This window comes from Pseudorca crassidens, chromosome 13 (assembly GCF_039906515.1).
Source record: "Pseudorca crassidens isolate mPseCra1 chromosome 13, mPseCra1.hap1, whole genome shotgun sequence".
In the NCBI taxonomy this organism is placed as follows: domain Eukaryota; kingdom Metazoa; phylum Chordata; class Mammalia; order Artiodactyla; family Delphinidae; genus Pseudorca; species Pseudorca crassidens.
In genome coordinates, this window is record NC_090308.1 from 17,636,775 (window position 1) to 17,780,953 (window position 144,179).

Genomic DNA, 144,179 nt, shown 5'->3' on the forward strand with positions numbered 1-144,179 from the left:
TGTGTTGCCCTGGCCCAGATATTAACTTTTTACTACTTCTGACTACCAATTATTTTAAAATTGACTGAAACCCCCAAACCTTTCTCATACTTGCTGCTAAATTATATCCTCTGTCTTGTATGCATATGACTGGTTTTAATAACCTAAATGCAGAGCTTTTCATCTATGCCATTGCATTTCATCCTATTGGATTTCCTATCACTCTACCCCTTGAGAGCTTTTTAGAGTCTGATTTTACTGTCCAATATATTAATATTTCCTCTAGCTTCATATTCAGGAATTTGATCATCACCAATGTCTTGATCTACCCAAGAAATTTAGAAAATGGGAAGCATGAGAAATAGAGGATGAATGAATCTCTGTGACATTCCATTGCAGGAATATTGCAGAATGTCATCAAGTCAATAATGAGTACTATTTGGGTATGGTCCTTCAACCAATTACGAAACCAGCCAAAGATGTTATTCTATATGCCAGTGGCTTCCCATCTGTTCTCCATAGAGTATTATGAGGTCCAGGGGCTGCAGGAAATAAAGGAGCAAAGGGTCGGTCCTCTCTCCTCTCCCTAAGCCGACTCTTTCTCTTTTCTTTTTTCTTTCCTTTTTATTTTTTTGCATACCATATTTCCTCATGATCTTTTGTTTGAAAAAAAAATCCTTTGTGTTCAAACGAATCTTTGAAAACCATTGATTTAGACCAAATTTCTGTATTTTCTATGAGTACATCAGGAGATCCTTTGACAGATGTCTTTTGAAATTCAGATAGACTGTCCTGACCTCTCCTCACCAGCACTCCCGCAATCCTACCATCAGAGCAAATCATCTTAGCAAATCCACATTGGGTCCTGGTGATCCACTCTTTTTTTTTTTAATTCTCAAAATATGTTTGCTTAGGAAAGCCTCTTATACTAGACTGCAGTGGGCATTAAGGCCACACTTGCCAAACCACAGAATTTCAGAAATTATCGTTTATCCCACAAAGCCTTCAAAATGGTTAGTAATGGTTTATAAATACAATTTTCAAGTTATTTCAGTATGTTAGATTGTAAATCATTCATAGCAAGAGGTTATAAAGTCATTTAAAGGAGCCAGAAGCTTTCTTATAATCTCCTTGTATTTGGGGCCTTATTTCCCCTACAAAAAGCTTGTAATGAGATTAAAGAAACTTCACCAACATTAGGGGAATCAAACAACAAGCACATCTATCAGCAATATCTATTGGTGCACAATAATAATTTCATTCACGAGGAACTATACCTTTTCACAGACTGAAAATATTTACTAGGCTTTCCTTCAATAGTAACTATTCTGAACAAATCCTAGGCACTGAGCTATGGAGGCCGATATTATTAACCTTTCTGCACATATCAGAGGCACAGAACAGGGCTTCCCTGGTGGTGCAGTGGCTGAGAGTCCGCCTGCCGATGCAGGGGACACGGGTTCGTGCCCCGGTCCGGGAAGATCCCACGTGCCGCAGAGCGGAGCGGCTGGGCCCGTGAGCCATGGCCGCTGAGCCTGCGCGTCCGGAGCCTGTGCTCCGCAACGGGAGAGGCCACAACAGGGAGGCGCCAGCGTACCGCAAAAAAAAAAAAAGGTGTAGAACAATAATCTAGTGGCAGGAATAGCTGTACAAAAAAGAAATAAAACATCAGTGGAATGTGAATAGTGTCTTTAAAACTCTGGTAAAATTTCGTTTTTGCCAGTAGCTTGGTTCCTTTTGAGCCAAATTTCATGGAGGTATAAGGCTGGCAATACTTTAGGCTATCATCCAAATACAAAGAAATTTTCACGGCAGATTTACTAGACAGCAAAATCTAGACTGGGCCTCGTGAAGAACACAGGAAAAGGGAAGCATAATTATGTAAAGCCAACATGTGACTGCATTGTGTGTGGCTGGCAGACTTCTCCTGACTCACATTAATATTCACATCGGGCGCTGTTTAATGATGCCATTCAGAATGGGGATTTGGAGCAGGAAGAGGTATATAGAGGCAAATCAAAAAATAATTTATTGCAATAGAAATATTCCTCCTTTTGAAGCATCACTTTAAAAAGAGGCACATTTTTTCCCCTGTTCCTAATTTTACTAAATAGATTCTCTTCCCTGTCAAAACCCCAAGGGTACTTTATGAGAAATATAAATTGGTATGATAAAAAAATCCTACACAAAATGTATATCACTCAGGTGACACACCACTTGGATCCTTTAAAAATCAAACTGTGCTAAACATAAGCAGAGGCCTTCAGCTGGTAATAAGGTGCTTTTGTAAATATCTTTTTCCAGTTTACCCAGGTAACATTTGAAACCTGAAAGAAAAAGAAATGCTTCCTCTGCTGTCTTTGTACTCCAAATCTGTCCAATATCAAAAATTCAAATTAAGGGCTTCCCTGGTGGCGCAGTGGTTGAGAGTCCACCCGCCGATGCAGGGGACGCAGGTTCGTGCCCCGGTCCGGGAGGATACCACATGCCGCGGAGTGGCTGGGCCCGTGAGCCATGGCCGCTGAGCCTGCACGTCCAGAGCCTGTGCTCTGCAATGGGAGAGGCCACAACAGTGAGAGGCCTGCATACCGCAAAAAAAAAAAAAATTAGAATTAAAATTCAATGAGAAACCATCAGGCTATTTCCAACCCTGAATTTAAAAGTTTAAGTTTCTCCTCCTTCGGTTAAGTATTTCCTGAGTAGTTCTAAGGCCATTGCCTTTGTACTATTAGTAAAGGGGTGCAGGTCCATATATAACTTAAAATGTTTATCCTTTTAAGTTTAAGACCCAGAGAAAGAAAGAAAGGGGAGGAAAAGGAACAGGGGAATCAACAATAAAACAACAGCAGCAACAATACACATTTCTGAGCCGTAATCATGTGCCAGACACTATGCTAAATGCTTTACATGCATTAATTTTTAAGCCCCCAAAGGACCTAATGATGTTAGGTACTATTATTATTCCCATTTTAGAAATCTGGAAACTGAAAGGGTAAGTAATTTTCCAAGGTTACAGAGTTTATTTAAAATGCATAAATTAACACAAATTACAAAGGCTAAATCTATATCAGGGTAAGTACTAAGGAGGTGGGGCAATTATGGATAAAAATAAAGAACAAAAAAAGTCCAGTAACTCTTGATTGACCAGAAACTATTTGCTAGGAAAACAAAACAAAACAAAACTGGAAACAATTGGAATTTTTGGAGTGGATCATGCCCCTATCAGTAGGAAGATATTTCACAGCGAGTAACAGACAAAACCATTGCAGTGGCTTACGTAAACATGGATTTAATTTTCTTACACACATCTTGAGATAGGTGTTTGCTGCTCTTGGTTTAATAATGTAAAGGCCAACGACCCTGCAGTCTTCTTGGCCATTTCCTCATGGTAACACCAGCCATCATATCACATTCAAAGAAGTAAAACAGGGGCCGTCAAATCAGAAAAGCAAAAGCTTTCCCCAAACCACTCCCAGTCCCCCAGTCAAAAGATTTCCACTTAGGTCTCACAAGTCAGAACTAAGTTACATGGCTACTTTTAACAACAAAACAGGCTGAGAAATATGAAGAGAATCATCATGACTGGTTGGATCATTTGTGCCCAACTATCTGGAGCTAAGCAGCCTGCTGCCTGGGATTGAAGTGGGGTTCTGTTAGCAAGGCTGGGACTGGATTTGGAGTTACCATGGTCAGGTATGCGCCTTAGGGAGTCTGAAAATTATTCCTGTAAAGAAGCTGAGAGTAAACATTTTAGACTTTGAGGGCCACATAGGATCTATGCCATATATTCCTGTTTGTTTTTGTTTTAACAACCCTGAAAAAATCCTAAGCTACCTAAAAATCGACTGTGAGTGGGTTGCAGTTTGCCTGAGGTTTGGGACAAGGCTCCAGGTATGAAATGTAGCACTGAAGAAATTCAAATCAGTTAAGACTGGTTAGAAGCCTTAACATATCCCTATATCTAAACTTTCATTTTCTCAAAAGAAATAAGACTGGAAGTTAGGAAAACCAAATTCCTACCCTAATAAATTAACTAATAAATAACTGAGTGATTTAATAACGGAATTATTTCAGTAACTCACCTAATAATTTTAGCTCTTTCAGCCAGACCACGTTCTGTAGAGTGAGAGTTAGACCAGACAAGCCACAAGTCCCTTCTAGCCCCAATACTGAGAGATTCTAACCTTAGGAAAGCATAAAAGATGAAAGCAGCAGCATCTATCATGATGACTAAAAGCCCAAACAGTGGGAACATCCATCCACATTAACCAGAAAATATTATGGGATTGATTCCATAACCCCCTGGGAGACCCTGAGCCCTTCCCAGACATGGGATATTCACATGGATATACGCTGATACTCACATGGACTCTCCATGTGCACCCCGCACCCCAGTAAAACCCACCCCGATGGAATAACTGGTCTAAAATAAAAGAACTATTTCTCTCCGTCTCCCTATTTGAGTTTCACTCCAACTCCCCCCTCCCCTACAACTCCCAGCCAAAATGCCACGCTGAAGGAGGACTACCCTAAACAGGCAGTTTTTAATTTTTTAAAAGTTTAATTAAAAAAAAAAATCAAGCTCTTTGTGCATTCTCTCTATAATCTACCTCTGTTTGCTTTAACATAAAAATAATGTTTTTCTTTACTTCAAGTTAAGTAAAACCAGTGCCCCAGGCAGATGAGCCATGGTTCCCGAGGCCCTAGTTACTGGAGGACCTCCACATTCCTGGGGAAGGGGCGGGGATATGCACGCCCCAGCCAGGACTCACTTTCAGGTTCCTTGTTAGCCTAACTGGGGGTTTTTAGATTCTTTTCTCTCCTTTGATTTCAGAAATACAAAAATTTGCAAAGTAAAAGAAATTTACCCAGGAAATAAACACAATAAAAAAACAAATGTATATGCCCTCTGTTAAATTTCAGTCTCATTGAAATTGGCATCTACCATTTACCCATTCTTCCTTTCTCTAATGTGTGCAATCTTACTTAAACTCAATGGCCCTTTGAGGTCACAGGTTTTCAGATACACTAGGCAAAATGAGGTCAGAGATATGATGAGCAAATGCTTATTTTTCCAAAATATACACTGTTTTTAGGAAGAACTGTTACAAGGATCTGCTGAGTTATATTGTCTTCTTCAATGAAAATGTTCTAACAGGAAAATAAATCATGGAAATAGCAAAGATAATATCAGATTACACCATCTTCCCTATTCCTTCCTGTATACGTTTCAGTGCAGGAGGAGGCCAAACACCTCTTACAATGCTAGTGTAGTGTTTGCTCAATGCAGCTCAAAAGCATAGCATACGACCTAAAATATAGACATATGATTTTTGTGTCAAAGTCCTTTGGTATTAGAAGAATGACTTTGACATTAAAATAGTTTGCCATAGGTGGCTAATTCTCCATTAAGAATCCTATTGTGGGAATTCCCTGGTGGCCCAGTGGTTAAGACTCCATGCTTGCACTGCCGAGGGTCCGGGTTTGATCCCTGGTCAGGGAACTAAGATCCCACAAGCCTCCCGGCATGGCCAAAAATAACCACAGGATCCTATTTGTGCGTGAGGGGTTATTGGAAGATAGTAGCCAATAAGCAATAAGAATATAAGAACAGTAGACATGTTTTGGGGAGCCTGGGCAGCTCACAGGGAACCGCCTGGCTTGCCCCCTGCCCTTCACACACACACACACAGCTACCCTGCTTGTGCACTGTAATCTCACTCCCGAGCAGCTAATCACACCAGGCCAGACTGTCTGCCCAAGAATGTGAGATTGGGGCCAAGTAACTATATTCCTTTGGGGATGGTCTCCGGAGAAGAGAGACAGGAAGAAGTTCCTGGTGCCTTTGACAATGAAGGATTCCATCCCTCCCTTATTTCTTACAAATGAAACTTCAAAAACTCCCCCTAGGACTTCTCCAGCCTCTCTCCCCTTTCTAGCCCAAGAAGTATATAAGTACCAAAGAAGCTTCGCTCCAATTATAACCCTCCACTAGGCATAAACTTCACCGACAACCCAAACTTCAAAGTAAAACGCCAGCTCAGCAGCCAGGCGTGGAAGAAGGCCCTGTGTGATGACGGCGCTGATCCATCTTTTCAGCCTTATCGGCTATTGCTACGCACGCAAGAACCCAGTCACATGCACAAACACAGAAAAACACAGAACTATCTCTACTTCCTCCGTCTAACCTTGTCTCCCTTGCAACTGCCCCTCATACCAACAATCCCGACGTCCAAATCTAGCCCCTCTGTAAGAAAGTGTTCTTACCGTCTTTACATCAGGATACACACGGGAAATGACCACTTCTGTACAGTCCACCGAGGTAAACTGATCTGGCTGGTAACCTCCAAGCCGGCCAAGCCTTCCATGGCTGTTGGGCTCACCTGTATCCTATTCTCAGCACCCGAGGGAAGAAGCGCTCGCTGCTTTAGGGAACACAGCCTCCTTCAGGAAGCCTCTCCGGTCCTTCCGGAAGTGTTTTCTCCCCCCCGGTAATTTACACGCTCCTGCAGCATGTGATTTACGTGCTCTTGTGGCCTTGAGGCAGAATTAGTTATGCCTGTGTCTTACCTCCCCCCGCCCCGCCCCCCCCCACGCCCCCACCGTGAACTCCTACCCAGGCTTTGTCCCTGATTCGTATTCAGGTTACAGGAATCAAAGCGCACGTCAAATACTGTGCACTGTGGCCTTGGTTCTGAGAGCAGAGCTGTGTAGGAAGTGGGCGAAGTCGGTGGCCAAGGGGTCCTACAGCGGTAAGGCTGAGGCTAGAACCTGTGAGGAAGAGAGCAGCAGTAAGAGGCACTGAGAAAGAAAAGGGGCAGGCTAGCCATGCGGGTTGCGCTCCGAGTTTGCTGAAGTGGAGCAGACAGCAGGTAGGACGGACGCAGGACAGCTAGTGAAAAGGGATGAGACCCACAGGGTGGCCCGGGACCGAGGAAGAGCACAGTGCCCTGGCTTTTTCCAGCAAGGGTAACACGTGGTTCCAAGGAGGAAGCATCAACAGTCAATCGGTTTTGATGAAATACATTGTACTTCATACAGAATCCAAAACAGCTGAAAGGGTGATCATGTAGCCCGAGGCCACTGACCAGAAAAGATCGGCAGCAGAAGCTTCCACAGTCTACTAGAACCCCACCAGACCTTCCCTAGGGAATCTACCAGGCACTAGCCTGCAGGGGCTCCTGGTACCCTAATGCCTGGGTGTCAGTCTTTGGGGTAATCACCACGAGAGGGCGCCCTCCCTTGCTAGGCTGCCTAGCTGAGATGCGAATGGCCTCTCTAGATATAGCACAACAATGACTATGGTCCAAACACTCCTGCAACCAGGAGTGAAAAGGGATGAGAATCTGTGAGGAAGAGAACAGTGTGGGGCACTGAGAAGAGAAAGGGCAGGCTTACTTAGGTAAAGTAAATAGTTATCTCTGGCCCCTGATACCGAGAACAGTTTTCTCCTTTCTGCTCTGTTCTTCAAAAATTTCTGAAGGGGGCAATTCTCCCTCACTCTTAGAAATCACACTGAAGCAGAAACGGTACAATTTCCTCTCCGATTCACTTATTTAGAGACAAAAAAACAAGCATCCCTTCTTGTATTGGGTAGGCCAAAAATTCCCTCTACGGAAAACTCCGAATGAACTTTTCAGCCAACTGCAATATAATTTGTGACTTTAGAAGTCACAAATTTACTTAAAAATCTCCTTAGGAATAGCATATCTGCCACACTTATCGAGAAATGCTTATATAGAACTCAGGAAAGTTTCTCTCCAGATCAAGGTATTGTGCTTCTTTTCTGTCAGGTTATAGGAACTAGATAATCCAGTGCATTTCCCTTTTTACCTTGGCTACTAGGAAGTTCAGATATAAAGGCAATGTTCACTTACGTATTTAATTCATTTCAAGTACACAGTGACTTTCTATTTTTTTTTATTTTTATTTTCCAATTTCATGTATTTCTTTTTTTTTTTTTTTTTTTTTTTTTTTTTTTTTTTTTTGCGGTACGCGGGCCTCTCACTGTTGTGGCCTCTCCTGTTGCAGAGCACAGGCTCCGGACGCGCAGGCTCAGCGGCCATGGCTCACGGGCGCAGCCGCTCCGTGTCATGTGTGATCTTCCCAGACCGGGGCACGAACCCGTGTCCCCTGCATCGGCAGGCAGACTCTCAACCACTGCGCCACCAGGGAAGCCCTCATATATTTCTTTTAAATAAGAATGGGGAAGATGTTATTTTTGAACAGTGTGAAAGCATAGCTCCCATTTTACTATGTTTTTGCAAAGAGTTCTAACTTCCTAGTTAGAGACACATTCTCCTTTTTAAAGAGGAAGTAACTTAAAAAGCATTGATGTGCCGTGGGAATGTACCACATGAATACAATACTTGGAAGAGACAGACGTGTGTCGCTCAAATGACTTACTAAGAAATGGGATGCTCAGGAGAACAAGCTTGGATGGTTTCTTTAAATGTCTTTTCTGCACTCATGAAGTGGCCACGTACCCCAAGGGATGCATCCCACATTGGCCAAAAGCTTCAGCAGAAACAAAGCTCTCCAGGCTCGCTAGATAATGGGTTACCCACTGAAGTCTGCGTATTAGAGGTGCTCTCTGTCTCCTCACATATGGCTTCAGGGGCGGACAGTCTCCCTGAGTTTCTGGCCTCACCTTGCTCTGTCTGTTCAGTTCCTGATAGCTCACTTTACTTTGACCTCTGATATTTTAACCACTGGCTTCAAAGTCCAGCTGCTCAGTGTATGCTCCAAGCTCCCTTTTGACCCACCTTTCTCTTAGAACCACACCCACCTTCCCCATCATTTGGTCTAAAGTGCTTCCAGGTGGCCCTCCACGGGGCTGCATCTTTAGCGGGTCCTCCATCTTCAGGCCGGTCAGTTTTTCTATTCTTGTTCTCCCTCCAACTAGGCTTTAATGTCCTTGTGCTTCAGGCTGTATCTGATTGATCTGTGTGTTCCTAACACCCAGCACAGTGCAAGCACATTTAAGGCACTCAGCAAATGGTGATCAAATATTTAACCTCTTTGCCTCAGTTGTATCACAGCTTCCTCACTCATAAAACAGAGATTATAGGGCTATTGTGAGGATTAAGTGAGCTAAAACGTAAAAAGTAGAGTGTTCTGGCATATTCTAAGCATTCAGTAAAATTTAACCATTATTATTAAGTACTCAATAAATAACCAAATTATTTGGCATTCGATAAATGTGAATAAAAGACTAAATATGGATATAATGACAAAATCAGTATTAAAAATTAAATGACTCACTTGCCCAGTAAATTTTGCCTTTGAAACAATCTATGTCAGCAAACCTGTGCGGTAGTCATGGGATGTAGATATTATTATTGTACAAGGCACGTGCCTGTCACAGACAGGGCTGGAATGCCACCAGAAGTATATACTGTATGGGAGACAGTGGCCAACTTCCCTTTCTCCTAGGTCTGTGCACTTTCCTAGAATCCAGGCCAGTATGACAAGTTTTACATGTGCCGCTGGAGAAAGTGACCCCCATCAGCTAATGTAACCCAGCATTTGTTTCCAGCGTCTGCCAGAGTAATTTCAATTAGCTTCCAGAATAGACACTACTGTGCAGCTGATGCAGCAATTTCCATTGAAAGCACTATGAAGCAATTTCATTTCATAAAGCAACCCCTGCAGCTTAGATTGGAGAGTATGCCGCATTTGCAAAGATGGAAATGACATAATTATGTTCTAAGTCAAGTTTATAAGTCACAAACCAATTCCAAAGGACAATGAATCTGAAAAGTTGCTTTTCCCAGGTATCTTTTTCAGTCTTTTGGGGCCCAGTGGCATGGCGGCCAGAGCTAGGCACACAGCCTACACAAGAGATCTTGCTTTTACTGGGCTTCCTGCATGTTTCTCCCTTGCTTTTCAAGAAATACTATTAATTTTTCTTAATATCTTTTTGGGTTACCATAGCCCTATGCAAATCTCCCATTCAGAGAACAGCATCTTCTCACACACCAGGTAAGAGTCACCCAGAAAAAGACTGTTCACAATATCCCTCCTATGATGAAGAGAGAGAGAGAGATCCACGTGATCCCAATTATTGGAATTCACAGATGAGAAACGTTTATCCCATAACTTCAACCTGCTGTGTCCAACATGAATGTATTTATTAACACTGAAAACAAGGAAGAAAATCTATCTGAACCAAATATCACTCACTCTCTTCTTAACTAATTTATCTTCTGAAATTACCATATGGTAAGTGAACAGAACTATTAAAGCTAAACGCTACTGTATGAGTAGCTAATAGAGGGATGGCAGTGGCCACGGTATCCCCAGGAAAGGAGGGAGAGAGGGTTGGAGGGAAGAATTTATCGAGCATCTATTATATGCCAGACCCTGTGCTTTCATGCATTCACTTTTCACGAGGCTACACGTGGCGGCAGGTATTAGTAGCTGGGATTCCATTTCTCAGCAAGTCATTTAAGCAACACGCGTCTACCAATAGGATTCATCTCTTCCAAACATGAATCCTTGTTTCTTTGGTACACCCCCAGGGCTCACCAATGTTTTTTAAGTTACTTCATCCTTAAGGAGAATGTCTCTAACTAGGAAATTGGAACTCTTTGCAAAGACATAGTAAAATGGGAGATATGTTTTCAAACCATTCAAAAATAACATCTTCCCCATTCTCATTTAAAAGAAGTATATAAAATTGGAAATGAAAAAAAAAATTAAAAGTCACCATGTACTTGAAAGGACGTAAGCACTTAAGTGAACACTGCATTTATAACTGAACTTCCTAATAGCCAAGGTAAAAGGGGAAATGCTTTGGGTTGTTTAGTCTCCGGGGTCTTCTGCAGCGTTTTCTCTTACCAACATAAAAGCCAAGATTAAAGTCATGACCTCTGGTCCAGAGTAGCAGAGTTACAGTGAAGAACCTGTTTATGTCTTTGGTATATTTCAAACTGTGCCTAATATAATTTATTTATTAAAAAAATACTCATGCATACACTTTTAGTTCACAAAAAATATGAATCTTTGCAGCCAATATTTTCATATCACTCTGTTAAGGGAAGTATGTTTATACTGACACACACCCCAGGCACATTTCAAAGAACTAAACATTTATTAATATTTGAATTTCACTAGTATAGGAGGCACGGGAACTTCCTCAGCTTTTCTGGAGGGCTTTTATAAACAAGTTCACAGTCATGAATGAAATAATGGAGACTTTGCATCTCAAATAAATAAAAATCTCAACTTTCTTCAATTTTATTAATTGTTGATATAAATAAAAATGAGTACTTTTCCCGAAGTCATAGAAAATAGGTGTCCCAAAGGCATGAGACAAACATTATCAGTGATCTATTTTTAAGTTGATAAATATTTAAAGGTACCCATTTATTAAATCTAATCTTCAGATCAGAACTATGATGTATTTGCACGGTGTTAATGCAGCCTAATTTTAAATTTCAACAAGCTTGGAAAACTTGGAAATATAAATTGTAAACTCCGGGCTAGTTGTTTAACAGACTTTCTTTGTATTGGTATTTTAAATGTACTATTCTACCTGTAAACTTTCTTCTACTTAGCCTTTTTTTTAATTGCAGTATATTTCATATATAGGGAAATGAAAAAACCTTGTGTACACCTTGATGAATTTTTATATACGTATGCTCCCGTTTCCTCGCTACCTAAATCAACACATAGCAACTTTACAACATCACAGAAAGTTCTTTTGTACCCCTTTTCCCAGGTATTACCCTCCAATTCCAGGTAATTACTTTACAGCTTCTAAAATCATAGATTAGTTTTGCGTGTTCTTCATCTTTGTAGAATGGGGTCATAAGAATGTCTCTTTGTGTCTGGCTTCTTTGACTCAACATAGTGTTTCTGAGATTCTGAGACCGTGGTATTGTCTGTGTCAGCCCTTGTTTTTATCAGCTCATCTTTTTGCAGGCTGGTCTCCCAACCTCAGATGCCACCTTCTTTGCCTAACAAATTCTGCTGATCTTGTTGGGCTCACCCAACGCCATCTCCTCCATCAAGCACTTCTCGATCTCCCCAAGACAACATTAGCAGCTCCTTTTCTGATCATGCCTTTTTTAAAAAGCATATTTCAATCTGCTTCCTGGGGTGTGACGCCCCCATTCTGCAGAGCAATCGCCAAGAGAAGATAGGAAGGGTAGCCAAACGAATAGTCACTTAGTGGATGAATGTGAACGGGAGGTGCAGCTGTGGAGCACTGGTTGAGAAAAATGTACAATTCAGACAAAGACCAGTTCTCGCAATTTTCCCTCTCTCCTTCCTCTTCTACCACCTTCTGTGCCTCTGCTCTCTCCATCTCTCCCCCTTCTTTACTTCTCCCTCCTCGTCTTCCTTATCCCTTCCATCTCCCCCTCTTTCACTTAATCTAATTTTCTTTGCTTTCTTTGCATTCATTTTTTTCTTCTCTTGTGTTAGTTGATTCATTTGAAAAACACTTAATGAAATATCAGGCTACTGAGTTCCCAGAAGTTTCATTAACCCTGAGCCCAGGCATCACGTGATGTGCCTGGCAGTCGCTGCACTGTGTCTGGTGATATCAGGGTATCAGGAGGAGAAAATGAATGACTCAGGTGTGCCAGTGCAAGAGAAGAGCTGTTAGGTGTACAGAAAAATCCCTGTATGAGTGAACAGGTAAGTGCCCAAATGTCTAACTGGCCAGAAAGGTATTAGACCGTGACCATGGGTTCGACTGGTCTCTTAGCACATGGGGCTCTAAGAAGGCATTTAAGAGGCTCCGGGTGCTCAACAGGGAAGCAAAGCTACAGATTCACAGGGCAGAGACCCACTGTCTGTACACTCTCCCTCTGCACTGCACAGTCACTCTAGGGGGTGCAGGAAGAGGGGGCGCAGACTACAGAACAAGTGACTCTGTAAAATATAATCATAATCAACTTTCAAACAAAACCTGAGACTTTAAATGCAATGATTTTAGAAAAGAGAAAGAGAGAGAAGACTGAGTCCACTCCCTGGCTCAGCCCTCCAGGGGGTATAAGAGGAAGAAAGGAACTTACATAACATGAGGTACCTTAGTATATTCTGTAACTGGCACAACGGCCCAGAGAGGACAGTAACCCATCCAATATCACACAGCAGTTTCCTCTGTTCTCTAGCAGTTTTTTGAGTCCAAGTCTAGCATTGTGCCTGTCACATTTCTCAAAAAAAGAGGTTCAGGAGCAAAACTTGATAGGGAAAGAAATTCAGAGAGCAATTCAAGATAGTGGGGAAGGTTAGAACAGAATACTGTTGGAAAAGAAAGTTAGGAAGGCAGTTTAAGGTCAAATTACTAAGGATTTGCATGCCAAGTAAGAAAGTGTAAATTTGTAATGAAATTAAGGACTTTTTTTTTTTTTTTTTTTTTGGGGTACGTGGGCCTCTCACTGTTGTGGCCTCTCCCGTTGCGGAGCACAGGCTCCGGACGCGCAGGCTCAGCGGCCATGGCTCACGGGCCCAGCCGCTCCACGGCATGTGGGATCTTCCCGGACCGGGGCATGAACCCGTGTCCCCTGCATTGGCAGGCGGACTCTCAACCACTGCGCCACCAGGGAAGCCCCTGTAATGAAATTAAGGACTTTTTAATCGGAGGATATGGAAGTAAAATCAATGTTTACGGGCACTGAATTAGTCCAGCAATGATGCACACTGTGGCTTATTGGGCTGCTTGTGTTTGGGTGGCCAGGCTGCAGGGTGGTACAAACCCACAGCCTCTGCCACAAGTCACCACGCTCATGCCATGTGACGGCCAGAGGCGGGCCCTTGACCCAAGATCAGTTCCCCTGCCTGCTGGAAAGCAACTAGGCCATAGTCCAGCCAACTAAACCAACAGCACCCTTGCTTTGTGCAAGCGTGAACTTGAGACTGAATAGATCAGCAATGGGTGGTGGCGGTAGAAGCTGAGGCAGATAAAGGAAAACAGAATCAGAGAGAGAAGCGAACTACAACGATGGCCCCCGCAATTCATTTTTAATTTTAGAATTTATTAAATAAGGAAGCTTATTTGTTAAATAAGAATTTGAACAAGACGGGGAATAGACGTTTATCGAGAGCCTGGTGTGCTGGGGCGGCCGGAAGATAATCATAGGTCCCAGCTGTCTTAGAGCCCTGATGATAACTATCCTTTTCCCAAATGACATGTGTACGACTGTTCCCAGGGGTCTAGGCGACCTGAGTGAGATTCCTGCCATAGATCCGTATAGCCAGACTACATCGCTCCAGGTGACTTCAGGGAGTCTCTCTTCCTCCTAAATAAAGAATTTAGGCGGCAGAAAAGTTGAGGACTGTCTGACTCAATTCCAGTCTTCAGAGGAGTCCAACGCACCCTTCCCTCTCCCATCGTGGAAAACCCCGCTGAGGTCAGGGCAGTTGCCGCTCATTCTCTCTGGGTACCTTGGAACAGCTTCCACTTTAATCAATTCTCAGTCTCTTCTCTCAGCTTCCTCTCTTGCACTTTCCATCTGAGAGTGTGCATCTGGTCGCTCCAGAGCCAGGTTTAACTTCCTACAAAGACCTCTGGCTTTTATGGACCCCACTGGTTCTTTCTGCCTCTGTCTCTCCCCCGTAGAACACCCATCCCAGACCATGCCTCTGGCCCCAATCCCAAATCCTGATCAAACCGGTTGCAACAATGAGGGAAATGGAGGCCAGACCCTCCCGAGAAAAACTGGCTCGGGGACGTCGGTCCATCTCATAAGACTGCGGCTCCAGGACAGTGTGTGAAGGTCAGATTTAAAGGAATAATAGGTGATCTGAATTTCAAAGATATTCTGCTGTTACTTTGACATGTCCAGCAAGGGTCTCACTCATAGGAAACTACTAGTAATAAGACAAATTTCAATTCCATGCTTGAATACGTTTTTTTAAAAATTAAGGGGGGGGGGCTTTGGTTTTGTTTTTTTATAAATTTATTCATTCATTTTATTTTTGGCTGCATTGGGTGTTTGTTGCCACGCGCCGGCTTTTTCTAGTTGCAGCGAGCGGGGGCTACTCTTTGTTGCCCTGCGCAGGCTTCTCATTGCGGTGGCTTCTCTTGCTGCGGAGCATGGGCTCTAGACGGGCGGGCTTCCGTAGCTGTGGCACGCGGACTCAGTAGTTGTGGCTTGCAGGCTCTAGAGCGCAGGCTCAGTAGTTGTGGCGCACGGGCTCAGTAGTTGTGGCTCACGGGCTCTAGAGCGCAGGCTCAGTAGTTGTGGCGTACGGGCTTAGTTGCTCCACGGCATGTGGGATCTTCCCAGACCAGGGATCAAACCTGTGTCCCCTGCATTGGCAGGTGGATTCTTAACCACTGTGCTACCAGGGAAGCCCTGAATATGATTTTATAGGAGATATATTGCACAACAGATGGTGGTGGGGAGAGACTGCGGGAGAATCATGTCCCCGGGGCTCTGCTTACACGCAACATCGCCTGGCTTCACAACTGCTCCCAGGAGCGTAGTCACTGCACCAGACTCAGTCATGTCTTGAATAAAGTTTCTGTTGAAACGGGACTTTTTTCTCCTATTTTTTACTCCAGTGGGGTGGATCAGCGAGGAATAATAAAAGTTGCAATGGACTAAATGCTTCAGGTAAATTACTTCCTTCCCTCCATTGTGTGTTTATCAGCCAGCCCAAATACGTTTCACATATAAATGTAAATGGAAACCTGAACACGTATAATGTAAGATGTGTAGCAAGACCTGTGTGCCCAGCATGGAAAGTATCTCATAAGTGAGAAAATTATGTGCATCGTCTACAGAGCACAGCATCGAGTATAATGTGGGATCTTCACGCTTTGTTGGTGGCTATTTTCCCAACTGTTTAATGAAAGCAACAGAAGTCACAACGAGTTGCGTTAACGTAAACTGGGCTGTTAGAAAAATTAAATCCAGGCGTACTTGAGGAAAATAAATATTTTATATGAGGCAACTGTTTTCTCTGATCTACCAAACATATTCTCCTGTTGGCAATCCGGTAGAGTTGTGAAATAATGTCTTTAAGGGAGTGCATTAGTTTTGCCGGGGCTGCCATAACAAAGTAGCACAAACTGAATGGCTTCAACAACAGATTTACTGTCTCACAGTTCTGGAGGCTAGAAGTCCAAGATCAAGGTGTTCACAGGATTGCTTCCTTTTGCAGCCAGTGAGGAAAGGATCCATTCTAGCCTTTTCTCCTTGGCTTGTAGATGTCTGTCTTCATGTTCACATGGTGTTCTGTGTGTCTACCTCCAGATTTCCCCCTTTTTTTTTTTTTTTTACTTTTTTTTTTTTTTGTGGTACGTGGGCCTCTCACTGCTGTGGCCTCTCCCGCCGCGGAGCACAGGCTCCGGACGCGCAGGCTCAGCGGCCATGGCTCACGGGCCCAGCCGCTCCGCGGCATGTGGGATCCTCCCGGGCCGGGGCACGAACCCGTGTCCCCTGCATCGGCAGGCGGACTCTCAACCACTGCGCCACCAGGGAAGCCCAGATTTCCCCTTTTTATAAAGATACCAGTCATATTGGATTAGGACCCACCCTAATGAGCTCATTTTAACTTGATTACCTCTATAAAGACCCCATCTTCAAATAAGGTCACATTTAGAGGTACTAGGAGTTAGGACTTCAGCAAATGAATTTTAGGGAGGACACAGTCAAACCCTTATCAGGGAGTTTAAAAATAATAACTTTTAAAGGTAGCTCTTGTTTACCTGATACACGAAAACAAGCATCCTTTAAAACATAATCGCTTTCTGCTTTCAAAAAGAATTTCAAAATTCCACCTGAGTTTATAAAAACAATTCTAAAAACTAAAATGAAGTGGAAACATCAGCTCTTCCTGCCACACATACAGGGTATAGAGGACCCAGTGTGGGCCACCCAGGCCTGCCTTATCTCACCCATGGCTTTTTTTTTTTTTTTTTTTTTGCGGTACGCGGGCCTCTCACTGTTCTGGCCTCTCCCGTTGCCGAGCACAGGCTCCAGACGCACAGGCTCAGCGGCCATGGCTCACGGGCCCAGCCGCTCCGCGGCATGTGGGATCTTCCCGGACCGGGGCACGAACCCGTGTCCCCTGCATCGGCAGGCGGACTCTCAACCACTGCGCCACCAGGGAAGCCCACTCATGGCTTTTTTATTTTGTTTTGTTCTGTTTCAATAAATCCGAGGGCACTAGTAAAACCTCAATGTTTGCCAAAACAGAATGAAGAAACTGAGTAGGAATCCAAGAAAAACAAACAAACAAAAAAGATCACTTTACAGCATGTCAGAGTCAAAAAAAAGCCAGCAAAGTCCCCTGACCCCATCTTCCATGCACTTCGTGAAATCTCTCCACGGCAACCACACTAAAGGGACATCCAGTCTGCACTGAGCGGCAAACTCACCCAGAGGATGACGGTGCCCCTTTACACAGCTGGGAGGTAGAAAGTTCTCCCTTTTACTGAGTAGAATGGATCCTAATTGTATCTATGCGACCAAACAGAACCTATCTAATTCCTTTCACATGACAAGCCCCAAGCATTTGAAACCTGGTACTCATGCATTCAGCAAATATTTGCTGTGTGCGTACTATGTGGCGACAGAGTCCGACACCGACTAGAATCTTCTCCGTGGTAAACACTCTTGTGCCTCAAACGTCCCTCATTGGAAACAGTTCTATTCCCTTTACCATTCTGGGTTTTCTGCTCAAAAGAGGAATTTTTCTCCTTTTAAAGTATATTGCCCAGAACCAGATACAGTCCTAATGGTTAATTTGTTTATCTTTTGGGTTCAACTGGTCACTCCATCTTGAATTACTTCATGATAAATTTGCAAAATGTTGAAAACTAATGAGTGTAAATTCCGTTGAATTGAAGAAAACATAAAGAGGTAAATGGTTGCTTTTTATGGAATTTCAATAGATTTTTTTAATGGGTTAATATTTTTTAAAACATCCCTCCTATCCTCCACATTTTCTGTAAGTTGTTTTGTTTATTTAAAAAAAACTTGGGACTTCCCTGGTGGCACAGTGGTTAAGAATCTGCCTGCCAATGCAGGGGACACGGGTTCAAGCCCTGGTCCAGGAAGATCCCACATGCCACAGAGCAACTAAGCCTGTGTGCCACAACTACTGAGCCTGCGCCCTAGAGCCTGCAAGCTACAACTACTGAGCCAGCATGCCACAACTATTGAAGCCTCTGCGCCTACAGCCCATGCTCCGAGAGAAGCCCGTGCACCACAACGAAGAGTAGCCCCCGCTCGCCGCAACTAGAGAAAGCCTGCACGCAGCAACGAAGACCCAACGCAGCCAAAAATAATAAATGAATAAATAAATTAATTTAAAAAATTTAAAAAAACTTGAAAAATATTTAAATTTATTTCAAGCATCTTACATGATTCTTTGGTTTCCGGAATAAAACTAAAGCCACAAAGATTACTTACAGATTCTTCACCATCCATTCCTACCAATACATTTTATAAAATTAAAAATGCTGCTAAAAACAGCAACATGAGCACGACGTTAACCTAGAGCTAAAAGTGACACACCAGATAGTGTCAGAGAAATCTTAGATGTGGAAACACAACCAGACCATATTTTAGTGCTCAAGTCTCTGATTGTCCCACACAAGATATAAATCAGCGGCCATAGCTTAGAGCTTCAGAAGTTCTTATGACAAATATTTTTGTTCACCATTGTCTTTTTTTTAAGTAACTTTCCTACTCTCCATCCTCCAGTTATCCAACAAGGTACAGCCTGGAGTTCTCCTAACAGCACTCATGGAAAGAAGGTTTCTAGGTGATGTACGTGGGGTGCTGTCAGTAAGGCAATTACGAACCAGGTGAATTCATTTGGTAAATTTGCCAGGCTTGGTTCACAAATTCCATGATGCTGAAGCTTAATTAAGCCAGTGGGGCAGAGGATCAAAAGAATTCTTCCAACCAAGCTGAGCAAAGGATCTGTGGTACTTCAAGGAAAGATAAGCCAACACTAGTTCCCTTCTCAAAAACCAGAATTGAAATTGGATTCCCATCTAACACTGCTGGCACAGTCTTGTGTGTTTCAAAAGTCCCCAAATCTGCCAACTGTTTCCCCCCTCCTGAAAATGACTTTGTAATTACATAGCACTTAACCTAATAGGGAAACTATCTCCTGGCTCAGATTTACATGGTGGGAGGGAAAAGGGCATAATTTCCTCACAGTCTCATACCAAATGCAGAACACTTTTGCTGTCTTTTTAAACTATATTCATCAAGAACTGCCCCGTCTTTATAGCAGGAAAAATTAAGCGTAGTATTAAAAACGAGATGTTTTTCACTGATCTAAGCACTAACTCAAGCCTTAAGTTTGAGATGCTAATATTTATGCATCATATAGTTTTTAAAAAACAACAGTTAGTACATATTACATAAAAAGCGATCTTGTCAGTCTGGCATAACTCACTTTTGGTGCTTTCATTAAATCTAAAATTTCTCCAATTGTCAGTCTTCATGTTAGAAACAAAACATTATTTTCTAATAATATTAAGCCTATATCCCAGATTAAAAGCCAGAGTTATTAAATTTAAAACTATGTATTTTTAACCCAGCCACTACGGAAAAGTAAGGCCTAAAAATATACATGTGGCCCCATAAACTAACACAGAAGGCCTTTTAGAAAAAGTATTAGAGAATAGTATCTACGAAAGCTAGACGCACACAGTCCATCCTGCCCAGCTTTCAATTCCTGCACAAATACAGGAAAATCTAAAAAAACCTGTGTCTCCCAGCAAAGGTGGTTTTTTGTATCAAATGAGTTTGCTCCATTCAAAGATATGCTAAAATGTCAATTTACCTGAAATCTTTGTGCACCAACTTTGTGGATATGGGTCAGGAAATTGGGAAACCTGGCTTTTCAGAGAACTAGTTCTGTGACACAGCAAGTCACCTGCCCTCATTGGACACTGAAAAAGCTAGAGCAGACAGCAGGGAAGACACAGGCCCTGGGGTTCTGAGACAGGGCGCCACTTGCTCATAACTTCCCCCAACTCAATCGACTTACTATTGTCAGTTTCTAACAGGAGCACACTTGAAACACTGTTTCCAGTAGTTTTTTCTTTTTTTCCTCGCAGTCGGAACATTTAACATGAGACCTACCTTTTTAACAGTTTTTTTTTTTTTTTTTTTTTTTTTTTTTGCGGTACGCAGGCCTCTCACTGCTGTGGTCTCTCCCGTTGCGGAGCACAGGCTCCTGACGCACAGGGTCAGCGGCCATGGCTCACGGGCCCAGCCGCTCCGCGGCATGTGGGATCTTCCCGGACCGGGGCACGAACCCGTGTCCCCAGCATCGGCAGGCGGACTCTCAACCACTGCGCCACCAGGGAAGCCCCAACAATTTTTTAAAGAGCACAAGGCAGTATTGTTAACTATAGTTACAGTGTTGTACAGCAGCTCTCTAAAACGTATTCATCTTGCATAACTGAAACTTTCTATCCTTTGAATAGCAACTCCCATTTCCCCTTCCTCCAGCTCCAGAACCACCATTCTACTCTCTGCTTCTATGAGTTTGACTATTTAAGTCACGTCATGTAAGTGCAATCATGCAGTGTTTGTCCTGCTGTGGCTGGCTTCTCTCACTTAGCATAATGTCCTCCAGGTTCATCCAAGTCATCACATATTGTAGGCGTTCCTTCTTCTTTAAGGTTGAATAATATTCCATCAAAAACACATACCATGTTTTGTTTATCCATTCAACTGTCGATGGACATTTAAGTTGTTTCCACATCCTGGCTATTATGAATAACGCTGCAATGAACATGGGAGCGCAAATACTGCCTGGAGTTCTTGATTTTGATTCTTGTAGTTTGAAAGTAAGGGCTGCCTCAGGGAATACCTGACTCTAATAAAAAAGACAGAATAAAACTGGAAATCTGATAAACTATATCTCTCATTTTGTCAATATAAACCCATATTAACATCTATATAGACCTCCACACACACAAAAATTATTGTATAAAGCACTAAAAATATTATACTTGCTTGGGTAATATTATATCAGTGGGTCTAAAATATGCTAACAATAGACTGTTTTATTAATAACCTGAGATCTCTTCCTCCCTAATACTCAATTTAATTTCTGTTGTAATCACCGAGAAATAACTTCAGTTAACATATCTGATGCAATTCCTTAGGAAGAAACGTAAGATCAGTTTGCTTTTTAAAGAATTCGAATCTTGAACTTAAAGTCTTATCTTTTCAATTTCATCTTTACCTTTACATGGCTTTAAAATTACAGCATGGGTACTTGCTTCATACTTAGAAAATGTACTTCCATTACATCCATTCTAGTTGATGCTTATCAACTTGAAATAATGTAGCTGTTTTTACACTAGTTCCAGTGAATTGTACGCTTTCGGAGTCCCCCATCTTTCCCATCCCACACCCTTTGTTTCAGTATTCCTGACCAAATATTTCCCTATTCTATTTTTAAATACCTAACAATTTTCCTTATTCTGGAACTATACTTACACCATAGTGGTGAGAAATTTTTGTGACTATGTTTCCACAATGATCCCTTCAAACAGAGTAAAGGCACACTTCTGAAATATGACCTAATATACTATTTCCATATGTAATTTTAAAAATAGGTTAGTATAGGGGCTTCCCTGGTGGCGCAGGGGTTGAGAGTCCGCCTGCCGATGCAGGGGACACGGGTTCGTGCCCCGGTCCGGGAGGATCCCACATGCCGCGGAGCGGCTGGTCCCGTGAGCCATGGCCGCTGAACCTGCGCGTCCGGAGCCTGTGCTCCACGACGGGAGAGGCCACAACAGGGAGAGGCCCGCGTACCATGAAAAAAAAAAAAAAAAAAGGTTAGTATAATAAAAAACTGCAGAATTAATGACACTGACTCAGCACTGCCATCCTTTCCAATCCAGAAGTTCTGTTCTGAATTCAAAATGTCATGTTGAAAATGATGCACTTTCATAGCCAAAAAAAAAAGAGCATGAAGTCTTCAGCCTATCCAACCTCAAATGGGAATGAAAGATATTTCATAAGTGAGAGATTTTACCAGTTTTCAGGCTGTTATGGCGCTCTGAATCTGTGCTAAAAATTTCAAAAATGTAAAATACATTTCTGTCTTTTACAGAGTAAGACAGCACACATGAAATGAAACAAGTTGCTGCAATTTGGTGTGAGCACATTCAGGCAGCTGCTGCTGTGCTAACGGGGCTAGGGGTTATCTCTCCAGCTCTGCTGAGTCTTCAGCCCCTTCCTTAAGGATAACTGAGCGCTAATTCAAGGGAAGGGGGCAATGGACCAAGATCGTTTTCATAAAATATGAACACTCCCAGCACACACGTCCCTTCTGACATCTGCTTCTTCACGAAAATTCTGAAATGCACCATCACATACACAGTGAAGTTAGCTGTGTCAAGTCTGTGGGTTGGCCAACAGACCACGATTAATTCTTTTGTGCCATATGGGATGAGAATAACAGTAATGTAACGTGAAAAATCATGCTTTGATGTAATTATTTAATTTTTTTCTTACTTTATATCTTCTTAACAAGTTTTCCGATCCATGACTAGGACTGAGGATTGTAATCCAAGGTACACTTGTGTTCGTGCAATGCGGATATGTGTTCATTTGTGAAGGTTTGAAAAGAGGGTGCTCTCAAGATGTTTTAAAGTTTCAAGTCTCTGAAACAATTTTAAGCAAACACACATACACGATGGTATTTCTAAAAAATACCAAATCACAAGTTACAGTTAAATACAAATCTTAAACTAAAATAAACTCTTACATGAGTTAGAGAAGTTGTTCTGGATAGAAAAGTAACCTGATTCTCCAAATATCTGAGGGAAATAGTTGCATGCAGATCAGCAGAAAATTCTAATTGTTGGTGTTCAGTGTGTATGCAATTTATTAACTTGTAATCTATAAATTCAGGTGGCAGAGACCTGATGGATTTCATGATTTGTTTATTTTTGGATACCCCTTTCCTAATAAATCACTGCCAACTTGCTAGCTATGCTGCACTGATCCAGAGTAAAAGACGGATCTCACACAAGAAATCCCATTGCAGAAGCACATAAACTCGGTCTGGTCTGTCTTGGGGTCATCTTGTGAGTTCCATGTAAAGCCTATGACAAGCTACTCTACCTGCTGGCCTTTCACCTTATGTTTGTCGCACAGTCATCAGAGTCCAAAATCCCAATCACGGCAAGAAAAACCCACATCTATTTTTGAAAAGTCTACTCTTGTGGATAGCTCGTTCTAAGTTTTAGCATTCAATCCCCATTGCTCAATGAACTAGTCACACAGTCAAGAACGGAACTGCTCTCGTGCTGTTTCATTCCCTTAAGGAATTCGGATTTGGTGTTGCCTCGCCTCACCTCTGCCCTCAACCGCAAGAATCCATAATTTTTTCTCACACTTCCCACTTTCTCCAAGTCTCTTGAAGGTGTCCTATTACCATCTGACAGAACATAGAGACCCTGTGATCAAGTCTTGACAAGCTTCATCTCATTAGTGCCTTTTTTAATCATCAAGGGTGACAACCCATGATAAATTCTGTCAAAACATAGGATTCTAAATGAGGAGAGAGAAAGTGAGGGAAAGGAATGTACTCCAAGAATAGATGCGTTTATTCACCTAATCTTGAAATTAAAGAGAGAGAAAGATAAACCCGAGAGGGTAGGGGGCACTTTGAGCTAGATTGGGATGGGGGGGGGGGTGGCAGGAGAAGTGAGGAGGAAAAATTCCAAATGAAACTCCCCAAAAGGGAACAGATGGAGGGGAGCTAGTCATTTCTCAGTCCTGTTTAGTTACCTCTTTTACCTATCAAGGGATAGAGAATTTGTCTGAATCCAAGGAAGGAAGGAAGGGAGGGAGGGAGGGAAAAGAAAAGAAAACGAAGGAAAAGAAAAGAAGAAAGGTAAGGAAAGAAGAGTTCGGCATCTCAATCTGCAGACACTCGGTTAGTTCTTCTGCAGAAACAGGATGACTCCTCCATAAACTCCCTGAAGCAGAGTTGTCTGGAAGAGCAGGGACCAGGGAGAACCACTGCAAAAATCACTACCATTCCCTGCTACACGGAGCATCCAGGAGGGGCCCTTCCCCCAAGCTCTTCCCACTCTAAGGGAGTTTCTCAAGGACCCAGAGGCTGAATATGTAGCAGCTCTGACCACACTGCCAAGAGCGTCCATAGCTGCTTGTCACTTTCCTTCCCCTCTCTGCTACTAGGAGTGACTCTCCCTCCTAAACATAAAAGACTCCAGGGGAAGACAGGCAGGGGAGAAGGAAGGGGAGAACCCTGAGCTCCTGCTCTAAGGCTCTCCCTGAGCCCCAGCAAAAATTTTTTTTTTTTTTTTTGCGGTACGCGGGCCCTCTCACTGTTGTGGCCTCTCCCGTTGCGGAGCACAGGCTCCGGACGCGCAGGCTCAGCGGCCATGGCTCATGGGCCCAGCTGCTCCGTGGCATGTGGGATCTTCCCGGACCGGGGCACGAACCCGTGTCCCCTGCATCGGCAGGCGGACTCTCAACGCCACCAGGGAAGCCCCCCAGCAAAACTTTGAGTTTAGCAGCTGTTGCTGCCTCACAGGTCAGGCTCATCCAAAAACATGTAATGACTGAAAGAAAGAGCCCAGGATCAGTTTGATGTGGAGGGATCTTTAGTTTTACCAAGTAGTCAGGCAAAGATGTGCTCTTTTCACAAATCTCTTATGACAAGGAACTGACTGAAATATGACCTGACAATGGGTCTGGTTCTCATTGCTTCTAATTCTAACTCAGGAAGGAAACATCTGAGTTGAATGCTGAGGCATCCAAGATGTTCACGAAAAACTGTTTGGATTGGTTCTTTTTCCCCCAAAGTATTTCACTAGTCAAAATATCGGGTTTAATCTCCAAAAAGAGAATAAAAGATTTAAAATAATGCATTTCCCCTCCAACTCTGACAAATGCTATAGCTATATTAGATTAGAATTTATATCTTACTTTAATCATTAAAATGGAGGTGATATATCAAGTTCCATTTTTATCATTGTAGAAACCTTATTTCATTGCAAATTTTGCATTTTTTGGGCAAGCAAAACTGTCTGGAACATATCACAACATGCTCAGTCTCCTTCATCTCGAAAAACAAACCCGTCTTAACTCTTCTTGCCTCTTTTATTGCCTTCTTTCCTACAAAGCCATGCTTTTTTTTTTTTTTTCTTTTGCGGTACGCGGGCCTCTCACTGTTGTGACCTCTCCCGTTTTGGAGCACAGGCTCCGGACGCGCAGGCTCAGCGGCCATGGCTCACGGGCGCAGCCGCTCCGCGGCATGTGGGATCTTCGCGGACCGGGGCACGAACCCGTGTCCCCTGCATCGGCAGGCGGACTCTCAACCACGGCGCCACCAGGGAAGCCCAGCCATGCTTCTTTGGAGAAATCTATATTTCTACCTTCCTATTCACTTCTAAAACTATGACAGTTTGGCATTCTTTGTCAGGACTGCATAAGGTCACCAATATCTTGGACTTGCCCAATCCAAGAGACACTTAGAATTTGTCCAGATGCCCACTTGCGCCTTGGAACTCTTCCTTTGTCTTCTGTGACACCACCCACTGTGGCTCTCACCCCCCGTTTTTCTCCTCCCACTCCAGCCATCACACCTCCTTACTGTTCATTACTGACCCTCTTCTTCTGCTCTCCCTGTAAATGTCTTGTTCTCCACAGGTCCATCCTCAGCCTTTGTTTTTTTTTAATTTGCATACATTCATGCTGGTGACTTCAGATGGGTCCACAGCCTCAACTACCGCCCAGGGCTTTTTCTTTCCTCTGCTCCTCTTCTCTACCCTTATGCACCTAGGACACACCTTCAAGACATAAATCAACACAATGTTGGACACATAATGGATGCATACTTAGTACCATAGGTACTGACTGAGGAATGAATGAATGAATGCATCCGATGTACAGAACGTTCTTCCAAGGGCTGGGTTTCCAAAGAGGAGCCTGGATTACATTCAGCCTTTCAATAGCTCAGAGCTACCCTGTAAAGTCAGTATCATCATCATTACCCTCTGTTTAATATATGTTCAAATCCAGGTCTTTCTGATTCTAAAACTGATGTTGTTTTTTGCTATATTATACTGTCCCACAGAAACAGAGGGGAGAACCATTCTTTCCCACTTTTAAAAAGAATACCCTGCAGCTTTGTCACCTCATGGACTCCACTGCATCAGTGGGTCAGTGAGGCTGCGCTGGACAGCCTGGCATAATTGAGCCAAAGTAACGTAACTCCAGGAAGGAGACAGCTACACAGCAGGACTGGCCAAGCAGAGCTGAGGTGCTGGGTGGCCTTCAGCGGACAAGGGTGGTTCTATCTCTGCAGTAGATGCATGACAAAGGCACAGAGCAGTTCAGCCACGCCTGGGGGAGAAAGGCAGGAAGGAGGAAGCCATTCCTTTACCTACTAGACAATGACTCCCTGGGGATTCCCAGGTATTGTCCCAGAAGGGCTATTCCTGGGACCTGGAGTCCCTCATGAGCTTAAAGCAAGACTCAGGAAAGTACAGTTTGCCACAAAAATTTTAACCTTAGAAAACAGTAGCTCTCGCAGAAGTCATGAAATTTAGATGACTAGAAATATCAGTATAATTTCCTTGCTTTACTGAAATAAATAAATCATGTTTTAGAATGTGATGACTCTTCTCTTTTCAATAGGAATGTTTAATTTTGTAAATACACTTTCCAGTAAAGTAAGGGGAAATACATCTGAAAAGCTATTAAGATTTTATCAAATGTTATCAATTCATGACACAGAAGTATGTCACATATGAGAGTGAGAAGGATATCCTGAGATAATTACAAATAGATTTTTGCTCATAGCAAACCCACAACAAGCTCTGTTATAAATAGTCTCCTTTTACTGTAAAGTTGAGTAAGTGAAAGGGATTAATCCATGGTCTGAAAGCACATCCCAGCAGTGCTCAAGGGACAGTATCTCAACAGACATCTGGAGAAACCACTGATTAATTAACAGATTAATTAATCAGACAGCTGTACTCTTAGGAGAGAATTTAATTGTTTAGATTAATAACCCTACTAATTAATCCTAAAAATCAACAACCTTACAGTTGAGAAATTGCTGATTGTCTGAAGACCTATCTGTATGATAAACATCCTTCTCAAACGCTCACGGCTAACGGGACAACAGCATCCCAGGATGCTCAGTACCATCAAGAATCTGGGTGATTTTTCAGCTGGGTCAACACTCTTCCCCCCTTTCTCCCACGCTCATAACTCCATAAGCCCTTATGGCAGGAAGGGAACTGTCCTTAGATGGTGTCTGTTTGAAACTTGAAGCATGTGGCACCAAAAAAGTATGCCATTTCCTAGAAATAAGGCTCTGAATAAATTTAAAGAAAGATCACCACCAGCTGGCATAATTCGTTCACATGACATTTTTCAACATGAAATAAAAGCAGGCAGACCCTTCTTCCATAGCACCTATCTAACAGATAAAGCAGGAATGTACAAATATTAATAAATGGTCATGTTTGTCAAGTAAGGAGGAAAAAACAGATTTTGGGGTAGCAGCTTATTAATAATTGGGGACAGAGATACACTAGAGTGTTTGATAACTCACTATTCAAATAGAATTTTTTCAAGTGACATTCTTAGAGCAAAAGATGATGCCACTTCTCTGGAAAATGTGTGTTTAGAGAACGGATATTAGTCTCCAAGTATCACCTGCATATACACACAAACCAAAATTTTGCCAGAGTAGCAATTATGGCCATAATTAAACATTAGTAAGTTTAATAAATAGGCAACCAGAGATACACTTTGTAATCAATTTCTTTCAAATCATATTAAGTTTAACAACTTGAGAATATTTTATAAGAAAGTTTATAGTAATGAATGTACTGAGATAAAGACACAGTCATGAACCAAAAAGTCCATCTACATTATGACATTGTTTGACAAAAGTAGAGGAGGAGGGCTTCCCTGCTGGCGCAGTGGTTGGGAATCTGCCTGCCAATGCGAGGGACACGGGTTCAAGCCCTGGCCCGGGAAGATCCCACATGCCACGGAGCAACTAAGTCCGTGTGCCACAACTTCTGAACCTGTGCTCAAGAGTCCGCGAGCCACAACTAGTGAGCCCACGTGCCACAACTGCTGAGGCCTGTGCACCTAGAGCCCGTGCTCCGCAAACAAGAGAAGCCACGACAATGAGAAGCCCGTGTACCGCGACGAAGAGTGGCCCCCTCTCGCCGCAACTAGAGAAAGCCCGTGCACAGCAACGAAGACCCAACGCAGCCAAAAATAAAAACAAACAAATAAATAATTAAAAAAAAAAAAGTAGAGGAGGAGTCATTAAGAAAAAAAAAACCTACAGGGAAAAAAAAAAAACAAATACATAATCCTGGCTAGGAGGAAAAACGTAATGAAGATAAAAGAAATACTAAAATAATCTGGTTTTCTAGAAAAATTTTAGTTACTTTCACATGGCCTTGAGTATCTCACTTAACTGGGAACCTGGCAAACACAGAAGGCGTTACAGCTAAACACATCATGTAAACAGGATGTATCCCAAATATATTTTCCTTCGATACCCCTGGCCAGAGAAATCTAGCTGCATAAGTCTATATCACATTCATTTGTGTCATAATAATAAAATAGTAACACTGAGCTGTATAAAGGACAGTTGTTATCATTATTTTCCAGATAAGAAAACAGAGGCATGAAGAGTATGGATGATTTGCCTTCAAATTAAAATTTAGGTAAATGCTGAAGAGGGTGTGGAGAAAGAGGAACCCTCCTACACTGTTGGTGGGAACGTAAATTGGTGCAGCCACTCTGGAGAACAGTATGGAGGTGCCTTAAAAAACTAAAAATAGAACTCCCATATGACCCAGCGATTTACAATAGCCAAGACATGGAAGCAATTAAACGTCCATCAAAAGATGAATGGATAAAGAAGATGTGGTACATATATATGATGGAATACTACTCAGCCATAAAAAAGAATGAAATAATGCCATCTGCAGAAACATGGATGGACTTAGAGATTATTATGCTAAGTGAAGTAAGAGAGAGAAAGACAAATATCATATGATATCATTTATATGTGGAATCTTAAAAAAGGATACAAATGAACTTATTACAAAACAGAAATAGACTCACAGACATAGAAAACAAACCTATAGTTACCAAAGGGAAAAGGTGGGAGAGGGATTAATTAGGAGTTTGGGATTAAAATATACACACTACTATATATAACATAGATAACCAACAAGGACCTACTGTACAGTACAGTGAACTATATTCAATATCTTATAATAACCTATAATGTAAAAGAATCTAAAAAAGTATATATATATATATATATATATATATATATATGAATCACTTTGCCGTACACCTGAAACTAACACAACCTTGTAAATCAACTATATGGCAATAAAATTTTTTTTTAAATACAGTAGTGCAACCACTATGAGATGGGGTAGGAAGTGAGGGGCACGTAGCCCACAGCACACTGACTCTCAGGGAGGCCTAAGAGCAAGGGGATAAGGGCTCTGCTGAAGACGTGAGTTAGGAGCTGGACTCCACTGACTAACTCCTGGGAATGTTATTCTAAGTTGCAAACTATTAAATGGGAAAAATAATAGCTCTACCTCATAAGGCTGATGTGAGCATTAAGTTATTTATTTCATATAAAGCTTTTTGCACTGTGTTAAAATGGTAATGCTTATTGTCATTACTATGAAAAAAAAAAGAGTTCACAGTCTGTGTAAGCATTTCAAACATAGTGGGGACTTTTTAAGGGGCTGCTCAAGAAGCAGTGAGTCTCAGAGCTAGATCAGTTCTCAGAATGACATATTATGCAGTGGTGTTAACAGGTAGAGCAAGTTCTAAGGCAGTTTATGAAAATGATTCTACCATATAAAATTAAATTAATAGCTTTACCAAGGTTTTCTTCTGTAGCTTCAGGCAAGTAGACTAAATTCTGTTCTCCAGTTGGGACTGGTGGAGGGATGTTCAATTGAATAAATATTCCGGTAATAGAACAGTCACATTTCAAGGTGCACACATCACCAACTTCTAAGGAAAGCATACACAAATATTTTAAAATAACACCAAAGGTACTTCAGTTTTTTATAATTCTTCAGAAGATGCTTTGAGCTCTTGAAGTACCAGAAGACCACCAGGTTGAACCTCAATTTTCCTCACATGGCCAGAATTTGGAGACATGCCAGTTGGTGACAATTTCTGATTAACTGATTGTTAGTGAGGAGTGTTTAGAGTTTTCTTTCTGATGATATGGCTCTAGTTTGGATGAGCTCAGAACTCCCCCCAGCTCCATACTCCTGCCTCGTATCTTTCTCCTTTCACTATTGGAAAGAATCAGCCATAATAACTCTCTGAAATCTGTTTAATTACATACCTTAAAGTGTAAACAGCTATTTACCAATACCTGCCCTTGTAACATAATGGATTAGATGAAAACTTGTAAAATACACTCAGTCTCAATTATCTCTGATGCTCAGAACTTGGAATAATTAAAGTTGATGGCATTATCTGTAAACATCATTATAATCTTATAATCTTATTTTACCTTCAATCTTCTCAGCCACCAAAACCTTTTACAAGAGCTGTTAATCAAAAGAAAAGAGACTACTGCATTCTCCTATTTCTGCTCTTACATAACCTCTGATCGAGTCTTAACAAGCAAAGAAATGAGAGAAAGATGAGCAAGAGAGGGGAACAAAAAAGATCAAAGTGCTCAGATAATACCAAATGGATTAATTAAGGCTGGGAAATGGAAGTGCTCTTGTTTGCACTTTCCTCTTTGGCTCCTGGTGATTTTTATTTTACTTTCATGGGGACGAGTTTACACAAAGACTAAGTAGACCTCCTACAATGGATATGTTCTCTAAGCCTCAGGACATGCAGCAGGAAACTACGTACAACAAATGATTTGGGGGAAAAGGCACAATGGAGTCCGATGTTGATGATTTTTTTTTTTTAATAAATGTATTTATTTATTTTTGGCTGAGTTGGGTCTTTGTTGCTGCGTGCAGGCTTTCTCTAGTTGCGGCGAGCCAGGACTACTCTTTGTTGTGGTGCACGGGCTTCTCATTGCAGTGGCTTCTCTCGTTGCGGAGCACGGGCTCTAGGTGCACGGGCTTCAGTAGCTGAGGCTCATGGGCTCTAGAGCGCAGGCTCAGTAGTTGTGGCTCAAGGGCTCTAGAGAGCAGGCTCAGTAGTCGTGGTGCACGGGCTTAGTTGCTCTCACTCCCTCTTGCAAGAACACCAGAATCACAACTAACTGCTGAACAGTCATCGACAGGAAGACACTGGAACTCACCAAAAAAGATACCCCACATCCAAAGACAAAGGAGAAGCCATAATGAGACGGTAGGAGGGGTTCAATCACAATAAAACCAAACCCCATAACTGCTGGGTGGGTGAGTCACACACTGGAGAACACTTATACCACAGAAGTCCACTCACTGGAGCAAAGGTTCTGAGTCCCACGTCAGGCTTCTGAACCTGGGGGTCCGGCAATGGGAGGAGGAATACCTAGAGAATCAGACTTTGAAGGCTAGCGGGATTTGATTGCAGGACTTTGACAGGACTGGGGGAAACAGAGACTCCACTCTTGGAGAGCACACAAAAAGTAGTGTGTGCATCAGGACCCACAGGAAGGAGCAGTGACCCCAGGGAAGACTGAACCAGAACTACCTGCTAGTGTTGGAGGGTCTCCTGCAGAGGTGGGCGGTGGTCCTGGCTCATGGTGAGGACAAGGACACTGGCAGCAGAAGTTCTGGGAAGTGCTGCTTGGCGTGAGCCCTCCCGGATTCTGTGATTAGCCCCACCAAAGAGCCCAGGTAGGCTCCAGTGTTGGGTTGCCTCAGGCCAAACAACCAACAGGAAGGGAACCCAGCCCCACCCATTAGCAGTCAAGCAGATTGAAGTTTTACTGAGCTCTGCCCACCAGAGCAACAGCCAACTCTACCCATCACTAGTCCCTCCCATCAGGAAACTTGCACAGGTTTCTTAGATAGCCTCATCCACCAGAGGGCACACAGCAGAAGCAAGAAGAACTACAGTCCTGCAGCCTGTGGAACTAAAACCACATTCACAGAAAGATAGACAAGATGAAAAGGCAGAGGGCTATGTACCAGATGAAGCAACAAGATAAAACCTCAGAAAAACAACTAAATGAAGTGGAGACAGGCAAACTTCCAGAAAAAGAATTCAGAATAATGATGGTGAAGATGACCCAGGACCTCAGAAAAAGAATGGAGGCAAAGATCAAGAAGATGCAAGAAATGTTTAACAAAGACCTAGAAGAATTAAAGAACAAAAAACAGAGATGAACAATACAATAACTGAAAGGAAAAATACACTAGAAGGAATCAATAGCAGAATAACTGAGGCTGAAGAACGGATAAGTGACCTGGAAGACAGAATGGTGGAATTCACTGCTGTAGAACAGAATAGAGAAAAAAGAATGAAAAGAAATGAAGACAGCCTAACAGACCTCTGGGACAACATTAAATGCAACAACATCCGCATTATAGGGGTCACAGAAGGAGAAGAGAGAGAAAGGACCAGAGAAAATATTTGAAAAGATTATACATGAAAACTTCCCTAACATGGGAAAGGAAATAGCCACCCAAGTCTAGGAAGCGCAGACAGTCCCAGGCAGGATAAACCCAAGGAGAAACATGCCGAGACACATAGTAATCAAATTGACAAAAATTAAGGACAAAGAAAAATTATTAAAAGCAAACAGGGGAAAACAAAAAATAATATACAAGGGAACTCCCACGAGGTTAACAGCTGATTTCTCAGCATAAGCTCTACAAGCCAGAAGGGAGTGGCATGATATACTTTAAGTGATGAAAGCAAAGAAGCTACAACCAAGATTACTCTACCCGGCAAGGATCTCATTCAGATTTGACAGAGAAATCAAAAGCTTTACAGACAAGCAAAAGCTAAGCGAATTCAGCACCACCAAACCAGCTCTACAACAAATGCTAAAGGAACTTCTCTAAGTGGGAAACACAAGAGAAGAAAAAGACCTACAGAAACAAACCCAAAACAATTAAGAAAATGGTCATAAGAACATACATATCAATAATTACCTTAAACTTGAATGGATTAAATGCTCCAACCAAAAGGCACAGGCTTGCTGAATGGATACAAAAACAAGACCCATATATATGCTGTCTACAAGAAACCCACATCAGACCTAGGGACACACAGAGTCTGAAAGTGAGGAGATGGAAAAAGTTATTCCGTGCAAATGGAAATCAAAAGAAAGCTAGAGTAGCAATACTCATATCAGATAAAATAGACTTTAAAGAATGTTACAAGAGACAAGGAACGACACTACATAATGATCAAGGGATCAATCCAAGAAGAAGATATAATAATTGTAAATACATATGCACCCAACATAGGAGCACCTCAATACATAAGGCAAATACTAACAGCCATAAAAGGGGAAATCGACAGTAACACATTCATAGTAGGGGACTTTAACACCCCACTTTCACCAATGGACAGATCATCCAATATGAAAATAAATAAGGAAACAGAAGATTTAAATGACACAATAGACCAGATAGATTTAATTGATATTTATAGGACATTCCATCCAAAAAGAGCAGATTACACTTTCCTCTCAAGTGTGCATGGAATATTCTCCAGGATAGATCACATCTTGGGTCACAAATCAATCCTCAGTAAATCCGAGAAAATTGAAATCATATCAAGCATCTTTTCTGACCACAACACTATGAGATTAGAAATGAATTACAGGGAAAAAAAATGTAAAAAACACAAACACATGGAGGCCAAACAATACGTTACTAAATAACCAAGAGATCACTGAAGAAATCGAAGAGGAAATCAGAAAATACCTAGAGACAAATGACGATGAACACGACGATCCAAAACCTATGGGATGCAGCAAAAGCAGTTCTAAGAGGGAAGTGTATAGCTACACAAGCCTACCTCAAGAAACAAGAAACACCTCAAATAAACAATCTAATCTTACACCTAAAGGAACTAGAGAAAGAAGAACAAACAAAACCCAAAGTTAGCAGAAGGAAAGAAATCATAAAGATCAGAGCAGAAAAAAATGAAATAGAAACAAAGAAAACAATAGCAAAGATGAATAAAACTAAAAGCTGGTTCTTTGAGAAGATAAACAAAATTGATAAACCATTAGTCAGACTCATCAAGAAAAAGAGGGAGAGGACTCAATTCAATAAAATTAGAAATCGAAAAGGAGAAGTTACAACAGACACCGCAGAAATACAAAGCATCCTAAGAGACTACTACAAGCAACTCTATGCCAATAAAATGGACAACCTGGAAGAAATGGACAAATTCTTAGAAAGATATAACCTTCCAAGACTGAACCAGGAAGAAACAGAAAATATGAACAGACCAATCACAAGTAATGAAATTGAAACTGTGATTAAAAATCTTCCACCACACAAAAGTCCAGGACCAGATGGCTTCACAGGTGAGTTCTATCAAATATTTAGAGAAGAGCTGACACCCATCCTTCTCAAACTCTTCCAAGAAATTGCAGAGGAAGGAACACTCACAAACTCATTCTATGAGGCCACTATCACCCTGATACCAAAACCAGACAAAGATACTACAAAAAAAGAAAATTACAGACCAATATCACTGATGAATATAGATGCAAAAATCCTCAACAAAATACTAGCAAACAGAATCCAACAACACATTAAAAGGTCATACACCATGATCAAGTGGGATTTATCCCAGGGATGTAAGGATTCTTCCAATATATGCAAATCAATCCATGTGATACACCATATTAACAAATTGAAGAATAAAAACCATATGATCATCTCAATAGAGGCAGAAAAAGCTTTTGACAAAATTCAACACCCATTTATGATAAAAACTCTCCAGAAAGTGGACATAGAGGGAATCTACCTCAACATAATAAAAGCCATATATGTCAAACCCACAGCAAACATCATTCTCAATGGTGGAAACCTGAAAGCACTTCTTCTAAGATCAGGAACAAGACAAGGATGTCCACTCTCACCACTATTATTCAGCATAGTTTTGGAAGTCCTAGCCACAGCAATGAGAGAAGAAAAAGAAATAAAAGGAATACAAATTAGAAAAGAAGAAGTAAAACTGTCACTGTTTGCAGATGACATGATACTATACATAGAGAATCCTAAAGATGCCACCAGAAAACTGCTAGAGCTAATCAATGAATTTGGTAAAGTTGCAGAATACCAAATCAACACACAGAAATCTCTTGTATTCCTATATACTAATGATGAAAAATCTGAAAGAGAAATTAAGGAAACATTCTCATTTACCATTACAACACGAAGAATAAAATACCTAGGAATAAACCTACCTAGGGAGACAAAAGACCTGTAGGCAGAAAACTGTAAGACACTGATGAAAGAAATTAAAGATAATACAAACAGATGGAGAGATATACCATAGTATTGGATTGGAAGAATTAATATTGTGAAAATGGCTATACTACCCAAAGCAATCTACAGATTCAATGCAATCCCTATCAAACTACCAATGGCATTTTTCACAGAACTAGAACCAAAAATTTCACAATTGTATGGAAACACAAAAGACTGCGAATAGGCAAAGCAGTCTTGAGGGAAAAAATCGGAGATGGAGGAATCAGACTCCCTCACTTCAGACTATACTACAAAGCTACAGTAATCAAGACAATATGGTACTGGCACAAAAACAGAAATATAGATCAATGGAACAGGATAGAAAGCCCAGAGATAAACCCACACACCTATGGTCAACTAATCTATGACAAAGGAGGCAAGGATATACAATGGAGAAAAGACAGCCACTTCAATAAGTGGTGCTGGGAAAACTGGACAGCTACATGTAAAAGAATGAAATTAGAGCACTCCCTAACACCGTACACAAAAACAAACTCAAAATGGATTAGAGACCTAAATGTAAGACTGGACACTATAAAACTCTTAGAGGAAACATAGGAAGAACATTCTTTGACATAAATCACAGCAAGATCTCTTTTGATCCACCTCCTAGAGTAATGGAAATAAAAACACAAATAAACAAATGGGACCTAATGAAACTTAAAAGCTTTTGCACAGCAAAGGAAACCATAAACAAGACGAAAAGACAACCCTCAGAATGGGAGAAAATATTTGCAAACGAAGCAACTGACAAAGGATTAATTTCCAAAATATATAAACAGCTCATGCAGTTCAGTATTAAGGAGACAAACAACCCAATCCAAAAATGGGCAGAAGATCTAAATAGACATTTCTCCAAAGAAGACATACAGATGGCTAAGAAGCACATGAGAAGCTCTATAATTATCACTAATTATTAGAGAAATGCAAATCAAAATTACAATAAGGTATCACCTCACACCAGTTAGAATGGGCATCATCAGAAAATCTACAAACAACAAATGCGAGAGAGGGTGTGGAGAAAAGGGAACCCTCTTTGTTGGTGGGAATGTAAATTGATACAGTCACTATGGAGAACAGTATGGAGGTTCCTTAAAAAACTAAAAATAGAATTACCGTATGATCCAGCAATCCCACTACTGGGCATGTACCCAGAGAAAACCATAAATCAAAAAGACACATGCACCCCAATGTTCATTGCAGCACTGTTTACAATAGCCAGGTCATGGAAGCAACCTAAATGCCCATCGACAGACTAATGGATAAAGAAGATGTGGTACATATATACAATGAACTATTACTCAGCCATAAAAAGGAACGAAATTGCGTCATTTGTTGAGACGTGGATGGATCTAGAGAGTGTCATACAGAGTGAAGTAAGTCAGAAAGAGAAAAACGAATATCATATATTAACACATATATGTGGAACCTAGAGAAATGGTACAGATGAACCGGTTTGCAGGGCAGAAATAGAGACACAGATGTAGAGAACAAACGTATTGACACCAAGGGGGGAAAGTGGCAGGGGGTGGGGGGTGGGGGTGGTGGGGTGAATTGGGAGATTGAGATTGACATGTATACACTGATGTGGATAAAATGGATGACTAACAAGAACCTGCTGTATAAAAAAACAAATAAAAATTTAAAAATAATAATAAAAAAATAAAATAAGATTAGGACTAAAAAATAAAGTAAAATAGATAAACAACAAGGACCTACTGTATAGCACGTGGAACTATATTCAATATCTTGTAATAAACTGTAATGGGAAATAATCTGAAAAATAAAAAATATATATGTAAAAACGTAATAATAATAAAAAAATAAAGTAGGTCCCCCACTCCTCCTCCTTAGTCTCCTGTCCTTTTGCTTCAACGCACTGATCATGTATTTATTTGAATATTTATTTGTACATAGTCTGCCTCTCAACTAGACTGTAAGCACTGTTAAGACAGGGAACCAAGTCTGTTTTGTTTGCCATTACAAATTCAGATATTTTCCAGCATGATACAGAATAGGCTCTCAATATTCAATAAAATGAGTGAAAGAATGGGCAAATGCATGTGTGCTGGAATTCAGTCCTGGCCACTAAGTTCTGATGTGATCTAGTGAAGTCACTCCCCGCTACCACAAGTTCTTTTCCCTCTACACAGCCTTAATTACCTCTGTAATATCCCAGAATGGGACTTCATAATTTTTAAAGAATCAGCTCTCCAGACCACATGATATTAAAGGTCTCATCTGACTGCAAGAGCCTAATTCTACCTCTGCTTGAAGGAGGTTCAAGATCTCAATGTTGTATAGATGTTTCAGATCCTGAATACAGCATGAGAAAACAAGTAGTGGGAACAGCTGTTAAAGCCAGCTATGAAGGCCTGCTCGATGCCAGGTACCAGGCTGGGCATTTTACATGTGTTCTCTCACTCACTCCTCAAGCAACCCTGCAATATGGACATTCTTACCTCTGTTTTGCAGATGAGCAGGTTGAGGTGCAGAAATGTTAAACCTCTTGCCCACTGCTTTAGTTCATGACTATGAACTGAAGTTCTTAGTCATCAAAATCACTGAGTACCCACCATGCTGGGTATTATCAGCACACGGACCCAGTCTCCTAGGAGCTTGGACTCTATTGGAGAAAAGAACAAAAGAGAAAACTTGTGTTTTCTCTACTCATTGTAAGAAGAATGTAGATGAGTGATCTTGGACCTGAGTGAGGCAAGGACTTTATGAGTCAGAGAAGAGCAGAAGGCAGATATCAATGGGACCCAAAAGAGTGTTGATGGGCGTGTAAGGTTGAGAAGCGGCAGAGTAAGAAAGAAGTCAAGAAATGTGGATGAAAAATGGATTGAGTAGAACTTTAAATATCTGGACTTCATTCTTTAAATCATCAGGAACCAACGTCCTGGTTTTGGATGTGCTGGTAGTTTAACTTGCACACCTCTTCATCTAGGAGCCTTACCTGAACACCTGATAGGTGCCTCGCCTGTGTTTGCATGGCAAACTGTGCTCACCCCTTTCCTAGCACTGACTATACCCTATTATAGCTGCCTCTTCATTTGTGTGGTGAGAGGAAAACATTCTCCTTTTTAACAAGAGCTAAGCGAAGCCACTGGGGGAGTGGAACAATCATACCAGCCAAGGGAGGGCTTTGTTTAAGAAATAGCTGGGCGTCTCCTTGAATACAGAAGGTGAGGCACTCCAGGGCCTGAAGAGAGAGCAACACTCTCCTGTTTTCCAGTACTGATCTGACCTGCTTTCCCCTATGGTTGCCCTCCCCCGAGGCTGGGAGAAACTGGGGAGACCTTTGGAGACAGAAGAGCTGCTTGCTCAGGGGCTATATCCCCAGAGCCCTTCTTAGCAGTGGCTCAGGGATTCTGAGCTTCACGCTCCGGAACCTGTAAATGTGGGTGCTCTATCTTGTCACAGCTTGTCATTTTCCAAAAATGTCACAGTGATCCTTATATTCTTATTCTAAGCACAGTAAGTCAAATTAGTGAAAATCTCCTATTTCTACCAAATAAATATCCCCATTTCAATGGAGCAACCCATTACCCAGATATATGACTGAATTAAATTTTGCTAGAACGCTGATCCTCATTGCAAGCTATAAAATGTAAGCTGGTCACAAAGAAACGTTCAAAACTTTGCATTCAAATGTCACTCAGTGAGGTCAAGTAGACTTCTTATTACTGAACTTTGTTCCTGGTAAACAAGAAGTGGAACGAAAAAAAGACCATGAAATCAAGCAGTGGCTGACACCCTCCTGTGGGGTGCAACCCCCTTCACTTCAGCAAACGCTCACTAGTTTCTGACGGGTACAGGGTCTCATGCCAAGTATGTGAGGGGTACGAGATACTTCATTCACTGAAGAAGTTTGTATTCCCCTGGAGTTACACCTTCTTTGAAGAATGCTAAAGAAATAAAATTTCTCCCAGTTCTTATGTGGAAATAGCTATGGGCCATTTAAAAGATAAATGCAATCTCTCTCTCCTGGAAAAACCCAAAGAACTATTTAGGACCATTATTAAAGCATCACAATTCTGGCTCTGACTTCAAATAAACAGGACAAATAAACCCTCCTTTCTCTGCATTTCTAATTTAGCAAAGCCTTTATACACCCTCTAAGAGCAAAGCGGATTTCACATTTGCATCTTACCCCAAATGTGCTGGCATTTCACTCGATTTTTTAACTGTAGTTTAGCAGCACTGAACTGCCTGCTTGGGGATACAAAGCCGTATCTGCTCAGAGTTCCTAATTCTGGGTCCACATATACACACACATGAATGCACATATTTAGGATATCTATGATGAAAATATTTTTGCTGGGACGAGGAGGGAGAAAACCCAGAGACATGCCAGGTCAGTATCCAGTAATACCACTAGATCTCATTTAATGAGTCCTGACTATGTGTTAGTCACTTGCATTTATACCATGTTTAATTCTCAGAGCACTAATAACGATTGCCAACATTTACCCAGCACTTTCCATTTGCCAGGCTTTATTTTAAGAACTTGTATATATGTCAGCTTGTTCAACGCTCTCATAGCCTTAAGTTGTGGCAGAGCTGGGATTCACACTCAGGCAGCTGGGCACCGGAGTCTAGGCCTGTAACTGCCTCCCCATGAAGTGCTACTGCAACCCCATGTGCAAATGAGGACACTGGGGCTTGGGGGGCTGGCTAGCTGGCCCAAGGTCACACAGCCTGCAAATGGTCAAGCTGGGCTCTCAAACTAGGTCATCTGTCTCCAGCTCTCAATCCTTTATGTCCTCATGGTATAATGGCCGTGCTAGATTTATCTCTGTAGCATATGTGAGAAAGGAAAGCTTGTTGTTTGAGAAGCAGAGGTGGAGAAAAGTGGGAAATGTTTAAAGTATGAAGAGGTTGTTCTGAAAGTCCTTATAGATTGACTAACCACATAAGTTACTGTCTAAAGTTTTGAAAGTGAAATGGGCAGTGTTAATATTGATGCCAGGACAACAGGCATAAAACAAGAGGTATGGTCACCACCAGAACTCTGATAACATCATGCCCATATCTCCATGAATCACCTTATTAGTTGAAGTGCGTAAAAAGATGCATGGGGGGCTTCCCTGGTGGTGCAGTGATTGAGAGTCCGCCTGCCAATGCAGGGGACACGGGTTCGTGCCCCGGTCCGGGAAGATCCCACATGCCGCGGAGCGGCTGGGCCCGTGAGCCATGGCCGCTGAGCCTGCGCATCCGGAGCCTGTGCTCCGCAATGGGAGAGGCTACAACAGTGAGAGGCCCGCGTACCGCAAAAAAAATAAAAATAAAAATAAAGATGCATGGGGGAAAATAACCCACATACCACTTTTTCTAGGTTACGGGATCCTTACAAGTAACAAAAGTATAAATCATCTTGATAAGTAAACGATGTTTTTTTAGTAGTCCTCTAAAATCTATTTCAAAAATCACATCACAGAGTAAGAAAACAAATTGTATTCAGGGAACTGAAATGATTGTCTGAAACCAGTTAATATTATTCACATCATATATTTATCTAAAATACTTGAAAACAAATTAGATGTTTCAGACTCCTACAAAGATTTGTTAATTAGCATATAATAATTTCTCTCAAGAATAAATGAGGGAAATTTAAAGCAACTTCACCCTGGTCTTTGCTGCTCATCCTTCTATTGCCTTATATGATGGCTTGTTTCACCTTAATTTCTTTGCTTCCGTTTTATAAATCCTGTAATGGCAAGTACCTACCATTGTAAGAGTCTCTAGAGAGAAGTTTAAACTTTAAAAGTGGAAATAGATCCTCATTCGTTTTGCAAAATGCAAAGCTTCAAACATGCAAAGTTTCCAGGTTGTAGAATATCCTTCAGGGAAATGAGTCCTCACAGTTCAGCTCTGTTTCTGGAAACTCAAAGGTGAAACAGAGAAGAGGGGCTACCTTCTAGGAGCTTAAGGAACAAAATAAGCCCTTACTCTGGCAGGCTGGGAGGGGCAAACTATGTCAGACTGTAGAAGGGAAAACTCAGAAGAGGAGAAGTCCCACCAAGTCTTGAAAAAGCTGCAATAGAAAAAGTAATCACATGGTAAATTCTGTGGCCTGCAGGTGCATCCCTGTTGCTGTGCTAGTATATTCATTACGACATGAATGTAGACTATCTCTTAACCGTCTATATTTATTTATTTTACAAGATTTTAGATGTATTATACTGGATGATACTTTTCCAGAGCAGCATGTCTTCAAGAGTCATTGAAAAAAATATTTTTAGCAAGAATTATAATAGTTGTTGCAGGTAGTGGGAATACAGTGATGAAAAAGACATAAGCCTTACCCTTTAGAAGCTTACAATCTAGAGGGGAAGACAAGAAGTAAACAAGTGGACACACAAATAAATACTCAAACTCCATAACTAAATCTAATGGGAAAATAACATTCGTTTTGCTGGCATTCACATTACAATCAACATTGTAGAACAGCAGCTATTTTCTTCAAAGCCTAAAATAACGTAAAACCATAGACAAGGAGCAACGGAATACATAATTTATGTACTAATAATTGTTTGTTAGTTCCCATAACCATTTTTCTTGCAGCCTATTGGAAAGAGAAAGATGAGAAGCAAGAAAAATGGAAGAATGCTAATGTATTTCTTCATTTCGGCTTTTCTTTTACTAATTGGCCTTTATTTTATTTTTGCTGCTGTATGTGCTTTTCCATACTCTGTATCTTTATGTTTATCTTTATATCATTTATATCTTTATATTATTGCAATATAAATTATAATAGCTAATACTTTAACCCCCATTATTCTCACAGAGTATGGAGGAAATGATTTTTTTTTTTTTTTTTTTTGCGGTACGCAGGCCTCTCACTGCTGTGGCCTCTCTCTCGTTGCGGAGCACAGGCTCTGGACGCTCAGGCTCAGCGGCCATGGCTCACGGGCCCAGCCGTGCCGCGGCATGTGGGATCTTCCCGGACCGGGGCACGAACCAGTGTCCCCTGCATCGGCAGGCGGACTCCCAACCACTGTGCCACCAGGGAAGCCCCGGAAATGATGATTAAAAAAAAAAAGTCTAGGCAATGTGGACTTATTTAAGAAAGACCATGGTATTGTTGATTAGTTTAAATGTGGAGGTCAGGCAGAAATATTCTAGTCTCTCCACTCAGCAATCTCTCAGTAAACACCCAAAGAGCTATTATCATCAACATTAACACAGATATTTCTTCTCTAGTTTGTTCCCCTTGTGAAAGGCATAAACATTTTTATTAAATATATGAGTGAAATTTCATAAGATTGGGTGTTTCTGAATATACGTACACAAGGATTCCCCCCCCCTTTTAAAATAAGTTAAATATTTCTGTTTCCAAAGCTTTCCAAATACACACATCCTAACAAATTGGTTTGTGATGATATGAGACTAGGCAGCTTGCCCATAATTGAAGACATTTTGCCAACAAGTCACAGGCTGCCAGGAGAAGCGGTGACAGCACTCTGAATATGAGTGTATGATCCCTATGTAAATACCCAGGCTTTCTGCCCTTTTCGAAGCAATGATTCAAGCCCATATGACTGGCAGATACCTTAATTAATCATGGCACCTTGTGATGGCCATCCTTAAGGATGACTGCTATCTCAGCTCCGAGCTAATATTCATTTCCCACCCCATTCTTTGATGTGACCCATTTCCTTTTGTCATGACCACATTGTTCAGAACTGAGGCACCAAGAAAATTTCACTTAAATTAAAACTCATCTTTTTTGTGGTCCTTTCTGCAGAATTTATGTCAACACTGAATTTTCACTTTTCGCTAGCTCTTTTCTGCATTCGCGGTGTGAAGATATGCATATATTTTCTCTCTCAAACTGAGATGGCATTATGACTTAAGAAAATCAAAGTTCTTTCAAAATTCATAATTAAAGATCCAAAATAAGAATCCTTGAAATGACAAAGAAATGGCAGGTTCTTCATACTGTATATGGGGTTTGTTCCTCCTGAAAAGAAGGAAGTAAATCGCTACTCCTTTGGAACACTTTTTCAGGCTATTAAGGAGAGATCTCTTATGCTGGAGTAGTAATTTATTAAATGAATTCCTAGTGGCCTGAGAGACTTAATGCACCTACTAACAGGAGCACTTTGCTGCCTTCTCATTGATAGTTCTTGCCTAGTACATAAAGTTCATAAGAGGCAGCAGTTAGCCCATCACAGTTTTTAAGAGCAAAATCTTATTCTCTTTGGTGAGATTGATTATTGACTTTGGGGGCATGTTTTCTGACTTAACAATCACTGGAAGAAGGGTTCATGCTATAACTCCGTCAGCCTCATCCTTTCCTTCCTCCATTCCATCTCATAATATTTACAGCTGCATTTGGAGTTATCTCTGTAACTTTTCATCTTAAACTGTCAATGTTTAAAAATCCTCCACTGGCCTCCATCCCTCTCCATTAACAGATCCTCATCTAGTTGCCATGATATTCTCCAGATTCTTATATCACTATCAATGGTTCTCAACCTTTTGTGTGTACCAACACAACTCCCATAAATAAGAAAGGCTCACTCAAGTGGCTGGGGCATCAGAGGTTGGCGGCAAAGCATATAGAGTCAATGTGGATGGGTGCAATTTTTAGAACCCCCCTCCACATATACTTTTTTTTTTTGGCGGCGTTGGGTCTTCGTTGCTGTGCGCAGGCTTTCTCTAGTTGTGGCGAGCGGGGCCTACTCTTCGTAGCAGTGTGCAGGCTTCTCATTGCGGTGACTTCTCTTGTTGTGGAGCACGGGCTCCAGGGTGTGCTGGCTCAACAACTGCTGAGCTCTAGAGCACAGGCTCAGCAGCTGCGGAACAAGGGCTTAGTTGCTCTGCGGCATGTGGGATCTTCCCGGACCAGGGATTGAACCCATGTCCCCTGCGTTGGCAGGCGGATTCTTAACCACTGTGCCACCAGGGAAGTCCCCCCACAAATACTTTTAATATAACCATACATTTACACATCCTTGATGATATAAAGAACCATTGATTTGCTACATCTGTTTCTACCAGCAAGCTACTCTTGTGAAGTCAACGATTTTCTCTCATGCTCTTTTTCTCCTTTCTGTCACATTTTCTAATAAGGGTTTTATAACTGATGCTGCCAAAGATAACACACGAGTTACATTTTGCCAGGCACTCACAGAGCTAATCTAATTAGTTGCTTGAAACACTTAACAATAAATATGTGTCCTCATTTACTTACTCTAAGAAGGTATGTTACACTAACAAAATATGTATATAATTGTAATTTATATAATAATTCATCAGTGATAAGACACTGTGTAGAATCAGGGGAACAAATGTCATCCAAAGCTATGTTCCCACACCGCCTGGCATGGTCCCTGGGCTTCTTATCCAGTAATAAGGAGAGGGGTGTGGGCCAGGAACTGGCCAGAGCAGGAGCTGTGAGGCCAGATCAGCTCTGGCTGGGCTGGAAAAGCAGGTGGAAGACTTGGGCTCTGGGCAGCTTCAGGTTAAGTGAGCCCTGCTTGAAACCAGTGCTGTGGTCTTTGGTATCTTAGGATAAGGAACACGAGTGGCAAAGAGTTAAAGGAGCAGTGTATCAAGTTACAGAGATTAAAGAATTCCGTTATAAATCCAATATAATGTAAAGACAAATGACAGTTCTTTGAGAAACAAAAGGAAGTCGTTAGTCAAGAACATCTGAATGGTGTTCATGAACTCTCTATAAAAGTGTGTGAAACACTTAGGGGTTATTTTTGGTGGGTTGTGTTTTAGTAATCATGGAAGTAATACATGCTCAGAGCTAATATTCATTAATAAAGGAAAAATCATAACAATGCCTATCATCATACCAATCAGAGATAAAAAATATTACATACTGCCATTTGACCTTCCTGTATTTTTCCTACATGGATAGACTATATAAATTTTTACTGAAATCCTATATGCTTCAGAGTATGTTAGAGTATTTTAAGGACTTTTTTTTTAACTTGGCACTACAATTGAACATTTTATCTTTATACATTTTAGAAACAGAAGAATAGTCCAGAGACATAGTTTTCATTTGTAAAAAAAAAAAAAATCAACTAGTTTTTTTCTAATAAACTTCTTCCAGGTAACTTGTCAATTTTTGCAGGGTTTTTTAAAATCCACTGTTTTACATAATTGTCAGGTAACTCATTCTAGAGCAATGGAATCCTTCCATAAATTTCTCTTGCTCTTCATTTTAACACTCCTCGCAGAATGGCAATAGGTTACAGACTACTTCATGAGTAGTTTTTCACTTCAGTATAGGGCCGATGGTTCCTGCATAAAAATTACCTATAACCTTCTGGATCTACCTTTCAAGTAGCTGTGCATATGATTTAATATGCTGGCCCAGGAATGTTAGAGTCAGCTAAATATATAGATTGTATGTGTCAGCTCTTTCTCATAAATAATAATGTTATACTTTCTCTCTCAAAACAATTGGCTGCCACAACGACAACTGATTGTAGGAAAAACAAAGAGGGTTCCTTGTGATGGATCCTTAATAGGTTTTAAATAATAAAAATTACAACGTGATAAGCACAGAAGCATAGCAATTACATTTCCCTTGTTCAGAATGTAACCCAAATTCTCGCATTAATTCCATGCTGTGTGTTTAAATTTTGGTTCACTGAGGCTTACTGATTAGACCAGACATATCTTGTAGTATTTCTTTCAATATCTAACTAACTGTGGTGTTGGACTGAGTAACTATTCCCTCCAGAGCCCTGGTGTGGCATCTGGAGAAACAGCTGCTCTGTTTCATACTGGAGAAATATTCACGTGATGAAATGTTTATGTTGAAAACTAGATATGGATATTTTACATACAGTTTTTATGTAATGAAAAGGGTACGTTATTTTAAGAAATCATTAAGTATTTTAATGTTTAGTCATATTTTCATTTTGCATAATAAGACTCTCAGAAGCTGATGCCACCCAGATCCCAGCCCACCCCATCCGCCTGAAGCAACTGTGTTTTCTAGCACCTGTGAAGGCAATGACGGCTTCAGCTGTGCACCAAAGCAGCCAGGCAGGCAGGCACCACGGACCCCTGCCTCACACAAACAGGTGCTTCTAACGCTGGGCCTCTGGCTGCAGCGCTCATCCAATCCGAAGCATAGCTCACAGCGTTTAGGGCTCTGTACCTTAGAAACTCAAGGATGCATTTTGGTAGAGTTTTAAAAATTAAAACCACACATCCGCAGTACAAACTGCAGAGAGGAAAACCCAAAACGATTACTGTGCTCGCTTCCAGCTTTTAACTTACTCAAGGGGGATACCCAGAGCTCCTCTTGATTTTATTATTTTTTAAATTTATTTATTATTTGATATTTATTTTTGGTTCCGTTGGGTCTTGGTTGCTGCGTGTGGGCTTTCTCTAGTTGCGGTGAGCGGGGGCTACTCTTTGTTGCGGTGCGCGGGCTTCTCTCTTTGTTGTGGAGCACAGGCTCTAGGCACGCGGGCTTCAGTAGTTGTGGCTCGCAGGCTCAATAGTTGTGGCTCGTGGGCTCCAGAGCACAGGCTCAGTAGTTATGGCACAAGGGCTTACTTGCTCTGCAGCATGTGGGACCTTTCCGGACCAGGGCTTGAACCCATGTCTCCTGCACTGGCAGGCAGATTCTTAACCACTTCGCCACCAGGGAAGTCCGAGCTCCTCTTGATTTTAGAGCCTCAGGACTGCTTGTTGCTGAGTCCTGCAGATGACAGTGAACCCGTCTCTTTCATAAACCCTAGACCAACTTCAGAAGCACAGCTGATTTGGATGGGGACTCTTTATGAGTATATTTCTATTAGGGTAAATATAAACGTCACTTTAGGGATACAGAGAATCTTAGACATAAAACTAGTTTTGGCAAAGCCAGTGCTCAGACAGGACTTTCTCACCACCTACTGAGCCTCTTAACTCACCCGTGGCCACACTGGTCCTTTCCATCTTAGACTGAAAGTCACCCCTCTCTCTGCCTAAGGTTGATGTCTCCCCCTCCACCTGTTCCTGGACCCCAACCATCTGCCCTTCTCATGAGCCCCCTCCCTGGATGACCTGCTCACTCCCTTTCTCGTATCACACCTCCAACCCCTCTCTATGGACCCCTCAGCTTGAGCCAACTCTAACCTACCTTTAGAACTAAACAAAACCAAATCCAAACACCTCTCCACCCATCTCACTTTCCCTCAGCTACAGCCATTCCAGCTCTCTCCCCATTACAACCAAACTTTTTTCTGAGTAGTGGAACATACTTGCTGTCCTTGTTTTCTCACCTCCTACCCATCCCTCAAAGCTGTGTCACCTGTTCTCACTGGTGTCTCTACTTTCCATGTCATGTGGCTTCATCTAATGGCTACTTTTCAGTCCCTCCTTAACTGGACCTTTCCACAGCACATGACACTGTCAAATGTTCTTTTTCTTGAAACTGTCTCTCCTTTTGTCTTTGGTGCCTGTCTTCTCTTGGTTGTTTCCTCTTACCTCGTTCAAAGCTCCTATTCTTCATCCATCACGTAAATACTGATGCTGTGGCTACGTGCTGTCTCTCATCCTTTCCTTTTCTCACTCTACACACTGTGTCTGGGCCATCTTATCTTTCCCGTGGCTTTAATTAGCATAGGCCAGTGACCCCCAGACATTTATCTCCAGAACAGATCACTCTCCAGAGGTGCAGATATACATCCCCCATCCAACTGCACATCTCACCACAAAGACCTCGAACTCAACGTGTCCAAACTGGAGCGCATCACCTCCCCGGCCCTGCTAATGGATTTCTTCTCTTGTGCACCCATGAATGAATGGTACCACACATGGAGTTGCCTGTCAGGTCATACGTGAGCCCTCCCTCTCTTTCACCCCACATCCCTTAAAAACCAGGAGCCAGTGAAGAGGAACCATATCACTTTGCAGGGTACCTTTTTGTCGAAACAGACCTACCTCTTCTCTCTTGCAATTCTTACCCTGAGGTAGCTTGTTTAGAAAAAAGAAGAAGAAAAAAACCCGTTCTTTTCCTTGGCTAGAGACTGGCAAGAGGTAGATTAAAATAAAAAGCCACAGTAGAGCTGTACCCCCGAGCTGGCATCTCTTTCCTGCCTGCTAGAGGACCACATGTAGACAAAGAGCAAACAGCAATGTCACTCTCCTGCTCCTCAATCTCGTTGAGAATTTTAAATTAAAAAAAAAAAAATCATAGATTGGCTGCAAAAAAGAATTCCAGGTACTTGAAAACTAGAAAAATTTGCCAGATATATGATTGTCAAGGAAGTAGAACATGGCATTGGACATTTTTTATGAACGTCTAGATCTACACCATTTAATATGTTACTGCTAGCCACCTAAGGCTATTTAAATGTAAGTTGATTAAATTTAATTTAATTTAAAGTTGCATTCCTGGGGCTTCCCTGGCGGCGCAGTGGTTAAGAATCCGCCTGCCAATGCAGGGACATGGGTTCTAGCCCTGGTCCTGGAAGATCCCACATGCCGCGGAGCAACTTAAGCCCCTGCGCCACAACTACCGAGCCTGCGCTCTAGAGCCCGTGTGCCACAACTACTGAGCCCACATGCCTAGAGCCTGTGCTCCGCAGCAAGAGAAACCATGGCAATGAGAGGTCCGCGCACTACAACGAAGAGCAGCCCCTGCTCACCGCAACTAGAGAAAGCCTGTGAGCAGCAACGAAGACCCAACACAGCCAAAAATAAATACATAAATAAATAATAAAATAAAATAAAATAAAGTTGCATTCCTCAGTAGCACGAGCCATAGTCCAAACACTCAGCAGTCACGTATGGCTAGTGGCTACCGTATTGAACGGTGCTGAATAAAACACTGCCATCATTGCAGAGAGTGCTACCTGACACTGCTGATCCAGAAAAGTAATGACAGAAATGAGCACGGTAAATAAAACGAAGAGAGGTAAGACTGAATGAGAGGAAAAGGCCGGTGGTGGATCTGCACTGTCAGCCGCTGCGCCTTTAGCCTGTGGTATAAAGGTGGTGCCGACAAACAAGTAAGAGCAAGTCTCAGGGGAAGCCCAGGGAAGGGCTGCCCGTGAATTCATGGAATGACGGTGCTCACAAGACTAGCCTTTTGTTTGTTTGTTTTTTCACACCAGGCAGCATGCAGGATCTTAGTTCCCTGACCAGGAATTGAACCCGTGCCCCCTGCAGTGGAAGCGCGGAGTCTTAACCACTGGACTGCAAGGGAAGTCAAGACTAGCCTTAATATTAGCATCCTCTGGTTTCTTCTCAGATCACATCCCTTCCCTCCTGAGCGGCAGTTGTCAGACGCTCAGAAGAGCTGGCATGGATTTTGAGTGTACCAATAATCTGCTGACAAGTATATATAAAGCAGCAGTTCGTGCATAATTAGCAATTTTATGCACTAGGCTCTTCCTATCATAACCACATTACCATGGATTTGCATTCTAATATGCCTTCTTGAGTTAAAGACGAAAGGAATAGGCACTAAAGGACCCACACCTATATTTCTCTAGAAACATGCTCTCCATGATGGCAGGATTGTGTCTAGTTTTCCCTAGCACTTAGAACAGTGCCTGGCATGAGTAAGGAATCAATACATATTTGTCGCATGAAAATACATCGTGCATGTGAATGCCATCCAGCGGTACACCTCGAGAAAGAAAAGCTTGAATAGACCCAGCCTACAAAATAAAACATGTCCTCTTAGTATAATATTTAAGGATCTGAGACCTGCTTCCAAGCTATGACAGACGTATCTTCCTCTTATTCACCTATCTGCCCTAGGTTCCTAGGCTCCAGAGCCACTGGCCAACATCCTTTCCTCCACAGACACCACACACTTTCACCCCTTTAGTCCTCTGTTCATGCAGCTCCCCAATCTGGGAATCCCTCCCCACTTCACTCCTCTTCCAAGCCCCCAATAATCAAAATCCTACCCACCTGTTAAGACTGTTCATCTAAATCATACACATCTCTTTACTTCTCATCATGTCCTAGGAATTTACTTGGCACTAGTGCCATTTTGTTTTGATAGAGTTTGAATCCTCTGCACATGCACCTCCTCCTATACACAGTAAATCCTTTGTTCATTCCTCCTTGTGGTCCCTTCAGAGCCCAATGTGGTACCTGTGGGCATACTGCTCAATAATTCCTCCTCAAACAGCATCATTTAGGAAATGGGCTTTGGTTCATCACACAGTCTTAACAGTATAGTTGTCAAATATGAAAATGAATTCTGATGACAACTGCTAACTAACATTTATTGGGCACTTATTATATGAATTGAACTACACAAACAGTTCATATAATCCTGACATAGGTAAGGTAACTTGCCCAAGGCCACATCGATTTAGGTGGCAGAAAGGAATTCAAACCCACATGTCTTCTCTTTCCACTGATTTTTGTGTTTTCTTTTCTTTGCACTGTGTTTTATCATCTGTAATAAGTGTGGATAGGTTTGATTTTTTCACTTTGAAGATATTACTCTTGATGCTATCTACAAAATATGAACGATTATTACCCACAAATGACTTTCAACCTCTGCCGTACGTTTTTCCTATGGACGTTAACTCCAAAATGTTTGAAAGCATTTTTAACTACAGGATGTGGGCTACAACCTATTAATATTTATCACTCTCTATGTCTACTGTAACCTTTACTATCAAGGGGAAAATCATGCTTAATTTTTTTCTGTGACTAGATAATGCCTCAGAATTATTTTTGAATCACGCAAAAAATAAACTCATCCTTTATTGTGAAGAAATATTTACTCATTCAGTTTTTGTTTATTTGTTTGATTTTTGCTGCATCATGCAGTATACAGGATCTTAGTTCCCCGACCAGGGATCAAACCCATGCCCCCTGCAGTGGATATGTGGAGTCTTAACCACTGGACCACCAGAGAAGTCCCTCTCATGCAGTTTTTTAATAACTGATGTGAGTTAAAAGCTCCCTCAGTATCTCCAAGGTGAGCAGAGAGGTGCATTACCCAGTGCATATTACCCTCCTAACTTAAGGTCACTCTTCCTTTGGGAGGTGGGAATGACAATGGGCATAGCATTTTAGCTGCTCAACATTATTTGCTGTTTATGAAGCCAGGTAAATTATACATAAGTAGACCCTAAATATTCTACTAACACCACAACTAAGCAGCAGAGTATCAAAATGATTAAACCTTACGCAACTATTAATTAGAGTCAAAAAATCCAAAGGCAAGATTCAAAAACCTTATAAAGCAGAAGGGCAGTAAACTTCTTCCGATGGGCAGTAAACTTAATTCACAGCACTTTTTTGTCCTTCCTTATTCTGTCAGTTGTATGTAACTCCATGAAGTATGCTTTGTAAATGTCTTCCAACTTCTCCTCACTGTATGACACAAATGCTTTGCCTTATTCCTAACATTGCATTTAACAGACCTATTATGTTGATAGATTGGACTTCTAATTTTATTTTTATTTATTTATTTTCCAGTACGCGGGCCTCTCACTGTTGTGGTCTCTCCCGTTGAGGAGCACAGCCTCCAGACACACAGGCTCAGCGGCCATGGCTCACGGGCCTAGCCGCTCCACGGCATGTGGGATCTTCCCGGACCAGGGCACGAACCCGTGTCCCCCACATCGCCAGGCGGACTCTCAACCACTGTGCCACCAGGGAAGCCCTGGACTTTTTAAATAGTATACTCAATGTTAGAATACAGGCCTCATTGGTTTATTCTTTTCCAATTATTGGTTGAGATGACACTATGGTTTGTGTTATAAAAACACTAAACACTAGATATATATATATATATATATATTTAGTTGCTACATGCTTTCTTTAAAACTCATTCATCAAAATCACATACAACCTAGCTATTTTCCTTACTACAAATAGCTATTTTGGTTTACATCAATGATGTCTCTGGAGATTTTAAATCTAAAAAGAGATTTAATTTTTCATTCAAAAATCACTTTTTTTACCAACACTTTCCTCCCTCCAAAACCTAGGAAATGTGCCAAGATTTTCAGAAAATATATTTACTTATTCTTTGAATATACTTGGAAGGAGATTAAAGCATAGAAAAATAAAAGCAGATGAATAGGACTTGTGGGCTGAAAGAGATATATTTGGTTCATTTCGTTGTCACTTCCAAGAAAGAAAGAGAGAAAAAGAAGGAAGGAAAGAAGACAGGCTCAAAAACTTAAGGCAATGATTTTAATGTTTCCTAAAACTATGCCTTAATCACTTACATCTATCAAATTCTTGAAGGGCTTCTTTGTCTTAATACGTATATAAACACTACCCTGTTTTGTATTTTGTTGGGGCATTGAAGTAATTTTCTAAAGGGAATGTTTCTAATGCTAACACTGGGATTTTATCAAGATAGGAACTATTGGAAGTTATAGTTTGTTATGTACCTAACTGGATGATCATTGGTTCATTAAAAGTACAGAAGATATTAGGTTTTGTCACCCAAAGGTCCAATTAAAAAATATTTGGTCACCAAATTCCTTCAGTTTAGGAATCATGGAGAATATTCACAAACATTTAGAAATGCTTGGACCTTGGTATGAAGCTGCCTACTGGGTTTTCTGAGTAAAAAAAAGGATTGACATGTACACACTGCTATATTTAAAATGTATAACCAGCAAGGACCTACTGTATAGCACAGGGAACTCTGCTCAATACTCTGGAATAACCTAAATGGGAAAAGAATTTGAAAAAGAATAGATACATATATATGTATAACTGAATCACTTTGTTGTATACCTGAAACAAACACAACATTACTAATCAACTATACTCCAACATAAAATAAAAAGTTTAAAAAAATTAAAGGTTATCAATCACTTAAAACAAAACATGAAAAATCAATATGTGTAACAGAAAACAATTTGGGGGGATCAAAAATTCCAAAATGGGGCTTCCCTGGTGGCGCAGTGGTTGAGAGTCTGCCTGCCGATGCAGGGGACGCAGGTTCGTGCCCCGGTCCGGGAGGATCCCACATGCCGCGGAGCGGCTGGGCCCGTGAACCATGGCCGCTGAGCCTGCGCGTCCGGAGCCTGTGCTCCGCAACGGGAGAGGCCACAACAGTGAGAGGCCCGCGTACAGAAAAAAAAAAAAAAAAACCAAAATGTTTATTTTTCCTCTCAGAATGTATAAGGTGATTTCAAATGGCAAATTATTACACCTTAGGGCATGCATGGAGGAGGAAAATAGCAATTAAAAACCAGTGTAATAAAATTAGTTTCCATTTCAAGCACCTGATATATGCAGTGTGTTTTCAGGATATGGCTAAGTACTCACAAATAATCACTTTTATAAATCTAAGGACACCGAGAATGAAAGAGGTGAAATAAATTTCCTAAGGGACTTAAAAACTCTGAGTCTTAGTTTCCTCATCTGTAAAATGGAGCAGTAGCAGCAATTACTTTATTGGGTTATTATAAGAATTAAATGGAATTTGTATATACCTTGCTCTGACCAGTGAAAGCACTTGCTGTTTTTTCACCAAGGCCACTCAGTAGGGAGTTTGGTATTCCTTTCTTCCTGGTCCCAAGGCCCCACCCTCTTTCTGCCACACCACCCATAATACTCTGAGCACAAGGAATGGAAGCCTAAGAGCTCCTGAAGACATTTAGAAACTTCAAATATTTTAACAGGTCCTAATTTTTAAAGGTCAAATAGTAAATTATGGGGCTCCCCTGGTGGTGCAGTGGCTGAGAGTCCGCCTGCCGATGCAGGGGACACGGGTTCGTGCCCCGGTCCGGGAAGATCCCACGTGCCGCGGAGCGGCTGGTCCCGTGAGCCATGGCCGCTTGGAATTCTAACTACACTATAGAGTATTTCTTACCCTGAAGCATTAGTGAGAACAAACTCCTGCTTCCAACGGTGGGCAGGTACATTGGTGCTATGATGGTTAACTCTATAATGGGGCATCATTATTAAAGGACTAAACTAAAAATTATCATTCCATGGGGGAAGGTGCTAAATGCTATAAAATAATATTTAAATCATTGTTAACAGACTCTCCATGAGCCAGAGATCCCCATGAAATACAGAATACAGTAAGCCAAATTTACCAATATGCATTATGTGACTATGGGGTAAATCATGTCAGAGAGCCCCTGGAGAATAATACTAGCACAGGCTCAACTACAAAAAAGTCAAAAGAAATTCTTATTGAGTCTAAGATAGCTACAGACAAAATTACTAATATATAATTATCAACAAAGTAGAGGAACGTAAAGTAAAATGAGATAGGTGGTCTAATTTTCCTCATAACTTAACACACAAGTGTATTTTGTGGATTTGAATGCACACTTTGTCACATTTCAACACCAGGGCTGAGAACAACGGAGGGGGAGCTACAGCTGATGTTGACCAGCGGCTAGCGATGCAGTTGCCCCTAGGTGCATGTATGCAAACGCAGATGCCATTCCTGGTGGCACAACTGCAGAGCCGAAAGCCCACATTTCAGCTTACAAACCACTTAATGACCATTTGAAAAAAAGAATGAGACGCTGTCTGGAAACCTTCTGCAGTCAAGTAAGATCAAGATAGTACGAGCATCTAAACTCGTAGAAGGGTTTGGATGAAATCCAGAGATGACAGAGGCGCTCTCAGACAGGCTGCGCTAGCCATCTTCCTGCCGACCATGACACTGTGAGGATGGACCCGAGTGCAAAAGTGACTCAGAAGAGTCTGCCTAGAAAAATGCTGAAGGATTACCTCATACTTGCTTAACTTTACTTTTATAGTTACGTATGTCTGAGTGATGTCATAAACATCTATGTATAAGTTAAGTCCAAGACAGCTCTGTCAATAAGTTGAAAATAAAAACCTTAATGGAAAAGCAGGATCGTGTACCAGCTGAACATTTCTTCTTTCTCAGTGGCACTTACTAGTGGTCTTACCCTTTGTGGCACCTAAGACTTGCAATATATTTCACACCTTCTTCACCTTGTCTCCTGACCCCTCAAGCACTCCCTCTTTTAAGATAAACCCTACTCTCATCCTCCTGCCCTCTCCTACTTCTTAATTTATGGCCCTTATGTTTGGTCTCATAATAATTTGGCCCCATAAACTGTAAATAAAGGTTAAGCGGAGAGACTTAAAGTTACATGGCTGAGACTCAAATTCCGGTTTTCCTGCTTGCTGGCTGTGTGGCCTCAGGGGAATGATCAAACACCCGTCTTTACTTCAGTTTCCTGAGCTGTAGAGGGCAAATAATGATAACATCTACCTCATGGGGTTGTCGGGAAGATTAAAAGAGAACATACATGCAAAGTGCTTTGAACTGTCCTGGGTACCATATTAAATATCCTTTAAAGTGTTGACAGCTATATGTTTTAATGTTGTTGTCTGTAATCAAGTCGAGGCGGTAAGCTTTTTTCTAACAGACCTGGAATACAATTTTAGTTCATGAGTCACAAATTGTTCTTCAGTGTCCTGTGTCTCTACTTCCTACCTGCCAATATTGCCCATCGGATCTGTGCTAAGGACTCGTGTTCCTTCAACACAAGACCTTCTATCGGCTACAGGTTAGTTTGTTCAATTTCCACAAGACCTCTTTGAGAGGGTTTTATTAACCTCACGTTTCAGATGGCAAAACAGACCTGAAAGAGTTCAGTAACCTGCCTACAGTCACTGAGCCCAGTGTGGGGAACTGGGATTTGCATCCAGGTCTTTGTGATTCCAAAGCCTTTAACGTTCTTCCCTTCCTTCCACGTGATCCACACATATCAGCACAACAGAAGAAAGACAAGACCTGTGACCACTGTAGAGTCACAAGTTTCCTTCTAGATCAAGTGACTGTAATTCTCAGTGCTCTCTGGGATTCAAATCCAGTCGGAACAACCCTGGAAGGACTGGGTTTTTTTAATTTTTATTTTAAATTGGAGCACAGTTGATTAACAATGTTGCATTAGTTTCAGGTGTACAACAAAGTGATTTAGTTATGCATATACATATATCTATTCTTTTTCAAATTCTCTTCCCATTTAGGTTATTACAGAATACTGAGTAGAGTGTCCTGTGTTATACAGTAGGTCCTTATTGGTGATCTATTTTAAAAATAGCAGTGTGTATATGTCAATCCCAGACTCCCAATCTATCCCTCCCCCCACCTGTTTATATCACTCGTGGAATGACTATTCTTAAATACTCCACTCTTTTTTTGCCTTTCTAATGGTAGAAGGTAAACATAATCTTTAGGGAAGAAATAATTATTTCCAAGGACAAAACCATAGGTCATATATTTATATTAAATATATCTAAAAGGCGGTGTGTCCAAAATGCAACAAAGAGGGAAGTTACTATTTGTAGGACAGGTTATCAAAATATCTTTGTATGTTGTCTAGTAGCACACCATACACTAGCATGCATATGATAAGTATATTTATCATAGTTTGATTAGCTTTAATCACAAGAATAGATTGATATTTTGTAAGCTTTAATTGCAGGAATAGGTGATATCCCTCTCACAATTCAGATTAGGAAAATACAGCCAAAAGAAAATCATAATTCAAATAGTGTACCATTTTAATACTTCCAGATGCCTTCACAAATTATAATATTTAATACATTTCAGCCAAAAAAACACTAAATGAGCATGTAAATTTTTATTTTATAAAATATTTGCATTTATAGTTTTATATAAAAGGAAACAGGAAAGGCAGAGGACTTGAATAACAACAAAACTACACCCCAAGGTGAACTTCTGATAAAAAGAAATTTGGTTTCCCGCTTCTTGGAGTGAAAGGCATGCCCTCCTTCAAACACAAAGGGCATGGAGTTCCTGCAAATTCCCTGAGACCAGGAAATGCCCTGGTAGAACCAACTGATACAACTTCAGTGTTCAGTTTCCTTAGGCACGTGAGAAAGTTCACTTGGTTCTTCATCCATTCAACAATTTTATTGAACACGCACAATATGTCAGAAAATATACCAGAACTACAGAAGTACTAAGCCGGGAACAACTCTATTGGGGGCGAAAGAGACATGCTCACAGCCTTGGGGAGGTCATAGTAAAAAACCAGACCATGGCTCTCTGTGACTTTCTTCTAAAGGGCATGATGGTATTCACAGATACCATCTGTTTCCCAGACCTTTCACAGGGTGTGTTTAGGTAACACTGTTCACTGGACACTTTTACAGACATGAGAGCTGCAAAGGGGTAAAAAGAAGTGGTTAGACAGCTACTCACCAAGAAAACCAAGACTGGATTGGATTCAGGGCTTCTGATTCATCAGTCAGGACTTAGAAAGAAATTAAATGTATATTCTTCACTCAAAATGGCTATTTTTGCAAATGCTATTTTGTAGATTGATTAATTTCCAAAATGAAGTTGAAGTTAAATTGATGGAGCTCAGCGGATATAAAAGAATGCACACGGAATGTATACAGTTCATGACTGGTGCTCATTTTTCAACCAAGAGACAGATGAGATTCCACAGACATCCTGTTAACGGTACATGGATATAATAAAGTAGAGAAGGTGGGCCAAAAAAGTGTCCATAATTACATGAAGGCACTCTGTCCTCAGAGTAATTCTAGGGTAGGGGAGGGAGGGAAGTAAGTTTTTCACTTAAAATTGTTCAAGGTTCCTCTTTTAAATTAAAAAGTCCTCAGTGGGACAGCGTATGACCTGGAATGAGACTAAAAGGTATTGATTTTCCAGATTCAGTTGACAGACTTTAAAGGCTGCCCTAGGTCAAGTGATTTTATTTATGATATAAACCATCCTACTCTTTATCAACCGCTCCTTACTCGGGATTTCTACTGCATGCTCGCATTTTCCCTTTTTTATTTTATTTTATTTTATTTCTTTCTTTATTTCTTTTTTCCTGTTTTGCGGGCCTCTCACTGTTGTGGCCTCTCCCATTGCGGAGCACAGGCTCCGGACGCGCAGGCTCAGCGGCCATGGTTCACGGGCCCAGCCGCTCCGCAGCACGTGGGATCCTCCCAGACCGGGGCACGAACCGGCGTCCCCCGCATCGGCAGGCGGACTCTCAACCACTGCGCCACCAGGGAAGCCCTTCCCTTTTTTAAAAATACATTTTAGTGCTGTTCACCAATATTACTGACTCTTCTATTATTGACTTTTTCGCTGACAAATCAACGAAGTCTTGAAGCATACGATTTTAGAGCTGACAGATTAGGTTTTCATACCATAATGCTGGCCCCTGCAGAACCCTGGGGCTGGTTGGAGCTTTAGTTAATGAACAAAAGTATTCTAAGGCTATGTCTTGAAGACCATGAATCTAAGTTGAAATTTAGGACAGTACAGAAAGATGGGTCTTTTTTTTGAAGATGCCACATATCTTAGGTATACTTTCTAGGATCTGACATCAAACAAAAAGCTGGGATTAGAGAACCTGGGAATAACCTCGACTGTCTATCACCAGCCCAATGTCACGGTGGGTGTGCCACACACTCTAGGCTCCTTAGTGTCTTAACTACACAATTTCTCAATCCATCTAGGACATCCTCAGGTCCCTTTTCGTTTCTAAAAACCAAAAATGTAGCTATTTCTTCCTAATATTTACTCCACATCTTCCTTGCTTTAAATTTACTTTCCTTTCATTTTGTATTCAGCGTGAATAAAAACAGCTATTCATCATCATCAAAACATATCACATGATGCCATTTATACAGAACCCAAAACACTATTACAAAACTTCTTTGAATTAACGTTCGGGGCTGCTTATCATGTGCTAATTATCGTGTTAAGCATTTAGAAGAATTATTCCATTTGCTCAAGGTCCTGAAGGAAGAAAGTAGTAAGGCTGGGATTCAAATCTTTAGGTCTCATGACCCCTGAGATGCTGCTTACCTATAATTGAATCACAACAACCTTTGGGTGGAGATTCAGGGACTCTGGCAGCCACAGCAGGATCCCATACGGAGAAACTCCACATATGACCCCGCCTACCACCTAATATACACCACGACGTCACCTCCCACTGCGGGGGGCCACAATTACTGGCACGGAATCGCATGCTATCACCCTCAGAAGTATTTTTTTAGTCAGAAGCGGGGTGGGTGGAGAAGGGCGAAAGCCACAACATACATGTATAACAACCATCACACAAAAGCATCCAAGCAAACATCATTAAGGATTTATCTGAATTTTGCAGGCAGTGTGGGGAGCCCGGCTTTCTCCTTTCTTCTGGGTTCGCACTCTGATTCCCCATGCTAACCATAATGCTCCAGTACCATAAACATTTATATATTGTCCATTTAAATAACGCACATACTCTGTCCCATTCATCGAAATGTAAACGATCACAAAAGAGTCAAGGCGGAAACCGCAGTGAAAGCTGTAACGTTTATTGAACAGAGGACATATGTTTGCAAATTACAGCGCTGCACGAGCACACAGTCCAGGGTTCATAATGCTGTTCCAATTCGGCTCTCCAAAGGGCCTTCTCACACAGTCCCTTTTTAAAACAGTAACTGAAAGGAAAAAGGTGTCAATTGCAGTTACATGCACAAAACCACATGGCAACTTTCATTTAGAATGAATCTCTGCTCTACTACTTAGATGGACACAAGGTGATTCTTCAAGTCCATGCACACGTTTTTGTACGGTCAGAACTTTTCAAAGAATAATGCTTTTGTAACCCATAGAGTATCTCAGGATCGTGTCGAGTTTAGCAAGCAGGGCAACAGCTTCAGTGAACAACAGAATTTCTAACATTTGCCCCAATCAATATCCTACTTTGCCCTCAAGAAATTCAACACAGTACTTCATTTTTGGAATAACAAGGGAAAATTCATCTGACAAAGGACATGATACGGAATACACCTATAAAAGGGATTTCTCATCTCAAACAATGTTTAATAGTCGACTTCTTTCCTTTTGTTCCAGTGGAAGAAAGGTTGGTCAAATTGTCAAAAAAATACCACCAGGTTCTTGAGGTAGACTTTAACCTCCAATTTTCCTCTAAAAGTTATATTTTAACAACAAATTTTTTTTAAAAAACTTAATTTCCAGGAATTTAAACAATTTAAAACAAAATAACTATTTTTATAAGTAAAAAAAGTTATGTTTTTCCATTTTCTGAACTACATTCTATCTCTTTTTTTTTGCCTTTTATGGAAATATCTAAAATAGTGATCATGGAGTAGAAAGTTATTAGATTTTTATCTCCTTAGAGATTAATAATAGAAAACTGAAGAGGATTTTCTAATCAAAGAATCTGATAGTATAAAACATCTGATGTAGGAATACTTAATTGATGACCACTGAGACTGCTAATTAGAATAAAATTCAAAAATTCTAGAAGAGAAAGCCTAGCTGATTCACTTTGCTCTGCACAACTTATCTGGTTTAATTTAAGACAGCATCTCTGATGATTTTATTCTAAGCATAAGATGCCAGCTGGTCTCTTCTAAGAATTCTGTCACCCTGCCCTTGGTCTGAATGGTGAACTGGCCACTTTAGAGGTGTAGCTGTTGCTCATTTCTTGCATATGTCTCTGGATATACTTTTCTACTCTTTATTCCTTATTCACTTTGAAATACAGAAATCCTCCACCTGTCTGAACATGATATTTTGACACCTAATTAAATATTACATGTAAAAATGAACCATTTTGTCAAAGAATTTAATTTTCTTCAACCTTCCTTTTTATTACTGTTCAATGCCCATGCAAAGGACCTGTTTACAACACCCAGATTCTTCATAGAGGACATTCCAGGCAGGCTTATCTCAGTTTGCTGGCAGGTGCATCCCAGTCACTTGCACATCTGGTTTCTCTTTGCATAGAAAAGAGTTTGCCATCCACCATCATCTGCTTCATGTCTTGGCTGGATTTATCCCAGAAAAGGCTATGGGGGAATGCCCATTTGCACTCTTAATTTGTAAATCACAGTCATAAAATCAGAGGGAATGCATATCTGCCCGTCCCTAATTTGCACACTAAATTTATAAATCTAAAGCTGTTTTAAAAAGGGGCAGCTTAAAGAATACCTTTATATGTGTCTATGTGACAATTTCCCCAGACTTGAAAAATGTTGGCCTTAGCTATTCGCTCATTGTTTTTAAAAATCACATTCTTTTCATTCGATCAATAAACATTTACTCGACTCCTACTATGGGCAGGCACTGTAGCTCTCCTTTATCCTTCCTAAAAGAAAGCAAAGGGCCTTATTCAGTGGGTTTAAGGCATCAATAAGGACAATTTGTGCTTGAGTCAATTTATTCTTGAGTGTTCTAGTCAGTTTTAAGGTAATCTCTTTCATATAAGAGAAAAAAAGAAGGGAAGGGAGCGAGGCACTGCGCACCTACTACGTGTCAACACCGAGCCAAGAACTGTGTGGGTGTATGTTGCAGAATTTTTAAGCCTCTTAAGAACTAAGGGAGGGTATGTATTCTTCCCATTTTATGGACAAGGATAAAAAGCTTTGATGAGTCTAATAATTGTTCAAGATCATTTCTCATGCTACATTCTTAGCTTATGTTCTTAACAGATTAATGACAGGAAAAAGCTATCAATGTGATTCTAGAATTTGAACTCAGATCTGAGGAACTCCAAAATAAAAACTCAATGCTTATTGTTTCTGTTATTAATTTCACAACACCAAGATGCTGTAAATTTCTCTGGATTGAAAAACTGCTTGAGTACAGCTATTCTATGTTGCTGTAAATTCCTTTGTGAGGAAAGAGCCCTTAGAATCATGCATTCCCTATGCCAAGAATATGTGCGTAAAATCTTTCTTTCCTCACCTTAAAAATTTTGTTTTAAGATGAAATGAAGAAAGTGTTGCTATAATCCTCCCATTTCCTCAATATTATGAAGTAAAAGTCTGTAATTAACCTCTCTTGATGTTCTAAGAAATACAAATCAAGATAATCCTCTAGTTTTCATAATATATTTATTTGTCCCTCCGCTATTTCCTTTACCTTAAAAAATTAACGATATCATGAATATTAGATAAAAGAAAAAAACACTATGAAAAAATTACTCTTCTTAAGCTTAATTATCTCCAGATATAATTCATGGTAAGATTACTTCCTTTCTCTTATGTCTTATATTCTAACTCTTAACTCATCTTCATTTAATGCAAAAGAATTAATGGGCTTCCTTTAATATTTCTCTGCTGATTTTAAAGCTTTCTTCCTCTAGCTTTAGGTAAGAAGTCTTTAAAATCCATGGGCTATTTCACCGTTCTAGATTGTGATAGAGGATGGTTATTTTCAAATTCCAATAGCAAACACAAAGAGAAGATTTAAATTTGGCAAAATAATTGAAGCTAGACATTATATAAATAGAAAATAAAACTTGCAATGACCAAAGAGCCCCCTTTTTGGTTGCAGTAGATTGCATCATAATGCCCACAGTGAAAATACTAGATTTTTCAGAAATCGGGTCCTCTCTAGCAACAATTCAACAAATGCATGTAAATGTACATCTGTGAAATAAATCTGCCACAGATCCTGCACCTGGAAATGAGGTCTCGAACAGGAAGCCATTTATTATCACAATAAATTATATCTATAATCTACAGAGACCCCCCACTCCTTAAAAAAAACAAAAACCAAAAAAAAAACCTAACTTGGAAATTATAAAGACTCACTTGGGAAAAAAAAAAATGATGAAAGGTTGATCGGCGTATAATTCTTACAAAACTGCAAGCAGTATTTTTTTAAACATGTAGTTTAAAAGACAACGTATACATGCTTTTAGAGCTTAATTTCCTTGCATTTGTACTTAAGAATGAGACTGACGTTACCCGGTATCTAAATTAATCTCTAGAAGTAGCTAAACTATGTCAACCTTAGATTTTTAAAGCAGTATTGTGATTAAAATAGCCCTTGGAGACCTTAACTGCCTACCCATTCCCATACGCACCAGGAAGAAATGAATGTACATCTACCTCTTTTTCTCCGAGGGTTCCTACTCTTGAGCATTACAATGTGATGTAAGCTTCAATCTCTTTTGTACTTCTAAGTAGTGCAGGGAAGATTCTGGAATACAGCACTGCCCAGCTGCTCTCAGAATCTGTCTGACCGCGGAGCTTGCTGCATGTCTAGATCTCTTCTGATGATCTCCTTTTAACTAAGTGGGGTCTGGTCAACATGATTGCATTTTCTAAGCAGAAAAGAAAACTGCCAACATCCAAAGGCAAAAACAATAGGAATTAGAAGAACTCCAGATTCATCTTAATTTCTTCCTCCCACCTCCTTCTACTCTCCTTTTTGGCTGTGGTTATACAGGGCTCTTAATGTCCACTGCCACGGCCCACCTCTCTGCCCCCCCCCCCACCAAAGGCCTGAAATCAGAATCTGGGGAGGGAATCTGGGCCATGGCAGTGTCCAGGGCTGAGGAAAACTGGCCATCCAGTCACACAGCTGGCCCTTGCTCCATGTACATCAGAGTAAGACACTCTTACATGTCCTAACACTCAAATTCAGCCAGATGAAACTTAAAAAGAGAAGTTAGAAAAAAGTTTCTTCCTTTGCAGATGTTCCTGAATTTGTCACCTTTATCATTGTACCTACATATGAAATAACTATATAAAGCACCTTAAAATAAGAATTCCTTCACCAAACTATTCTATAGAGAATTATATAAAATACTTCACCTATGAAAACAGTCCTATATAAAGCGAAAAAATATGTTAAAATACAAAATTAAAATGACTATTCTTGGGCTTCCCTGGTGGCGCAGTGGTTGGGGGTCCACCTGCCGATGCAGGGGATGCGGGTTCGTGCCCCGGTCCGGGAGGATCCCACGTGCTGCGCAGCGGCTGGGCCCGTGAGCCATGGCCACTGGGCCTGCGCGTCCGGAGCCTGTGCTCCGCAACGGGAGAGGCCACAGCAGTGAGAGGCCCGCGTACCGCAAAAAAAAAAAAAAAAAAAAAAAAAGACTATTCTCAACTTAAAGGCTAATTTGGAAATGATGTAATTTCTAGCTATTGCCAGAAATCTTTTTGTCTTGTATTACCACTTAAAATTAGTCAGTACCCAAATGCCTTAGCCAACCTCACTTATTTGCAGCAAGAATTCATAGTACCGAGGGCAGAATCCCAAAATATGTAGAAGACTGTATCTCACAATGGTGTGTCTTTAAAAAATGAACTCAGTACTTCTTTATGTGTGATATTTCACTGCCTTTTGTCTAGCTATTATAAGTTCGTTACCCAGTGTACTAAGTTGATTATTCCAGAATTTTTCCAAGCAAAAAGTTAGGCTGATGAGTATTTCCAGGGTCATCATCCATTTCCCTTTTTGAAAGAAGGCTCTAAATATGCCCTTTTCCAGTCTTCAGGCACCTCATCAGTCCTCCACGAGTTCTCAAAAATGATATCTAGCGGTTCTGTGATGACTTCGGCCAATTCATTAAGAACTCTAGGATGCCAGCCATTGGGACCTGTGGATTTGAACATACCGGGGTTATTTAAGTTCTCCTTTACCCATTCTTCCCCTAGTCCATCATGGATTCCTGCTCCAATTTTTAAGTCATACTTGTCCCTTTCTGGTTACTACATGGACTTCTGAAAACCAGCTTTCAGTCTCTGCTTTTTATCTATCAATTTTCTCTTTGAAGCTAATAAGAGAAAAATGTATTTTATTCTTCTCAAGCCTATGTTTTGTTTAAAAAAAAAAAAGGTCTACTTCTCTTTCCTTTCATGTTTCTTATAAGAAAAGGAAAGTTAAAACACAATAAATAAATAAAAGTATATCTTGTAATAGTTTGCCTTCCTGAAATCACATCACTGAATTCTACACTCTGGCAGCCTTAGTCATAGGTAACAGTCAACGTACTGCTAAACATTTCAAAGGCTACCTAGCTCATGCTCAGAGGGTACATATCCATCCAGCTTGTCTGTACAAGTGCTAATTCAAAATGTACCTTCCAAAATAAAAAAAGATTCACAATCATCTTTAATCATGATTTGTATGCACATAACTTTAACACATAGGCATTTAAAAAGCATAGTTGTGCATGAACTGGAAAGAGATGAAGAAGCATTTCTTACAAACAGTAACCTAGTTGAATTCATCTGCTATTGTGTGGTCATCGGCACCAGTGTTCTGGGATTGATATTACACTAATTATCTCCAAGCTCTGATCCGTGTTGACAGTTTTAACCCCTTCGTGGTCACCATGATTCCTCCAAAATTGAAAGACAGCAACAGATTACAGTTTCCTGCCCATCTGTCATAGTTATGCCCTGGGCCTAGAATCCCTTGACAGATCGAGAATGGACAAAGGAGAAGAAGGAAAAAAAAAGAGTGCAAAGGAAGAATGAGGATGCCTGGGTCTCTCCTATGATTTTTGATAGGACAGGCAGGCTGTGCTGCTTGGATTCAACGATTTTCTTGTTGTTGTTTTTTAACTGGAAAAGCTTCTGGAAATGGTTGAATCAATTTTGCTCTCTTTTGTTTTTGTTTTGTTTTGTTTTTCTAGTCTATATCTCTCCAGTGGTACCTCCAGTTTTATCTCTTGCAAAAAAAATCATATTGCAGGCATTATTAAGACTTTTAAGAAACAATTCTGCATATTTCTCTAGGGCATAATAATTTGTTTTAGCATATGCCATCTTCACCCTTGCTCAAACCTGCCGATGGCAATATGTTAACTAATATGTCACCATTCATTACTTTGCGTAATATCATCCGGCAGTTGCATCTAAATGGATAGGAAGTATTACTAGCCATGCTCAGGAAGTTTCTTTCTCCAGAAAATCAAGCTGCTTTCAGGCCTTTTTCGCCCCTGTAAGACCAAGTAATAATATCTTACTACTCACTAATATATTCACATAGTCACTCAGATAAACCCATACCCAAGCCAATCAATGCCTCCATGAAAACGAAACTCCTGTTATAAACTATGTAAAAGTAATGTTCAATCTGTCTTGACAAACTAAGTTTTTTTTTTTGAGGGGGGAGTGATCAAAGTTACCTTAACATCACGAAGGCAAAACTGTTTCATTTTTAATGCTCTAATGAATGAATGAATGAAAAAGCATTGCAACAAAAATTGTATTTGCTATAGAGTGCAAGCTAACTTGCTATTTCTATCTGAAAAACCAGAAAGAGCCTCAGGTTACAGCATTAGGGTTACTAAGACCTCAGGAAGACTACAGCTGAATTCTGAAGGGGTCACAAAGGAAGGAGGCAGCATCTTGAGGACATTCTTATTAAAATGATTCTTAGATTCTTAGATGTCTGCACCACACCTGATAGGCTCTGCCTGAAGTCAGCAGGATGACCTTGTCTACTGTTAAAGGTCATTTTATTCCAGGAACCTGTGGAAATAAAGAAAACGCCTTTGTACAGACTATCATCTAGTAAACGGGCAGACACCCTCCACCTTAAACTTATCTAAAGATGTGGACCACGAAGTCATTCACAAATCTAGCATCAACCTAACAGCCTCGGAAACCTCTTGTGTCTTTGGTTCAACAAAAATAAATCGCATTCATTAAACAAGCCCAGCCGTGCAATTTGCTACTTTTCATTCTTTGGGGGAGGGGGTGGGAGGCAAACAGGATTTCCACAGTTGGGTCATGGAGAGTTTCAAGATGTGACAGCAGTCGCAGAGAACAGTAATTAGCTGAGCACAAGGTGCTTCGTGATCATAGGAAATGTGAGTAATTTCCATGCTAGGAAGCCTCCTTGGAGCTCTGGCGCCTGGCATGCATCGTGACATCCCAGATCCTTTTCCTTACAGACCGCAGTCCTCAAGCTGAATAGAAATGAACAGATGTTCACAACTCTGACCAGCTTTAAGGAGATAACTGCTAGAAATACGTCTTATGGGCAAACAAGCGATGCCAGTCCAGCCTCATTTCACAGAGCTGCTCCTACCACCTCACATTTTTTCCTTTCATTTTCCCCCCTAAATAATCCGGCATACTCCTACAAAGAAAAAAGACCTTTCTTCACTCCACCAAGAAAAATAACAATCTGTTTATATGTGTTTACAGCCTTCTTTGGATATGACTAGGCTGACTTAACAAATCATGAAAGGAATTGCCTCAAACCTGGTCCTTTCTCAAAATTCATAAAAGTCAACCTCTGGACCAATAAATAGCAAGTTATATTTTTGGTTCTACTAATGCTCCTGAAGTTTTCCTGTTTTTAAAGTTTGTAAAAATTGAATGCCAGAGGTTTGTAATATGCCAAATTATTATCTATGTCTACGGAAACATTACTAAAAGGTTTATACTCTGGTTTGGCCTAATTCTTCCCCAATCTGCCTTTGAGCCCACTCTCAGATAGTCCTACATCAGGGCCATACAAACCTAATTCTTGGGCTGAACTGTGACTTTCTCAGTTTTATTTGCTCTAAGCTCTTATGGGGGATGGGAGGGGTACAGGGACAGTCTTTCATTTCACAGATACTTGGCAATTCTAATCTATGTTAGAGTTCCAATCTGAGAAACAGAGGGGGTGGGCAGGGGTGCAGAAAAAGTTATTTAAGGAATAAAGAAACTATTATCCTGTGGTTAAACATTAAATGTTACGAGATTACGTTTTCTTGTTTCTCAGTTGATTATTCTGATTTTTAACTGGCTTCCAGTCTGTTGCTCTTTTCAGCTTGTGATTTTCCCCCTAATTAAAAGGCAATCAGAGTTATATGCAGGCTAAACCATTTAGAGGTTATTTCTCTATTGTGATATTAGGTTAAAGGATGTAGCTTCATTGCAGATGTAGAACCAATAAATTCTCCACACGTGGTGGCTGAGATAAAAAAAATAAAACTGGTGACTGTAACATAACAGGCCATGCAATTCCCTTGTGGGGGGGGGGGCGGGAGGGGGATGACTCTCTCATAGGAAAGAATTAATAAAGAACAGTGGCGCAAATGCTGCCTTCTCTCCTCCTGGATGGCACAAGGCACACAAATCTGAATCTTTGGGTGGTTGGTGATAAGACAAGATTTTTTAACACGTAACTTTCTCAACATTCAACCATGTCACACTACTTATTGTTACGGAACCAAGGAAGGTTGGTAATTTGATAAGAGACCGGGGAGGTCGGCGGGTGTAAATACAGCCTCATTTTAGCTGTAAATTTCTCCAAAGGCAGAAACCACATTTTACACTTCTTTCTGTCTGCCTCGGGAATATTATACATAGCATGTCACACACTTCTACTGCTGATTGATTCAACTGTCCACAGTATAATTTTTACATACAATTTCTCAGTAAACAAAGTTGCTATTGAGAAATGTTAGTCTAGCAAGTCAGATAGGAGTATAGTTTCCTTTGCCTACACAACAGAGAATAAAATTGCAATATGTTCACTAAACCCATCTGCATCTTCACAGTCATCTTTCAGTTCCTCGAAAGGCCTCTGGTGGGGGGGGGGGCACCTCTCAGCTGCTGGGAAGGCTGAGGCTGCCTCCCAGCCCCCAGTAGGCTGGAGGATGCAATGTTACGTTACACAATGAGCTGGCATATATGTCCTTTTTTCTACAGGGGTTTTACAGGGTAGGTTTCCAGGGATTCTATAGAAAAATGTTTGGCCTGCTCCAGTATGATCCACGTATATTTTCTTTTTCTGACTTTAAACACAAATACCCAGACGCATTATAAACCATTCTGTACAACTATCCTGCCTCCATCTATGGTGTGTACTTGGTAAGTACTGATTTACTATCTAATTCCTGGAACAAATTAAACAGGTTATAATAAGCTGAACAGCTTCTCGCCACCTTCTCTGGACCCACAAGAGTTCTAAGCTTCACTCAGGACTGAATCTGCAGGTGTTAAGCAAATGGAAAGTATACTGGAGAGGATGGAAATTCTCCTACCCCTTATTATTCAGAAAACTCTCAGGAACAAATTCAGAGGTTAAAAGACAAAAGCGTCTTTATTTATGCTCTCCTCAGGGCATTCACCGATTTTATAATTTTTCCAACTGAATAGCTATGTAAATTTCCGATTTCTTAAAACCACTTTGTTATAGTCATCGTTGACATATTCTGAATATGCTAAATTCCCCCCACACGGAGGGCAGCCCACAGGGCTGTGGTCGGCAAGTGGCAGCAAACTCCAGGAGACCAGGCTTCAGAGGCCCGGGACCTCCTCGGCTGCCCAGAGTTGGGTCATGTCTTATCTCTACCAGGAAGAAATGATCAGGGGTTTAACTGTTGGGAATTCTGAATTCTTCTTTCAACAATTTTATAATAATTAACAGCTGGTCACAACATGAAACTGGGGCTAGGTCACCACACTTTCAAGAAGTTTAATAGTACTGTTACGGAGGCAAAATAGTAGCTGGAGGGGACAGTGCTTTTAAGAACAAAGAGGGATTCTGAGCATGTTTACAGATGGAGTGGAAGGATTCCATGGAGAGAGACCAAATGCAAGAAAATAAAGGCATAATTATGGACCATAATTATGACTAGGGCCAAGGGTAGATACCCAGAGGAGGGATTAGTCTTAGAGGGGAGAGAGGCAATTCCTCAACAGAAACAGAGGGAAAGAAGAACAGATGGGCAAGGACGTCAACACACTTTGAGATGAAGGAGAGAGCGAGGGAGGTAGCTCGTGTGCAACGGACTTGCAGTTCTCAGGAACGACCTAGCCAAGGTCATCTGCAGAAGGGGAGGTGAGAGAGGAGCAAGGGTACAGTTTTAAGGCGCCCGGAGGCGGTAAGGGAGGCCTGAACTGGGACATGAAATCAGTTTGACAGCTGTAGGAGGGCAGACTTAGCTGGGCTGGACTGCATAGAATTACAGTGAAATGAGCTTTTAGAGTTTTTCTGTATTATGCTTCAAAGTCTCCAAATACTACACAAAATAGGGATCAAGACACGGGCCTGGAAATGCTCAATACAAGTCCAGAATAGAAATAATGATAAGTGCTACAGTATGTTGTATATGAGTGTTCTGTCTTCCAGTAAAGCTCTTTAAGGCATATTTGATATGCCTTTGAATGAAACAGTGCCGTTGATGACTAGCTTGGTCTGTTTGGGCTGCTATAACAGAATACCACAGACGGGCTGGATTATAAACAACAGAATTATTTCTCACACTTCTGCAGGCTGGGAAGTCCAAGGTCAAGGTGCCCACAGGGTCAGTGTCTGGTGAGCCTGTCTTCCTGGTTCACAGACACCACCTTCTCACTGGGTTCTCACAAGGAAGAAGGGGCAAGAGAGCTCTTAGGTCTCTTTTATTAGGGCATCAATCCCTTCCTGAGGGCTTTACTCTCATAATCTAATCACCTCCCAAAGGCCCCACCCCCAAATACCATCACATTGGGGATGAGGTTTCAACATATGAATTTTGAGACATAGACATTCAGTCTATAGCATCATCTGTCTCTAACCAGGCTCCCTGGCTACCCATTTAAGGGTTTCTCACCTCTCTGTCCCTCCGTCTCCTTCTCTCTCATCTACATACTCACAGTAAAATCATCCTTTATTATGTACTAATGGTGCTTGAAACCACCATTAACACTAACCTGCTAACTCTGATTACAATTATCATTAATGTAATTACCATCAACTGTAGGTTTATAGTACCTATTACAATTATTACTACCTGCCTACCCCGCCAACAGTAAACGGCTACGAACAGTAACTGAGCGACCTTCTTCTGTGCCAGGCACTGTGCTAAGGACACAGTATATTTAAACATAATCTCCTTTACTTCTTACCACAAGCCAGCGTGATGGCTATCATGGACTCAGTTTTACGCATGGGGAATCTGAGGCTTTAAAGTGTAGATACCCTGAGAGGGTCAAAGAGCTAATCAGTGGCAGAGCAGTCCTGTCCCACAGCAAAGCCCAACCTTGTAAAACTATGTCTGCACTCCCCATCATTTTTGTTTTTATTTATTTTTTATTTTGGTCCGTGCAGCATGCGGGACTTCCTTGACCAGGGACGGAACTTTGTGCGTCCTTCAGTGGAAACGCAGAGTCCTAACCACTGGACTGCCAGGGAATTCCCCCCATCATTTTTGACTGTGAATGTATAGTAGTTAAATAGCATCCTCCAAAATTCACATCCACCTGAAACCTCAGAATGTGAATTTGCAAATACAGCCTTTGCAGATGGTTTAAACTCTGGAGATGAAATCATCCTGGATTTAGGGTGGGCCCTAGATGCAGCCACTGGTGTTCTTTTAAGAAGAGGAGAAGACACAGACACACACCGAGAAGAAGGCCATGTGAAGACAGAGGCCAAGAGCGGAGTAATGCAGCTACAAGCCCAGTAATGCCAGGAACCACCAGAAACTGGGAGAGGCAAGGGAGAATTCTCCCTTCGGGCCCTTAGAGGGAGCATGGCCCCCTCCCCAAACTGTGATTTCATATTTCCAGACTCCAGAACTGTGAGAGAGTAAACGTCTGTTGTTTGAAGCCACTCAGTTTGTGGTACTTTGTACAGCAGCTCTCATAAACTAATATGGAATCCTTTCACAGAAATACTTAATTTCTCAAATGCTCTTGGGAGTATTTTTAATCACTCCATCATTTTTAGCAATACACGCAAATGTGATTTTAGGCAAAAGGTATTTTATTTTTATTCAGGATACAAAATGTTGCACATAATGCTTACTTAGATATTATATTTAATGTCATTCATAATATATAAGAACATTTTAATTTTGTCCTATTAAATAAATGATGCAAACTGTTATATGATTTGTAAAAAATACATTAAAAACTATATGCTGTGTTTATGCATCCTCCATGTATATTAAGATGCAGACTGAGATTTAACTATTTCCTACAGCATCAAAAATAGAAAATAATCAGGGCTTCCCTGGCGGCACAGTGGTTGGGAATCTGCCTGCCAATGCAGGGGACATGGGTTCGAGCCCTGGTACGGGAGGATCCCACATGCCGCGGAGCTACTAAGCCTGTGCGCCACAACTACTGAGCCTCCCTGCGCTCTAGAGCCTGTGAGCCACAACTACTGAAGCCCGCGTGCCTAGAACCCGTGCTCCGCAACGAAGAGTAGCCCCCCTCGCCGCAACTAGAGAAAGCCCGCACGCAGCAACAAAGACCAAACTCAGCCAAAAAATAAATAAATAAAAAGATTGGCTTATGATGTTTAAAAAAAGAAAGAAAATAATCAGCAGTTGGGATGATTGTTTTCATTTTGCTTGATGTCCACGAGTTTATTTACTTGAATATTTATGATTTGCTTTAAGTTGCAAGACCAGAGGGAAGGTTACAGTGACTATTTGTAAGCATTTCTCTACAAATAACACGCTATATACATGACATTTTTATTTCCAATAAGTTAAAATTGAATGTAAACACCAGTATTTTTCTGTTTTGATATGAGTTATTGAAGAATGTGAGATTAATGTGCAATATCTGAACTCTAATGAAGCTCTCATTTTACAGAGGAAAATATTTAAATAATTTTCATTGATATACTTAAAGATATATGATGAAACAGTTACTATTCCCAACCTGGAAACCTTTCTTGACTCTTTTGACAGCTCAGAAACCTCCAGCTACATAACATGGCCGTTTCTATATTAGCAGTTCTCAAACATTTGTTTCCAGGAGCAAACTGCATTTTTAAAAAACACTGAAGATTCCAAAGAGCTTTTGTTTATATGGGTTATAATTATCGACATTTACCTATTTGAAACTGCAACTGAGAAATGTTTAAAATATTTATTTAATTCATTTAAAAATTAAAATAGTACATGTATCATGTTAACATAACATTTTTATTAAAAATAAATCTATTTCCCCCAAAATTAATAATAAACATGACATTGTTTTGCATTTTTGCATATCTCTTTAATGGCTAGTTTTATAGGCTACTGAGTTCTCATATCTTCCACACTTGAACTGTGACAATATGTTGTCTTAGTTGAAATACATGAAGAAAATCTGTGCTATTAGAAAAAGGAAAATATTTTAATAGCTTTTTAAGATAGATAATTGTAGATATTCTTTTGCTACCATGCCAAAATTTGACAACATATAGATTCTTAAGTCAGTTACCGTGTGAAATCTGAAACCATATCAATGAACTTTTTGTACTCCATCAACTACATGAAAATCTTTGGTCTGTCTTCTACTATTAACAGATCTCTTGTTATACGTGATTTGGCAACATCATGCATTAATCATTTGGAAAATATTAGGTTCCTGAGCTATGCAGATCTTCTAAATGTTAACACATATCGTCATTCAATATCAAAAAAGTAACATTTGTTACTATCACCACCCAGCTCATCAAAAAAGCCTTCAAGTCTTGGGAAACTGTCAAGCTCGCTGTGGCAGACACAGGTTTTTTTTTTAATGTAATTTTTACTTGAATATTCAAATTTTACCATTAACAAATATTATCCATTACTTTTCTTGAAATATTAGGTTCACTTTACTCGCTTTCAAGAAATTTAGCTGCTGGGACTTCCCTGGCAGTCCAGTGGTTAAGACTCTGGGCTTCCAATGCAGTGGGTGCAGGTTCAATCTCTGGTTGGGGAACTAAGATCCCACATCCCACGCAGCGTGGGCAAAAATAAAATAAAATACATATTAAAAAAGAAAGAAATTTAGCTGCCAAATACCCAATAAGTAACCACAATTTGTTCCTCAGTTGTTCTTCTAAGGCAAAATGCTGTTCCATGACTAAAGCAGCTAGTTGAGCTAGTAACTTAACAGCAGAAGTGGTTAGTGAGGAGACAAGGTTCACATGCACTTCCATTTGCAACAGAAGTCTTTGTGAGTAGTTCTCATTTTGTCACACAGAATATCAAAATAAAAATGTACTCAAAGGTTGAGAATTTAATCAACTTACTAATTTCTACGGCTTCGTCAAGGATATTTTAAGGAAAACAGCTATTTTTTGGCATGTGCACAGGTGATGAATGCCATAAGCACTAATGCAGTTTGATGCCACTGCCTTGATTGGCACTAATGTGCCAGCATTTTTACCCACTGTGGCTTTTGTGCTACCAATGCAAACGTCCACAACGCGAAAAAGGCAAATAATGCTACAGTATTGTTATGAAATAATTATTACCTCAAAGACCCCTGGGACCCCCAAGGATCTGTGGACCACACTTTGAGAACCACTGTCTAAACCACTTCTAGATGGTACAGGCCACAAAATCAGCACCAGGAGATCTCAGACCAACTCATCAGTCTGGAATATAATTCTTCCCTTTGAAATAACTCCTTCTTAACAATCGCTCTGTATTTACCCTCCTGGCTCCCCACCTGCCTCAGCCCCATGAAACCAGAAAGGCTGTAGCCTTCCTGCCATGAAGGTGAGTTGACTTTCCTCCTGTCGGGAGAGGGTTTGCAAAGGTAGCTGGGCTGGCTGGGGGGGAAACGCTTCTCGGAGGGACAGTGCTTGCCAGATTTGACAAAAGCAAGAGCTTTTCATGTGATTTAGGCAATTCTGATCAAAAATAACCTGTGGTCTCTTGGCATCCAGTCCCAGACCCCTGAACACTGAAGCGTGGCCTCCACTGGGCCTTAACCTCACCTGCCAAATTGGAATGGGCAGGGAAGCAAGAAAACTGTCATAAGCCTTTTTAGCAATTCCTTGGAAAGCCCATTTGCATGTATAGTGGCAGCCAGAGTGAAGCACTACCCAGGGGATCTGTGCTGTTTTCCATTACTCTACCTCTTCTCTGGTTTTGGCAGGGGAAAAGAGGGACATTTTTAAATGTCTCGAGAAAGCCACAAGCTCTGATGCCATCATTCTGGGTCTTAAGGACCATCAGCTAATTGCTTTAAAGAAACAGTACTGGGCTTCCCTGGTGGTGCAGTGGTTAAGAATCCACCTGCCAATGCAGGGGACACGGGTTCGATCCCTGGCCCAGGAAGATCCCACATGCCACCGAGAAACTAAGCCAGTGTGCCACAACTACTGAGCCTGCGCTCTAGAGCCCACGAGCCACAACTACTGAGCCCATGTGCCACAACTACTGAAGCCCACGCGCCTAGAGCCCGTGCTCTGCAACAAGAGAAGCCACCTCAATGAGAAGCCCGCATACAGCAAGGAAAAGTAGCCCCCGCTCGCCACAACTAGAGAAAGCCTGCACACAGCAATGAAGACCCAATGCAGCTAAAAACAAAATAAAATAAAAGAAAATAAAAGAAAGAAAGAAACAGTACTTATGAAGTCATCTGAATAATCCTCAAGATGCTGGCCTTGTCCAAATAAACTCTGAGGACGTGTAAATGGGTTACCTGAAGCAGCAAAATATGTAAATAGGACTGAGTTTCATCATACACTGAAGGTCTTCACCACACACACACTTGCTGTTATGAAGTGACACTTCTAGAAGGTTTGGGAGCAAAACCCAAATCGCAGCCCTTCACGTGGTTACAGTTCAAGGTAGCCTAATGTCACTGTGTCCAGAGTGAGCCCAGAGTGACTCTTTGTGTGTGTGTGTGTGTGTGTGTGTGTGTGTGTGTGTGTGAGAGAGAGAGAGAGAGAGAGAGAGACAGAGACAGAGAGACAGAGACAGAGAGACAGAGAGACATTGAGGGTTGGGGGTGGGGAATGGAGGACACCTGGGTCTACCTCCTCAAACCAAACCAGCCTATCCTCCAGGTATCCTCAGCAGTCAGTGCATCCCTTCCTGCCAGGACAGAAGTGAAAGCCCCTGGCGGGAAGCAGTGCAGGGCTAGAGACCCATGCTCAGACTCTGGAAGGAAACCCCAGGTTTACTACTTTCTGGATGGATGGCCTTGGGCACATTACTTAACCTAACTGCTCTGTACTTCAGTTTCCCATCTGAAATGAGAACAACAGTGGTACCATTTCAGAGAGCTGTTATGAGGACTAAACGAGTTAACATTTGCAAGACCGTTTAGAACAGTATCTGGCACAGTGTCAGCCTATATAAGTGGATGTTTCTTCTAACACGTACCCCATAAAAGGCATGGAATTCTATTTCTTCATTCAATCACCGAGTGATATAAACCCACCCCTAAGGAGGCATAGATACTTAGGCACATTGTCAGAACAAAAACATAATGGATGTGCGGCAACATTATTAAGTTAGTCATCCACAAATGTTATTAGAATAAATCATGAATAGTGTGTATGCTTTAAGCACTGTCTAGCCATTAAGTTTGAAAAATTTCATTTAGCTTTGTGAAGCATGCCCTATAGAACATAACTGCCATAGCAGTCGTTCTCAGCTTGTTCAAGCATAAAGACCCCTTTAATCGTTTTAAAACGTAAGTCACACCCCCCCGCCACAGGGCGTGTGTGTGAGTGCACACATCCACACACACACACACACACACACACACACACGCGCACAAAAGAGAGTAACTTCACTATTAAATTCTTCTTACTTTCCTACCACTCTTTGAGAAAAATCGTTGCTTTAAAAGTGATCAAGAATGTAAGAATACCTTCAAATAAATGAATATGAAACATATTATTTATGTACAGATCCACTGAGGATACTTAGTACCCAAGTAGGTTCCAACTGTTTTTATTTTGGCTACACCGTGCAGCTTGTGGGATCTCAGTTCCCCAACCAGGGATCGAACCAGGGATTCCACGGCTGTGAAAGCCCAGAATCCTAACCAGTAGGCCACCGGGGAACTTGGTCCCAAGACTCCTGTATTAATTCCTCAAGGGTCTGGGTTTCTCAGATTAGAAGTCACTTTCACAGAGGAATGGAATCATCAGAAGCTAAGATCGTGTTCTTGAAGAAATTCAAATATATTAAAATAAAAGTTGATTAACCAAGTGAAAGTCAAACCCCAGGATCCCGACTTTAATCTAACGCGGAGTGGGCACCCCAGGCTTGCATCGGTTAGCATGTGGCAGGCAAGAAGTATTTCAGCACATCTGAATACAGCAGTATTCCAAGAAGCTAAAGGCCAACATTTTTTATGACTTAAATCAGAATAGCTTGCTTTCCTCTCCACACAATCTTCCACAGTTGAGCCTCACAATTTTTCACTGTTTACCCCTTCAGGAATCTGACCCTCTGCGGCAAAGATGTTAAACAGAGAAACAGATAATACCATGTCGTTTCTACAGGAAACATGCCTGGTTCCAGAGATAATAGAAAGGACCCAAATTTCCTGGAACTAATACAGATCCATGGAAACATCTCCAGGCAAAAACAGAGAAGCTCAGTGGACTGGGCATTTTTCAGACAATTCAAAACTAGGATAACAAGAGATTTTAGAAGCTCCCTACTGTTGATAGGACTTTGCTCTGTATGACATGGAACGCAATCCCAAGAGCTGACTTTTTGTCCCTCAGACAAAATAGTATTTGAAATAGGTATAAACGTCTGCTGAAATTACGTTTAGGAACAAGTTCTTCAGTTATTTTCTTCTGTGCTTCTCATTCCCTTTGAGAGCAAATGGAAAACCACCTCTCACGTAATTGCATTTTGCTATCACTTTAAAGGCAGAGTTGTTTTTATTTTAGGACATAACGTGCAAAATCATGTTATTTGACTCTACCTTATATTCACAGGTCATGCAAGCTAAATAAAGACACCTTGCTGATTTCTTAATATAGATTCAGCTAAGATTAGTTATGCATCTGCCACCTTAACATTCAGATTGGGGGGAAGAAAAGCCTTAGTTAAAAATCACACTTGCATTGGAAGCACTTATAATTTCATGGTTCATTTAAGAGCATCACAATCAAGAATTTAATGATGTCAAAAAAAGAATGGTATCTTTTTAACAACCAGAAGTGCATCCCCCTCAATTTCTCTCCTCCCCCGCCCCCAAAGTGGGTCATTCTTCTTAACCTTTATGGGCTTGTTTTCTGACCTAGGAAATAACGAGTGTGATTAGATGATCTTAAGATACCCTCCGGTTCTATCATGCTGTGATTTTAAGATTTCTAGGGAATAGTCTGATGCGGAGGCAAAGGCGAAACAGAGCCAAGATGCTATGGGAACTCGGCCAATTCAGCTCCTAAACAAGGCAGTAATTCCCATGATGCAGACACACATCCGACTGCGCACTGTCAGTGGACTGGCAACTCGAAGCTACCACAGAACAACAGTTCCACCAAAACCTCAACTCCACATTAACATTTAAACATCTGCCTACACACTTTATTTAATCCGTTCTATGGTTAAGGCAAGGATCTCTATGACACCAGTTAGAAAACAAAATATTCAACTGAGTATTGGCTTTTAAAATAAGTAAATAAAAATGAAACAAATAAACATCTGCCTAACAATATGCCATTCAATAAATCACTGAACCTCAAAAAAAAAACCATGGATTCCTCCCAACTAAGGTCTGTGTCAAGGCATCAGAATGGACTGAGAACTAATAACAGGAAATTAACCTCTGTAGGGGGGAAGGCGAAAGTCTTATTTTTGGATCAGCAAATCTAACAATAATTTTCAGGTTGAGTAACAAAGTGTTTATGCTTTGCAAGTTTCTATAAATGCATAGTATAATCCTTTACACCGCTGAATTACTTAAATAATTCACTCTGGTGGTGGATAATGTTCTGATTGGTCCAATTAAATGAAGGTCTGACTGGTTCCCCCGCCAAACAGAGCCTGAGACAAAAGCTTAGGTGCAGGTCGTTTATTTGGGAATGTGATCCCAGAGAGCAGAAGTAGGGGCCAGGGAGAGTGAAATAAAGAAGGGAAAGCCAACACAAGGATGCATCTGGAGTTGGCCACTCAGTGACGTGCTGTTCAATTCTGTAAGACCTTCAGGGGAGCCTTAGGAAATGCATCTCAGAACCAGGTATGTGAAAGGAGAAAGGAGGAACATTTAGACCTCATCTTCTATTACCCACTTGCCAAGGTTTTCCCGGTGGGTGGCAATTTTTCTGCACTTTGTATTTACACACGGTGAGAGCCTAGCCAGCTCCCATAGGAGTGAAGGAAAAAATCAAAGCAGCTCCTGGCTATAAAGCAAGAAGCGCGGGCTTGAGCCAATGAGCCGTTAGGCTACACTTATGTGCTACCTGTTTAAGCCTGTGCAGAAGTGTTCACTCAGCAGTGGGTGGAATAAGAAACAAGGCTAAGATGATTTGAACTGGTGCACACAAGCATCAGGCATGTGTATGAGTCAGGATGGGCCAGTTATGCCGCAGTAACAAATGACCCCACGATTTCAATGGCTTACAACAACAAAGGTTTATTTTTTACTCTTGCTACAAATCCAAGGTGGGTCTGCTATGGCTCTGGGCCATTTTCTTCACTCCGGGACCAAAGCTGACAAATCAGTCTCCATCAAAAAAAATAGCCAGGGCTTCCCTGGTGGCGCAGTGGTTGAGAGTCCGCCTGCCGATGCAGGGGACACGGGTTCGTGCCCTGGTCCGGGAAGATCCCACATGCCGCAGAGCAGCTGGGCCCGTGAGCCATGGCCACTGAGCCTGCACGTCTGGAGCCTGTGCTCCACAACGAGAGAGGCCACAACAGTACTCAGAGACTACCACTTAACAGATTGACATCCCACCTCTCACCATCAAACCACTGTTTTACTGTCTTTAAAGACCTACCCTAATTTGAAGTTATCTTGGTTATTTACATGTCTAATTGTTTATTCTCTGCACCCCCTCCCCCCTCCCCAAAGTGTACACTCCATGTACCGCAAAACAAACAAACAAACAAAAAACATAGCCAGTCATTGTGACTTGAGGGAAAATATTAAATTTGTGAACTATGCACAGTTTTATAAAGCTTCTGCCTGGAAGAGGTCCACATCACTTCTACTCACCTTTCATTGACCAAAACATGCCATCTGCCTATTCTTAGTTCAAAGGGCTGGAATATATAATCCTCCTGCAGGGAGGGGTAATGTAGGAAGAGTGATTTGGAATACAGTAATACAGCCTATTACTCTATACTTTCATTTTCATGGGAGAAAAGCCAAGGGTAGGAGGAACAATTAACTTTAAGGAATCCTGTGAAAATTATTTCATAGCACCAATTTTCTTTGGGCACATGGCAACCAATATTTAGGAATATTGGGCTTCCTTGGTGGCGCAGTGGTTGAGAGTCCGCCTGCCGATGCAGGGGACACGGGTTCGTGCCCCAGTCCGGGAAGATCCCACATGCCGCGGAGCGGCTGGGCCCGTGAGCCATGGCCGCTGAGCCTGCGCGTCCAGAGCCTGTGCTCCGCAACGGGAGAGGCCACAACAGTGAGAGGCCCGCGTACCGCAAAAAAAAAAAAAAAAAAAAAAATTTAGGAATATTCAGTCTCAATCAAAGAAAGCAAATCTTTTTCCAATGAGAAAAAAAAAGCGTGGGGGATACCTCATGGGGAAGGATAAGAAACCATCTACTTCCTGTTTTGTGAATTCCTTCATTTTATAGATGTTCAAATCCCAAATGAAGTGACTCCTGAGGAAGTTAATGAGAGACCTGGGACTAGGCTTCAATTCTCTGTATTCCCCATGCCAGGACAGAGTTGATAGAAAACATTAGTCATCATTTTCTGTTCAAATTACCTGAAAAGTACATACATTTTACAGAAAATATCTGTTTCTTTTATAAAGTTAACAACCTAATGTAACAATGAAACAATTTAAAATAGCGAGGTAGGCACTACACTGACAAGACAAAATTCAATTTAATTTGTTAATAAATTAAAGGAAGCATGTTACAGTTAGAGCATTTGATTTACCAGCCTGCCGACCAGAGATATCACGTTCTTTGTACAAACTTAAGAACCATCAGAATTTTGTCAGATGAAACAACCAAGAGGGAAGAGGGAAGAGGTTAGACGAGCCTCATTTAAATAAAGGGAGTCCCTATTTGGGAGAGAAAACTGTAACCTCCAAGCCTTTACCTAATTTGATCTGCCTTAGAGGCCAATGATGAAAGCGTGGCAAACTATTCCATCCGTTTATTCATTCAATCCGTTTTTACTGAGCGCCCATGCTGTGCACAGCACAGTTCTAGGCACTGGGCTGACAGCGAAGGGCAAGGCAGCAATGTCCCCCCTTCATGGAGTGTACGCTTTGGGGAGGGGGTGGGGGGTGCAGAGAATAAACAATTAGACATGTAAATAACCAAGATAACTTCAAATTAGGGTAGGTCTTTAAGGACAGTAAAACAGTGGTTTGATGGTGAGAGGTGGGATGTCAATCTGTTAAGTGGTGGTCTCTGAGCAGGCATCATGTGAGAAAATTATGACGCTATTTATGTAAAATCACAACCCAGTTGTTAGTAACAATCAGCAACATTATCCTTTAAGGCTATTGTTACTCTAGTGAGATCTTTGAATGGATTTTACCTCCGCTTCCCATTCCCCACTAAATCTCTCTTTTAATTGCCCATTACTATATTTTTCCTGTTTTATTTATTAAATGCACTTTTATGATTACAGACAGTTTAAAAATGAAGTAAGCTATTTTATATCCCCATTACCCAAATTAAGTTGCTTTTTAAGTATTTTCTATACATCATGAAGCCTTTGAAAGAAAATTCATCCTCCCTCCTCACCACCCTCAGTTACCCCCTCTTCTCCTACCTGAATTTAATTCTGGTGGTAGAAAGATTTTGTACCTTTCAAGTCTGGATTTGGGCAAAAATACAGGTTCTGCTAAACAAAAAATTCCTTTCTGACCTGTCCCGGGCAGAAACACATACCAGAGGCAGAATTCTAAGAATGGCCCCAGTGACTCTTGCCTTTGTCCAAGTCCCTGCCCTTTGAGTAAGGGTGAAACCCATGAATACACGATGTCACTCCCATGATTAGGTTACACTGTATGACAAAAGGCAGATTCTTCAGGTTGGCTTAATCTAATCCTAGTCATTTAAAAGCATAGTGCTTCTCTGGCTAGAAGACAGGAAGACAGAGAAATCGGGAGCATGAGAAGGACTTGGCTCACCACTGCTGGTTTAAAACAGGAGAAGGAGGGCTTCCCTGGTGGCGCAGTGGTTGAGAGTCCGCCTGCTGATGCAGGGGACACAGGTTCTGGCCCGGTCCGGGAAGATCCCACATGCCGCGGAGCAGCTGGGCCCGTGAGCCATGGCCGCTGAGCCTGCGCGTCCGGAGCCTGTGCTCCGCAACGGGAGAGGCCACAACAGTGAGAGGCCCGCATACCGCAAAAAAGAAAAAAAAAAAAAAAATAGGAGAAAGGAATGCAGTCAGTATCCAGATGCCCACCGCTAACAGCCAGCAAAGATTTGGGAACCTCGAATCTACAGCTGTGAGTGGAGTCCTGACCACTGGACGGCCAGGGAATTTCCTGCAAGGAATTGTATTCTCCCAACAACCTACCACCTTAGGAGCAGATTCTCCCCCAAATCCTCCAGATAAGAGCCCAAGCTGGCTGATACCTTGACTTTGGCCTTATAAGACCCTGAGCAGAGAACCCAGCCAACTTGCCCAGACTGTTGACTTACAGAACTGTGAGGTAACAAATGGGTATTATTTTTAGCCATTAGGTTGGTAGGAATTTGTCATGCAGCAAGAGAAAACTAACACAACATGTAACCAGATTTATCAACTGAGTGTTCTATTGTTAAACAGCTAAATAACGACTCTTCCCCACCTTCAGAATATGCACCATTAATTCTAATGAAACGAGGGTAATTGTCTGGGAGAAAAGGGGGAGGAGGGTCAGTGATGGAAAAGTAGGACCCAATGTGGGACAGACTAATGGCAAACACTGTATCATTTACCATGCCCGGTTGCAGTGTAACATGTGCTGGGCCACCAACTACAGTGCTCTAAAGGAAGGAAAGAGGCAGAACAGCTGGGATAAACTAAAATGTGCCATGGCACAAAGTGACAGGAAACTGGGTACAACCAACTGTCTTTCTTGTCAATTCTTAGTACATGGGGTGGGGGAGAGAGGGGAGATGATGAAATTGCTTAAATGATGCCATGCCTTTCTGGCATTTTTCCAATTATAAATTCACATGATTATATGCAGAGTTCAGATGTATTTACATATTGCAGCAGAGGAAACACTGTGTGTTCACCTGATGCCCTTTCCTTTTCCTTGGCACAAAGGAAGGCTACCATTTCAGGCTCCTCTACAAATATGTTGGGAATACGATGGAGTTTTGGCAAATGGGATGTAAGTAGAAATAACAGAAGTCATTTCCAGGTCACCTCTTCAAAAATATCGTGAACCAATCTGAAGTTCTCTTGTCCCTGAAGAGGCCACGTGTTGAGGGAGCCTGGATCTCTGAGTCACTGCACGGAAGAGAGCCTCCACCAAGGTACACTGGACTTTGTTGGAGCCAGAAATAAGTATCTGTTAAGGTTTTCAGATTTGGGGGGGGGAGGGTAATATTCTTATTACAGCACAGCTTAATAATATTCACTTATCCTAAATAATACAAATATATTTTCTCCTTGGATTTAATTTATTGACAGGTTTAGACAGAATCTCTTTATCTTAGGCTTTTTCTTGATTTAGTGTAACACCCAAGCATTACACAAGGACATTAACACAGGAATTTGAATATCAAATTTAATTACTGTTAAAAGACACTCACATTCCGACACATCTGATATTTACACTGGATAATTTCTGTCTTAACGTAAAACTACAATGAGGAGCACACATATACATGCAAATGTACACATATACATGGAATTATTAATAATAGGAATAATGACAAACTCCTTCCTGTAATGCCAGTTTAAAGTATACTTAACCTCGTGGAGACTTATTTATGCAATAACAAGACTTTTAAAATAAAACTAGTGTAACAACAACAAAAAAAAGTACACTTAACCTTAACCACATCTCCATCCCCCACTACCCCCACACCCCCCTCAGAAGATGGGCCCAGCGCTCTGATCTTTTCAGCCTAATGTAAGCAATCAATGTCAACCTGGAACAAAGACAAGTTTCAAGTGAAAACTAGCATTTGTTTAGCAGGCAGAAGGACTCACAAGGAGAAGTCAAATTATTTTTCCGGAACATTCAGAAAAGGTGTTAACCACTTATAAACCAGAAGGCAGAAGTGAATATACCAGGCCTTCTAACCCAATCACCCATTTTGCCATTTACTTGAAATGAATTTCAAAAGACCTAAGAAGAGACAAAGGGCTAACACGTATTCCTTTAATGTACACGATTATAATTAACCCAAAGTCTGTTTCAAATTTACTGTTATCTATTAAGGAGTAAATAATTTTACAGCCCTCTAATACAGCTCTTAAGCTTTAAATCACTGACCATAACTAATAAGCAGCTTAATAGCAAGAATACCCTAAATAGAGCCACAGACCGCAATTTCACCGAGCATAAATCATCATCATTTTTAATGCAAAGGCAACAGCAAATCTCTGTAATTACTGGGTGCATTTTGAATCACTTTTATTATTACTGCACTGGCCCCATTAAAAATCCAGAACACTGAACTGCATGGAATATAAAACTGGAATTATGATACGCTACAAACGCGAATTGAAATCCATAAATTTTCTGCTAGTATTCAGAATTATTTTGTTGCCAAAGAATTTCAGCTATTCAGAAATAACTTTGAAAGCGTTTGCTTTGTCTAGAGCAATAAGTAAGAGCATTTTACACTGCCAAACTGGGGGAGTTGATTTCGGAGCAAAACTATGTGGATGGTTTCTTAAGCACTCAGGATTTTACATTTCTAAAGCAAATCATAATATGCAAAAAGAAAAACAGAATAGAAAAATCAAATAGAATCTACCATCCACGAAAGGATATCAAATGGTGCGTCCCTTCCCAAATCACTTCCATAGCCCCCCTCGCCCAATGGGATGTGATGGGGGCTACAAGAGACCCGGCAACATCAGCATCAATCCCCTTACTACAAATGACCAGGGGGTGTCAGGACATTTACAAAAAGGTAATAACAACAACACTGCTATTTGTGTGCATATGAGTAAGGAACACAGGATCGGCCACCAAGCCACTGAGAGGGATGGTGATAATATGAATATAACTTTAAGTGTAAGTTTAATAGCTAATGATCTAATAACTCCCTCTTAAATATATTCCGTAAATGCTGGAGTTCACATGAATGTATGTATCTATGTAGATACAGTATTTACTATTTACGTCACATGGATGAGTATGCAGTGCAATCATTCTATTAAAAGTAAATTTCCTATATACTAACTCCTACTAATTTGCCTAATGTCCACAATAGACGTTACAGCCCTGAAAGACCAACAATTTTCTTTCAATGAGGTTGTGCCACCACAGAAAGCCTTTTTATAAATTATATGCGCTATAATTTTCTATTCACAGTGTACTGGCATCTGAAGGGCCTTAATCTCCTTTGAGTATCTTATTTTTGAATATACTTTTCTACTACCTTTCAAAAGAGAGGATCTTGCTCTCCCTTGAACAGTCCTTGCCCACTGCTTATATGTGTTTACTTATATATATTTTTTCATACTTATTACCCTTTATTAATCCAGTTTTTTTTTTTAGTTTCTGCTTTATAACAAAGCGACTCAGTCATACATATACATACGTTCCCATATCTCTTCCCTCTTGCGTCTCCCTCCCTCCCACCCTCCCTATCCCACCCCTCTAGGTGGTCACAAAGCACCGAGCTGATCTCCCTGTGCTATGTGGCTGCTTCCCACTAGCTATCTATTTTACGTTTGGTAGTGTATATATGTCCATGCGCCTCTCTCGCTTTGTCACAGTTTACCCTTCCCCCTCCCCGTGTCCTCAAGTCCATTCTCTAGTAGGTCTGTGTCTTTATTCCCATCTTACCCCTAGGTTCTTCATAACATTTTTTTCTTAGATTCCATATATATGTGTTAGCATACGGTATTTGTCTCTCTCTTTCTGGCTTACTTCACTCTGTATGACAGACTCTAGGTCCATCCACCTCACTACAAATAACTCAATTTCGTTTCTTTTTATGGCTGAATAATATTCCATTGTATATATGTGCCACATCTTCTTTATCCATTCATCCGATGATGGACACTTAGGTTGCTTCCATGTCCTGGCTATTGTAAATAGAGCTGCAGTGAACATTGTGGTACATGACTCTTTTTGAATTATGGTTTTCTCAGGGTATATGCCCAGTAGTGGGATTGCTAGGTCGTATGGTAGCTCTATTTTTAGTTTATATTTTATTACGTTCTCCTGGAATGCCTCCTCTCCTCCTCCCGACTCATATCTAAACTTGACTCAAACTCCATCCTTTATGTTATAAATCCCCAGATCACCCCATCCTGAAGAATTCATTCTCCTTATTCTAAACTCTTAGTTCATTTAGCAGCCATCCTGCTTTCCCATCTTTGCTGCCTTAAGCTATGCATTTAACATTTTACAAATTTCTGTCTTTTCTTATCAACTATAAGTTCATCAACAGAAATTATGCCTTAATGCTGAAGTATTTTTAAAAATTGTCCATAATTCTCAACACTCAAGAGTTCCATAATTTTAGGACTCGATGTTCTTTCTCAGGTTATTTAGACCTAAATATTGTATATTCTGGTCATTATATACGATTTGGCTCCAAGCAAATCAAACACACAAATGGCAAAACACATGGCCAAAAAATTTTTTTAATTAACATTTTCTCACTTCTAGATAAGTTCTCATTTCAACTAAGTTCTATAATTCTGACCTTGCTCTCACTAGAACTTTCTCCAGAGGAGTGAACAGAGGATGTTCTCATTTGAAACCATAAAAATGTTTCTAGATGTCAGAATGTATACACGTGTTGAAGCAAATCAATGCAAGTCAGGCCAAATGACACAGCTTTCAAACAGAGAAAATAATTTTGCAGCCAGAAGGAATGTGACTTCAAATCTTGATTTTGTCATTCCACAAGCTTGGGATGTGGATTCAGTGGTTTAGAAAACAGGGATGGGAAAGTAGGGTTAGAATGACATGGATCAGTGATTCTCAAACCACTGAATTACCCAGCCTGCTGTGTGTTTGTTATCTGACTCTTAGTCCTTGCCCTAACCGTTCATTCAGACAAGCTCCTTTTAACTCTGTTTGGGAATTCCTTATGAGATTTTTGCTTCAAAAAAGGCATCATAGGGCTTCCCCGGTGGCGCAGTGGTTAAGAATCCACCTGCCAATGCAGAGGACACGGGTTCAAGCCCTGGTCCGGCAAGATCCCACATGCCATGGAGCAACTAAGGTCATGCTTCACGACTACTGAAGCCCACGAGCTACAACAACAGAGCCTGCATGCCTAGAGCCCATGCTCTGCAGCAAGAGAAACCACTGCAGTGAGAAGCCCGCACACTGCAACGAAGAGCAGCCCCTGCTCGCCGCAACTAGAGAAAGCCCACGCGCAGCAACAAAGACCCAACGCAGCCAAAAATAAATAAATTAAAAATTTTTTTAAAGTACTATAAGAAAAAAACCCTGAAAACCCCAGTCCTTTCACCTCTGACGTGGCATGCCTCTACAAATGCTTTCATTTAATATGGAAGAAAATGCAGGCTGGAAAGGCTAAAGGGCTCACCTCCCTCAGGACCCCAAACTAAAGTAGCCAATGGCAGAGCAGGGATTGGACCCCCATATTCCACTTGTAGTCATTCTGCTGCATTCTAGGTGTAGCAGGCCATCTCCACACTGTGGCAGGAGGTGACCTGCCCTCCCCCACCCCTTGTTGTGGTCCAGGTTGAGAACTTGCACTGGGGCTTGTGATGGTTAATTTTCTGTCAGTGTGGCTTGGCAATGGTGCCCCGAAACAGTCTAGATGTTGCTGTGAAGGTATTTCTTAGATGTGTTTAACAGTAGATAATAGAGTAAAGCAGCTTTTCTTGTACAATGTCGGGGGGTCTCATCCAATCAGGTGAAAGCCTTAAGAGAAAAGCCTGAAGTCCCCCAAGAATGAAGAAATTCTGCCTTCAGACTGACTTTGGACTCAAGACCGTAACATCAATTCTTCCCTGAGTCTCCAGCCTGCCCTGCAGATTTAGACACACCAGCGCCCACAATCACATGAGCCAATTTCTTAAAATAAGGCATCCTCACGCCCTCCTTCTCTCTCTCTACACCTACACACACACACACACACACACACACACACACACACACACACACACACACACACCCCACATGCACACACCCTATTGATTCTGATCCTCTAACACAGGATACTCACCCTGCTGGATCTGCAGTAAGTCTCTCACTGTCTTCTGCCACCACTGAGCTTCCTCCTGTCTTGCAATCCTGTTGTCTATCTTCCTGATCTCAGCCTGAAAGCTTCGCCTGTTCTCTAAAATGTTCCCTTTGCTTGATCAAAGGCAGGTATACCATGAAGGAGAAGCCTCGAGGCTCCTTACCTGGGCTTTTCCCAGGCCTTTTACCTAATTGTGTATTCTGTTTCTTAAAAAGGGTCCTCTCAATTTGATAAACCTCATCTCCAAAAGACCTGGCTCCACCCCTGGGTTCCATGGACGTGTGGGCCTGGGTCCCTACGTCGGAGTCTGAGCTCTGAACTTGCCTGCCCCGCCTCCGGCAGAGCTGCGGGACTCTTACCCTGCCCAAGGCCTGACCGTTCCTGGGACTAGGCTGCATGGCAGGTGTGTAAAATCTCAGCTCAGAAGCACTTAAGTGCACCTTGACTATCCAAAATCTTAGAAGTAACTCCAGTAATAAGGCCTCCTCAGTGCTGTGCTGTTACTATTTAATAACCGGCTCCCCAGGGGGAAGAAATGTGTACATACACACACATTCATAAATATATTATACATGTTACTGATGTAAATGAGGTGTAGCCCGTAATTTACAAAAAGATAAACTCTGTGAAACCCCTTATTGTGACTCCATAACACCCAACTGATTCTCATAGAATGCTTCTGTTGATTTGGGCTGAACTCTTGTACTGGAAGCCAACCCGTATCAGAAGAGTAGAGTTCTGACATGAACGTTGGCTGCTATGTTTGTTTAAATTAAGGAGCAAGACGAAAATGGCGGCAAGCGTCCTCTTGGTGCACATTCCATGGAGTGGGTGCCTGCCAAGCACTAGGCATGGGGTCCGGCCTTGGGGCTGAAGAAGGAAATAAGTCACGGGCCTGCCTTCACATCTTACGGAACAAAAAAGACTGAAAACAGCAATTATCCTGCTAATCATCTAAGATTACAATTAAATACTGTAATTTCAGGCAGAGCAGTTTAAATGCTGAGCCAAATTCACTTCTACAATTTACATAATCATAACTGACTATTATGACTTGAGTGTAGATTTCATGTGGACTGGACTTTATTCACGTAAACAAGATTAAAGTGTTTTTTCTAAAACATTAGAACAAAAATTAATTGAGAGTTTTAGAGCCTAAGGAACCTCTTTGATCTCCAAAATTGAAAAGGAAAAAAAAAAACCTATTATTTTTAAATCCTTGAAAGTCTAAATGTCCTGGGGTAATTGAAATACATATTCTGGTTTTGTTATAGAGATTTCTCGAGCCAGAAGGGATCTACAGTAGGAAAAAAGGCATGTGTTTTATAAACAGAACACTGTTTAATGTGCCATAGTCATGACAGTAGTTTACAATTTCAAATAAGGCTAATTCTAAGTGAAAGTAGGTCAAGTTCAGAGGGTAACTTGGATTAACCTGGATCTCTGTAACACAATTTGGTAGTTCTAAGAATAACAGATGAAGACACCCGATGACAGAAATTGCAAAGAAGGCTGATGATGCAAAATGCCCAGGGCTCAGAACCCAGGACTTTTCTCCAGTGTTTGGGAAACAGTGGCCTGGCCATGCATCTCACTAGTTCCTTAACTCCACCCCAAGCCACTCTGCACCCCAGCTCTCTGCCTTTTAGTTGCTGATTCTTAGCGTTTACAGCCAATCCTCTGTAAAGTCTGTTCTGCTTATTAAATTAATTTCACAATCTTCAACAATCACCACAAAGATTTAAAGAACAAAACAAAGCAAAAACAAAAACTACAAGCCAGCTGTGGTTGAGAAGGCGGCGGCAGGGGCTGGATGGCATGTCTCCAGGATGCCAGCTAAAGGAAGCAGTGGGCTGGCCCCAGAGGGCACCATGGGCTGCTTCACTTTACACTTCTCTGCAGAAGGAAATGAGAACTGACATGCCCTATCACTCATAAAAAGCCGTCTGCACCTGCCTCCTGCACACTGCCCACAGGCCCTACTCCAAGGTAAATGCCAACAAGAAAAATGTGCACGTGTGTGCACACACGTGGCTACAACATGGTAGTAACTAACCGTATCGCCAGAAAACATTCCTCCACTAATACTGAAGTATTTCCTGTCCAGGTCGCATCTGTTTATAGTATAAAAGCGAAGGCTAATTATTACTAAAGAGAAATCCCAAACACAAATATTTCCGTTCCCGTGGCAGAACCTCTTAATATGTTTGCTGGATAGTTCTGCTTGTAGTTTTTTTTTTTTTTTTTAAAGCAGAACCTAAATATTAGAAAAGTACCGTCACCATATGTAGTAAAGACTAAAACCCACTTTAAAGAAAAAAGAAAGGTCACCAAAAGAAAAGTTGCTGAAGCATCCCAACTGTTGACAATATTTTTAAATGTCCTTTCAACCCATCTCTAAAACTAACAAACCTTTCCCACTAACTTTATTCTTTTAAACACGCAATACAAATCTTAAGTATCTCAGTTATCATTTGTATTGTATAAACTGGGCAACCTCTGAAAGAATTATTTTATGATAATATTCAAAACAGCCATATATTACAAAGTATTTATAAGCGCCTGACTCATTTTTATTGGATATTTCAAAATTTTCTAAAACAAGTATAGGACTAGCAAAATAAGTGGTATGAAAAGCATTAATAATAAACTGCTTTACTCAAGGTGGGAAGAAGTAGGCAGAAAGTACAAAAGGTCCAAGAAAATCATTACTGATGAGTTTATTCAGCATTTTCTACGAGCGCCACCCTTCCTTTATGCAAACCACCTGGAAGGCTTCCTATGACATTATCTGTAATGAAATGATAATGGTGTCCAATTGTTTTGTGTATCTTAACAACACAAAGAAATAACTTATTTGTATCTATACCCCAAAGACAATTAAAGTTTATACTATTAACAGAATCCAATGTTCAATTGTAGAAGATAAATCGACCTAAGTTACATCTAAATTGGTATTCCTCAAATTGTTGGATTAAGGCCAAGGAAAGTTATTTTTCAATAATACTATAGTGTACACAAGAATAAGAAGTATGTTTATTTAATAAGGGTATCAGAATATTTATATTTTTAAAATATATAAAACATTAAAAATTATTTCTGCTATTTATATAAATATGGCTACAAAGACTAATATTTTGCTATAGTTCTATTGCTAACATGCCTATGAATAGATCCACCATTTTCATCTTTAATAGCAGCTAACATTGAATACATATTAGATTAGTTAACTTTCTGAGTGCTATGTACCAAGCACTGTGCTAAATTCTTGACCTACATTTTCTCCTTTAACCTTTCAGAACAATCCTATGAGGTAGGAAGCATTATCTTTGATTTATAGATAAGGAAAGAGTGGCAGAGAAAGATTCAGCCATCTGCCTGAGGTCACACAGATCAAAAATGATAGAGTCCAGTACACCTGACTTGACTCATCTCATCAACTATACTGTTTAGCACTTGCTTAGCTGGTGATGCTCTAGTAAATGTCGTACAACTGTGCTCTGGATTTATGTTCATCCTGTCCAAACTTACTTAAAACTATTATAATATGGACTGCCAAAGGATTTGGTAGAGACTGAGCACTTCGGAAGGGATCGCTTTCACTAGGCAACAACCGAGTTCCATCAGCTTCTGAGCAACTAGCCACTTACTTAGATTCAAGCTTAGATCCCAACCACATGTGACACAAATTGCCTTGAACCCCAACAGTATGATATCCTGTCAGGTGGTAGAGCACGGATGTAACTTCTCAGGTCAGTGTTACGGGTTGAACTGTGTCCCGTCCAAAACTCACGTGTTGTAGTCCTAACCCCCGGTATTCCAGAATGTGACTGTATTGGAGATAGGGCCTTTAAGAGGTAATTACGGTATAATAAGGTCATATGGGTGGGCCCTCATCCAATATGACTGACTGGTGTCCTTATAAGAAGAGGAGATTAGAAGATTAGGACACAGACAACAAACAGAGAGGAGACCATGTGAGGACCCAGTGAGAAGATGGCCATCTGCAAGCCAAGGAGAGAGTCCTCAGAATGAAACCAGCCCTGTCCACACCTTGATCTTGGACTTCCAGCCTCCAGAACTGTGAGAAAATAAATTTCTGTTGCTTAAACTACCCAGCCTGTGGCATTTGGTTATGGCGGTCCCAGGTAACTAATACAGTCAGCAATTAAATCCATGTTCAACCTCTGCAGGAATACCTTGTTCCTGAATTACATGCTTTTCACCAATAAAATAGGAAAATTAATTGATTACCATTAGAGCAATGTAGGAGATAGTTTTTTAAAACAAAGCCCCAAAGATGGGGGTAGGGTGGAGCCCAATAAACTGGGTGCTTGTGGATAAAGAGATTCAGAACTCCTGAGGAGATAACAGGAAAGAAAACAAAGAATGGTGAAAGCATAAAGGAGCTCTGTAAAATAAATAAGTTTAGGTAACTCTCCAGGTCAAACATATCTGACAGGTCCCAGGTAGCGGAATAAATTCTGAACTCCTTAGCACTATAGCAAAGTCCCTCAAAAACCCAGCCAGGGCTTCCCTGGTGGCGCAGTGGTTGAGAGTCCACCTGCCAATGCAGGGGACGTGGGTTCGTGCCCCGGTCCGGGAAGATCCCACATGCTGCGGAGTGGCTGGGCCCGTGAGCCATGGCCTCTGGGCCTGCGCGTCTGGAGCCTGTGCTCTGCAACGGGAGAGGGCACAACAGTGAGAGGCCCGCGTACCACAAAACAAACAAACAAATAAACAAAAAAACCCAGCCCAGCGCTCAATAAGCTACACCCTATACCGTATAAACACTGGCCCGTAGCTGAGCACCACCCATGGCGGACCACTCACCAATTTACATTATTCCCCTCTCTACTCTGAAATTTGGGTGATGATGTTTCATGCATGCATTCATTCAACAAATGTTGTGTAGCAAGGTGCTGAATATTCAAAAGTTTATAAAATGGACAAGTTATAAAACGGATGGTCTATTTCCCTCAGCTTCCAGTCCCTAGTCCCCACTGTAGCTCTGCCTAGTGAAAGCTACCATTTACTTTCCAAAGATCCTCCCAACCTCCAATCAAAATGGACAGCTTTCTCTTTGGTACCCCCCAAAATTCTGTTTATATTTCATTTTGGCATTCATATCATACTGAAATATTATGTATACTTACATATACACATATTTACTATGTATGGATTTGTGGATGTATTTGTGTGTGTACATAGATATCAATACAGAAACAGATATATCCATATAGGTTGTCCTCTAGATTATAAATTCCATTAGAGCATAATTTATACTTTAGTTACCTTTGAATTCCCCACATAACACCTAACAGTACTTTGCACATTCTTGGTGTTCAAAAAATATCTGCTGAACGTCAATGAATTTTTAAATATTAATGAACAATAATCAATAATATGCTAAGGTACAGAACTAAACAAAAATATGAAACTCACCAAATCTAGGCCCCCAAATTTCTAGGTTTACAATGTTTTCTCTGCAAAACACTGTTGCCCATTCCCTCTGCAAATATTTTTACTTTTTATGAGCTGAACTGCCACAGCTCACTTCATGATGCCTGGACTCTGCCCCAGGAATTCATCTCTAGCAGGCCATCTAGAGTGTGGTGTGTAGGTGACGCTAACAAAATGACAAAAGCCAGCCAGGTATGGTCTCTGTGGTATATCCAAGGATAATGGCCCAAAGGTGGGACCTGTACCTGCCTGCTGGAACCTAAGATCGGTTTAGAAATTGATGCTTATCGTATCATAAACCGTCTAGCTTTTCAGATGGCATACTGGTTTTCTTAGTTGTGTTTTTCTACCTGTAGGTAAAGCATATCAACAGACTGATCCTTCTAAAGCATATTCAGGGACATTAACAATCAACAGTGCTTCTCTAACACAGGCTGACAGATGTTTCTCTCGCCATCAGGTTTTGAGACACAGGCTTCAGATGATTTTGCCCATGCAGGAACCTACCACCATGGTTCACGCCTCAGTTTAAAAACCTTGACTGCTCTCTTCAGGAATCTGATGGTTGTGGTTTAATGTGACATTTCCATTGTGACTAACAACAATGCCATGTCACAAATGGGAAAAGTTAGAATCTGATCCCTTGTAACCTCCAGCTACCTGAACTTTGGATATCAACTGATTTTACTAAAAGGTCAGATACTATTTATACAGATCCAGTTCTGTTTTTTAAGTTTCTTTTCCTTCTATATCAGTGTTCCATGGACCTTTAAAAATGTATTTCCACTCCCAAACAGGCCAACTGATGACCAGCTTGCATCAGGGGTCAGCCACATCATCACCTCCTCCATAAAATCTTCCCGCTTTCCAGATCAGATACCCACTCCATAGAGTCCCATAACAGGCTCCCATGCCTACTCATAGTACTTATCCCAGTCAAAGCATTGTAATCCCCTACTGAGTGGTCTGTTTTCACAGTATGTTCTTGAGGACACAGACTGAGTCTTATTCTTCAAGACAAACAATGTCTAACAGAGAGAGAGTGTCCAGTTAAAAAATTTCAAATGAATGCAGAAATGAGTCTATGCAATAGCACAAGCAAACATCAATTTTGAAGTAAAATTGTGTGGACAAAGAATGTCACCCGCCACTTCAGTAAACAAAGGATGTTGCAGCCGTCAAGTCGTCAGCCACTGCAGCCACCCCTGATGGTGCACCTGAGGGGAACTCAGGGTGGAGAAAAACAGGATACTGGCCCTACGTAGTTAAGGTGCACATCAAAGGAATAATTTCAGTAAGCTCAGACTCTTGCATCTTCCCATACATAGAAAAGCATTAAACTCATTAACTTGAGATGTCTCTTTTTTCTTTAGTTAACAGTAATCTTTTGATGTTCTGACTACATGGGTTTTGGGGTGTTTTTTTTTTTGGCAAAAACTCCTATCTATCCTGGCTCCGCTCTTACCTCTTTAGAACAGTCCCTCAGAGCTATCTGAGAGGCTATATCCGGGGTTTAAGTCCTCAGTAAGTCCATCAAATAAAACATAACCCTCAACTTTTAGGTTGTGCATTTCTTTCAGTTAACGATAGTAATGTTTCTCTAACTCCTTACTTCAGGTTATCACAACACATGGACATCTAAGTTTTCAGTCCCCTATTATACACAGAAGCTAAAGCAGCACAGAAATAACATTATTTGAGTATTTACTATGTTCTGGGAATTTTTCTAAGTCCTTTATGAGTATTATTTAAATGCTCACAAAAAATTCATATAAGGTATGTAGGACTGCTATCCCATTTTATAGATAAGGAAAATAAGGACCCAAGAAGTAAAGTAACTTGTTCAAGACCCCTCACATAGCACAGCATTATTGTAGACAGAAAGTACCAAAAGTTCTTAAAATTACATTTTAAATTATTTTCTGAGAACTTACTATATGTTCGTCTATGGTTTAATAGTGTCTTTGGACAAGTTTGTTGAAATATAATTTGCATGCAATAATTTACCCTTTTTGTCTATTTGGCTCAATGAGGTTTTTTTTTGTTTTTGTTTTTGTTTTTTTTGAGGTACACAGGCCTCTCACTGCCGTGGCCTCTCCCGTTGCGGAGCACAGGCTCCGGATGCACAGGCTTAGCGGCCATGGCTCACAGGCCCAGCCGCTCTGCAGCATGTGAGATCTTCCCGGACCGGGGCACGAACCCGTGTCCCCTGAATCGGCAGGCGGACTCTCAACCACTGCGCCACCAGGAAAGCCCGGCTCAATGAGTTTTGACAGATGTATACAGTCATGAAATCACAACCACAATAAAATATATAACATTTTCATCATCTCAAAAATTTTCCACATGCCCTTTTGCAGTCATGCCCAGCCCACGGCAATCACTGATCTTTTTTCTGTCACTATAGTTTTGTCTTTTCTAGAATATCACACAAATGGAATCGTACACTATGTAGTCTTCTGTTCTGGCTTCTTTCATCTTGCATAAGTCTTCTGAGGTTCATCTATGTTATTGCCAAGTATCAGTAATTTGTTCCTTTTTCTTGCTTGGTAGTATCTCACAGTATGGATATATGACAATCTGTTTATCCATTCACAAGTACATGAAGATTTGGGTTGTTTCCAGTTTGGGGCTATTTTAAGTAAAGCTTCCACGTATATTCATGCATAGGTCTTTGTATGGACATACGTTTAACGTCTCTTGGGTAGAGAGCTATGAGTGGGGCTGCTTGGCTGTATGGTAAGCTTACACGCACCTTCATAAGAGACTGCCGAACTGTTTTCCAAAGAGGCTGGACCATCCTGCATTCTCAACAGAAACGTATGCGAGTTCTACTTGCTTTATATTCTAAACGGCGCTTGGTTTTGACAGACTTTTTAATTCTAGACATTCTAATGGCATCTCACTGTGGTTTTAATCTGCATTTCTCTAATGACTAATGATGTTGAGCATCTTTTCATGTGCATAATTGCAATCCATAAATCTTGTTTGGTGAAGGTCAAAATGTTTGTCCATTTTCCTGTTGAAATGATTTTCTTACTACTGAGTTGTTAGAGTTCTTTCTTTAAGCAGACAGGCACTTTGCAAATTCTTTCTCTCAGTCTCTGGCTTGAACTTTTATTTCCTTAATAATATATTTTAAATGTATTCCTTAACGATATAGTTTGTTGTTGTTTTTTTTTTTTTTTTGCTGTACTTGGGCCTCTCACTGTTGTGGCGTCTCCCGTTGCGGAGCACAAGCTCCAGACGCACAGGCTCAGCGACCATGGCTCACGGGCCCAGCCGCTCCGCGGCATGCGGGATCCTCCCGGACCGGGGCACGAACCCATGTCCCCAGCATCGGCAGGTGGACGCTCAACCACTGCACCACCAAGGAAGCCCCACAATATAGTTTTTAATAAACTTTATTTTTAGAAGTTTCAGATTTACAGAAAAATGGAGAAGATAGTACAAAGAGTCCCCATATAACCCCATACCCGCTTCCCCGTTTTTAACATCTTACATTACTATGGTACATTTTTTATAATTAATAGCCATTTTTTAAGTTTCTATCTGATAGTTGCAACGTCCTGGTCATTCCTGGGTCTGGTTCTATTGACTGCTTTTTCTCTTGGTAGGTTAATTTTCTTTTCCCTTTTTATTCTGCATATCTTACAGATTTTGATTAAACACAAAACACTGTATACAGAAAAGCAGCTGAGACTGGCGTAAATGAATTTACTTCTGGAATGGGCATATCTCTTCTGTTGTCAGGCTATTACTGTGAGTGCCTGAGTTAATCTAAGAGTACTGAGGTGGGTGTGTGTTCTGTTGATGCTATAGTAACTTTTGGTACAGCAAAAACTATGAATTCTTCTAGCAGTGATTCCAGCCACCTTATGTTTAATGTGAGATCTGGGGTAACAGAGGGTTTTTCTTAGAGTTCCTGTTCCACACCAATACATGGTGGGGTCAAAGGAGTTTGCTTTATTCTCCTGCTGCAGCCTCTGTCTGTGACAGACCTTGTGCACCTGAGCTTCAGAAGTGAGGCTTTCTCAGCATCCCTTCCTCTGCTCCCTATGAATGACAGCCAGTCTCTACCTTGCACCACTGGTGGATCAGTGGATCGTGAATCCAAGCCTGCTCCTCCCCAGCTGATGGGCTTTATCCAGCATCAGTGCAGGGCTGAGACAGTATATTTTCTACCACTATTCCAACAATGTGCCAAACTTTGCCTGGATCCAGGTTTGGGCAGGTTTCTTGCCCATCCCTGCCTATGACAGCTTTTGTGTCTTATGACAGAAGTTCTGGGACACTGGTGGATTTTGTGCCTGTCTCCGAGGGGTAGAGTTCGTCATCACCTACATGCCTGCACCACTGACAAGCTTCCTCTGGTTTCCTGCCCCACTCATTCTTTCTCATGAGTATTGAGTTGAAGGCCTATGGTAAAAAGTGGTAAGTACTGATAGAAGCAGATCCTCTTTGTATCTGGCGTCCCTGACAATTTAAAATTGTCATGTTAGCCCATACTAGCTTTTAAAAATTCACAAAAATTTTACTTGTTGTCTTCACATCTGCTTTGATGGCTGCTAACCCTCCTTCTCGGGCCCTGCTAAAGACAAAACAATGATGTGTCCCTTCTCTCCTTGGAATTTAGATCATCTGACTACCTTTAGAACTCAGGTCTCTGATGGGACCAAAAATAGGCACAATACTGTACATTATCCACCTTTTTCTCATGGTTAATGTGGGACCAGTGTATTCCTGTGGCTTTCTACACCGTAAATGAAAGCAGAACTCTAGAGTTAAATATTATTTAAAACAAGTTAATGATCCTATAGGACTTTACAGTATAACAAAGGCTTTCTCATTATTTTGAAACTTTCCTTTCCTTCTTTCCAACAAAATTAAGCCTCATATTCAGTATGTGAGTCTTTTTTCAGACTCAAATGATATGAAGGTATCCTAGGAATATTCCCATTAAGACACAGTGTTCACAGATGTAACATGGGCTGAGTCTTACTGGAATTGAATAATATGTCAGCTAATTCTTCAGAAGAGGCTAATTCCCTCTTTTATAATTAAGGCCTAGAAGACAATCTGCTTCTCCAAGTTTATAATTGCTACTCAATTTCAAATATCTATTCTTAATTTCAATTGCAAAATAAGACCATTAAAACACATGAACCTAAGCAAAGGGGATACTTATTACAAACGACTAAATAGATTTTTTAAGCAAACAAATCAAGACTTACATATGACCCAAAAAGGTACCTTTAAAAGTAATTTTTGTAAATAGTGCTGCAATGAACATTGGGGTGTACGTATCCTTTCGGACTATTTACAATAGCCAAGACATGGAAGCAACTTAAATGTCCGTCAACAGAGGAATGAATAAAGATGTGGCACATATATACAGTGGAATATTAGCCATAAAAAGGAATGAAATAATGCCATTTGTAGCAACCATGGATGGACCTAGAGATTATCATACTAAATGAAGTCAAACAGAGAAAGACAAATAGTATATGATATCACTCATATGTGGAATCTAATTTTAAAAAAAAAAGATACAAATGAACTTATTTACAAAACAGAAGCAGACTTACAGATATCAAAAACAAACTTAGAGTTACCAAAGGGGAAACGTGGGGGCAGGGATAAATCAGGAGCTTGAGATGAACATACACACACTACTATATATAAGATAAATAACTAACAAAGAGCTACTGTAGGGCTTCCCTGGTGGTGCAGTGGTTGAGAGTCCGCCTGCCGATGCAGGGGACACGGGTTCGTGCCCCGGTCCAGGAAGATCCCACGTGCCGCGGAGCGGCTGGGCCCGTGAGCCATGGCCGCTGAGCCTGCGCGTCCGGAGCCTGTGCTCCGCAACGGGAGAGGCCACAACAGGGAGAGGCCCGCGTACAGCAAAACAAAAAAAGAAAAAACAACAAACAGCTACTGTATAGCACAGGGACCTCTACTCAATATTCTGTGATAACCGATATGAGAAAAATACCTAAAAAAGAATGAATATATACATATATGTATAACTGAAACACTTTGCTGTACACCTGAAACTAACACAACATTGTAAATCAACTATAACCCAATAAAATTAAATTTTTAAAAAAATTTTAAAATAAGAAATATTTTAAAAATAATTTTTGTTGGGAGACAATGCTTATTAAAACAGTAGAGCTATGTACATGATCAAGATATTAATAAATCGTTTCTCCTGAAAAAAGTTCTAAGAAAATCAGACTTGTCTCGTGATAGTCACATTTCTGTTTTATCTTACTTTTTATTTGATTGTTTGGTATTTGGGACTAAAATAGGACTACCCCACTAACTAACTTGTTTACCAAAATGACTTTCAACGGTTTCCAAATCCCACCTCAAACACCAAATATGCCATTATGGATATTCAAAACTGTGCTGGAGCCTAAGAAAGCAACTCAAATTAACTTAAAGAAGTGCTCCAAGAAAGAAAAGAATCATTTGATTAAATGCCTGCTTCCAACACTATTCTCCACTGTCTAAAAGAAGAAAAGCCCCGATCTTAAGAACTTATCTTAAACTAAAATCACAAGTTATGTATTTATTAGCAAAGACATTAATTCAGTAAAAACTCCTGAAAAGCAGAACCAAAGAAAACCAATATTTGCTTTGCAGTGTATGTACCACAGTAACAATCATACACAGTTAATGATGGCTACTCACTTCATTAGTGAATGCTCAAGATTAACAGGGACTTTTGTCACCAAACTGGTGTGATTTAATTTATATATGACTTTCTTTCCAGTCTCCTTTTGCCAATCAGTATTTGTAATGCATGTGGAAAGAATGAAGGAATTCTCCTTATCTTAAATCAAACACGAAATATGGATTCATTCTACCGTAAGTCTATGAAATTTACACTTATTAGTATGTGATTAAATTTTAAAAATAAAGTAAAAATCTCTAGGACATATCCACTCCCTACCCCACAACTATGCCTCATTTTTCCCACCTATAAAACAAGGATAGCAAAAATAGCATCTTCCTCAGAGACCTGTGATGAGAATTGAATGAAATAATGTGATAAAGCACTCTTAGCAAATAATATAGACTGTTATCACTATTATTATCCTGCACAAGGGAGGTGGTTCGAGGAAGAAGAGAAGTCCTCCCCTGATGTGAAGAGGAAAATCAGACGTAGCCATAAATAATTCATATAAGGTTGAATAAAGAATAAGTCTAAATTTCACAGTGAATGAAATCAAAGCACAGTGAAAGGTGTTCAGACTACAGGGTGAGTTCCCTACTCTAGGAAGCTCTTGCTTTTTCAATTTGCCTGCTTTCAAAAGAACACCATCCCTCTCCCCGTTGCCCTACAAATCACTCTTGATATAATTTAGCATGTGCGTCCCCAAACAGCAATCTTGGAGATAACAAAGAACATCATGCTTCCTATCAGGGAGCAGGACTAATATGCCTCAGCAGGTCAAGCATGTCACCGTCACAATGTTTTAATAAACCATCAGAAGATTCAATTCACCCCCATTTTCAAGGTAAGTATATCAATACAAGGAACCATATTAACAGAGATAAACATATGGCCCAAACTGCTGTGCCAAGAAGTGGCGGTGAAAACTCTGATTTAAAATGATACAGCAAGGGTCTTCCCTGGTGGCGCAGTGGTTAAGAGTCCACCTGCCAATGCAGGGGGCACGGGTTCGAGCCCTGGTCTGGGAAGATCCCACATGCCGCGGAGCAACTAAGCCCGTGTGCCGCAACTACTGAGCCTGCGCTCTAGAGCCTGAGAGCCACAGCAACTGAAGCCCACGCTCCTAGAGCCCACGCTCCGCAACAAGAAAAGCCAGCCACCGCAATGAGAGGCCCATGTACTGCAATGAAGACCCAGTGCAGCCAAAAATAAACATAGATGAAATAAATAAATTTATTTAAAAATAAATAAAGGGCTTTCCTGGTGGCGCAGTGGTTGAGAGTCCGCCTGCCGATGCAGGGGACGCGGGCTCATGCCCCGGCCCGGGAAGATCCCACATACCGCGGAGTGGCTGGGCCCGTGAGCCATGGCCACTGAGCCTGCGTGTATGGAGCCTGTGCTCCGCAACGGGAGAGGCCACAACAGTGAGAAGCCCATGTACCGCAAAATAAATAAATAAAATAAAATAAAATAAAATAAAATGACACAACAATAAAACTCAAAGTTAATGTCACCAACCTAACTCCAACTCTCCACCACCTCTCCGTGATGAAGTAGGTCTCAAAAGAGTAAACTATTTTGCACACCCTCTGGCTCCACTCTAATCTATAATGGATGCAATATGCATATCCTGAATTTTTCTCCTACTGTGCAAACCAGAGATACAGGGGGTTCGTGCAATCCCAGATAGCAACGAATCCCCTCTTTTCTTTAGATGCCTTATCAATGACAGGGACTAGAGCACTGAACTTGGATGCAATTAACAATTCACTGAATTATCGTTTTTTTCTTTCACATTTAGGTAGAGCTATTTTTCACCTTAACTGGATCCTGTAGTTAGCAAGTTCTAAGAATTGCTCAACGGTTTTTTATGTAAAATATTTTCCTCTTCATAAAGATTATCTACTGCTTTATTACTTTCTGGCCATGAAAATATTGCTGCTACTTAATGCAGTACTACTTTTGTCAATCAAGAGTTTCCCAAAGGAGCACCTCCTAATCCAGCAGTGTTCCATTCTGCATTGATATATGGTTACTTTAAAGTGCCTATATATTTATTGCGTGATTGACGGCCAGCTTGGGAAGCGTGGGGTGCATCCATTTCTACACACTGAGCTGAATTCAGCACCTGCGGTAGGTATTTCTTCCAGAAACATACCATTCTGTACCCCATCTTTAATCCTTGCTTCAACGACCTTTTAAAAAAGTCATTCTTTTTGACCTGTCAACACATGTTTAAATGTAAATCAAGGATTTGTTATAACAATATTTCTTACAGAGTTTTCCAACTTCATCTTTGTTACAATTGGGCTACTGTTTCTATGCAAAGCCAAACATTCAAATTAAAATGAACGCCACTTCAATTTCTTTTGCAAGGCTTTTCAGTTTAACATGGCATCTGGCAAGCAGCCCCCATCTGTATTGTCCACCAACAGGCCTTGGGTAGGGTGAGGGCAGGAAGGGAGCAGACTAGTTGATGAGGGAGTACAAGGGGGTGGGGGGAGTGGGAGAGTGGGAGGATGAAGGAAAAGAATATAATTCTGGAATCTGGGAGCAATTTCCCGAACTATACTTAGGGGGGAAAAAAAGCCCATTTTGGCTGTGAAAACAGTAAAATCAATAAAGATTCAAGTTAACCCCTCACCCCCCTCAGAGTCTCTGCCCTCTGGTTCAAAAACAAAATGTCTGCAAAACCAGAAAATTCAATCGTTACTCACAACTATGTGGCTGTTGTCTTTTGAAGGGTGCGGGGCTGGTCCCCACATCTCACTGCTGTCGCTGCCTCTCTTGCTTGTCTAGACAGAGACGGCAACTTCCAAAAAGCTATTGGCAGGAAGTCAACTGTAATAATATCATGACAACAACTGCCACAGTAGTTACCAAACTGAAGGTAAATGTCAAACATCGTTCCTGAAAGAAAAGCTATGTAATGTAAAAGAATGTCACAATAATCTGGGAGTAAGATCACAAAATTCCTTCTCTCACACTCAGGTGGCTTCAAAAGAGAACACTTAAGGATGGTTTCATATTAGGAAATTTGTTCATGTAATACATCACAACATTAGGCCCAGGAAGAAAAAGACTTTCAATTATTTTTAAGTTGCTACAAAGATATTTAATAGAATCAAATATCCATTCCCAATAAAAATGCCTACAAAATTAGGAAAACAAAGATGCTTTTCAACATCATGAAGAGTATCTTTTTTTGGGGGCGGTTGTTTTTTTTTAACATCTTTATTGGGGTATAATTGCTTTACAATGGTGTGTTAGTTTCTGCTTTATAACAAAGTGAATCAGTTATACATATACATATGTTCCCATATCTCTTCCCTCTTGCTTCTCCCTCATGAAGAGTATCTTAAGCTGAGAGCCGATGGCAGAATAATAACAAAATACTTGTAGCATGTCCATTAAAATTTGGAATAAGACAAGAACATCTAATTATCACTATTATTTAACAATGCTACATAAATTCTAGCCAATGCAGTAGGACCAGAACACAGAAATAAAAGCTGTAATTCCTGTAAAGTAGGTGATAAAATTATCGCCTGTGTATGATTACATATAACATTAGAACTCCATCTTTTTTTTTTTTTTTTTTTTTTTTTGCGGTACGCGGGGCTCTCACTGTTGTGGCCTCTCCCGTTGTGGAGCACAGGCTCCAGACACGCAGGCTCAGCGGCCATGGCTCACGGGCCCAGCCGCTCCACGGCATGTGGGATCTTCCCAGACCGGGGCACGAACCCGTGTCCCCTGCATCGGCAGGCAGACTCTCAACCACTGCGCCACCAGGGAAGCCCAGAACTCCATCTTATATCATGTCCCAAAATAAATTTCAGATGAATTAGAGTTAAATGTAAACCTAAAACCAAATAAATTAATTAGAGATGTAGGTAAATATTAACTGATCCTGGACTAAAGAAGGGATTTATTATAAGAATAAAAGTAATCACAAAAATAGATTGATTATACTTCTCCATTAAAAAAAAAGGTTCAATACAATCCCTATCAAATTACCAATGGCATTTTTCACAGAACTAGAACAAAAAATTTTACAATTTGTATGGAAACACAAAAGACCCCGAATAGCCAAAGCAATCTTTTTTTTTTTTTTTGATTGATTTGAGTCCTCTCCCTTTTTTTCTTGATGAGTCTGGCTAAAGGTTTATCAATTTTGTTTATCTTCTCAAAGAACGAGCTTTTAGTTTTATTGATCTTTGCTATTGTTTTCTTTGTTTCTATTTCATTTATTTCTGCTCTGATCTTTATTATTTCTTTCCTTTTACTAACTTTGGGTTTTGTTTGTTCTTCTTTCTCTAGTTGCTTTAGGTGTAAGTTTAGATTGTTTAAATTTTTTAATTAAATTATTTGTTTATGGCTGCGTTGGGTCTTCATTACTGAGCACCGGCTTTCTCCAGTTGTGGCAAGTGGGGGCTACTCTTCGTCGCAATGCGTGGGCTTCTCATCGTGGTGCCTTCTCTTGTTGCCCAGCACAGGCTCTAGGTATGCGGGCTTCAGTAGTTGTGGCACGCGGGCTCAGTAGTTGTAGCTCGCAGGCTCTAGAGCACAAGCTCAGTAGTTGTGGTGCACGTGCTTAGTTGCTCCACGGCATGTGGGACCTTCTCGGACCAGGGATCGAACCTGTGTCCCTGCATTGACAGGTGGATTCTTAACCACTGTGCCACCAGGGAAGTCCCCAAAGCAATCTTGAGAAAGAAAAACAGAGCTGGAGGAACCAGGCTCCCTGACTTCATACTATACTACAAAGCGACAGTAATCAAGACAGTATAGTACTGGCACAAAACCAGAAATATAGGTCAATGGTACAGGATAGAAAGCCCAGAGATACCACGCACCTGTGGTCACCTAAGCAATGACAAAGGAGGCAAAAATATACAAGGGAGAAAAGACAGTCTCTTCAATAAGTGGTGCTGGGAAAACTGGGCAGCTACATGTAAAAGAATGAAATTAGAGCACTCCCTAACACCAGACACAAAAATAAACTCAAAATGGATTAAAGATCTAAATGTTAAGGCCAGACACTATAAAACTCTTAGAGGAAAACATAGGCAGAACACTCTTTGACATTAATCACAGCAAGATCCTTTTTGACCTACCTCCTAGAGAAATGGAAATAAAAATAAAAATAAACAAATGGGACCTAATGAAACTTAAAAGCTTTTGCACAGCAAAGGAAACCATAAACAAAATGAAAAGACAACCCTCAGAATGGGAGAAAATATCTGCAGACAAAGCAACTGACAAAGGATTAATCTCCAAAATATACAAACAGCTCATACAGTGCAATACATAAAAAACAAACAATCTTCTCCAAAGAAGACATACAGATGGCCAACAAACACATGAAAAGATGCTCGACATCACTAATTATTACAGAAATTCAAATCAAAACTACAATGAGTCGTCACCTCATACCAGTCAGAATGGCCATCCTCAAAAAATCTACAAACAATAAATGCTGGAGAGCGTGTGGAGAAAAGGGAACCCTCTTGTACTGTGGGAGGAATGTAAATTGATACAGCCACTATGGAGAACAGAATGGAGGTTCCTTAAAAAACTAAAAATAGAACTACCATATGACCCAGCAATCCCACTACTGGGCATATACCCAGAGAAAACCATAATTCAGAAAGAGTCATGTACCACGATGTTCATTGCAGCACTATTTACAATAGCCAGGACATGGAAGCAACCTAAGTGTCCATCGACAGATGAATGCATAAAGATGTGGTACATATATACAGTGGAGTATTACTCAGCCATAAAAAGGAATGAAATTGGGTCATTTGTAGAGACGTGGGTGGACCTAGAGAGTGTCATACACAGTGAAGTAAATCAGAAAGAGAAAAGCAAATATCATATAATAAAGCATATATGTGGAATCTAGAAAAATGGTACAGATGATCTTATTTGCAAGCAGAAATAGAGACACGGACCTAGAGAACAAATGTATGGATACCAAGGGGGAAAGGGATGCGGTGGGAGGAATTGGGAGACTAGGATAGACACATATACATTATTGGTACTATGTATAAAATAGAGAGCTGATGGGAACATACTGTATAGCACAGGGAGCTCTACCTAATGCACTGTGGTAACCTAAATGTGAGGGAAGTCCAAAAGGGAGGGGATATCTGTATGTGTATGGCTGATTCATTTTGTTGTGCAGTGGAGGCTAACACAACAGTATAAAGCAACCATTCTCCAATTAAAAATTAATTTAAAAAAAGAGAAAGGAAAACCTAAAAGGCAAATGGTAAATTGAGTAAAATATTTTCAATTATTATAACAAACAAATTACGTACGTTATTGTTATTTAAACAGCTTTCTGAAATATGGAAAGAACATTTAGCCTCAACAGAATCATAAGGACATGAACTAATAATTTAAGATAGGTCTTCATATTGAGAATAACTTTATAATCACAAGATTTTGTATTATACAACAAAGATTAGCCAGATGTTTTGAGGAATTACTGTCAGTTATTCTTTGAGGCACTTTTCATATACTGTCTCTCTGATTCAACACCCTTAAGAAGTAGGTAATATTATACCCATTTATAGATGAGACAACTGAGTTTTAGAAAGATTAAATAATTTGTCCAAGTAAATGGTAAAAAAGAATGTAACTTCAATTCTATCCAAGTCTGTACCCTCTATATTCCTCCAGTCCGGAAGAAACAACTAAAATTATTGATAAGGTGGAATACATAGGAGTTTTAAAATTTTGGACATCCAAAAATAAATCATTAAAATCTAAGGTAAACCACACTCTGAAAAATCTCTGCAACCTCTATGCAACAATGATTATTTTCCTTAATATATAAAGAGCTCTTGCCAAGCAACTGGAAGTGGTCTAAGACCAACAGAAAAAACAGGCAAGTACAGTGAATAAGCAATACATAATTATAAAAGCCACAAACATGAAATTATGTAAATCAATAATCTAAGAAATGTCATTCAAAGAATGATGAAATATTATTTCTCAAACATGACATTTTCAAATTATGAAGAAATGTAAATAATCAATAATAACATGGGTGAGGTTTCAACCCAATAAGAACATGGTTAAATTAATTATGGTGCTAAACTAAGATGGAATATGTCTTAGCATTAAAATCACTTTTCAAATGATATCTGCCAACATAGGACTAGCCTTATCCTTACTCTTATCCAATACCAGATTTATGCATGTGTATAAGACAGAAATTCTAATTCATAGGTGATTTTTAAAGAAATACACTGTAGTGTTAGAAACTGTAAAACAGACCATTTTAAATTTCTTCTCAGTCTGCTTCAGTGTTCTCCAAATTTTCTCAATTCAGTCTATTCACTTTTCAATCAGAAATATTTTCAAAATTGTATTAGAAACAATGATTTATTCACTATCAGTAAGAGCCCTTCAAATTTGTGAAGTTCTTTTAGAATTTACAAAACAACCTCATAAATATTATCCCATTTAATTCACACTACAACCTTTTGAGATAAATACTGGCATTATTTTACAGAAGAAATAACGTTTCTTAAACTAAAAAGATCACATTTCCTCATGTCTTCCAAGGACAGGGCAGAGAGAAAGGGCAGGCAAAGAAGGGGCCCTTAAAACAAAATGAAATTTTAAATTATGAACAAGACCTATAGAAACTCCAAACAATGTCAGTGATAAAACACTTCTCCCTGAAAAAAACCTTTTGTTGGCCTAACTTCTAGCTGTCACAGTTACTGTCGAGTTTCAATGGCATTTACAGTTGCTTCAAATTAGCATCTTCAAATTAGCGGGCCTCTCACTATTGTGGCCTCTCCTGCTGCGGAGCACAGGCTCCGGATGCGCAGGCTCAGCGGCCATGGTTCACGGGCCCAGCCGCTCCGCGACATGTGGGATCCTCCCGGACCGGGGCACGAACCCGTGTCCCCTCCATCGGCAGGCGGACTCTCAACCACTGCGCCACCAGGGAAGCCCAAATTAGCATCTTTTATTACCTGTCCTTTTATAGGCATTGTGTCCTACCTGGGAGTTAATTCACAGAACTCCTGGTTATATGGTTGGCACCAACCCACGAACTTTGTTTTAAGAGTCCTTTCCAAAATAAGTTTGTAGGACTTCCCTGGTGGTGCAGTGGTTAAGAATCCGCCTGCCAATGCAGGGGACACGGGTTCAATCCCTGGTCCAGGAAGATTCCACATGCCGTGGAGCAACTAAGCCTGTGCACCACAACTACTGAGCCTGTGCTCTAGAGCCCGCGAGCCATAACTACTGAGTCCGTGTGCCACAACTACTGAAGCCCGTGCGCCTAGAGCCCGTGCTCCACAACAAGAGAAGCCACCGCAAGGAGAAGCCGGTACACCACAACAAACAGTAGCCACCGCTCGCTGCAACTAAAGAAAGCCCAGGTGCAGCAACGAAGACCTAACACAGCCAAAAGTAAATTAATTAATTAAAAAAAAAAACCTTAAAAATAAATAAATAAAGTAAGTTTGTAAAAGTTGTCATGTCTCTCCCATGGTACTACATGAATAAGTTAAACTGTAGATTGAAAATAAACAATGATAGCATTGTGATTTGTAAAAACAAAACAGAAAAACGTGAAACTTGAGTTAGTTCAATTCCATTATTCTTATGACCACTTAGAGTTTTTATATGTGTTGAAAAGTCAAAACAGTGAAACAGAGTACAAACTGCAATGTGCAATATGTTAGTTTGGTTAAGTGCAAATTCTATTTTATAGATGAAATGTTTTTATTAAATTTGAATTCTTTAAAACTGAAATATATTCCTTATTTTAACTGTTAACTGTTTAAAACTACAGAAGAAATCAAGAAAATAATTGCTGTGTATTATTCCATGACTTTTACTTAAAATAGCTTTGTCAAATAGAGGTAGGGTGTTAAAAAAATATGGGTGTCAAATACAACAGGTACACTTCTAGTCTTATTATAAAATTATGGTATGCTCTAGGGAAAATATCTTAAAATTCGGATTTTGGTAAAGAATACAATGCTGATTGTTTTCCTCATCTTTCGGACATGTTCCAAATGAAGTAGGTCTTATTTTGTTTGTATTTATAACTTTATGGAAACATAACAGTAAGGTTTTAAGAGCTCATTAGACCATTTATTTCAATTAGAAGCAGTAATGAAATCTCTTTAAACTATTAGATGTCACTTAGTCTCTATGTAAGACGGATTGTATGCTTAATGCCTTTTGGCATGATCCACAATTATTTGCCCTTAATACTTTTTATATTGACTGAAAACAAGGATTCCCTTCCTACTTCTCCCAGGCATCCTCAAGTCCAAATCAGCGGTTGATCTGAAATAGCATTTTTCATAAAACTTAGCAAATAACTGTTAAAAACTTTTTAACTCAAGTGTTAGCAATAGTATAATAAGCCTTAGCTATAGCTAAGGACTCGATGCTGTTTCTAGCTCTACACAGACTATAACCTTGAAAAGTTATACCAATCATGGTCCTGGGTGTACTTTCCCTCACCATGGGCAATGTTCTTCCAAATACCTTAGGATATCCCTTGTTAATTTCAAGCACCAGCGTTGGTTGAGTCCGTGTCATCTGACTTACCTTACTTCAAGAAAATTCATTTCAGAACATATTTCTGGTGAACTAGAATCTAATTACTTACATAATCTGAAAAAAATGTGCTTTTTATCAAAATTTCTTTCTTATTTTTCATGGCATGCATTAGACAACTACCTAAGAGCAGACAAGGTTCATGAGGCCCCACCCTTAGTACTGCTAACCCTGCCCTGAGCATCTTTTCCTCATTGAAGAGTGAGGAAGGAAGAATGAGCACAACTGAGACCTCTTTAAGACTGGAGATGCCAGTGCAGAGAAAAGAGCTTTCTTTTTTTTTGACCTTTTTAATTTTAATAAAAATATGAAAATAATAATACGTACCAAGAAGGAATAGCTGTATTTTTCTTCCCATCCACAGAGGCAGTAGTTAAGAGTGTGACCTTGGGCAAGTTGTATGACCTTGGGCAGGTTGCTTAACCTCTCTCTTTTTTTTGCTCCTTTTTTAGCTTCCTTTTTTTTTTTTTTTTTGCGGTACGCGGGCCTCTCACTGCTGTGGCCTCTCCTGTCGTGGAGCACAGGCTCCAGACGCGCAGGCTCAGCGGCCATGGCTCACGGGCCCAGCCGCTCCGCGGCATGTGGGATCTTCCCGGACCGGGGCACGAGCCCATGTCCCCTGCATCGGCAGGCGGACTCTCAACCACTGCGCCACCAGGGAAGCCCTTAATCTTCCTTTTTAAAAAAATTTTCATTGCAGTATATTTGCTTTACAATGTTGTGTTAGTTTCTATTGTACAGCAAAGTGGGTCAGTTATACATACATACATATATATATATATATATCTCCCCTCTTTTTTGGATTTCCTTCCCATTTAGATCACCACAGAGCACTGAGTATAGAGGTCCCTGTGCTATACAGTAGGTTCTCATTAGTTATCTATTTTATACACAGTATCAATAGTATATATGTCAATCTCTCACTACCAGGTGACAGTTTTGAACATTCCAACCGAATTTTGAAAATCTAATTTTTGAAGTTTTTACAAATAATTTTCATTATTGTATCCTCAGGCCTGCAGAAATGACTGCGTATCACTGGTACTAAAAATTTACTGCTGATTAATTACCAAATCCCCCTATTATCAGGAGTAAGACCTGGGCCAACAGGCTTTCCTGTACACAGCCAAGACATGACCACTATGATGGCGGCTGAAATGTCTAAGCAAGGACAGGTACGGGGTGGCAGGAGCCAGGCCACCCATCTGGCAAACGTTGTTTGCTCAATGCCTGCTAATATCCACAAACTTGGTTATAAGAGTCATTTTCTAAAATAAGTTTGTAGAAGTTGTCATGTCTCCCATGGTACTACATGAATCAGTCAAACAACAGATTGAAAATAAACAATGATATTAGCACCATGAAGGCAGAGACATTCTTGGGAGAAGGAATATTTACTGTCATTTCAGCTTCTGCCAGGACCCACGGCACAACTCCAAAGGACGTAAGCATGTTCTCTGCCAACCTCTCTTTCCTTTCTAAATATTCTTTCTATATCCTTCACCCTGGCCCCAAAAAACAGAAGCCCTCATGCCACCTGTCTCTCCAAACACCTCCATCCCAAGCCATCTCTCCCCAAAATCCATGAATAACCCTGTTACCATGAGAGTCTTATTACTTACAGTAATTAAATTCACACTGAGGCGTGAATGAAGCTTAACACTCCTACAGCATTTTTAAAATAACATTATATTAACTCAGCTCTACTTGGTAGTGTGTGGCAAGGAGATATTTTTCAGTGAAGAAGTCTGTACACCTTCCCCGTCCACCATCTACCCTAGAGCCTGCCTTCCGCTTTTCCAAGTCTGCTAGAAAACAGGATACTTTTACAGTCCCATACAACCCACATCTACCACAACCCCCAGGCACAAGCACTGCCAAACTTACAGGACGCAATACAACATCACATAGCTTGTAACCTGCAGCGCAAACATAGGAATGGTGAGAGTACTTTCTATTCACGTAGAGCTATATATATCCTACAAGCATTATTGTATAACGTTTACATTTAGGCATAGCTATAAACACCAGATGCATAATACCTAGTATTTGTATATTAACGCAATACGCTCCGTAAACCTCTGATCTCTCCATCTCCCCCCTCACTGGTATCATGTGAGCAGACAGAGAAATGAGGGCTCTTCAACGCCATCCCCACAAAGTTCCCAGTCTCCTCATCCACCCTTCCTCTCCGCCCCTCTGTCATGGAGAAGGCATCCCCCCACACACTGGAAGTGTGTTCCCCTTTTTTTTCCAGTGCTCTGGACACAATTCCCTCCCACCTCCTTGATCTCTTGGGTGGTCTCCCTTCTCCCACATCTTCACCCGCTCCCTCTCTCTGGCTCCCTCCCACCAACATTTAGACATGCTGTAACTTCTCTCATCCTTAAAAAAAAATACAAATTCACAAAACTCTTCCCTTGACTCAAATTCTCCCTTCTTCCTCCAGCTATAGCTTTAGTCTATTTTCTCAGTCTGACTTCATTAAAAAGTTGCGTATAGTACATCCAGACAATGGACTATTACTCAGGGCTAAAAACAAATAAGCTATCAAGCCATGAAAAGACACAAAGGAATCATAAATGCCTATCACCAAGTGAAAGAAACCAATCTGAAAAAGTTATATACTATGTAGCCTTTCCAAATATGTGACGTTCTAGAAAAGGCAATACCGTGGAGAGAGCAAAAAATCATTGCTTGCCAGGAGTTGGGGGAAAAGAAGAATGAATGGGCAGAGCACAAAGGACTTTTAGGGCAATGAATATACTCTGCACGATACCATAATGATGGCTACATGTCATTCATTATACATTTGTTCAAAGTCAAGAATGCACACCACCAAGAGTGACCGCCTGATGTAAGCTATGAACTTTAGGTGATTATAATGTATCAAGGTAGGTTCATCAATTGTAACAAATGTCCCACTTCTGGTGGGAGCGAGGAACACTATGCATGTGTGGGACAGGGGTATATAGGAACTCTCTGGACCATCCTCTCAATTTTTCTGAGAACCTAAAACTGCTCTTTAAAAAAAATTAAATCTTAAAAACAAAAGTTGTCTATGCTCCCTGTTTCCACGTCCTCTCATTGGTCCATCACTTGAACCTGCTATTTCAGAGGTCCCCACTGGCATGGCTGCTACTTCCCATGGCGTGGATACATTTAGTTCTCGTCCTGCTTGACCGGTCTCTGACCTCCTGACCAGTCCCTCCTCCTTGAAGTGTCACTGCTTCCACTGACTCACCCTTTCTGCCTCCCTCGAAGGTTCTTCGTCCTCTGCCCATCTCCCAAATCCTGGTGTTCCCCAAGGTTCTGTCCTGGTCCCTTCTCCCTCTACAGATGACTCGTATTTGTGGCTTCAATGTGCAGACTACTCCCAAATCTGTATCTTTTGTCCCAGCATCTCTCCTCTGCTCCACAACTGTATTTCCAACTGCCAACTAGACAAATATGTTCAAATATGCCTCCGGCATCAGTATATTTAAACCTGAAGGCAACATCTCTGTTTCCAAACTTGCTCTTTTCCTGGGCCCCTTGCTCAGGAAAGGGCATCGCAATCCTAAATCAGAAATCTACACGTCATCCCAACCTCTCTCCCCTCATCCCTGTCGTTCAAACAATCATCCAGTCCCAGCAATTCTACCCCTCAGTTACCTCCACGGCGCCTCCCAGCCTGTCGCCACGCAGTTCAGGCTGCCGGCAAATCTCTCCTGACACTGCAACCTCGTCCTAATCATTTCCTCTATCTCTGGTCAGGATCCATCAATAGCTCCCCTCTCGAGATACACTCCAGCGCCTACATATTACTCCAAGGCCATCCAGGACCAGCCCCTGCCTGTCTCGCCATCTCTTGCCACTTCTTCCAAGCATTCCGTGCTCCAGCCAGACTGAATTCCTTTAAATTCCCGGTGCCCTGCTGCACCTCTTCCCTTTCTGGCCCTTTGCACACACTGTTCTCTATACCTAGAACACTTGTTCCCTTAGGACCCTCCTCTCCTTCAGGCTAAACCCTCCATCCTTCAGTTCTCAGACCAAAGGCCAGTTCTAGAAAGTCTGCCATGATCCCCCTCCCCGCAAACTAGGTTGGAAGCAATCACTATACTTTATCATTGCTGTTCATCCCATTTTATGTCTTCCCCGCTAGATCCCAAGTTCCTTGAAGGCAGGACTTCTGCATCCTGCCAATCACAGTAACCTGGAGCCTGGCAGAGCCTCAGCATAGAGAAGCTTGATAAAGTATCGAGAACATGAACACAAAGCTTTTCCTAATCCTTACTTTGTGAAAACATATCCCCACTTCATTAAGGTAGAAATCACAGCAGTCGGAGAAGCTAAGGACAGAGCAGAAGAGGGATTCATCCAATGTTTTTAGATTTCAAGCAGCGCTCTTTCCAAGCTCCTGGTTTTCCAAAGCTGGATTGCCTTGGTACAGAGAGAAACTTACTTTTCTTACATTTTAACTCACCTAAAAGAGGAAAGTGGCAACTGTTATAAGACAATGAACACAGCACTGCAGCACAGTTCCCGGTAACATTAACTGTTATTGGGGCAAATACCACAATCCTGCAGTCCTTTCAAGTAATTCCTGGGAAAATTCCTCAACTTTCCTCTGTAAAGATTCACTATTCCTGCCTTGATCACCCTACATAAAATCCGCTTTCAAACCATCTAATATTCTCACCAAAGTACAAAAAAATTACAAGGATCAGCCATGCAAAGACTATGAAGGAGACGTGAGGCCTCTCTAACAAGCAGAATTCCAAATGCACAGAATGAACACTGTGTTCTGATTCTGACAGAGCCAAGGAATCTGGAGAAATTAAACAGTGGATCACACTTTAATGAAGAGTCCTGGGCTTCCCTGGTGGCGCAGTGGTTAAGAATCCGCCTGCCAATGCAGGGGACACGGGTTCAAGCCGTGGTCCGGGAAGATCCCACATGCCGCAGAGCAACTAAGCCCACAACTACTTGTGCGCCACAACTACTGAGCCTGTGCTCTAGAGCCCGTGAGGCACAACTACTGAAGCCCGCGTGCCTAGAGCCCGGGCTCCGCAACAAGAGAAGCCACTGCAATAAGAAGCCCGCGCACCACAACAAAGAGTAGCCCCTGCTCACTGCAGCTAGAGAAAGCCCGTGTGCAGCAACAAAGACCAAATGCAGCCAAAAATTAATTAATTAATTTTAAAAAAAGAGTCCTAACACTGTTGCAGAAAACAACTTCTTAGATCATTTAAAATCCAAAATTTAAGAAGCAATGCATACGTAGGCAACAAATTCAGAAAGAGCAACATGATCTGGCACTGTACATGTGCATGCTCAGTTTGGGGTACATTAATTGTATTTTAGTTTCTGTTTCAGTGTGTGTTTTTCTTGTAACAAATACATGAAGTGACAGAATTTTTTTTACACTTAAATTCGTCAGCTCCATTTTTTTGGTCCCCACTTGGAGCATCGATGAAGGAGGTACACAAACACTTCTGGCCCCATTTCATTCTTCATCACTTTGAGAAATTACATATGTGTAGAAAGTGAATGAGGGTATATTTTTACTATCAAACATTTATTGTTATGGGATTTATATAGAAGTTGACAGAAAGTATTATTTACAAAAGTAAATAGTACTACAATGTAAGTCGAAATTTTCTTCGATAAATTGCACTTACTCAAATGCACTACCATCTCACACACTGATCTAGGCAGGAATGCGCTGTCCAAAGCCAATGCCCAGACATTCATGTCCTTAGAACCCTCTTCCACTTATCCTTTTCAGCTTCTGACTTTGATATCGAGGCCTTTTTAAGCATCAGAATCAAAATGTGTTACATCATCCCCACCTGCAGCCCACACTCTCCTCTACCCACCCAGCCCCGTACCCAGCTCTTCTGAAGAAGCAGCAAGCCCTAGTGATATGAACTTGTACCCGGCATCCCTTTCTGGCCAGGACTTGACCTCTGCCCTCACCAGGTGCCCAGGAGCTCACACTCTCTCAGCCTAAGCCCACCTCACTTCCCAGGATGTAATCACAAAAGTCTGACTGGCCTTGAACTCCTTTGACCTGCCATCTCCAGGAACGAGCCTTTATTTTACACTGATGTCAGAGTCACTGTATACACACTACACGTATCTCCACCTCTACCTGCCTGGGAAAACTGTGTTCTCCTCTTCATCGCCCTGTTTGGGGCACATAGCAGAAACACAGTCAGAGTGGGTAACTGGAACATGTGTTTAACTTAAGGCAAACTGTCCTCCGGACTTGCCCTCTTTATATAGCTCATACAAAACAAATTTATACTCTTAAGCAGGTTATCTCAGTTGCCTGTCTTACAAGATAACTTATGGATAATATTAAACCTTCTATTCTCGTCTACCCTAGATATTTTTATCTACTTTTTACAAAGTTTTCTCTTGAACTTCCTTAAATCCAGACGTTATGACCGTAACTTAGGACTATAAAGCAACACAAGTGCCCTAGACAAGCACACAACATTTGGATTACCCGCATGTCTCTGCTGCGGTGCTGTGTCTACTCCCCTCCAGCTACAGCATCCTTGCCACCATTCTCCGCTGGGCTTCTCTCTATGTCTTGACTTTCCCGCTGAGGTGCTCCTTTTCCTGGGCAACTCCAGGCAAGCTTGAGGATTCCATATACTGTTTACTTCTCCCTTTCAGGTCAGGACCCTCTACCTGGATGGCTGCAGAAGCCTGAACTGAACGGACTCAGCTGGTGGCCGAGCTCTTGTAAGAAATTAAGACTTTCCGTAGTTAATTATTAAAGGCCCAAATCCACAGTTCAGCCTTCCTCACAGATCAGCTGCCATACTTTCCCAGCTTCTCCCCAGGGAAGTCCTCACTGGTGACAGAAAATCTCACTTCCTTGTGCTGTGCTCTCCTTTCCTACATGAGAATCCACTCAGGCTTTCTAGAAGTCACAGCTGTACCTGCTTCATCTCATCTGGATTAATAATCAACCAAACCGGTGACCCAGCACAGAACTCAGCAGCTCGCCCTCAGTGACCCCATTACCACCAATGTCCTTAGCACCCATTACCTCCCTATACTTAAGCTGAAGGAACTTATCCCGAGCGGACTGACTTGTGTTTTGTTAACTTTTCCCCTAGACTGTTCATGTCAATCGTTCACTTTTCAAATTTGCAGCTGGGATTCGACTTTATGGAATTGAGAGCAACAGGGCATCATTTCTCAGTCTTTGAAGGAAAGGGTCGGCCAATTTCCCTTGGGAGCTTCTCGAAAAGGTGAGAAAAAGAAAGGTCGAGAACAATGTGGGTTTTAACCAGTCTTCTGGTACCTTCAGACCCAAACACTCCCACGGAGGGTATCATGACTGTCCTGTGCTCCTGGAGAAGCACCGCGCACCCAGTTCCTGACCAAGCCTACGGGGACACTTGGTCCTAGTTTAGAAGTAACACCTGGGTGAGGGATCCTGTCGTATCAACCGTTGGTGGCACCGGGAAGCAAGGGATAAAAAGCGAACACAGAAAGAACCCAGAAGAGAATCCCAAATACCCAGAGCCTCCTCGTCTCCCGTCGTTTCCTGGGAAAAGCGGGCTGCCAAGCCTGGGCAGGAGCGGCCGGGCCGCGTCCCTCCCGCCGCGCGCCCACGCCGCCTCCTTACCTTGCGGGAGTACGGGGGCTTGCTCAGGTGGATGCCGTCGCGGACGAGCTTATCCCTGATCATGATCTTCAGCTTCAGCTTCGGGTAGCTCACCAGCTCCCTGCCGCGAGGGGCGGTCGTCAGGCTGCGAGGGTCCCCGCGGGGGCCCTGGGCCTGGCCGCCGCAAGGCTCCCCCCGGCGGCGAGTGGGGACGGCGACCGAAGGCGGCCCGGGTGGCGCGGGCGGCGGCTGCGGCTCCAGCGTGAAGTAGAGGCCGGCGGCGGCGGCGTCCTGCTCCCGCAGCCGGCGCACGGCCTCCAGGATGCGACGCCGGTGCGCGGGCGCCAGCACCCCGATGGCGTCCAGGTCCGGGTCCCCGATCTGCTTGCACACCTCCAGGTCATCGTAGCCGTTATCCACGAAGGACTCCGCGTACTGCGGGAGCTGCAGCGCTTTCAGCCACTCGTAAACTATGTTGGTGCACATGGTGGGACTGGAACCCCCGCCGGCAAACGGCGTCCCAGCGCCCGAGCGGCACGGCCGGCACCAGTTCTGAGAACTTTTAATCCTCTCCTCCAAAGGGAAAGAAAAAAATCTCAGTGAAGTTTTCCTTTTAAAGAAAAGGATAGGGCCAGAGATAGAAAGCCATCAGAAGCCTGAAGAGGGAGAAGCGGAAAAGCGGCAAAGTGAATTCCCCAAGCAGCCTGGAGCTCGCAGGCACTGGCGGCTGGGGGAGCCGCTCCGCGCCGCCCCTAGATTCTCCGCCGCCGCCGCCGGCGCCTAGGGGAGGGGCGCGCGGCGGGCGCGCGAGGGGGCGGAGGCGGGCGGGGCCCGGGCACACCCCTCGGACCCGCGCGGGGTCAGCGGCGCTTCGCGCCGCCCAGGACTTTCCGCAGGCCGGACCGTCCTAGGGCTGCGCGCCGCATCTCAGTTTCTGGCCGCCGCCGTTGGCGTCTGAATGCGCGCCCCACGCTGCGGAGGCAGCTCCTCGGCGCAGATCCGCGGCCGCCCAGGAGCGCCTCGTCTTCGCTAGTGCGAGTCACTGTCGTCCTCCTAGCGGAGAGGGGGTGTCTCCTAAACTGCCGGGCTCCCGCGGATGCCTTGGGTTGCTTTTCACATTTGTTTTTAATCCGCTTTCTCTAGCTCGTGGAAACCTCTGCGCTCACTTCTTCCCGAACCTCTCTGGCTGCAGCCTGCGCGCTCGCCGGTCGCCCACGGGCACTTCCCCAGGCTGGGAGAGGCTGGAAGGTCAAGTTTCCCTTCTCCTTTCCCGATCCGCGTTGGATCCCCCTTGCTCGGAGCCCGCGCGCAAGGCCGGAGCCTGGCGTTCTGGCTTCTCCCAGGAACGGCCGCTCGGCGCCCGGCCGCGGCGCTTTGGCTCGGCGGGTGGGCGCGACGCGGGGACCGCCCGTTTCAGCCGGCGCTGCGTGCGGCCCCTCCTCGCTGCAGCTGGGCACTCTGGGCGGCGGGAGAGGCTGGTACTTCTGCCTGGCTCTCCCTTCCTAGGCCCCCGGGTCTGCGAAAGTTTGGGACGGGTTGTACGAAATTTCCCCTCCGCTGGCGCATTCCCTGCCGCCCCGCCCCCCCCCCCCCCCCCGGCGACTTTCTGCCGGGTTCTCTCACCCTCGTCTCCACTGTGCTTTCTTTCCGGTCCCACCCACACACACCCCAGCACTCTGCCCTGCCTCTTCGGGTGCTCTACCCCCCAGGGATGACACTTCGAGGTGTTCAGTCCAGGAGCCTGGGGAGCAGAGCTTACGCCTCCCGCCCCGGGATCGCGTGGACATCGATACACCAGCACCCAGCTCGCGTTAGAGGAGACGCACCAACCTCCGCCCGCCACACTTTCTCTCTAGGGAAGAACACCATCTACCGATTTGCCCTTTCGTGCCCAATGCCTGAACAGGCGCCTGGGGCGGGGACCCGAGGAGCAGGTGGAACCGCCGAGTGCCTCGCCCGAGTTTCCTTAAGTGTGTTGACCTCTTCTTGGGGCTAAGGGAATTTTGGTCTAGGTACTCAGTGGGGCAGGTTCACTGCCTCCACTCTTCGCGAAAGGGCGTTTCAACTTCGCACCTGAGCCATTTCAGGACCTGAACTGGACACTTTTCCTGGAGTCGCCGTGGGGCGTGCCAGCCGCTAGCCCCGACTCGACGATGATTTCAGTGTCGTTTCCAGACCTGCTTATTTAGCCTTCAGGGCAGGGAGGGGGTCCTCTTTCCTAAATCAAAAGAGCTGAACCCCTTTGGGGACGTAGAGCCCTTAAAGAATCAAATGACAGTTTTGGCCCTTTGGGCGGGCAAAACAACCCACCTAGGTGCACCCAAAATATTGCCTATAGCTGGGGGCAGGGGGAGAGGGTGGGCCGGGTTCCCAAGCCTCCGGACTCGAGGATACCACATTAAGAACAGTTGCCAGGAAGGATCTGCCAGGAAGGAGCCTGGTGGGCGTGGGGAGTCGAGCGCGAAGAGCTGTGGAGCTGCATGTAGCCCGTCCCCCACCCCTGCTGGGTCGCCCGGGTCACGCCTGACGGAGCTCGCCCTAGGGTCGCCGGCAATGCTAGGTTGCGTTTCTCCCGCGCGCTTGGGTGCTGAAAGCACCAAGCCCCTTCCGCCCGGCGCAGCTCGCCGTCTCTCTCTCGCCAAAGCAGGCTCACAGTGTCCCCTAGCGATCGCGCGGCCGAATTTTAACGAGTTGTTCAAGCACCCCTACCCCCAAACTTACTCAGCCAAAGAAGTGAGCTTCAAGGCTTTATAATAGTTCCCCGACCCCCTTTTAAAATACAAATGTTTACAGCAGGTTTACCTTTGTACCCCGACACTGTTTCATAAAGACCTTTGACTTTTAGGAGGAAAATACTCCAGCAGTTTGAACTATGCTGCTAAGAACAGAAGTTACAGCAGGTTATTTATTTGTAATTTACCATACGCCAGGTACTTACACATATCTCCTTATATATGGAAAGCCGTATTATTATCCAGCATCTTACAGAAGAAGAAATGGAGGCACCGAAACACCAATTTGCCCACCCACCCCACCCCAAAGATGTCACTGTTCACGATAGAGCAAGGGCCAGAACCCTGGAGGAATAAATTCAGCGCCTGTCTTCCAGCCAGGAAACTTCCTCGTCTCCAGAGTGTGCTGGGTAACGTGCAGGAAAAATTGGTCTGGTTGTAAGAGGGGAGCGCTTTTTGTGTTTAGACTGTGAAACTGAAAGCTGCAGGGTTTTTTAGTGCTGTGGCTTTTTTCTTTCCCCCGTTGTGTGAAAAGTCCAACAGTGTTACCGAGGGGTTCTTTGCTTAGTTATATACAGCTTTTTCCCCTCTGGGAGCTTGAAGACACTCACCTTGCTCATTAATCCTCAGTGACGGCAGCAAGTATTTGTATTTCCGTTTTATAATTACGGAAACTTGTTTGGGGGAAGATAAACTACTTGTCCAAGGTCATACAGTAAATCAGGGCAGAGACAAGAAGAAACCTGCCATGTCAAAGTGTCTTCCCAACCGCTGGCTGGGATTCTCCCTTTATTTATGTGCAAAGCCACTATCCAATTAGGAAATAAAGCATCCTGGTGCTCCCTTTGAAAGGGAAGGCTTTTATAAATCAATCGCTGTTAATCAGTCATAAATAAAACTTACTGTTACCTGTAGAGAAAACCTGCTATGTGGAGACTTCACTAGTCTGAACTACTGAGACATTTTTTCCCTTCTACTTCTCTTATTTCCTACACTTGCTCAAGTCTTTTATTTGTGAGCCCTCAAGGCTACTATCTTTCTTCTGCTTTGCCTTAGCATACTGAACCTCTTAATAGATTTAGTTCCAGAGGCAACTACATATAATCGCAAATACAAAAGTTTTATAGGCTAAACAGGAGGGAGAGACACAAGGCTAAAGTCCAAAGTACAACAGGCAGTTTTAAGATTTAGAACTGTAGTGTTTGGGAGCTAGAAGGCCATTCAAGGTCATCTCAAACATCCATATTTACATGAAGGAAGTTGAAGCTCAGGAAGGTCAAATTACTTACCTAAGGTCACACCGCTAGTTTGTGACAGATCTAGGACAGGAACCCAGATCTGTTTCCTCCTATGTTCTTCACAATGCACTGCGTTACCTCATTTTTTGCTGTAAGCGCCTGGCTACTGTCAAAAACATTCATTTACTCATCAAACGTTTATTAAGTAGGCATTTCAGTGCCAGGCACTGAAGCAAAAAGAGATGAGGTTTCCTTCATTAATTGGAACTGGAGAGATTTCAGCATTCTAAATATGTAGAGAATAAACCCATAGTTTTTTGTATGTGAGTTCATGAATTAAGAAGATTACAAAGGTGATATTTTCTTCTATCTTTAATTAATTATTCAAATTCCATGAATCTTTACACTAGCCAAAATGTGTAATTAAACTATTTTACATCCAGACAGAAATGTATTTTAAAAAAACAAGTGGCTATTATGCTTCTAGGCACAGGCTTGGAACACCAAATTAATTTACTCAACACACATTGTCGAGTACCTATAATTTTACAAGTATTTTCAAGTGATATTGCTTTATTAGAATCTTTTTCTTTTTATAAAAATGTTCAAAACATTTATGATGCTGATTATTATTTAATATGTTTGGAGCCAGATTTTTTTTGCAGAGAGGACTCCTTGCCTGATGAAAATTAATGGGAAAATAGGTTGTAGACAACGTTTCTTTGTAGGCATTCTTTGAGAACTGTTCTGTAACGGTGATAACTACGGCAAAATGCCTGTTGATACTCAGTGTAATAAATTAATGATATTATATTCAAGTTTTAAATTCTAAATCTCAAAAGACAGCTTTTCTACTTTGCTCAGACTCTGTAACCTGATCTAAGGATATAGAGTGAAAAACAATTTGTTTTGAAATTTTCTAGGTGCCACTTAAGGTTTCATACCATTTTTTTTGGAATAAATTGTTTGCATGTAGGGTGTGTAAAAATTAATTTCCCTTAACATCTATTAAACATCAGTCCCCATTGTGTCTAGGCTTGTAGAAGTCAAGGATATATAATATTAATCTTAAAATGCAGAATATGTCTTGCCTCTGTTTAAACTATGAGCTAAAAAGCATCTAGGAGGAGTGGATGCCATAGGGAGAAAGGAGAATAATGGACTTGAGTGATGTAATAGGCAATGTGTTCTCTGGTGGCTGGGAGTCAGACGTTGGGTTGGCAACTTAATTGGGGGCAGGCTGGGTGGGGGCACCTGTTAATATGTCTGAGCTGTATACATTATACTTGTGTGTGACAACACGTATATGAAAGAAGGAGAGACACGAAGCAGTAGGGAGTAGCAGCAGGATTCCATTAGATTATTCATTTCTATTATAACAGGCCTTTCTTTCTTTATGGAAGGAACAAAGGGTAAAAAAAACAAAATGTTCAAAAAAGTCAGAGACCTGGAGATCACTAACAGAAAAAGCCAAGCAAGAGACTAATAGTGATAGAAAATAAAATGAGATCCATTAAAAAAATAATAAATCTATGCTCTTATCTCTGGTAAGCCCGAAACATGCTGTATTTTAAAATTCACTCAAGAAGAGGAGGAAAGGATTGATTAGTTCAGTGTTTCCTAAAGTAAAGTTGGTAGGTGAAGTATTTTGTTAAATGATAGGCAGCTCTTAGGAGTACCTTTTTTTTTTTAATCTAAATCAGCAAAGTTAACTTACCACCTGAAAGTTAGGTTGCATAATCTCATACAAGTGAAATGATATTGATAAAAACTATTTCAGACAAGTGCAAGTTATCTACCTAATCACAAAAATGAAATCATTCCATTTATGACCAGGTGTCAAAACTGAACACATACTAGCTCTTCCCATCTAACAGTTCATTTCCATTCAGGTGTTAGGACAAATGGTTTGGTGAGGCTACTTCCTGAGATCTGTTTGGCTCCCATGAGTGAGAGGTTGTAGGTGGTCTCTTTTGAGATAAAGTAATTTTATGTGTTTGTTTTCAAATCTTTCTTCCTCCTCATTTGGTTCAAATTTGCTATTGGAATATACACTCTAAAACTCTTGAACCCTTAACTTATAGGAAACCTGCAGTAATTGGGGCTCCTATGGAAACCTTAGGCCTTGTTCCTTTTCCAGCTTTAGAGAGAGGCAGGTGGACTGTCTGTGACCTTTGAGGTCACTTTGGATATACATAGGCAAACTCAGACCTCATTTATGGGTGTGTTAACATCCTATCTGAGTGCAGCACCAGATTCTTAAACCAGCAAAGCCCTGTTCCTAGAAGTGTGTTGGACAAACCCGGGAATAGTAGATGTTTTGAATACATCTTTAAAACTTTTCAGCCTACCAGTTTCACCAAAGCCAAATTTCAGACTCTTGGTGTTGTTCATCTGTCTTGTCCGAGTGATCCCAGACCCTCACAGCTTGGACCATGGCCATGGTCTTGGCAGCATGCTCTCCGCCAATGTGTCCTGACTTCCAAGGACTTGCTGGTTTCATGAGCAAGGAGAGCGGGGTCTTCAGGGTCCTGCCCAGAAAAAATATAAATGATACATTCCTTATACTGTATATCAGGATAAATTCCAGATGGATCAACAATTTAAAGATAAAGGTGAAACGATATACATACTAAAAGAAAATATGGGTAACTTGGGAGTAGGTAAGACTTCCTTAATTTTGAATCCACTTCTAGAAGCAATGGGAAAAAAGATTGATGCCTTTGATTACATAAATATAAAAAGCCTTTGCATGGCAAACAAATAAAATTAAAATTGAAACTGCCATTAGCAAAGTAAAAAAGGCAAATGACACCCTCTGGGAAAACATTTAGAACTTATGTGACAATCAAGGATTGGAAAAGCTAATACCAAAAAAAGCATCTCAAAATAGAAGAGGAAAAAAGACAATAGACCTAAATGAAAATTTGCCAGAGTTCCCAGTAAAAATGCAAATGGATATTCATCTGAAACCATTCTCTACCTTCCTCAAGATAAAAGAAATTCACTTTCAAAATATACTGAGAGACCACCACTTACCTATCAGATTAGCAAAAAACAAAAGTTTAGCAACAAACTCAGTTGGCAAGACCGCAGAGAAACAAACATTCTCAAAATTGAGTATAAAAAGGCAAAATGGTACAACCTCTGCGTTGCTCAGACTCAGAAAAATAAAACAGTATCTATTTATTTGAAAGAGAATTTAACCAAGTATTGAATCTAAAAGACAAAAAGTAAACCCTGCAGTATACCAGATGTAGTAGCTTTAGGAAGTAGCTATTTATCCTTAAAAATTGAGGGAACAAAGGAAAGAGGTTGGAATTATTAGAATATAAAAACTTCAAGAAGGAGCCCTGCTGAGCGGGGACCCAGAATTCTGAGAAATGTGTGCTGCCTGATTGGTTAGGAGGAAGGACCCCATGGAGCTGGGGTCAGACTTCTGAGGAAGGAACACCATCTGGCTGGTAGAGGTACCTCAGGAGTTCCAAGGAGGTCCCCCTGCAGAGCTGAGGTTTCTAAGGAAGGCTGCTTACTAGCTGGGGCTGAAATCTTAGGGAGGGTTCTAAGAGTGTAGAGAACTGGAAACCGTGACCTGTCCCTACTGGATGAAACGCCATTGCAGGGGTGACTCTGACAGGAAGAGGGAACAAAGCAGAAAGTAGCAAGTCCCTCATTCTTTTTCCTGCTTTGCAGCCTACGTCTAGCACACTTTTGCCAGAACTTAGCAGGGAGCCAGCCGGTAAAGCAGAAAGGTGGAGTGCTCAGTCCCAGCACCTGCATCTCAAAGTGGAGGATGAAATGGTGGGTAGAGAGATGAGAAGAAATGAACAAATAATCAGCATAACACCTATGGAGGGGGATTTGGTGATAGCCAGCAAGTTTCATGTTCATTTATCCTTCAATTTCGCATTCCCACTTCTGTGAATCTATCCCAAAGATATACTAGCAAAAATTTTTTTAAAACTTGTTTAAGTATGCAGAAGACTGTTAATCACAGTTCTTTTTGTAATAGCTAAATATTAGCACCAGCCCAAATGTCCATCAATAAGGGACTGATGGAATAAGCTATGGTTAAACGACACAGTGAAGTACTTGGCAACTGTTAAAAGGAATGAGGACTCCCTCTGTACATGAGCATGGAGTGAGCTCCAGGCTATACCACTATTTGAAAAAAAAAAGCAAGATGGAGGAAAGTATTCAATACTTACATTTAGTATTCTATACTTAATTTAAGGAGGAGGAGGTGTGAATATATGTCCTACAATTTGAGAAATGATTATTCAAAAAGAGATAGATGGCATAGGGTGGAAGAGATGGGGCTAGGGCCTAGATTTTTTTTAAAACATATTTTGTAGATTTGGCTGTGGAACAATGAAAATGTTTTAAATAATCATAAAATTAAATTAAATTTTAAAATCAACCTCCCCAAATTAAAAATAAAACAAAACAGAGAAACCTATTTGCCATTTAGTGGCATAACCTCACAGAGAGGAGCTATCTAAGGGACTTAAAAGGGCAATTTGACCATACAAACCCGATGGGATCACCCTAAGGAAAAAAGAACAACAACAACAAATAGTAAACTATTTGTTTACTAATGAGACTGTTGTTAATAGTATTTGGATTGTTATGAAGACATTGTTACATGTATAATGTGGTATAAATCAAGTAATAATTGTTGGTGGTGTTGAGATCCAAGATTTTTGAAAGCACGATTGAAAAGGAACTAGAGTTGTAAGATCAATGAGTTAAAAATAAAACTCCGTAGTCCTAAATTTTAATTTGAAATAATATGAACTCATAATATATTTTATCTTAAAAAAACACCTTTTCTTAGCTTTGTCTACAAAAAGGTTTAGAAAAAATGATTGACCCAATAGTAATGAGACCTCTAGAACCCAAATTCTGATCTCAAATACTATTTCCCACTAAAGGGAACTACTTCCTTAAAAAAATGCCCGGTTCCAGGTTTGGGGAAGGAAATGAACAAGATTAGTCTGGGAAATGTTGTCATAGAGACAAGGTATCTATCAAAGACTGCTAGACATGCCAAAGGGCTCAGGCACCAACCTGAACAAGTTCCCACCAGACAAAGATGGAATAATTTGAGCATTATCAATTAGGATCATAAGTGTAATGAATGAAAACTGATCAAATATGTTTAAACTCATAAGTTCCTATGATATTTTAATAAGACCCTACTTGGTAACCTTTAGAGGATATTAGAGAACCACTTCATTATTTTAAAGACGGGTACCTAAAGAGAATGAATCAAGCACTTTTCCTGCTTTTCCTATATGATTTGTAACTCAGGAAACAAAATCATTGATGAGGAGAAATTTCTTCATAGAAGCATCCCAGCTATGAAAATTAAAATGTCACTAATGCGACTCCTATTAAAGTAATATATCTACCAGTAGACTTCAAAATAGGAATCCCTAAGAAGCTTTTAGGGAGACCACAAGTTCAATATTATATTCATGGCACTATGAAGACATTATTGGCCTTCTCCCCTGTGTTAACTTTTATAATAATGGTACAAAAGTAATGGTGGGCAAAACTGCTGGGGCCTCAATACCTGTCAAGGCGGGGGCACAAACCACCTTACTAGCAGCCATTGTATTTCTACCAACACACACTGCAAGACAGAAACAAGGCAATTTCACCTCAGAATTTCCTAATGAAGCAGTAAAAGTAATTAATTGTATTAAATCTTGACCGATTACAAAAAAAAAATTTTTTTTCCATGTTAAAAGAAGGTAGAAATACACATAAAGCCCTTATGTTGACTACTGACCTCTGGTGGTCATCTCCTTAAAAATCACTGTATGATTGAGTTGCCCCTGAACTAACTGCTTTTTCCACGGAACATAATTTTCACTTCAAGGAATGATTGACAGAAAAATTATGGTTATTCAGATTTGGGTATTTGGCAGGTATTTTCCTGAAAATGAATGAAGTGACACTGACACGTCAAGTAAACAACTGACAGTATCTGTTGCCAGTGGTAAAATTCAAATTTTCCGATAAAAATCTGAATTTGGGAAAACTTGAGTTTGCCACCATGAGCTTGACAGCTTCCCAACACCTACAGATTTTTAAAAAATAACCAATGGTTATTAATAAATGTGGTTTTTTGATATTGAATAATGAAATATGTCCACATTTGGAAGTTCTACATATATCAGTATATTTTCCAAATATTGTCACAAAATCATACCTGGTGAGAGATCCATTCAAAGAGGAGATAAGCCTATTCTTAATTGAATAGGAAAAGTCCACTGACATGGTTTTAGATTTCACACTACAACTAACCTTTAGAAAACTACCATTCATCAAGGTTCTGTATAGTGTCCAAGGAGAATAACTACAGTTATCTGAAAAGGGTATTAAAATAATTCTTCCACGTCTAACAACACATCTTTGTGAAGATGGATTTTTTATGCACTTCAATTAAAGCAACATATTGCGACAGATTGAATACAGAAGCAGAAAGAAAAATCCAGTGCTCTTCTATTCCATCAAACCAGACGGTAAAGAGATTTGTAAAAATGTAAAACAATGCTCTTCTTCTTGTGAATTTTTTATTTTGGAAAATATAGTTTCTCCCATAAAATATGCTATTTATGTTAACATATAATGTTTTATTATTGTTATTTTAAACAAATAAATATTTTAAAGTTTTCTCAGGTTTAATTTTTAATATAGTAAATACCAGTAGATAAAATTCACAAAAGCAAAAGCTCTGCGGGATCCTCAATAATTTTTGAGTGTAATGTACTCATAAGGCAAAAAGCTTGATAACTGCTGATCTTAGTAGTATGTCAGTGGCTGACAGCATCACTAAAAGAGAGACATCCAGACATTATTATTACTTCCATTGGAAGTAGACACTACCTATGAAGAAGTCTTGCCAGAAGTTATATTGAACCTGACTCTGAACAAAGTTCTATGAGCAACTACCAACTTATAGGGAATACAACAGATGAACATGTGGGAGATGCAATCAGCAAAATCCAGACTAAAGGAGAGTACAAAAAAAGCACCATTTTTCTTGAACAAAAATGGCAAAGTCAGGGTGTGGGTGCGGAGAGGAATTGGGAGACAGAGACTTTGACAAGAGAAACAAAAGGCAGATCAAACAATTTTAAAATATGGACTTTTCCTGGAACGTGATTTGAACAGACATTGTTAAATACTGTTATAAGAAAATGAGAAAAATGTAAATACTGACTAAATATTTGTCGATATTAAGAAATTGATCATTTGGGGGGGGTGATACCAATATTGTAGTTATGTGTGTTTTCTTTCTTTTTTTTTTTTAATGTAGCAATTCCATAGAGATGCAATTTTTGCAGGTGAAATATATAATGCCTGGGATTTGCTCCAGAGTAATTTGGAGAAGTAAGAGGTTGTAATACACGAAACAAGCCTAACCTTGAGTTAATTATTGAAGCTGGGTTATACTAAATAGGGTTCATTATATTATTTTCTTTACTATTGTACCTGTTTTCAAATTTTCGTAATAACAAGTTAAACAAATATATAGGCGATGCGAACTCCACACTGTTCTGTGGGATGGCTTGCAACCCTGTAGATGGGCACAAGGTGGCCTACCGTAATTAGAACAGGAGGTGCGATTGCCAATGACAGAGATCAGAGAGATTATGTAGAGGCCGGAGTTGCAGATGGTTAGAACTAGAACTGTGAAAAAAATATCTCTATAAAGAATATGATCAATGGCTATTGCATTAGTAGGGTGGAAACAGAACCAAAAAATTGGAAAATAGCGTATGTCACTGATGAGTTCTTTGTCATTTAATATTTATTGAGTGCCTGTCATGTTTCAAGTACTGTTCTAAGAGTGGAGATACAGCAGTGCCCAAGAGAGACAGTTTCTTTCCTCCTAGGGCTTAAATAAATAACTGTATCATTTCAGATGAAGATAAAAAATATTAAGAAAAATAAAGTCTAGAAGGAAGAATAAATGTCATGAAATACCTGGGGGAAGGAATGTTCTGGGTAGAGGGAACAGCAAATGCAAAGGTACTGAGGCAGCACCAAGCGTGGTGCATTTGGGGAGAAGTAAGAAGGCCTGTGTTGTGGAGAAAAGTAAGAGTGAGGGAGAGTTGGAACAATTGGAATCAGAGAGGGGGGCAGGGCCGAATCACCCTGAGGGCGTTGGAGCTTGTTCCAAGTGTGATAGAAAACCATCTCTTCAGATTCCTGGCAGGGGAACGTGAGCTAATTCGTAAGTTAACAGGACTATTCTGGCTGCTTCATGGAGGAGAGACCACAGGGACCAAGCGTACAAGCAGTGAGACCACTTAGAAAGCTACCTTAGTAGGTCTAGCAAGGCCTTGGACTTGGCACCTATAGTGGCAAACGTGGTGAGAAGCATTCAGAATGTCTGATACAGGCATACCTCGCTTTATTGTGCTTCGTCTTGTTTATTGAGTTTCACAGATACAGCGTTTTTTACAAATTGAAGGTCTGTGGCAACCCTGCTCTGAGTAAGTCTATCAGTACCATTTCTCCAACAGCGTTATCTTTTAATTAAGATACGTACATTATTTTTAAAGCATAATGCTATTGCACACTTAACAGACTACAGTGTAGTGTAAACAAAACTGTTATATGCACTGGGAAACCCCAAAATTCGTGTGACTCCCTTTATTTTGATATTCGCTTTATTGTGGTGGTCTGGAACTCAACCCTGCCGTATCCCCAAAGAATGCCATTACACTAGTAGAGCTTGCTGGGTGTGGACTGTGAAAAAGAGAGAAACCAAGGTTGACTCCTAAATGTTTGGCATGAGCAACTGAGGGACGGGGTCGCCATATTCTATTATAATGGAGAGACAGGAGTGATTTGGGGAGTGGGGATAGAAAGGAAGCAAGAGTCCCCATTCAGACATATCAAGTTTCAGACGCCTAAAAGTTATCTAAGTGGAGTCGTCAAGGGGCGTCTGCAGCTAGGGGAGAACAGTAGGGCAGAAGTATAAACTTGGCCATTTCAGCATGTAGTTGGTATTTAAAGTCACAGGATGAAGTGAGATTAGATTAAAGCAGGCAAGCGATGAAAATTTAGGGCACCGCGATGTGGAGCATCTGGAAGGCACTCTGAAGAAGCACAGGAGAGAAGCAGAAGGATCAGGCCGTGAGGTGGGGACGGGACCTGTGAATAAAGCCACTCCAAGAAGGCAACGAGCAACTGCGTCCATTGCTGCCGAAGGATCCAGACTGACTTTGGATCGAGAGCAGGGAGGTCAGTTTCTGGCCTTGCCCAGAACAGTCTCAGCCCAGGGGTGGGCTCAAGAGAGACTGAGGGGAGAAAGTGGAGGTGACAGTACAGGGAGTGTAGCCATAAGGGATCAGAAAAATGGGGTGAGGGCTAGAGAATGGTATGCGGTAAAGGAAGGGTCTTTTTTTAGTAACAAGAGAAATTTCTGTATGTGGGGCTGCAGAAGGGAAGGATACAGGAAGAGAGGGGAACAGGTGATGCAGGAACAGAGCCCCTGGGCGGCTGGGAGGGGATGGAATGGGGGCATGCGTGGAGGCTCTGGCCTCGGGTAGGAGCCCAGCTGGTTTGTTTCGTTTCTAACAGGTGGGAGAGCAAGTCTGTGGGGACAGACACAGGTAGATGAGTAGATGTGGGGATGGGAGGATGTGGAAGTTCTGTTCTGACTGGTGACCGAAGGCAAGGTCATCTGATGAGAAAGAGGAGGAAGCCATGCAGGTATGAGGTGGTGTAGAAACAGCCATCCTAGGGAGTGGGAGACTGAATCGACTAGAGACATATAGCAGGGATGCCGGTAACCCTGGGGTCGTATTTGCAGCTTATGGTCATAAACTGAATGAGGTCAGTCAGCAGGATTGTATGCTATCCTTCAGCAGCATGGAGCTGCTCCAGTGCATGTGCAGAGCTGGCAGAGGATTCACTTTAACCAAACCTTGACTTAGGAAAAAAACCCAGAATACAATGCAAGAGAGGATTTACACATAGGAAATGGAAACCTGAAACAATCCAACAAACAAACTTAGAAGTTTGACAGTCTTTTCTGTTATCCTGCATAAAGCAAAGAAAGAATTGAGTTAGTTAATCAAATAATCTGACTAACAAAAACTTTATTACATAAGATTATACGTTTTTAAAGGATGAGTACACCTAATAAAACTATACTGGAAACCTTCTTGATTCAGAGGACAGCGTGGTACCTTGGGGTTGTAATGATGAGCATCAGTTATTGTGCTAGTGAAAGAAATACTAAACTTGATATTAGAGAGAAGAGGAAATAATGACTATACTTGATAGAATTCCAGATTACCCAATTTACATTCTAATTGAAATTACCTTAGCATAACCTACCGCCCTGAAAATGCTGCAGGAAAGGAAATCAGGACTCAAAACCCTTTTTCCAGGGCCTGAGTTCAGTGGTGTAGATGGGAAAAGACAATTTACAAGTCACTGTGAGCATAAAAAGACATAAATTTCAGGTACAAAGGAAATAAAAGAAATGCGTATAAAAGCTACATGAATGGAAGAGTTTCTTCTTTAAATTTTATTGCATTAATTTAATTCTATACCTAGAAATAATGGAAAATGACTTAAGGCAAATATTTTTTTCCAGAAAATTCTGAAAGATTATGCTTTGGATTGGTAGAAGGAAGGTGGGAATAATTTACAAAAGTCACCATGAAAGATTTATAAAATATAAAAGCAAAAGTAGACTTTTTCTGAAGACATCAAAATAGAAGATCTTTAGAACTATGTTCTCCAAGAAGTTCTGTGAGATTAATGGAAAAAAAATGTTTAAATTTTTTTGACAAAATACTTAGGGTGTCCATTAAAATGGAAATTCCATGAAGAAAATACTAGATGATAAGTAAGAACAAAATGATAAATTATGTATCTTTACAGGGACTTATGTCTATGTATCTCCTAGTTCCTTATGGAATTTCTAGGTAAGGGCAGATTTCTTTGAAGCAAATGGTGTCAATGTTAGTGTGTGGTAGAAAGACGCAGGGTTGTGCCTTTTTAAAAAAATACACAGAGCGGGGCTTCCCTGGTGGCGCAGTAGTAGAGAGTCCGCCTGCCGATTCAAGGGACGCGGGTTCGTGCCCCGGTCCGGGAAGATCCCACATGCCGCGGAGCGGCTGGGCCCGTGAGCCGTGGCCACTGAGCCTGCGTGTCTGGAGCCTGTGCTCTGCAATAGGAGAGGCCACAACAGTGAGAGGCCCGCGTACCGCAAAAAAAAAAAAAAAAAAAAAAAGATACAGAACATTTCTCTCACCCCCAGAAGTTCCACTTTCCCCTTTGCAGTCAATCCCTACTCCTATCCCAGCTCCAGGCAACCACTGATGTGTTTTGTTCTTTTTTTTTTTTTTGCGGTACACGGCCTCTCCCGTTGCGGAGCACAGGCTCCAGACACTCAGGCTCAGCGGCCGTGGCTCACGGGGCCCAGCCGCTCCGCAGCATGTGGGATCTTCCCGGACCGGGGCACGAACCCGTGTCCCCTGCATCAGCAGGCAGCAGGTGGCAGGCGGACTCTCAACCACTGTGCCACCAGGGAAGCCCTCACTGATGTGTTTTGTATCATGGATTCTGCCTTTAGTAAAATTTCTTATGAATGGAATTCAAGCTATGCGGTCTTCTGTGTGTGACTTCTTTCACTTAGCAAAATGTGTTGAGATTCAGCCATGTGGTGTGAACCTGTAATTAGTGCCTTTTTATTATTGAGTAGTAATTTATCATTAAGAATGTACCTCCATTTGTCCATTTAACGATTGATGGACGTTTTGGGTTCTTTCCAGTTTCTGGTTTTCATGAATATTGCTGCGGTGAACATTTGAGCACAAATCTCTGTGTGGATTGATGCTATGCTTTCATTTCTTTTTGGATAAATACCTGGAAGGGGATTGCTGGGTCATATAGTGACCATAAGGAACTGCCTTCTAAAGTGACCATATGCCTTTATATCCCACTGGTGATGGAGGAGAGCCTGATTTGCTACTCATGTTCTACAACGTTTGTCAGTCAGTTCCTTTCATTTTAGCGATTCAATTTTATATGCAGTGATATCTCACTGCGGCTTTAATTTGCATTTCTCTAATAACTAATGACATTGACCATCTTTTCTTGTACTTATATCTGGTAATTTTATCTTTGGTGAAGTGTCAACTTTTTGCCTGTTTTATGTTATCAAAGATGTTTTAATATTGAGTAGCAAGGGTTCTTTATGAAATTTGCATAGATTTTTTTTTATCAGATATATGCTTTGCAAATAATTTCTCTCAATATGTGGCTTGCCTTTTCATTTTCTTCACATTGTCTTTTGAAGGACAAAATCCTTAAATTATGTCCAGTTTATCAACTTGTTCTTTCAGGGTTCATACTTTCTGTGTTTTCTTTAAGAAATTTTTGCAAAATGTAAGGTCATTAAGGTTTTCTCCTCCATTTTCTTCTAGAAGTTTTGTCGTTGTCACTTTTACACTTAGATCTATGATCCATTTCAAGTTAATTTTTGTATGTGGTCTGAGGTAAAGGTCAAAGTTCATCATTTTTACATATTAATAATCAGCTTTGCCAATACCATTTATTGAAAAGATTATCCTTTCTCCATGGCATCTTTGTTGAAAATCAGTTGGGCACCTAGAGGGCATTATGCAAAGTAAGTCAGAGAGAGAAAGACAAATACCATACGATCTTACTTATATGTGAAAACTAAGAACAAATACGAAAACCAACAAGCTCATTCATACAGAGAACAGATTAGTGGTTGTCAGAGATGAAAGGCAGGGGAGTGGGCAGAGGGGGTCAAAAGGTACAAACTTCCAGTTATAAAATAAGTAAATAAATCTAGGGGATGTAATGTATAGCATGACAACCATAGTTGATAATACTCTATTGCATATTTACAAGTTGCTAAGAGGGCACGTCTTAAATGTTCTCAACAAACTATTATGCTGTGGATGTTAACTAGATGTATTGTAGTGATCATTTCATAATACGTACAAATATTGAATCATCATGTTGTACATCTGAAACTGATATAATGTTGTATGTCAGTTATAACTCAATAAAAATAATATTGAGGGCAAATAAAGATATGTTTATACTAAAAAGAAAAAGAGGGCTTCCCTGGTGGCACAGTGGTTGAGAGTCCGCCTGCCGATGCAGGGGACACGGGTTCGTGCCTCAGTCCGGGAAGATCCCACATGCCGCGGAGCGGCTGGGCCCGTGAGCCATGGCCTCTGAGCCTGCGCGTCCGGAGCCTGTGCTCCACAACGGGAGAGGCACAACAGTGAGAGGCCCGCGTACCGCAAAAAAAAAACCCAAAAAAGTAAACCAATTGGTCAATTACGTGTGAATCTATTTCTGAACTATCTATTCTATTCCATTGACTTATATGTCTATATCTATGCCAGTACCAAACTGCCTTTACTGTTGCTTTACAGCAAGTCTTGAATTCAGGTAGTATAAATCCCCCAATTTCGTTCTTCTTTTTCAAAGTTGTTATGGTTATTCTAGGTCCTTGTAGTTCCGTTGAAATGCTAGAATGAGTTTATCAGTTTCTATTCCTCCTCCTCCTAAAGCCAGCTGTATTTCCTTGAATGTATAGATTAACTTGGGAAAATTTGACATTTTACAAATATTGAGTCTAAATTTATGAGCAGGGTGTATCTCTCCATTTATTTCTATTTTTAAAAACTCTTCATTATCACTGTCTTTGTAGTTCTCAATGTACAGGTCTTTTGCAAATTTTTGTAAAATTTTATCTAAATATTTCATATTTGCATTGTTATTATAGATGTTTTTTAAAATTTCAGTTTCTAATCATTCATTAATATTATAAAGAAATATGACTATTTTTATATTGATCTTGTATCCTGTAACCTTGCTAAACTCACATATTAGTTCTAGTAATCTGTGTGTGTGTGTGTGTGTGTGTGTGTGTGTGTGTGTGGTAGCTTCCCCTGGATTTTTTACATAAATGGTCATGTTATCCGAGAATAAAAAAAGTTTTTTCTTTTCTAAATGGTATGTCTTTTGTTTCTTTTTCTAGGGTTATTACTCTGGGTAGGGCATCTAGTACAATACTGAACATAAGTGATGAGAGCAGATATTCTTGCCTTGCTGCCTCACGAGCATATAATAACTTCTTGGTCCTTCTTCCTGCTTTAGAAATCTAGCAGAGACTCAGACCTCATGGAACGCTGAGAGTATGTCTGGTTTTCTCTGCGAATTCCTCTTCTTCTTCCTATATTATAAATATAGGCATTTCCAAATTGAATGTCTACTGTCCTCTCTGTCCACCATCTTGGATGACACTTTCAGGTAATCTCAGAATCGCTAGCCTGGTCCAGGCTTTTCATCACTTCTTGCAATAGCCTTCTAACTGTTCCCCTTGCTTCGGCCCCTGCTCTCCTCCCGTCTATTCCCACACAGCAGCCAGAGTGATCCTGTTCAGATTAAGTCAGGCCATGTCACTCCTCTGCTTGGTACCCTCCATGTTTGTTCATCTTTTCTCTCAGAAGAGAAACCAGTGACCTTACGATGTTCTGTAAAGCCCTACAGGATACATGTACGGCTCCAGCAACCTTCCCACTTACTTACTCCACTCCAGGACCCTCATCTTGCCGATGCTCAAATGTGCCAGGCAAACACACTTGGCCTCAGAACCTTAACACTTGCTGCTCCCTCCATCTGGAAGACGTTCCCCGCTTGATCTGCCCGGTCTGCTCCCTCACCACCTCCTTCATCTTTTCTCAAGTGTACTTTTTCTAGCCACCCTAATTAAAGTACCAAACAAACAAGCAAATAAATAAACAAAAATTCTCCCTCTCACGCACAGTTTACTCTCCACCCTGATTTTATTTTTCTCCCTGGAACTTATTATTATCTAACATAATATTTACTGTAGGTTCAATGACAGCAGAGATTAGGGGTAGGGTAGTGGCTGTTTTGTGTGCTCAAAATCCATAAGGCACTTCTAGACCTAGCAAGCTTATGTTAAAGAGCTTGCATAATTTCTGCAATTTCTCGGTAAAGAGAATACTTTCATTATATGCCCATAATGGAGTAATGTATATTACTCCAATCATTTGGAAACGTGTACAATAGTAGAATTCAAAGACACTTGGCTGTTAGGACTTCTAAATCCTCTAAGTTATCTGGCTCTCTTGGCCTGTTCCTTTGGATTATTTTATCTGGAAACATTCATTGTCTGTTGTGTTTACAGATTTGTAGCAGAATATTAGAGCAGCCTCAAAGAACTTTGAAATAAAATGAAAATTGGTCTCATTCTTACTAGCTCTTCCTAACAGTTTTCTAATTTATCTCTGTCATTCCACTGTTTAAAGTTAAGCATGCCACGTTGCACGCTCCTCTGCCTAGAACCGTGCCTGTGCCCTATAGATAAACTGGGAAAGAATAATGTGCTAATTTGTGGGCTCCAGAGCATGGTTGCATTTAGGTTTTAGCATAAACTTTAATTTTAACAAAGAGAAAATAGCAGATCCAATTATAGATGTGGAAAGTCTTGGAGACAACTAGGAGTAAAGAAAGACAAAGTCAGAACGATTACAGTCTTAAAATAACAATAGCGTTAGTATTTCACTGTACAAAGCACTTTATCTTTTGTGTACCTCATTCACTATAAGCCTTGAAATAACTATTTTTATCGCTTTAAGATGTGGAAACCAGAGCTCAGAAGGGCTGTGGGTTATTTCTAGTCACATAACTATTAAGCGACAGACAAAGGATTATCAACCCCATGTCTCACAGTTCAAAATGATATGTTCTTTTCACTGCATTTCATTAACATATAATCGATCCTTGATCAAAAATTATCAAAGCACCTGAAATAATCTGATTTTTAAAACTTTCCAAAGGCATCTGTGTAAAAAACAATGGCATAAAACCTTGCCAAGGGTAGGTCTTCCATAACTGAAGAAAGAGGTTGAGATGCACAGAGCAAACCAATGGACAGTGTCAAAATCAAAAGAAATGTCATTAAAAAAAAAAAAAAAAAAAAAAAAAAAAAAAAAAAAAAAAAGAAATGTCAAAATAAAGTAAAAACTAGAGACATCACAGAAAGAAAGAAATGTAGTAACGATGGAGATAAATGGCCTTTCCATGTACCATCAGCATTTCTGTGGAGCCACAGTGAACCTCCTAACATTCAAAAAATGATTGTGATTATTATTAAAGATATAAGAAGGAGCTTAAAGTTCAGTGAGACCTTCCGGGTGCTTGGTAGTCAAGCAGTATTAATAAGGTCACAGTCTGTTGTGTTATTTCTTTATAGCAGTCTTTTGAAATGTTTCAGATTTTGTTTTACATTATAAAGATATTTGTTTGGTTTTTAGCTATCATACTTGAAATTGATGCTCATAAAAATAAAGGATACATGTTATAAATTTGGACATAACCAGAATTTCAAAAATAAAGTCAATGCTTTGAAGACAGGAAAAATATTTCACTAATGAATTCAATGTCTTGTGAATTTTTTAAAATACAAGAAAATAAATAATACCTTATAAAAAATGAAGTAGCAGATCCTGCTGTTGTTGTAAATTATATACCTAATATAACGTCTTTCTTCTTTAATATTTCAGGGAAAAAAACAGTTGCTCCAGAAGATAATAATGAAAATTAAATTAAATATAAAATTGTGTTGTTTGTGAAACCACTTACAATAGAAATGACTTTTTGAAATATATATGGGCTTATTTCAGAATTTTCAAAGCAGAGTGTATCATAAATTAATTATATACCAGGATAAATTACACATTGGTATTCTAGGCATCTGTTTCGTCATCTGCTTAACTAGATTCTAATTATGAGTTTTAAGCTGGACAACCTGCACATGGTAGAATTATTACACTTAAGATATTAACAGAAGTATTTTTTTTTTTTTTTTTTTTTTTTTTTTTTGCGGTACGCGGGCCTCTCACTGTCGTAGCCTCTCCCGTTACGGAGCACAGGCTCCAGACGCGCAGGCTCAGCGGCCATGGCTCACGGGCGCAGCCGCTCCGCGGCATGTGGGATCTTCCCGGACCGGGGCACGAACCCGTGTCCCCTGCATCGGCAGGCGGACTCTCAACCACTGCGCCACCAGGGAAGCCCCAACAGAAGTATTTCTTAAACATTTGGTTTACACACTTAACTTACCAAGAGACATTTTATTTGACCACAATTTATACACTTAATGCAATTTTTGTAAATGCATATAAATCCATTTGATTGAATTGTGTATTCATATGGAATGCTTGCAGGTCTAGTAGAAGGTAAGCAGTTCCCTTTTTGTAAAAATAAATATTACCTGCAAGTTTTATTTTTCCATCTTTAAAATTATATGTTAGGTTTGGAAATAAATATTCTCGTCTTAAAATGGAGAATATAAAAACATTTGAAATTCTTATAAACATATGTCTTTTCTAGGTATTCTGTGCTTTCTTCCACACATAAGAATTTCCTTTTCCTTAATCAGACTGTGTTTAGGAGACGTTATCGTGAGGAATAGTATCTGCACATATCTAATGGGGCTTTTGACACATTCACGTGTTTAAGAAGAAAATGTTTTTCTTAAACTTATTTTAAGAGAAATATGTTCTCACGTTGAAAATTTAGAAAATAGGCAATGAAGGAGAAAATAGTACTTATTCATAATTTCATCAACCATGGATAACTGCTGTTGACATTTTGTCACATTTCTTTCCCACTTTTATATGTACTTATATAATTTTCTTCACTAATTTAAATAGACATAAAATGAACATTTTTGTACATTCCTCTTTGTTCACATTTCTGATTACATTCTTAGGTTAAGTTCCTAGCAAAGGAAATACATTGTTAATATCCACTGGATTGTCCTCATCTGCACACAAATGTCTCTGATATTTCCCTTCTTAGGAGCACTTCCTTGACCCCCGCGATCCTCTCTGGGTACATCACTAGTTCCTGTTATTCTTTACAGAAGAATTACCAGAGTTATCTCTACACGTAGGCTCCACTTTCCATCTCTCCTTAGCTCATACCAGTCAAATGTTTTTCCCCTCTACCCTCTTGAAAGGTCACCAATGACTTCATCCATGTTGTCACATCCAAAGGGCTCTTCTCTGTTCTCTCAGCAGCATTCAGTGTAGTTATCCACTCCCTTCTCTGGAAATACTTTCTTTTCTTGGTTTCTGTATCACTAAACCCGTCCCGTGAAACACACAGCAGGATGTATATCATGCTTTCTAAAGCTGGGCAAAGAGAAATGGAATTTAAGAAATGCCCATGGGCTTCCTCCCAAGTGACCACAAGGTGTGGGAACAGAGCACAGCAACATCACGACAGTCAGAAGCTCTCTCCATCTCATTCTCACACTTTGCAGGTGTGTCCCTGCCAGCACAACAAGGGGACCTTGGGGCCTGGAGTACCAGGCGTGGGCAAATGGGAAGCAGGGTAGGAAAAGTAGATAAATCACTTCCTTCAGGAGCTCCTCATATTAGTGGAAAATAAACAGGCTCTGCCAGAACCACCTTGGAGAAGAGAACTTTCAAACTTTTATTTTTGTCACGGGACTGACCCATTACCATGCCAAACATGGCCAAATGGGTCTTTTAAGGCTTATAAATGGGTGACAGTCTTACGAATGGAGCTTAGACTCATAGACTTTGTCTGGAATGTCCTTTAGGCATTGACCATAATTCAGGTTCAAAGTCTGTTTCTGAACCCACGTCGTCTTAGACCATCCTGTTATACTGTTTATACTAGATGCTGCTATTGCACTAATATATCCTAGAAGCAAACTAATTAAATGCCTTTTGATTTGAATGAAGTGAGTACAGTTAAAGAGACTAGATTCTAATTTGCTTTTAAAGTTAATGGAGTCACAGACTGGAGGGAAGCAAAGGTGTTGATGGAGAAGCTCAGTGGGGACAGCAGAAAGACTCCCCCCTCCCCCCAAATTAGGCTGCTTTCTTTGCCGGAGAAGAATACTTGTTAATTATGAAATACTCATAAATCTGCCTCAACTTAAGTGCCCACGAGCCGAGGATAATGGAAGGAAAAACTATTTAAATCACATTATGTAGCAACTGAGTAATGTATTTTATACTGTCTCAGTGCATTTCATCTCCTCAAGGCCACAGAGGTGCTCCTGCAACTTCAAATGTCAGAAGGAAAACTCACTTTTGGTTTATCTTGTTCTCTATGATTCATGGGTTTTTAGTAGTAAACAGTTTGCTTCAAGAAGATTTTTCCTTTTCCATGCCTGCTGCCGATTTATGGGGGTTTTTTTCTGAAGGGCTTTGAAAGTGATGAAGCTGCTAAATATATAGTTATCTCTGAATGTTCTCTGAAATTTTAGGGGAATTTCTAGGGCCAACACTTTTAAAGAAATCCAAACCATATCTTAAAAAAATTTTAACGGCATGAACAGTAGTTATGGAATGTCTTACTTTCAAGGATAAAACATTGTTATTTTACCTCTTATGGGTACTATTAAAAAGAAAAGAAAAAAATTGGTTTTTCTCTTCCAAGGGAAGAGAAAAACCAATTTGTTACTTTGGTGTATTTTGTTTTACTCTTCTAATATGTTAAAGTGGAATTACAATAGTAATCAACCAGGTGTGCAGGCCCCAATATAAGAAGAACTCCCACTATCGGAGAGAAAAGGAATGAGCCACTCAGGTCAGAGAAAAACTATACTTTTGAGTAGAACAATCTCATCCCTGCTGATGTAAAATAACTCCTTGAATGTGATTAATAACTATTGAAGTTCCTGTACAATTAGGAATTCTTGCATCTAAGAGTCATGGACATTTACAGCTGAAAGCGTCCCGTAAAGATAATTTAGCCCAACCTCTTCATTTTTCATAGATGGAGGCGCAGAGAGAATGAAAGACTAACCAAAGGTCATGCGGCTGGAACCAGAATCAAATTCCCTACCTTCACTGGAGTGGAATTTAAAAGACATTAATTAAATTCCATTGCAGGCAATATTGCAGTCTAAATGTTCAGAAGAAAGGAAAATTGCTGTATAGTTTTAAGTATTTTATAATGCATGGTTGAGCTGGCAGAAAAGTACAAATATTAAGAAGGGCAAAAATGATAAGAAAGTGTGAATTTAGAGTGGCATGTAAGTGCCGGAATCGGGTGTTTGTCCATGGTATTTGCCAATCCCTGGGGGCCAAGAACTTGGGATTTACAGAGCCACATACAAAATCTGGAGCTTTGAGCAGAGTGGGGATTTGGACAAGTCTTTTCCAATACTTTTTGGTCACATAAAGCTAGAACTTATAAAGGATGTTAACCTCAGTAATAGAATAAAATAGAAGACCGTCACCATTTGAAGGGAGAGAGCTAGCAAACTTATCTCAGATTTGACTCTGAGTGTCAGAGGAAACACAGGTTTCCCCAGAAGATTCCTAATATTCAGGTAGGTGTGGTGTAAGGACACATACTTCCTGTGTGGTAAAATTTATTTCCAAGTGATCAAGGGTGGGCAGTGTCCCCAAGGATGTAGCAGAAGCAAACCACACGCTCTCTGAACACTTTCAAACCAAGCCTTACATCATTGCTGCAATTAACGTTCCAAGGAACTAATCAAAGGAGGAAAGAAATCTCCACAAGAGAGACATAGAAGAAAACAAGTGAGAAAAACATACTTGAAGTGACTTCAGATATTGAAATAATCAGATACAGAATAAGTTCTGTATCTGATGGTTCCAGATCTGATCTTTTATTATGTTAAAAAAAGATATTAAAGCATGAATGATTAGATCAATATGAAAACAATATATAGAAACAGGACTTTCAAGAATTAAAAATATAGTGCTTGAAGTTAAAATTCAATGGAACCATGCAAAAATGAAAGTAAGAAGAAAAGTCCCGTTTACAATAGCATAAAAAAATACTTAGGAATAAATTTAACAAAAGAAATGAAAAACTATAAAACTCTGAAAAACTATAAAACATTGCTTAAAGAAATTAAAGAAGACCTAAATAAGTGGAAAGACATCCCAAGTTCTTTGTTCAGAAGACTTAATGCTGTTAAAGTGGTAATATTCCCTAAATCGATCTATGGATTCAATGCAAACAAAATTATGGCTGGCTTTTTTTGCAAAAATTAACAAGATGATCCTAAAATTTGTGTGTAAATTCAAGGGACCTAAAATAGACCAAAAAGTATTGAAAAAGAACAACATTGGAGAACTCTCATTTCCTGATTTCAAAACTTATTACAAAGTTACAGTAATAAAGACAGGGTGGTACTAGCATAAGGATGGACACAGAAGGATAGAATAGATCAATGGAACAGAATTGAGAGTACAGAAATAAACCCTCACATTTACAGTCAACTGATCTTTGGCAAGGATGCCAATACCATTCAATGGGGGGAAATAATCTTTTCAACAAATAGTGCTGCAACAACTGGATATCATATGCAAATCAATAAAATTGGACTCCTACTTTATAACATATACAAAAATTAACTCAAAATGGTTCAAAGACCTCAATGTAAGAGCTAAAACTTTTTTTTTTTTAAGATGTTGGGGGTAGGAGTTTATTAATTAATTTATTTATTTTTGCTGTGTTGGGTCTTCGTTTCTGTGCGAGGGCTTTCTCTAGTTGTGGCAAGCGGAGGCCACTCTTCATCACAGTACGCGGGCCTCTCACTATCATGGCCTCTCTTGTTGTGGAGGACAGGCTCCAGATGCGCAGGCTCAGTAGTTGTGGCTCACGGGACTAGTTGCTCCGCGGCATGTGGGATCCTCCCAGACCAGGGCTCGAACCCGTGTCCCCTGCATTAGCAGGCAGATTCTCAACCACTGTGCCACCAGGGAAGCCCGAGCTAAAACTTTATAGTCTTAGAATGAAACATAGATGGAAGTGCTTCATGACCTTGGGTTAGGTAATGTTTTCTTAGATATGACATTAAAAGTACAAGCAACTGAAGAAAAAATAGGTAAGTTCATCAAAACTAAAATTTTTTTGTGCTTCAAAGGACACCACAAAAATGAAAATACAACCTATAGAATGGGGAAAAAATTGCTAATCACTTATCTGATAAAGGATTTGTATCTAGAATATATAAAGAATGCTCACAATAATAAAAAGACAAGTGACCATGAGCAAAAGATTTGAACAGAAATTTCTTAAGGTGTGTGATGACATGAAAATATCCTCAACAAAAGAAACCACTGGCCATCAGGGAAATGAGAATAAAAACAACAACTTTGTTATTGATATACAACTTTACAATATACAACTTTATACCCAAAACCATGGCTACAATTTTTTTAAAAGGTAGATGCTAACAAGTGTTGGTGAGGACATGGAGAAACTGGCACACTTACACAATGCTAATGAGATTGTAAAATAATGCACTTGCTTTGGAAATGAGTTTGGGAGTTTTTCAAAATATTAACATAGCAGTACCATATGATCCAGCAGTTCCACTCACAGGTATATACCCAAAAGAAATTAAAATATATGTTTACCTGAAAAGCTGTACAGGAATGCTCATAGCAGCATTATTTGCAATAACG

The 144,179-nt window shown here is 41.0% G+C and overlaps 1 protein-coding gene across 1 annotated transcript; it reads right to left on the reverse strand.

Moving 5' to 3' along the window:
- Positions 1–59,643: 59,643 nt before the first annotated feature.
- On the reverse strand, positions 59,644–118,423 carry SAMD5 (sterile alpha motif domain containing 5). The gene is made up of 2 exons (XM_067701829.1): positions 117,687–118,423; positions 59,644–64,707 (listed from the first exon to the last, which is right to left on the reverse strand). Exons 1-2 carry the CDS (start codon positions 118,149–118,151, stop codon positions 64,645–64,647), a joined length of 528 nt encoding a protein of 175 aa, XP_067557930.1. The 5' UTR covers positions 118,152–118,423; the 3' UTR covers positions 59,644–64,644.
- Between the last annotated feature and the right edge of the window lie 25,756 nt (positions 118,424–144,179).

Coding starts and splice junctions, on each gene's coding strand:
- SAMD5 (XM_067701829.1), bottom strand. CDS start 118,151: ATGTGCACCAACATAGTTTACGAGTGGCTGAAAGCGCTGCAGCTCCCG. Junction 64,708..117,686: donor AGCCCCCGTACTCCCGCAAG/GTAAGGAGGCGG, acceptor TCAAATCCACAG/GTCCCAATGGCTGGCATCCT.